The sequence below is a fragment of the Pseudopodoces humilis genome, chromosome 2 (genome assembly GCF_049639895.1).
Source record: "Pseudopodoces humilis isolate 2021_Gansu_Grassland_sample_001 chromosome 2, ASM4963989v1, whole genome shotgun sequence".
Classification (NCBI taxonomy): domain Eukaryota; kingdom Metazoa; phylum Chordata; class Aves; order Passeriformes; family Paridae; genus Pseudopodoces; species Pseudopodoces humilis.
This window is the reverse complement of record NC_142201.1, coordinates 3,946,788-4,089,257: the sequence shown is the minus strand read 5'-3', so window position 1 is coordinate 4,089,257 and position 142,470 is coordinate 3,946,788. Positions and strand designations below refer to the sequence as shown.

The window sequence follows — 142,470 nt, the reverse complement described above, 5'->3', positions numbered from 1 at the left end:
GAGGAAGGAGCTGGATGGGATAGCCGGGAGCCAGAGGAACCCGGAGGAAGGAGGTGGATGGGGAAGCCGGGAGCCAGAGGAACCCGGAGGAGGAGGAGGATGATGGGCACTGTGGATTCTCGCGGTCCGAGAAGGTGCGGAGGGCTCAGCCAGAGCCGGCCCGTCCCGCACCGCTCCAGGTAGAGCTTGTCCATCTCCTGCCCTGGTGATGAAGGTTAAGATTGGGCAATTTCCTCAAGGTCACCGAGAGGGCAGAGAGAGTAAATCAGAACGAAGTTTAGTTCTGGGGACTCTTCGGTGTGTATCAATGCATTGAGCTTTAGCAAAATCCCTAATTTCGGGTGAAAGTTGGCACAGCTCGTCAAGCGATTTTGGAAAAGTAACTCTCAGAGGAGCCCTACTGTTGAAAGTTAAGTGCCAAAGCTCTGAAGTGACTCCAGCCCACACCTCCTCGCTGGTGGCTTTATGTTCATTGCTTACCTGGACCTCCAATCTCACCCTCAGCTTCCTGGGTGGGTGTCTGTGAACTTAAGGGAGCACTGTCAACACTGAGCCTTTGTCCTGAGCTAAGTGACACTGCTGTTTCCAGTGCTTTAGAAAGAGCTAAAGGAAGCAGCTTGGATTATTTGCATCATCTAGGGCAGTATTAGGTGGGGAAAGAGGTGGACGTTGTGTGTGGCACAGATCAATGTACTGGGAAAATGGCAAGTTGTGGCTTTTACCTACAGATGTAGACGTAAAGCCAAAAGACAGGTGGGCTAAGATAAATGTTGATGTCAAAGCAAGACTTCATGTGCATTTTTGTCTTCCTTTCCTTCTTAAAACTGTTAAAATTTATTGTGGTTTATAGGACAGTCAACCTAGAGCAAATCTATCAGGGTAGCCCAGCCTGAAATTGGAAATAAGTCAGAACTACGTTCCTGGATGTTGATGGAAAAACAAAGTAACACATTATTCTGGGATGCTGGTCAAAATATTTGTCTTGGAGTTGCCAGTCCTGTAGATACGGGCTTTTCCTCCTGTGCCAGTCCAGGGCTGGTCCAGCCTGAGTAGCTGCAGTGCCATGGTGGTGGCTCAGTGGTGCCTGTGCTCTGCAGCAGTGCTTCCCCCACGGCTCTGATGTGTGCACCCTGAAACCTTCCCTGGCAACAGGAGCCTCCCCGTGGAGTGAATTCAAACCTCCTGCCAGCAGGATTTGCTTTTCACTCTTATCTGCCATAGACCCCTTAGAAGTGGTTTGCAGCTCCTCAGGACGTGTTGGTCACGGGTTAAAAATCGCTGACCTGGACAGGTATCTAAATAAGTCTGGTTTGTTAACATTGCTGGGCTTTATTTTCCTGCAGTGTGGGTACCTAGTGCTACCTTATTCGTATCATATTAATATGCAGCTCAAATATGGTGAACAAGTGTTCTTAAGTGGTTTATTTCCTTGCCAGCGACTTTCAGTGACATAGACAGACACTTGAATTTAGCCAGAAGGTAACAATCAAATATGAAGATGACTGGCAAACATGCTTCTGCCAGAAAGTTATTTGCTTATGCCTTGGAAGAAGGGCAAGGGCAGAACCTGGGATGTAGTGTAGGGGAAGTAAGAATCCAAAGGCCAAGCTGGCTGTCGCTGCATCCTCCAGCTCCTCCTGTGATCTGGGAGTGGGTGCTGTGGTTTGCAGTTGTTGCCTGAACAATGGGTCCATCTCTTATCATGCCAGAGCCTCTGGTTCTTCTGGGCTCTTGGTCCTTTCTGCTTCAGAAATGGCTGAAAGGCTCTTGTGCCACTCACCATCCGCTCAGTGAAATGAGAAAAAAGGAAAAAAAGAGCATTTCAGCCTCCTTCCTCACCCCACTGCCCCTAACAAAGCACGTGATGTACTTGTGACAAGGCTGAGTCTGAAGTCAGTCTGTTTCCCTGTTTCCAGACAGATGATAATAACAACAATAATAATGATCATAAACGATTGTTTGTAGTATGAATATGGCATCCTATAACTTCTTAAAATGTTACACTCAGAGATTTTTTAATGTCTCCTTTTTTTTTGCACGTGAAAGTAGAATTAATCTTGGTTTCCTGGCCTGGGGAATACTGCTGATAGTGCTTATCAAGAGGCACTGTTTTTTAACACCTCTTGATAAGTAGTTGTACAGTATAATGGCATTCTAGGAGCTAATCTAGAACAGCTTCAGAACTATTTCTTAGGAGCTGTGAGAAGGACTAGGTTTTATTTGTGGCTGCCTTTCATGTAAATATTTGCACAGTTTCACGGAGTTCTCTGAAATACTTGTGGTGTATTACAAGTATTACTTACCTTACTGCACAGGCATGCTGAGTAGAGCTCACCTCTGTCGAGAAGGTTTGTTGAAAGGCCAGGACACTGTAGGACCCCGATTTTAATGACTTTGGGACATTCAGTCAATTTGTCTTTGATCCTTGCCAGAGGACAAATGGAGTAAATTAAAATCACTTTTTTTAACCATCACAATGAAAATATTCAGTGCCACCTCCTGAAGAAGTGTCAAGGAAATCTTGTTAATGAAATGGGATGAAAAAATCTTATTTAGCTCCTTTCCTTTTTCATTCATAACTGGATTATTTTTAACCTTTCTATACTTCATTTGCAAGTCATGATAATTTTTGTTACTGATTGTTAGACAGGAATCTTGACCATGTTTCTTTCCTCTTGTCCAGGTGACAAGGCAGGAACTGTCCTGTGAAATTGCTCTGTGAAAAGGTCATAAAAATGAATCTGGAACCTCTTTGCTTGTTTTTCCCCATTTTTTATTTTATTGCCCCACTAACCTTTCCTCCACACCATCATATCATGGTTATATTGTGCTCATGGTTATGTTGCTGAAACTTCCAGGTGGTCATAAAATGGTTGGAAATTTAAAAAAAAAATATGAAATCATGTTTCCTTTCTGCTGTCATCAATGCCATAACAGGTTGGCTTGCCCTCCTTTATGGTTGAGCTTTGCACTGAAATTACTCCTTTGCTATCTCAATGAGTTGAGATTGTTGGTTTGCTCGATACAGGGAATGATTTGGATATGATGCAGTGTGTTAGGGTCATGTAGAAAGTCTGGATGCTTTTATGCTTCCTCCTTTTAGAGAGTGAGCTTCACTTGGTTTTTTTTCATTCATTTGGTTTTTGACTGTTCTGTCCTCTTACATCTTTCTTGTTTACGTGTGGTTGCTTTTACGTAGGTCTAACTGTGACTAGTTTGGTTTTTTTTTTGTTCTGGGGTTTCTTTTTCAATTGTTGATAGCTATCACAGAGCTTAGCAAACAGCTGATGTTGTTTCTGTTTCAGGAAACAGCACAAAACGTGTACTGGAGCAATATGTAAATGCAGGAAGCAAGCTGTTGCCAATGGAACTCTAGTTTCCTTGGCCAGTTGAATTCACAGTGTTAAACTGGGATATCTGGGAGCACTTATTCCATCCTATTGACTTGGGCATGGAAACAGCCTATGGGGATCTCTGTGTGAAAGCTTGTGGAAGCCAATTAACAATTACAACTTGGTGAGTGCTGAGGAAGTCCTGTCATTTCTTGCATGGACAGCCAGGATAAAAGGCAGCAGGTCTGGTGTCATGACAAACTCCTGCTTAGGCCTTTAGAGTTTCTTTGCCTTTCATTCTGTCTGTTGCCTTTTTTGGGATGTTGTCTCCTGGCCAGCAAAGGACACAGGAGGTGTGAGTGGGCCATGAGCTGTAATGAGGCAAAAGCAGAGTCTCGTTTTTGCCCAGAATTCACCAAAATTCAGCGAGGGATGTAGAAGCAGGTGGTGGTGAGGACCATGTACAGCACAACTCTGTGCTTGGTGTTTCCTGTCCAGGGCACAGAGGGACTGCTCCTGTGGTAGGGAGGAGGACAAGCCTTTGGAGGGCTGAGAGTCTGGAAAGTCCATTTTGGATTAAATAAGACGTCATCAAACGAAGTACAGACCAACTTCTCCTGCAACTTTTACTTAAAGACTTGATTTGCAGAAATCTGTAGAAAAACTTATAAAATATCCAGAAAGCTGTTGGATTGAATTTGTTTTGAACTAATCTAATATTTTAATTTTTTTGTATTGTTGTTTGGCTGTGTTCCTTTTTTGTCTTAATTTTGGACAGATTTACTGGAAATAGTGATGCGTTTCTTTAATCTTAATGACCCATGATATAACATTAACATGTTAAGGCGTATGTAAGAAGCTCAGATACTTCAAGTAGCAGCTGTGAGGCAACACATTTTCCTTTATTTTTCAGTGAACTGTGTCTCAGTGGTGGCTTTTTACTCTTTGTCTCTCATGTCATTAGAAACAGTGGCTTTATTCCTGAGTTTTGAAAGAAAAACACTCAGTTTTGGAGCTTCTGTGTTGCTGGGGGTCTAAATGCTGGTTCTGCTCCATCCATACTGGAGGTTTTGAAATTTAGGGGCTTGACTGTGTAGGACTGATGGGTCCCTTTCATTATCTGGGTGCAGTTTTGCTGGAAGGTGTTAACAAGACAACCCTCAGGCCTCTGGTACCCTGTGACACCTTGAAGCCTGTTCCATCCTCCCAGTTCCCTTGTCTGAGATCTCCAGCTCCCTTTAGAGGACTCCTGAAGTTTGTTTTTTTCAGATGCACCCAGTAAAGCGCTAGAATAGCTCAGCAGACATCAGGAGGAATGAGGGCAGAGAGAGGGAAGGAGAGTTGTACATTCCCACTGAACTTCTCTGCATCATCAGAGCGAGTTTATGACAGTTTTAAATGGTCTGTTTAAATTTGTCTGATGAGTGAGGTGAGTTAGAGGCCAAAGCATTGGACTTAGCTAAGGCAGAGCAGTCCCTTCTAGCTCTCATCTGTTGGGATGGGGGGAGTGTTTGACAGGTCAGTTTGGTTCTCCATGACCCAGCTTCCTTATCTGAGAAGTTGTTGCAGTTCCCTTAATGTGTTTGTAAAACATTTTGAAGTGTGGGAGTGATGTGTGCTTAGGAAAGCCAGATTGTATCATTATTGGATGCTACAGATCGATTTTTGCCTTAAACATTTGCAAAACCAACGAGAGTTAGGTGGTTTTGGTTTCATGTAGTTTTAAAAGACTGGAAAATGTGTATGTGTAATATGGCAGTCTGTATTTACCTATGAGTTCCTGTATTTTATAACAGGGGAACTCTTATTAATCAGAAGCTGGATAGGAAATAGATTAACAAGAACTGAATTGGGAGTGATGGTAGAAAACCAGCTAAACAAGAGAGATATTTTTTCCTCAGTTCATTTAAAAAAAACCAAAAAAGCAAATTAGAACTGCTCCCAGAAACTCCCAAAAAAGAGGGAGGAACAGTTTCCCTGTAAATTTGCAAAGCCTTTTAAATGGTAATGCAAATAAAGTTTTTGGAATTTTTTGGTCATAGTACCTGTTGGCTTACCTCAGAATCACCACTTCCCTCTGGTATCACTAAAATTCCTCACCCTTTTTATCCCCCTCTCCTTTTCAGAGAAGGAGGAACAGAAACATCCTCCTGTGATTTATTTGTCCCTAAGTCTGGGCAGAGCTGCACTTCCCAACTCTTGTGAAGAGCTGGGCAAGGATGGATGGGACATAAATCAAAGCAGAAGTCCTGGAGCCTTAGTCACCAGTCTGATGGGCTTTCAGTAAGTATGAGTAAGACTCCTTTCTCACCTGCCTGCCACACAAATAAGTTCAGTGGTGCCTTATTTACACCTCTTTGCCAGCTCTGATAAGCAAATACCAGCATCAGCCTTCCTGAAGTGTCCCCAAGAACTGGCACTCTTGAGGTGCCAAGCAGATGTTGGAATCTGCCTCAGTGACATTTGCAGTTCAGTTTTGGGCAAAGTGATGCCTTGGTGGAGGTTCTAAAAAATAACCTTCTACTTTGGGCTGAATTATACCGTGTCCTTACTGCAATGTGCAGGGTTTTGCTCTGCAAGGTGCAGGACTGAGGCACTTTCTAGGCTTTTTTTCTTGTAAAGCAACATGAGAGGACTCAGTAGATAGCAGCATTTATTTGAATGCTTGTGGAGGTGTATAAATGCCTGTTTTAGATCTGCACCAGCAAAACTTTTTGTATTTCTTGTGTCTGTGGCAATCAGTGGTTTTGCTCAATGTTAACGTTTAACTTTAAAATAAACTGCTGGATGTTTGAAACATTCGATGCAGGATTTTACCCTCTCTTTGTTTGCAAATCTTTCATATTATTGTGGCACAGCTCCCCTGCCACGCTACTCTCCCTGTTTTTGAGAAAACTACAACACACAGCCAAGAAAACAGAGAGTAAGAGGGAAAAAAAACCGTGCCCGGTGGGGGCTGCAAGTTGTGCTGTTGAATTTGTATTTCCTGATGCTTTGCTGGTCTGTGTGTCACAAACCTCAGAGTGACACAGGAGTAAGTGCTGAGAGAGGCAGGAGGACCTGAACACGGCACTGACACCGTGTGGGTCGCTGCCAGGATATTCTTTGGCTCTCATTCTGCCAGCGAGAGTGAGCACTGACTTGACCTTCTCAGTTTTTGCTGCCCTCGTGCTGATGAATAGTTGCCACTGTATAATCCTCTGGCTTGTATTGAGAGGCTGCTGAGATCTGATTTCATGCTGCACCTTAATTTGTACCCTCTCTTCAAGTACTTCCGCTTGGTTTGGGGTGGGGCTTCTTTTAAAAATTTGTTTTATTTTCCCTCTCTGCAAATGTGGCCTTTTTCCAAAGGGAAAACTGACAAGAAAGCTGGACAAAGCCTCCAGTTGTGATTGTTTTCTTCTTTTGTTTGTTTGTATAGGTTCACACTTTACTCCCTGACACTTGAATTGTTTCTGTACTGTTGACAAAGGAAAAAATGGCCTCTACTCTAGTAAGTAAACAAAATATTCACAATATTCCTCTCTGGTTTTTTTTTTCCTTTTAATATGGTTTTATTTCTTTATATGCAACAGCCCATTGAGTGATGTCCTGATTAACAAGTGTTTTGAAACATGGAATATTCGTTGGCCAAAAGGGGAAAAGATGTTGTTAGGCAGGTGTAAGAGGCTGGAATTAATCAACATTTCAAGTGCTCAGATACTTTCAGGGGAGAATTATGCTTTTGAGCACATTCTTTTGATTTATTTAAGCTTGTTTTGGTGGGATAGGTTAGAATGGCTTCCAACTAGTTCTTAAAGCTCTTCCAGGATAAATATTTGTGAAAAACGTGGTTCACATAATTTTTATAGAATTTAAAAGTTTAATAAAAGACAATTAGGAGAAAAAATAAAGTATACAGATACTGCTGGGTGTCTCTGCATTCAGCTAAGAGAGCACACCTTACTGACAAAGGATTGTCCCTTAAAAACAGAACCTTACTACATATCCATAAATTCTCATACACATTCATACATCCTTCTTAGGATCTTTGGTGTTCTTCTCTTTAGTTTTCTCTTGCCCCCTTCCCAATAGATCAATCTTTTTGGTGCTATTGAGATTTACATTCTCTGATACCAGAAATGCAATAAATTCCTCCCCCCAGAGTTCTGGTCACTGCTGTCTTCATCTGGATAAGATAGTTTACAAATGCAGGAGTTCTCTAGCTATTTTTTTTTTTTCAAAAGCAGTTTTTATTTTAATACGATGCCATAGCCTAACATATATGTATTATACTACTATTTCTAAACTTCATCAATAACAGAAATAAAGAAAACTATATTAATACAACAAAATTTCTCATTCTTATACACATAACATTCATTTTAATATTTGTGAAAACCAACAATATAAAATGTATCTACAACAAATTCCACCAGCTGTTGCAGGCCAGTGTGTGTCAGAAATAGCTTAGGTGTACCTGGTGTTGTCACAGCACGAAATATCCTGGACCTGGACAAAGGCTGTCACTTGTCAGCATTTCTTTCTGTGCTGGTGCTGTCCACAGCTGTCCTTGCTGTTTATTTCTACCCTGTCAGACATCCCAGGGTAAGCTTTTGTGCAAACATCTCTGGAGGGCTGGGCTCAAGGATCCTTCTTGGGCTGGGTTGCTATGGATCAGGAAACGGATCTTGTCAGGGGTTTTCCAGCCTCACAGCTCCGTGTTACTTTTATTATTCAAAACGTGAGGCTTTAGGCATGTTCTGTGAATCTCTGTGTGCAAAGTGGAGTCACCAATAAGTGCTCTGTGTGCAGGGGTTGTATTTTACCGAGTGGGGCTCTGCAGTTTGTCCTCGTTCCTCACCTTCTCCTGTCTCCTTCCTCCCCACGCCACCCCCCAGGGCCCACCGCCGCCGTACTACGAGAACAGGGGCTTCCAGCCAGAGCCCATCTACGCTGCCAGGCAGGCAGCAGGTGCTAGTCCTTACCCACAGCTCTTCTCTCCAAGCGCTCCCTCCGTGCCAAGCTACGTCCCAAGGGTTGCCACCCACCAGTCCAGCAGGCCGGTAGCACACCCACCCAGGAGAAGCTGTGCAGCCAGTAAGTTCTGGGGGATTTCTCCAGGAGAACCTGTGCAGACAGTGAGTTCTGGGGTGATTTCCAGGAGAAACTGTGCAGCCAGTAAGTTCTGGGGTGATTTCTCCAGGAGAACTTGTGCAGCCAGTAAGTTCTGGGGTGGTTTCCAGGAGAACCTGTGTAGCCAGTAAGTTCTGGGGTGATTTCTCCAGGAGAACCTGTGCAGCCAGTAAGTTCTGGGGGATTTCTCCAGGAGAACCTGTGTAGCCATTAAGTTCTGGAGGGATTTCCAGGAGAACCTGTGCAGACAGTAAGTTCTGGGGTGATTTCCAGGAGAACCTGTGCAGCCAGTAAGTTCTGGGGTGGTTTCCAGGAGAACCTGTGCAGACAGTGAGTTCTGGGGTGATTTCTCCAGGAGAAGCTGTGCAGCCAGTAAGTTCTGGGGGATTTCTCCAGGAGAACCTGTGCAGCCAGTAAGTTCTGGGGGATTTCTCCAGGAGAACCTGTGCAGCCAGTAAGTTCTGGGGGGATTTCCAGGAGAACCTGTGCAGCCAGTAAGTTCTGGGGGATTTCTCCAGGAGAACCTGTGTAGCCAGTGAGTTCTGGGGTGATTTCCAAGAGAACCTGTGCAGCCAGTAAGTTCTGGGGGATTTCTCCAGGAGAACTTGTGCAGCCAGTAAGTTCTGGGGTGATTTCCAGGAGAACCTGTGCAGCCAGTAAGTTCTGGGGTGGTTTCCAGGAGAACCTGTGCAGACAGTGAGTTCTGGGGTGATTTCTCCAGGAGAAGCTGTGCAGCCAGTAAGTTCTGGGGGATTTCTCCAGGAGAACCTGTGCAGCCAGTAAGTTCTGGGGTGATTTCTCCAGGAGAAGCTGTGCAGTCAGTAAGTTCTGGGGTGATTTCCAGGAGAACCTGTGTAGCCAGTAAATTCTGGGGGATTTCTCCAGGAGAACCTGTGTAGCCATTAAGTTCTGGAGGGATTTCCAGGAGAACCTGTGCAGTCAGTAAGTTCTGGGGTGATTTCCAGGAGAACCTGTGCAGCCAGTAAGTTCTGGGGGATTTCTCCAGGAGAACCTGTGCAGCCAGTAAGTTCTGGGTGATTTCTCCAGGAGAACCTGTGCAGCCAGTAAGTTCTGGGTGATTTCTCCAGGAGAACCTGTGCAGACAGTGAGTTCTGGGGGATTTCTCCAGGAGAACCTGTGCAGCCAGTAAGTTCTGGGGGGATTTCCAGGAGAACCTGTGCAGCCAGTAAGTTCTGGGGTGGTTTCCAGGAGAACCTGTGTAGCCAGTGAGTTCTGGGGTGATTTCCAAGAGAACCTGTGCAGCCAGTAAGTTCTGGGGTGATTTCTCCAGGAGAACCTGTGCAGCCAGTAAGTTCTGGGGGGATTTCTCCAGGAGAAACTGTGCAGCCAGTAAGTTCTGGGGGGATTTCTTCTGGAGAAAGGTACCAAAGGAAAGGGGCCTTCCCTTCCAAGTCGTGCATAGAAGGAGCAGCTTCCTTGTGGATGGAGAAGGGACAGCTGGCTGGGGTGCTGGTGCAGCTGGGTGCTTGGGGGGCAAGGATGGTGGAATGGAGAAAAGTCTGGCTAAAAACAACTGGTTTCAATGTCAAATAAAATAGTGCTGGTGGGTGAAAATTACTTTACTCGTGAACCTAATTTCTCTTTTCCTCCTTTCTTTCATTTCAGGTCTAAGGAAAACCATAATCATATTATTATCTATATTAATAGTCATTTGTTGTGCAATTGCTGCTTTCTTCATCTGGTATTTTGGTAAGTTGTTTTGTTGGTTTTTTTTTATTTTGATTTATTTATTTACTTTTAATGTATTAAGATTTTCAAGTTTATAAGTATCTCATTCTCATTTTATGCTTTATGCTGAATTAAGGACAAAGAAGTCTTTGTTCCTTTTCTCCTAAGAGATGAACTAATATTGCTTCTTAATGGCTCAGTTTTGTTTGTGGGTTTAGGTGTTAGTGTTTTGTTTATTTCAGGGGTTTTTTTGTGGGGGGTGTTTTTTGTTTTGTTTTCTTTCTTTCCTTGTTTTGTTCTTTAATTCTTTCTTTTTAATTTTAATGCTGCTATTACTCTCCAAATTTGAGCTTCACTTAATTTCAGGTGAAGGGAGGAGTTTGCAGTAAGTGTGTAAAACTTAACTGCAAGACTGTAAATGGTCAAGATGTGTTTTGTTTTGATAAAGTGGGATCTCTCTTGGAGCAGAAGTAATTTACATCCATTTAGTTCTTTCTGTGGGGCTTTTGTGTAAGCATTTCATGAGCCCAACCTGTCTCAGCACTCTAAGTTGTACCGTGGATGTTTGCCTTGGAAGTCATCCCCAGCTGGGGTGGCTGAGCTCTGAAGCTGGGCTGGACCAGTTCTGTTCAGCTCAGGTGAAGTTTGTCTTGAATTTCCCTTTCATTGAAAGATGCTTTGCTAAAAGAGCAGGAAACTAAAAATTTGCTTTTAGGAGCCTCTCCTTTCTATGCTGCTCAGGAAAAGAGGAAGAGAGATTTAATGGAAGATGTCCCAGCTCATTGCATTTGGGTTTGACTAAAATGATGTTCAAAGACCCCTTCCAAACTATACTATGATTTTAAGAGAGTTAATTTAGAACTATTAGAATGACCCTATGAATGATTTTTTTTGACTCATTTTGATTTAAGCAGGGTGACTTGCTTAAATCAAATTAAAAGGGTGTAATCTTGTTTTAAATGAGAGCAGAAGTAGGTAATCGAGGCATTCACTCTCTTCCTCCTTTTCCACGTGTTAACACTTTGCCAGTGCAAAGCTGACTCCTTTCTGACAACTTCACGGTGCCTGATTATTCGGGGGAGGCTAGTGGCCAAAATCCAATCAGCTGCATCAGAGACTTGATCTGACAAGCGATTCAAAGGACAGAGCAATCCATCTTCTGCTGTGGCAGGCTGGGCTCCCTCCCACCTCCCGCTTTAAGAGCCACTTCCAGCGGTTTGCTCCATCCAAGTGGGAAACTCTTTGAGAGCTGGGCTGATGTGCAGCCTCCCGGCTGTGTTTGTCTCCCTGCAGTAGAGAATCACTGTCTCAGCTCCCTGATTGAGTGTGGCTCCTCAGGGGTGTGCATGTCCCCCTCCCAGTGGTGTGATGGAGTGAGCGACTGCCCCAACGGGGAGGACGAGATGCGCTGTGGTGAGTGACACCAACCTGGGCTGGGGGGGAAAAAACCTGCAGCAGCTGCAGGATGATGGTCAGCTGGGAGCAGATTGCCTTGTCCAGAGCTTGCCTAAGTTGCAACAAGGCTGTCTTAGCCTAAAGTCTGTTTTTTAAAATGGTTTAGGATGTGTGCTATGTATAGATGTTCACTTTGTTTCCTGGCTGATTGAAAAGCTGAAATAAAACGCTTGGCTCAAGGGTTTGAGCTGCCTTGACTTTGAGTCAGTTTTTTAAATATCACCTTTTAATTTGAGTGGGATTTGTGCAGAACTGAATCTAGCATTGTCTCTGGATGGAGCAGTCAGTGGTGACTTCTCAGTAAGCTTCGGGTGAAAATATAAAGCTGGTGGTCTTCAGTCAGGCTTGTCTTTTTCCATGTATTTTGCATTCTTCATTCTTCCCCCTTCGTTCTTCAACTACTTCCTAACTCATTTGTGTAAGAAAGCTTGGCCTAACCATTGCTTTGAACTGAAAAGATGCCAAGGGAAAGAAGCTTTAGTGCAGAGCTGAAGGTAGAAGGTGGAAACATTGATTTGCCCATTCCAGAGGTCTGGCATCTTGTGTCGTGCCAGTGCCACACTGGAAAACTCCAGCAGTGCTTTGAATTCCCTCTGTAAACTTGGATCCAGCACATTCTCATGCAGGGCTAGCATTTGCTCATAGCTGTTCCACTCCATTTGGTTGAATAATGGGTTCTTGGAGAAGCCTGTTTCAATCAGTTCTTTTGCTTGAACTATTTTTCATTAAATTCTTGTGCAAGCAAATACATAATGGGAGGTGGAATGCCAGAGCTAATTGCTCCTGGTTACATTCTTGCTCTACAAAGGGCTCCTCTGAAGAAATTTGGTGTATTAAGACATAATAGAAAGTATTTTTCAATAGATCATATTTTATTTATAGACAGTATGTGATTAAGAAATACATGGTTGCATAGAGAAAAGATCAGAAAATTTTCATTATTGCAATCTTAGTGGTAGAATATAAAAGAGAATTTTGAGTATAAAAGCTGAATGAAAAGATGAGCCCTATCTTGTACATTTGCATTTTGAAACTGGTAGTTCTTTGAGATTGCCTTACATGAAAAGAAGTCAGTCATTTCCATATTCCTGTCTGCTGGATATTTACTCAGAATTTGAGTAGAAGGGAGCATTAAATTAACATCAGTTCATACATGAAGTGGATATTATGGGTAACTATTCCCAAGCAGAGAAAGCAGTAATAATAGCATGTGGTGTTCTTAGTTTCTTTTTTTGTTTTTTCTTTTCCCTTTCTTCCTTTTCTGGCAGTTAGACTTTTTGGACCAAATTTTATCCTGGAAGTTTATTCACCTGTCAGCAAATCCTGGTATCCTGTTTGCCAAGATGGCTGGAATGATGATTATGGGAAGATTGCATGCAAAGACATGGGCTACAGCGTGTAAGTCCAACCTCTGTCAGCCTTTGCTCAGACACAGAAAGGTTAAAATTTCCCTCTTGCCATTTTTTACGTGGCTGAGACTTTGCTGTGAAATTGTACTGGCAAAAAGGGGAATTGTACTCTTCATCTTGCCCTGTTCCATGAGGTGCATGCATATCAGATAGAAATATTATTTTAACCTAGTGGCTGGTGGGAAGTGGAACTTGACAGATGTTTCAAGAATCTGAGGCTCTGGCTGGGCTGCATTCACGTGAAAACAAAAACAAATATTTCTAGTGTCATGCCAGGAGCTCTGGTTTGGCACAGCTCATTGTTATCACTTGTTTGAAATCTGAAACCACTACTGGGTTTCATAGTGGGCTTTCTGTTTTGCAGGGATACGTATTTCCACAGTCAAGGGGTAGTGCCTGAAGTCAGCTTTAAGAGCTACATGAAGCTGAACACAAGTGCTGGGAACATAGACTTGTACAAAAAGCTGTACAGCAGGTATCTTTGTTTAATAAAAGCCTCTCTCCTTTCATCCAGGGTCTCTCCAGATGCTGTAAGAGCTGTAGCTTCTCCTGCAGCATAATGCAAGTGTGCATCTCTCAGTGGGGATTGTTGGAGGGAAAGAGACTTTATTTTTAATCTTGTTGCAGCAACTGTTCTTCCCTCTTTTTAAAAACACAGCTGCCATTTTTCACTCCTCCCTGTCCTCTGCTAAAAAAAAATGTCCCACCTTCTGTGCTGTGTAGAATATTGCCACGTCAAAGGTATTTTTCTAAGGCTCTCTGACTATCAGCAGGAATTTGTGTATGGTGACAGGAGCTACAAGCTGCAACACATTCACAGCAGCTGGCACAGCCTTTTTTTCTGTCACATGGACACACAGCATGCAAACATGGATCTTCACTGTGGAAAGCATAATTTTTATTATCATTAAACAACTCTGAAGTGTCCAGTTTCAAAACCTGTAGACTGCTGTGCCTGCAAGCTCCCTTGTTTAATTCTTCTGCAGTGACTTCCTAAATCAGCTCAACTTTCTCTCAAGCTGCTCTTCATCTTGCTTCTCAATAGGCTTGCACACCTTTTGTGTCTGCAGTCTCCCACAGGACAGTTTTGGTGGATGCAAGGCATGATGGAGCCAGATGGTTGCTGGTGGGGTAGCTGGAGAAAGTGAAGAAAGGAGGGAACCCTCCACAGGAAGATGAGGCTGAGGGCAGGGCATATAGCTGGAAAGGATAGAAAGCAGCTGGAGGGAGGACTTTGCTCACCATTTCCTTCACTGAGTGCCTAAGATCATGTTTGGTTATTTTATTTCTCCTGCAGTGGTTCCTGTGCCTCAGGAAAAGTGGTTTCTCTGCGCTGCATAGGTAACTCACTGGCTTTTTCAAACTTCTGCTTCTCTGGGCTTTGAAATGCTCTGGTTGGCAAATCCTTTTGGACCTGTGGCATTAACTGCATTTTTTGCATGGGCAAATGATTTATCTCTGGTTCCCAAATAATGCAGTTTTAGGAGCAGGGTGGGAGAGGAGACAAGACTTGTGGTGAAGCTCCATATCTGTCCCCAGCAGCTGTGTTGGGATGTCTGTGGCACATTTGCTCTCCAAGATTCAGCAATCGGGTGGGCAGTGCCTTCTTGGTGGTGATCCCTGTCCTGAGCAGTCTCCTGGCTGCTGCTGCACAGCACAGAGGTGTCTGAATTGCCAGAGGTTCCTGAAAGGTGTGAAGAATTTATGGTGAACCGAGAGCAGCAGCTGCCAGGTGGGGTTTGCAATTTAATGGGGGTCTGGGCGATGGCAGATCTGGGATTTGGTGTCAGGGCAGGGCTTTGAGCTGTGGTGCATCCAACAGGTCAGACACGGTGTGTGCACCCCTCTCTCTGCCAGGGAAGCCTGAGGTGCAGAATCCACCTCCCAGCTGACTCTCTGATAAACCTCTGTGTGTGTGACTGACCTTTCAGAGTGTGGCCTGTCCAGCAAGAGCGTGAGCATCATGAACAGGATCGTGGGTGGCAGCGGGGCCGTGCTGGGGCAGTGGCCGTGGCAGGTCAGCCTGCACGTGCAGGGCACCCACGTCTGCGGGGGCTCCATCATCACCCGCCACTGGATTGTCACAGCAGCACACTGTGTGGAAGGGTGAGCCCCTCTCTCCATGGCTCTCTGCCTTTCTTCAAGCTGAAATGCAGAAATTTTATTCAATTCTCTCCTTTCAAACTGGATTCCTCCCCCCCACCTGACGTGCAGGTGCTCGGTGCCGTATTTTGTCTGTGAGGGAAATTTGAAGTATTAAGGGAAGATTGGTTCTGGGGGAGGCTGGCTGCAGCTCATCTGTCTGCTTTCTACAAGAAGCCTTATTTTATATTTTGTCTTATTTACAAAATGAAATGGGTGATGTTGAGCACAGATACCCACCCAATTTAAGATGTAAACTCAAGGCACCAAATTTAATGCCAGCCAGTACAATGTTTTCATGAAGATGTTGAATTACACTGTGAGAAAACCCAAAGGAAATTCCACCCCCGCCTCCAAATTCTCAAATATCACACTGCTGTAGATATGATCAATTTAAAGATGCCTGTGCCATTTATTTCTTCGTATCTTCTTGCCACAGGGTAGTAAAGTCCAAGTCAGTATTAAATACAGATTTATATCTATCCAAGGAGCACTTTATGTAGCCATCAACAAGAAAAATAGCTGGTGCTTTGTACATTTTTAACCTATAAAAGAGAGTTGAGGGTTCTGTGGTACCCTCAGAAAGGGCAGAATTTGTTTAAAAGGTGGCTGCTTCTGTTGGAGGGAAAACCCACAAAGCAAAAACATTTTTAATGGTTGGTTGACTGGAGCACAGTTTGAGACTAAGGCAAGGAAGAATATTTGTCCTTAACCCTGAGAAAGGAATGCAAGTGTTGATTTCTACCTGGTCTTATCCCTCCTTTGTTTTCTGGATTTGAGCTCTGTAGTGTGCAAAAGTTTTGGGAATGGCAACCAAGCTGCAGCTGGCACAAACCTGGTTTTCAGCCTGATCTGGGGTTTTTTGGAGCTGGGGTGACTTGCAGGCACTACAGCCTTGGTGCTTCTCATGGAGGGAGCTTGAACACTTGTGGCAGGTTTTCTGTTAAGCTTTTGTAAACTGTGCTGGAGCACAAGAGGCTATTTAAATAACATCTAGCAAGTGTGCTTAATATAAAAAAAAAAACCCACCAAGACTCAAAACCAGCCTAAAAAAAAAACCCCTGGCATTTTCAAGATAGTGAAATTCTTTCACCAGATCATGTTTTTACTAATTCTGGCTTCTGCTGATACCACTGACATGTGAGACTTCAGAATTACCTGCCTGATCCCTCAGTCATGGAAATCAAAGGGCTTCAGTGTCGCAGTCTCAGACTTAATTTGTTGTGCTGAGTGATTAAGGGGATGGACAGTGATACTTAACCCACTGCAAAGATTTTTTTGATACATTATTGAAACTCCAGCCAAGCTTTCCTCAAGTTACATGTCTGGCAATTTGTTTGTCTTATTCTTCAAAAATAGTAGTCAGATGCATGTGCATTTTTGGTCACACAAATATTTGACTACAGCTCCTGAAGACAATTTTTTGCAGGTCCTAATCCCTGTCTTGTCACCAGAGAAGAAATCCTTCATGCTTTTTCTTTGTTCTGTAGGCGATTTTCTGACCCACAGAGCTGGAGGGTTTACGCTGGCATTCTGAATCAGGATGAGATGCTCTTTAGAAGTGGATACAGAGTGCAACAGATAATTTCTCATCCAGATTATGACACAGACTCTAAAGACAACGATGTTGCCCTTATGAAGCTGGAGACACCACTGAGTTTTACTGGTAGGTATTCTGTTCTTCTTAAGGGAAAAATCCAGTGGCAGTGAGCACACCTTTTAAAACTTCAGAATTTCATCAAGCAATTCCTGTAGAGACTTATTGGAAGAACACAAAATGACCCTAGAGGCAGGGTATAGAGACAGAGGGCACAGCCTCTCATTTCCTAAGCAGGATTTATTTAAATCTATTGCATGGGTAGGTACTTTTATCTCAGAATGCTCTACAGTTTAGCCACTGCTGTATGTGCAGGCATCTACAAGTGCAGTGGTGGAGCAGCTGATTAAATCCTGACTCAATTCAGGTCAAATGATGGTCAAAAAAACCCTTCCAAACTTAGCATTACAAGAAGTTCCTTTCATGAAAGCAGATGTAGGTTGTTTGTAAGCAATCAGTGCAAAATAGAGAACAAGCCATTATTTAAACTTGAAGTGCTTTTTGTGTACAGGCCCTTTGTGTTTCAGTGCATCAGTTTAAAGCTACCAGGAGTAATCTGAAAGGGATTTTCTGCTGCTGAGAGCAGGGAGATTGTCTGTTCTGGTGCTGCACACTTCTTGTGTATATCAGTACTGAATCCTGCTTGTCTTGTGATTATTTTCAGCAGAGTTTTGCAAAGAGAATGCAGAGCTGTAGTTTTTAGAATTTTTTCTTTGTCTTCGGCTGCTCAGAGGAGCTGGTGTTAATTGTTCTATTTAACCTGAACCTTAAGGTAGAACCATTACCTGTTTGTTCCTCATTTTGAGGTAATGATCAGGTAGATTTGAGGAGATGATCACATAGATTTGAGGTGAAGATCAGGTACCCCTCAGGGAAAGGGCAGCTGGTAAACTTTCTGCTGCCTCCTGCATTGTCTGCCTGCAAGGATTGTAGAGAACAGAGGGAATGCACGGTGTGTAAGTGGTGGCATTTTAAATTTATTTTGCTTTCTGCCTGGACATTGGTTATTCTGTTTGTTTTGCAGAAACTGTGAGGCCAGTTTGTCTGCCCAATCCAGGAATGATGTTCCAGCCTAACCAGCAGTGCTGGATATCAGGGTGGGGAGCAGAGTACCAAGGAGGTAAAAAGTACTTCTGGAATATTTTGGTTTTTTTCCATAAACTAGTCCTCTTCATCCTGTGAATATTGTTTTATGGGCTGATGGGGCAGTTTGAATTAGATCTGTTCATACACTATTTTTTCACCCATTTTACAGCCCCCAATATTTACCCAGGGCATTCTGTCTCAAAGCAAGTTGTGATGTGTTGCATTCAGCAGACTGCAAAGGACCCTCAGATCAGTACTGGGGGCCAGAAATTCCCAACCAGGAGATAATTCTCTGCCCCTACTGGCAGGAGCTGCTCCTTTCCACCACCTCAGGCTGAAATAGAATGGTGCAAGAAAATTTGCAAGACTGGAAAAAGGAAAGGGAGGAAAGAGGTTTTATTTGTAAATAAAGGTACTGGGAGAAGTCCTGTTGGCCTCTTGTAGACTTCTTAAATCTTAAATTTCCACCCTGCTGCTTCTAGGAAGTTTAAGTAATGTGATGCTTATTCTGACTTTGTCTTTGCGTGTTTGTGCATATTTAAATCCCAGGTAAAACATCAAATAACTTGAATTTCGTTGCGGTGCCCTTAATAGAACGTTCGAGGTGTAATTCTGTTTATATCTACAATGGCATGATTCTGCCTACAATGATCTGTGCTGGAGACCTAGCAGGGGGAATTGATTCCTGTCAGGTAATTATTCCTAATTAATAGCTAATAATCATCTGATTACTTTTGTGGCCTTGCTAGTAGACTATCTATCTATCTATCTATCTATCTATCTATCTATCTATCTATCTATCTATCTATCTATCTATCTATCTCAAATAAATTCTATGCCCCCCCAAAATTAAAAATTTGCATTACATCTGGTTGGGCTTCTGGTTCCTTTGGTGGTGCATCCCTTTAAAGAGGAGAGCTTTTGTTTCATTGTCTGAATGGCTGCCAGTGCTGAGTTCTCACTAAATTCCCAAGGAGGGTGAGGCTTCTTTTTAATGCTTCAAGGATGGTTTGTTACCTGGTACCTGAAAGTGATCAAATGCTCCTCATAACCATGGCATTATTATCATTATTGTATTATTAATCACAGCATTGTGCTTGTAAACAAGACAGTCAATAATGCCAATCTTACTTGGAGGGCTCTGGGCAAATTATTTTCATCCCTATTGGAAGGGGGATTCATTTAACACCAGAATTGCCAGCATATCTTGTTTTGTGACTCCCTAAATGGCAGGCAGGTTTATATTGGACCTAAAGCTGTGTTCCTGGAGTGAAATGGGTTGGGTTTTTCCTGGCTGCTGTGTCACTGACAAGGTGTTTGTGTCCCATGCAGGGTGACAGTGGAGGTCCTCTGGTGACCCACCACCACTCTGTGTGGTGGCTGGTTGGAGATACCAGCTGGGGCACTGGCTGTGCCACTCCCAACAAACCTGGAGTCTACGGGAACATGACTGTGTTTACAGACTGGATTTATAAAAATATGCAGGTAAAATATTTGGGGTTTTTCATAAATTTTAAGGCCCCACATCCTGAAGTGTGGGGCCTTAATAAATGTGACTTGCATGGTAACAAAGCTGTTGTGTTGGGAAACATCCAAGTGATTGTTACAGAACCTGAACCTTTGTTTTCTGTTTTGCTTTGTCTTTAAAACAGGCAAACAGATGACAACACTCTCCTTGCTCATCGATGTTCCTGAGGACAAGAATTAATGAAGCCATGGGGGCCTGGGATATTTATTCACTTTGCGGTTGATTTCATCTCTCCTCTTTGATTTTTCTTTTTAAAAGTAACATGAAGGATTGCACACTTGGTTCTGTGCTGGCTACAGTGACGGATCTTAATCAGTGAAGGATTATCACAGTGAGCACCTTTCCTCTCCTTGTGGTGCCTGGCAGAGTCATTCTGTGAACTGCTTGCTGAAATTTCTCTCTTTTGTTGAGTAACTTTTGCTTGATGATCAGGCTTATAATGACAATTTAAATCACGATTTAATTTCAGATTTTCCTAGCAGGATGCTGAGACAGTTGGTTTAGTAGTTTTTAAATTAAATGTTAAGCAATGTGAATGTTGAATCTCCGAGCTGCTGGTTGGCAATTTAAAAGGAAATGAATGTTTTTTTTAGTATAGAATTACAAAATGGTTTGGGTTGGAAGGGACCTTAAGGATCATCCAGTTCCAACCCCTCTGCCATGGGCAGGGACACCTCCCAGTATCCCAGGTTGCTCAGAGCCCCATCCAGCCTGGCATTAAACACTTCCAGGGATGGACCATCCTCAGCTTCCCTGGGCAACCTGTTCCAGTGCCTCACTATCCTCACAGGGAAGAACTTCTTCCTAAAATCTAATGTAAATGTACCCTCTTTCAGTCTGATGTCACTGCCCCTTGTCCTTTCACTCCATGTCCTTGTCCAAAGTCCCTCTCCAGCTTTCTTGTAAGCCCATTAGGGACTGGAAAAGGTGCTGAGGTCTCCCCAGAGCCTTCTCCAGGCTGAACAACCCCAGCTCTCTCAGCCTGTCTCCATAGCAGAGGTGCTCCAGCCTTTGGAGCTTCTTTGTGGCTCTGGACTCGCTCCAACAGGTCCATGTTGGAGATCCCAGAGCTGGATGCAGGATTCCAGGTGGGGTCTCAGGAGAGTAGAGGGTGAGGGATATATATGAAGGGAACTTTTCATGCACTACAGTCCAGGCACAGAAAATAAAATAAATGTATATATATACTGTATATTCAGGTAGTTAAAAATCCTCAGGATCTCAACACAGCCGTCAATCAAAGCCAGGCTTTGCAGTCTGGCTGCCTCAGACCTTACAAAAAGTGCTGTTCTGCCTTAAGCTGCTCTGAACCCAAAGTGGGCACTTTGTGGATGTGGGATTTGGGCAGGGATGTCCCAGAGCTGCAGCAGGAGCAGTCTCAGTGCTGAGGTCCCTGGCTGAGCACACTGAAGGTGACTCTGGAGCTGTCCCTGCTGTGAAAGGCAAAGGGCAAATGTTTGCAGGCAGGCTGTGCTGCCCCTGGAGCTGCACACACAGCCACACACACAGACTGGATGTTTTGTACAAGGAAACACAAAGCTGCGTTTCTGCAGGACGAGATGAACTACCTCATTTGTTAAATTTGGCTTCTGATTCCTTACAGCTCTCCTTTACGTGTCTGCCTGAATGTTTTTAGCAAAATGTTAATTCCAATCTGAGTGCCACCTGAATGAGGGTTTTGAAAATAATTTATAATCGTGGTAGAGGATCAAAAAGCCATATCAAGTCACTTTGTTAAGAAGGATAAATCTTTATTGAATGAAATTACTCCACTAGTCTTGTTTTCTCTTTTGGTACTGAAATGCAATTATCTTACATGTAAACACTGCACCAAATAAATTGTTTTCTTTTTTTTTTTTTTTTTTTTTGTAACAAACAGTTTTCTTTAGTCGTGCTTTATATCTGTTTACCTGGATTTATTTTTTTTTTTTTAAGCAGTTGCTGGATTCAGTGTATGAAGTGCTTTGAGTGTCTAATTAAAAAAAAATCAAAACCAACAGCAAACAAACAAAAAAAGGAGAAAAGCAACTCAAGAGGGTGAGCCAAGAGATTATTTTAATTCTGATATTTCAGGTCCTTGAACAAACCCAGGGAAAACAGAGCAAGATGTCCAGGAATGCTGAGTGTCTTTGGTGGCTGTGTCTGATGAAATGACTCTGAGTTAATTGAATTAAATAAGGAAGTTTAGCCTGCAGGCAGTGGCTTGAGGGAGTCACACCCTATTTTGTCATTCTGCCTCTTGCTGCCTGCAGCAATGTGTCTCTCCTCTCCAGGTGTGAGATGGGTGTGTTTTCAGTAGCATTTGTGCATCAAGTGCCCCTTGGGGGATGGGGGGATACTGTGAAATAACCAAGGAGTTTAAAGTACTTTCAAAGCAGAAATTAAAAGATTGAGTTGTTACAGGCATGAGGCACGTTTTCTGTGGCTCCTGACCTGCAGCACTGCAAGTCAATAATAGCAAAATAATGTACTGGAAGAAAGGGGTTCAACAAGGTTAAGGAACATGGATGTTGGGGTGAATGCTGTACAAAAATGTATCAAAAAAAAATACCAGCTCCAGTTCCACGCCACAGGGACAAACACTTTCTGTCATAGCTGCCCTGAGGGGAAGGCTTCTCTTGTAAGAAACCTGGAAATTCCTGCATCACACACTGGTATAAGCACATTTTTTCTAGCTGGATGCAGGCATTACTTTTGGTGCTTTTGGTTATTAAACCAAATCTCCCCTGTGAAAGATGTCATAAACACAGTGTGTGATCTATTTTGCATTGGCTTCCATTAAATGGAAGAGCTTTTGGAAAGGTTCTCCTTGCCCTGGGGAGGGAAAGGAGGAAGGCAGCAGAACACATGAGACACCTGTGTAATGTTTAATGTCCTGGAGGTTTCTTTCCTTTTGGACATCTAAATCCTGCCCTCTAGTGAGTTCAGTGGGTTCTAGTGTCAGTCCCAAAATTTCAGGTGATGCTGCAGACATCTGAGACATCCTGGCCCTTCTGCAAATCAGCTGGGAAAGGAGACTGAACAGAGCCAATGACATCCTCTGGTCACATAAAGTAAATAAACTTTCCTTTCTTTCTAGACTGGGATGGTTTCATGCCCACTGTGCTTGCAGAGGTGTCTTTTAGGTGATGGCAGGAAAGAGAACAATCCCAGCAAGACCAAAACACAAAGGGAAGTGGGAGATCATGAGTGTTGTGCACTAAGCTTCATTGAGGAAAGCTAGATAATTTGATTTCTACAGTTTGTGAATTATACAGCTTCCATCATTAAAAAGAGGAAAAAAAACCAACAAACCCCAACAAAACATATAATCCTAAGTGTGTTAGCTTTTTAATAATTATTCCAGTGGTTGCACAGAATTTATAAAGAAAATGTTTAAACATGGGATAATGTTTATTTAATCACAACTCCACCAGTGGAACTCTTTATGCAAAGGCAGCTGTTTGCATACAACTGATTATGAAAAATAAAGAAAAACTGAGCACTAGAAATTATTATTAAAGGTCTGGGCTGACATCACATTTTTATGGGATTATATTAAATTCTTCAGGAGTGCTAGAAGATAAGGAGAAAAAAAACCTCATGAGAAACAAATCACAAGAGGCGGAAGTCTCTCAGGTACTGGCAGGCTGTGGTCAGACGATCGATTCTTTGGCTGAGGTAATTCCTGGTTTTAGCAGCTTCAGTGTCCTCATCAAGGAGAAAGTTTAACCTCTCTTTATCTTGTAACAGTTGCAGCATTGAGGTCTGCACATTTTCTCCAAAGTCATGAAGGACAGAAGATATGATGATCAGAGGTATCTGGTTGGAGAGGCGTTTACTTGCTCCCTGCAAGATGGGGGGGAAAAAAGGGCAAAACACTAAATTGGTGAAAAAAAATGAAAGGGCTATAGGTAATCTGGTAAAAAAAAATGGTTCCAAGGTTTTGAAATGTTGAACTGAGTTACTGTTCAAGAAGGGAGTACTGCTATGAACTAAAAAAATGTTTGTAACCAATGTCTTTTGTGCCTGAAATAGAAAAATTAATCATTTTTTGACTTGAGTCATGGGGATGTCAGCTGTTGCTTCTCTTGCCTCAGCAAACTAAAGCCAAGGCAGGCTGTTCTCTGCTCAGCTCTGCTAGCTGTCACTGGGACAACTTAGAGGGGGACATTCCTGACAAACAGAACTTGTGCACAGTTCCTGGTGTCCAGCCTGTCTTCACTGAATGCTAACAATAGGTTTTGATGCAGGAAATCAGAAAGTGATTTTTCCTAAAGCTGGTAAATTCCTCTGTTAGATGGTATTTCTGATGTGGTTGTTCTTTTAAGTTTCAGACAGCTTTGGAGGAAGCTTTAGCCTAAGGGGAAATGTCTTCAGCAATAGAGAGACCAGAGTGTGCCTACATTACATTTATTAATATCTCCATGAGCTATCTTCTGTCTGACCTGACCAACTGCCTGGTTGATTTATGGATGCAAACTGAAACAGGTTGACCCCAAAAAGCTTGTGGTGCCCTTTCCCCATGGACATCCACAGGGTTTGGGGGCCCATCTGGTGCTTTTGGGCAACATGAGGTTCTAAACCTCTCCCAGCTCTGGCAAATGGCTGCCTCCAGCCCTCCCGGTGCTGGGTGAGCACTTAGACCCAAGTGCCTGGTTGCAATTGAGAGGTTCTGTCTTTCTTTTTTGTAGTATGACTTGAAAATGACATTTATAAGGCAGCCATGGACACTTAAGAGCTTCCATCTCATTCAAACTGTATTTGGCCTTGCATAAGTCAGTCCCATGGGGCTATGATGCCCTGGCACTTGGGGTTTGCTGAAAATGGCTCTAAGGGCATTTACAAAAATATTTAACTGCAGATGAAACATGTAGCAGAGTGTGTAGCAAGATGGGATGGAAGTGCTTATGCACTTCTGGCTTTGTTTCTTGTTCTAAGAAAGCCAATGATTTTCTCTTCATCAGCCTGAGCAGCCTGGCCATTTAATTGCAGGAATTTGTCACAAAGCCTGCTCTTGGAATTCCAAGTGAGCTGCTACCTACCTTCCTGAATTATTAATATTGAACTTGTTGCTTTCAGAGCGAGTTTTATGACTAAGCAAATCTTGATAGTGTGTGTTCTCTTTTCTTTCTTTAACATGATCCTTTATTATATTATATAAACACCCCATTTGTCTTCAGAGACTTCACTTACACGGTGCTATCTGCAATACAGATGCACTCTGATCTCTACAGCCAGCTGATATGTTTTAATGTAGCATTTTGTCATTGCTCCTCCTGCTGTAGTAGTTCAGGATCTGACTGCAAGCCACTGCCACTGCTTTCTGCTGCCTGCAGGAATGTGCAGAGTGGCCTGGGGCTGACCTGAGCCAGGCTGGCAGGTAGCTAACAAGTGGTTTAGGAGCCAGCTGTCACTTTGGCCCCTTCAGGCTTTTCTAATCACCATATCCTGAGTCCTGCAACCTGCTGATACAGCCCACACTCATCACTGGTCAGAAGCTCCAAGAAGTTTGTACAGAAGCTGAGCATGTAGCTGAATGAGACACTTAGCCAGCCCCTGGCTATTCCCTCCACAGTGCCAGTGTGGCATACAAGGCTGGACTGACTCCAGCAAGACCTGGCTGAGGGGAAGCTGCTGTAGCATTCAGGGAGCAGCAAATCTGCTCCATCACAGCCTGTGAACTCACAGAGAAATAGGCACTGGTGTGAGAAACCATCTCCGTGGCAACAGAGGGCTCGTCTAGACCAATAAACTGCAGATTTGTCCCCAGGGACGCGTTTGGAGCGTTTTCTGCCTTAACAGAGTTTAAATCACCAACGTAAAGGTCATCCTGGCAGTACACGATCCTCTCCATTTTAAACTGTGTCCGGATCTGTCTTTCGGCCTCTGCCGCTTGATTCTCCCTAATGTCTTCAATTTTCACCTAGAAAAGAAAGGAACAAGAAGTTCTGAGACATTTGCTTCCTTTGGGAAGGTGCCAGTGCTCAGCAGCGTCCCCAGGGAATGGCAAGGTGGGCACAGTGTTTAACTGCCCTTGTGCAGCACTGTCTAATCTCAGAAGTTGGGAACATGGAGTAATGGTTCAGATTGTGGTGCCTCTGTTGTGAAAGAGCAGGAAAATGTGGCAGTTTTGTCCTCCCCTTACACACAAGTGGAATCAGTCCAAACGTGGTGCTTGAAACCCAAAGGAAAATATCTGTTGTCAGCAAACCAACCCCGTCTAACCCCTCTCTGGTGCTTTTATTCCAGCCACCTGATGCTTTGTGGCCTTCTAAAAGTCTGTGGGGGTGGCAAAGTTCCCTCAGATATGTTCAAATTACCTCAAAATGCTTTCCTAGCATCCCTAAGAAAACACCCCATCTTTTTTCTGAAGTCCAGTGCTTGCCAGAACTTCTTCCCTCTTCATTCCTCTCACTGTGGAGCTCTCTAAAGACCCTGCCTGAACACCTCTGTGTTTGGATGAAATAATTTATTTGTTCACTGGCTGGCCTGGGAGCTCAGTAGGGTTTGACCATGCAAGTGAAAGAGCAAACCACCTATTACACTCACATTTGCCTCTGAGTTTCCTTCTTCAGCAGTACCCTGTGAGTGGACTCTGTTTCCTGGCTGCCAGCATTGCTTCTCATCTTTTTCTCAAAGCTTTTTCTGAGAAAAGGCCTTCATGGATACATATCACTGAACTCTACCCCAAAACATGCTAATACCCAAACTGTAAACAGCCATTTCTGGTTTTTTCATGGCTGGATGATTTTTGGTTTGTTTGCTCCTGCTCCCTTTCATCAAAGATGAGATTCCTGCACTGGCTAAAACCCTGGCTTGCTTTCAGAGAGGTGAAAAACACCTAAAACCAGTTCAGCACTCTGACAAATCACTGCAGCACTTAAATCTGAAATTAATGATAAACTCTTCAAAGTAGCCACACCAGGTTTTCTTTGCTTTGTGTTGCAAATGTCAAGAATGAATAAAGAATGTATGTACTAGATCTTGTCAAAGCTGTACAAAATGCACTTTAATTAGTGGCATTATAACCATGCTATCATTTTTGGGATCTTTCTTATTTTCCTGCAAGAAATTCCCCACTTGTATAAGGGTAATGCAGTGAGGCAGGTACCATAAGCATAGATGTATTTACAAATGCCATTCTGTCTTTTGAGAATATCAGATTGTAGGTAGTGCCTCACCTTGGCAACTCTGTTTAGATTGTGAAAATTAGCAAAATTCTTGTTAGTAAGTTCCATAAATTTCTCTTCAACCAGTTCTAGGGGAAGAACAGAGAGACAAAATAAAGTCAGGTAAGTAAGTGAGGGTTCTAAGCTATTGTTAATATGACACTTGGGAGACTAGTCATTTTCTGTATTCATTCAGAAATAGCTGTGCTGCTGTACTGGTGCACTCTGCCTTTATGACACATACAAACAAGTAAAAATTCAGATTTCCAGGTCCAGGAAGGTGACCACTTGGCACCAGGTGCTTCTGCTGTACTGTTTCCTTGCTGTGTTATTTATGATATAGTTATTTTCTACTTCCCTTCCAAAAGCCACTGGAAAAAGTATTAACAAATGCTGGAGACCATGTGTAGAGATTGAAGGCTCTAGAGAAGGAGCAATCCACAAGCTGAATCAGATTTACTTCCACACTCTGAAGGACCCTGAGAGCATCAGTGAGAGCATCAGCTTCTCCTGGAAAATAAAGCTGTCAGGCCCAGCAGTGTCCCCCACACCAGAGCCTCCCATGGCCTGGGCCATACTCATCACATTGTTGAGAATCTCAATTGCTGGCTCCTCCAGTTCTCTGATCTGCTCTTTTACAATATCCTCAAAAGTCCTGTAGTTGCTGAAGCCTGGGAACTCCCGTCCACGGTACTGGTCTTCGTATTTCCACACTCTGTCAGGGACAGCTTTTTTAGCTGTAATGGTAAAATAATATTGCTTTGTTACTAAATCACTCAATGGATGCACTTCAGGTTTAAGAAGGAAGTCTGTTTCTCATCTTTGAGCTGTTCTTGAGGGGAAAAGGTACTGAGATGATTTTTTGTTACCACAGAACAGAGCTAGCTTGTTGCTCTCTGAATGAGCCATCTCACACACTGCATCAAGCATCTGACTGACAGAAATTATGATGGACCACAAAAATTCTGGTTCTTGGTATTTTTACCATTTTTCACTTTTTCATGGTCAGAAGTAGCTGGCCATTACCAGTCACTTCCAAGTTTAAAAAAAAACCTGAACAAAACAAACCCCCAAGCTCACTAAACATATTTTTCCAGGGAATCTACTGTTGACTAGTTATTCCTATTTATTATCACATTATTTGTTGATATTATATAAATTTGCTATTTTTTTTTATGAGGTATCACCTTGGCCCAGAGCTAAAGTGGAACAAACCCCACTCAGATTCTAAAATATTAATAGCAATAATAAATTAAAAACATTAAGAGTAATAATAAAAAAAATATTATCTAGACTGTTATTATTTATTATTATTCACTGGTGTTGCTGTTATTTAGAAGAATGGTTCAGAAAATCACCAACAAATTCTATGCCACTGTCTTGATTTTATTGCTGTGCTGGGAGAAGAAAGATAAGCACTGACCTCTCTTTAATGACAGCATTTAACAACAAACTCTGTCTGTGTCCTCAAAACACCACAACAGATGGATGCTCCTGCCTTCTTACTCTTAATTTTCTTGAAAAACATTTACTGAAGATGCTGTGTCTAGGTTTAAATAAAGGGGATGGGCTCTTGTTGGGGTCAGAGGCACAGAAAATAGACCCTTATCTGTGGTGCCTGGCTCTGACACCCAAGAGAGCACTGAGTTTGGCATAAAACCATGGAGACAGCTTTTAAAGTTAAGCAGAAAAACTGGGAATGAGTGTGTAAGTAGACAGTTTTCTTAAGTCACTGGGTGAGAATGAGTTTAGGGTTTAAGCTATACCAGAAAATAAGAGACAAGATGGAGGATTTAGGGCATTGTCCCTTTCTCCTTCCTCTTCCTTCTTCATCTTCTTCTAAGGGTTTTTGGGTAATAATGAGTGATTGGATAGAAAATCTGCAGTGCAGCACACAGGTGTCAGGTCACAGGGTCACTAGGGAAATTTTGATAATTGGATAAATAGACACAAAAAAGACCTTGGAGAGGTTCTTCACTCTCCATTCTGCACCTTGCTTCCCCAGTGTATATAGCTCCTTGTACTCTGTAAATATGTAATATAAATAAGAAAGAATAAACAACTGAGCCAGAGTATGAGAAAACAAGTCTCTTCCTGGGAAAAAGAACCCAGCCACCAGTGTCACACCCTGCCAGGTTCTGTGCTTACCCCTCGAAGCACACTCCAGGAGGATCACGCCCCACTTGCGAAATTCCTTGCGGATCTTGGTGAACAGCCTGACCTCATCTCCAAACAGCTCCTCCTCTCCCCGAATGGTCCGACAGATGTCTTGGTTAAAGAGTTTGATCAACTGCAGTGAATCCAGCAACAAGCAGGCAATTTAGTGAAGTTTCATTTCTTCAGACTAATTTGTAAATCTGCAGCTGTTTGATGATAAAGCAGGGACACAGTTCATAGAAAACATCCCTTTCTTACATATTTTATGCTCTTAGCTCCTGGTTTGTTTGTTTTTTTTTTATTTTTTCCCCCCCAAACTCTCAATGCTAGAGGAGAATAAACTTGATACCCTTTTGGTTTTCCCCCTGTAGACTTTTAGAACCATTTACTAAATTTTAATAGGCCAGGCTTGTATGAAGCCTGATGAACTTCCATAAACACCTCTAGTGCCTACTGAGGGCTTAATCAGGGAGTAACTCCCTGAGATGAGGAACTCAGAAGATGGACTTGCAAACCACATTTGGATATCAGGAATACATTTGATCTTATGAGTGCTGTAAACAATGGGAACCCTTCAAAGTGTTGAGCAGGCAGGAGTTTTAAGTTTTCCCTTGCTGAGATGCTTGATTTTGATCCAATCAAAATCAAATTGTTTAGCTTTCTTGTCCCATAATCACAGGAAAAAAATTGCTAGAAGGGGCCAGGAGCTCCTGTGGTGTCTTATTTTTGCAAGTGTGGTTTGTCTATGTTGCCCTCACTGAAATGATGGAAACCACAAACTTCCTGGTGGTCCATGCTGAAGTTTTGATAAGTTCAGGTGGTTTCTTTTTCTCCCACAGTTACCTCCTTGCCTTGCTCTGTGACCAATACTGATACTTACATCTGTGAGGAAAAACAGCTTCTCAGACTCAGTTTGGGGTGTGCCTCTCTTGTACCTTTGCAGATCCTGTAATGTTTTATGCAGGGTGTCACGAATTTGGCTCTGCAGCGCTGGCAAAGATTTCTGGGGAGGAGACAGTGAAGAAGGAAATTGAGATAGGTTGAACCTGTCTGGTTTTAGAAGGAAAACAAAATCCCTCTAAGAGTAACTTACACCTGCAAGGGATCTTTGCTGTTTCTATAAATCTGAGAGCTTGCTGTCAGTGTCCCATGTGTGATAGGGGGGCAACATGGAAGAGAAAATATGGACTTTATTGAGGGAATGCAGGAGCCAGGATCTTCCTGAGGGATCAGGCTGGATCTCACTGAGAGCTGGGAAGAGTAGCTGCAGTCTAGGGCAAGATTTCACAGTGAGCCAAAAACAATGTCCTCACAGGTTGTGCCAGGAGAGTGATGACTGCTCAATTCCTGATAAATACCTGATGGAACATGGCTGTTTAGTTGCTTATTTTCTGTAAATTTACATAATTTTTTTTTTCTCCTCTGAGACTGAGCTTAGATGTTCCCTATATTTTAGCCTCTTCTCTTAATGGAATAAGATATATTACATACAGACATATTTATACCAAATAAACCCCCCCAATATCCTTACATTAGAATATAAATATAATAGAACATCTGGATGTTCTGAAGACATTTTCAGTAACTTGTCACCCAGGTGATCAACACTGATAAAAAGAAATATCATGGTTGCTGTTGAAAAGGCAGGAATTATGAGTCACAAATAGATGAAATAATTTGCTTATTGTTGATCTGCAGTTAAAAGGCAAATCTCAGGACAGAGCATGGGGCTTTTTACCTCTGCCTCTCAGTTCTGTTTGTTCTCAGAGCACTGAGTTGAAGGATCATTAAGCATACAAAGATGAAATCCAGCTACAGTCCAAGGTTGAAGGGTTGAACTTGTTTTTAGCTAGTAACTGACACAAGCAGCTCAGTATGGGACCTCTGTTACTTACAATAATGTGTTTCACAAGTTCATTTGTGAGCTTCTCTGCCAGATGGGGGATAGTAGCCTTTCCTTCTTCCAGAAGAGCCCTGTGGAAAAAAAAAAAAGGAAAAGGTGTGTTTGGATAGCCAGGCTGTGCAGGGCAAGGAAGCAGCATTGATGCTCTGCCCTATTTTTACTAATTCTATTACACAATTTGAGTAAAGAAAGGATCTCTGGGCCATGCTGATGCAGATGTGGCAACAGCTCAGGACTCTCTGGGCATGTTTATCCAAGAGTTGTTTGACAGCTACTGACTGAGCAAAGGGAAACAGAGAAAAATCTGAAAAAAACAAATTCTAACAGCAGCTGATTGCACTATTTTATTATTTCTTCATGTGTGAAGTTCATTGATTCAAAACCCTTGTCAGCTGCCAGTCTCTGTATTATGATTGATTTGCTGCTGAGTCATCTGGGCAGCCTGTGCCCTCAGCACAGCCTTTCTCATGCTGTTCCTCCATGCTTTCCAGTGAACAGAAATACTTCAGTGCCTGACTTGAAGTGCTCAGATGCTTTAACTCAAATTCTTTGGGACTATTCAGAAATTCTAAAGTTCATAGCACTTCCCCCATGTATTTTGCAGCCAAAAAAAATCAACCCTAAAATAGACAAACCAAAAAAAAATTTTTTTTGAAAAAGTTTGGTATGTAAAAAACATCTGGGTTACTGAAACACAACCCTACATGGGCAATGAGAAATACTGAGTATAACCAATACCTGTTTGTAACCCCTTAGTTGAGTCTCAGCAAATCAACAGGAAGCTCTGAGGTGACTCTAACATGTTTTTGATGAGAACTTTTCTGTGAGAAGTACCTGAAATATTTGTGATTCTCAAAGAAGTTTCTCTCCTGTTGGATTGCAGCAGCCAAGGTGAGTTTGTTGTGGATGTCCTGCTGCCCACGGCACCTCACGATCATGTAGCCTTTTTTGAGGGGGATTACCCTGTTTTGCAGTATGTTCACGATAGCCTCCTCGGTCCCCCTGTCCACCAGGTCGGGTTTTGTGAGGATTCCTGTGAAATTAAAAGAGAAAGTTAACCACCAAGCAGGAACACTCTGTACCGTGTTTTATAATGCAATTTTTTTGGGTATTCTCTCTCCTAGAAAGCTCTCAGTTCCTGGGCTGTAAAACTCATGCTACAGTTGGCCTCCTACCGTGCCTTTTGCATTGCAAACCTTTTTTTAACACTCAAAAAGCAAAGCTTTTTTACCACTAACTTCAGATCAACTACCATTAACTGGTAGTTACTACCATTAACTGATTTCAGCTTCCAGTTATTCATAACAAGAGTGCCAGCAAGGCACCAAATGAAGGGATTATAGGAGCTGCTCAAGAATTGTGACTAGAAATACTTGCCAATATTTTCTTCAGGCTGTTTTCTTTGTTTTTCCCTCTTCTTCTAGTAGCTAATTTCACATATCTGGTGCAGAGCACAGAACATCAGACCTCATGATGGGGGTGAAGATTTGGCATCCTTTTTAGCTCATAGGTTAAAAATTATCTCACCTATTGTCCTTTCTCCAGTGGGGTCCACCTCTTGAGCCATTTTCAATGCTTCTGTTGTTGCAATATCCACGTTACATGGAACCACTACCAAATTCACTGTCTCTTTGCAGCCAATAGTTCTTTTAAGTAGCATTTTGATCTGCAATTCAATACAGCAGTGAGGAGGTTCAGTGAAATCAGATGTAGGATGTGACAATTTCTAGCAATATGAGCCTAATGACATTAAATGCCACATGTGCTGAGGACAGTGTTACATGCTGGAGGATGGCATGGAAAGGGGTCAGCAGAAGAATGCAGCCTCTTTCCTTATGTCAGGATTAATCCAAACTTCTGGCATGAATGAGACCAGACTAATGTTGTTAAGCCTGTCTTGACAGGTATGTGAGTTTAACCTCTTGTGCATATATAATCTTTCGTTATGGAAATATTAAAGGTATTTGATATCTAATCACATGGAAGAAAACCAGGTTCTGATGTGTAGGTATCTACTTTTGGAAAGAAAGCAAGCTTGATTATACTGATAAATCTCCAATTTGTATCTTTGAAAGGAGCACAAATGTCTTTGGGTTCTATTTCAGTGGAATATTTGTAGGAAAAAGCGCCAAAACTGAAGCTTCACGTGACATCTAGTTGTCATTTTTCTATGTTTCAATGCCAAACTAAACAAGTTCCTCATAATTTGTGTTGTTTTGCAGAAGCTTCACAGGGCACTATTGCACTTATTACACAGTAAATCAATTCTCTTTTTCCCCCTGGATTTTGGTAAAGATGCCTCTCTTCTCTACTTCCCACCCATCCCAGTTTCTGACAGGCTACAATGCTGTAGACTCCATCTCTGGAGCATGCAGACAGCTGGGGACAATAGAAATGTTTGGATTTTATCACATCTGCTGTTTTCTTCTCAATACAATAGAAAGATTGCTATCTAAGTGTGCAATTAAATTACCCTCCTCCCAGAGAGGAAAGCCCAGACAATCCAATCTTGTCTCATTTCTGTTTGGAATACCTAGTTTCGTTTGAGCTCCTCTTATTCCAAGTTCCCATTTAAAGGTGTTTTAGGAGAAACAACACACCCAACTCCTACACATCAGCCTCACAGCAGGCCTTTTCCAGTCAAAGTTTTATTTGCATTCCCCAGCATTTCTTCTAAAAGCAGCCAGAGGAAGAGCAGAGATCCCCTCCACTTACTCTGTTTACTTCACAAAGGGTCTGCTGGGACCCATTAAGGGCACAGACTGGCACAGGAGGCTGAGTTTTACCTGGTCCCCGATGTCTTTTGGCTGGTCCCCCACGGCCACCCTGGCAATTCCAGGCAGATCAATTAGTGTCAGGTCTGGGACATCAGGGGACCGAACTTCCAGGGAAATTAACTGCCCACTAATGGCACCTCTAGGACCGGCCACAACATTCTGGGCTGTGAAGAGAGCAAGGCAATGAATACAAGCTTCAAATGATGCATCAAACCAAAGCTGAACACAAGGACTTTGAAAAGTACCAACTGCCACCTAAGGTTCTTTCAGGCTTGGCTTTTTCTTTCAGATCCAGCCACACACCTAAATCCATTTGTGCAAAAATCTAAGGAAATTATCATGCAGAACAAACTAAGATGTGATGTCAAAACAAAATGCATGTAAATAAACCATAATGAAAGGTATCAGGTAAAATACTGGTCAGGTGTAGAAATGCTCCATCAACAACAAGAGATGTTTTTGTAAGCATCAATTAATCCTTGGATGCCCTGAAAGAAAAATAGGTGTTGCTCTATATTCTTCACATTTTGATAGAGAGGTTGAGAGTAAATTGTCCCAGGTACTACAAGGCAATAATGCTTAAACTGTGAACACAGAAAAGCAAGGAAACTCCAGTCATTCTCAGGAGATTTTTCAGCTCTAATTACCTTACTTATTTCATACCAATTGCCTGGCCAGTTTTGAGAATATCCAAATAATGTATTGAAAAGGTAATTTAAAAAAATTAGGAAGAATAACAATGTGTAGAGCTGTGCTAGTCAAGGAAGTAAGGACAATCCAACTTTCACACTTAGGACAAGTGCTTACTGCCCTTTGGGTAAAAACACTGATTTCTTACCCAGGATTAAATGCCCTAACACTAAAGGTGAGATATGTGAAGGACAGTGACTGAGCCTGAGGTCACAGTACCTGGCAGAAGTTCTCTGTCCTCCACTCTGACCTCTTGCAATTTCCTCCAAAATAATAACATTTCCAGCCAGAGACACCTCAAGCACTCTCTGGACTTTTGAGCTGATGACAGGATCCATTTAGGTTCCATGTTTACAATTTGACAGACAACCTCCCCAAACCAGGAAGCCACCACCCAGGTAAGGACATAGCCTGAGCCTTTATCATGGATCAGGATAAAAGGATCATGGATCTAGTGGGTGGCATCCCTGCCCAAGGTGTTGGAACTAGAAGACCTTTAAGGTCCCTTCCAATCCAGGCCATTCTGGGATTATCATCATAGATCATCTTCACCACTGAAGCACTGGTACAACTTCCTGGAGAGAAGGGAGTTTTGCTGACCCAGCTTCTTCTGCTCTGCATCCAGCTCTTGGTGTTACTCCACAATCACTGTGGATGCTGCTCAGTCTGAGAGGAGGATTCAGAGGAGATGAAGCCAGCCAAATCCACTCACCTTGCCTTATTGCTCTGTCCACCTCAGAGGCGTTCTGGAGCTCCAGGGTTACATTTTGGTAGGAGATCTTTCCTTGCCATGCCTGGCCTTCAGGCAACCTCTTGAGTTTTAGTTCCAAGGGACACCGAGTGACAATACCTGCAGCAGATCCAAAGGCAGAGGTTGTGCACGAAACACGGCCTTGAAGTGTGTGGGGCACACAGGGCTGCCTAATGTTTCACACAAAAATGTGCAAATGTTCCAAGAGACGCTGCCAGAGGGGATTTTTCCAACTTCCTGCTCAGAGCAGGACTGTCACCAGTGCTTGGTGAGGTCAGCCATGGCTCTTTCCAGACATGTTTGGCCCTGCAAACCTCCACACATGGAGTTTTGCTCCCCTCTGGATGATCTGTTTCAATGATGCAACTAAATCCTATGAAAAACCTTTGCACAACTCCAGCCTGAAGGACTAGATTATACTGTAAACTCACATGGAACTTGCAGAATTTGTGTGCAAAAACATACACACAGCTGGAAAATGGATCTTTTTGAGTTGTAAAGTCTCCTAACAATCATCTTTGACTTAAATGATGTGTTAAGATAAAGATATTTGTACATTTTTTTTACATAATAATAATAAAAAAGATATCTGTAAGAAAACAAAAAACCTAAAACAACCCCAAAAACAATTTTAAAAACTGGTTTTCCATGTGAAATTAATACTCTGCTGCACTGCTGCTTCTGGGAAATGCACAGTCAGCTGGGGCAATTACACTACACTTCTTACTCCTGGTCTCCTGACCACCTGGAACATGTGGCTTGGATCTACCCTGTGGTGCCTCACTCACACCTCTATTTCTCAGTCATGGAGTTATCCAATTCTAGACCAAAAAATAAAATTAAAAAAAAACCCAAAACACAGAACCCTTCCACCTCATCAAAATGAAAATTTGAGAAAGTGAATTCTTACCATTGCCCCTGGGGAGAGCAACACCAGACAGGGCTTCAAGGACAGAACTTTTCCCAGAGCTCTGGTCTCCAATCACCGCAATCGCAGGCAAGGACAGGTCCTTTTCTACCCCAAGAGCTCTCAGGCTGTCAACAAGATCAATGCAGGGTCGGATCTTTTCCTCATATTTGTTGTACAAGGTGTGTTCTGCAGCCTGCTAGAGTTAAACTTACAATGAATTTTCCATAATTTAAAACAAAACAAAACAAACCCCAAAAAAACCAAGATGCATTTTCTAGTCATCGTTCTTTAGTACAAGTTAATTACTGGCATCAAGCTCTACTTCATATCACTGTGCATCCTTGCATCTCCATGTAATAAACAGGTGTCTGTAAATATGAAAGAAACAGTTGAGGTTGGCTCACAGACCATCCTTAGTAAAAATACCAAATTTTGGAAGCCATCCTGAGAAAGTAAAGAACACATTAATAAGTGTGTTTTATTAATTTCTTTTAATAACAGTTTTCTTTAATAACTGCCATTTTCTTCTAATCATCCACAGATGTACTGAAGGATGTGTATGCAAATGAAGACTGATCCCAGAAATCACTGAATTTGGTAAAAAATAGCTAATTAGATTTTTGTTTCAGAATTTGAAGATTTAGTTTGTGCACAGACGCCAAAAGAGTGCTGCTGTAACATTCTTAACAGTTGGCTGAAATCTTTTAGACCATCATGGCTCTTCCTTCTTTGCCTCATTTTAGGCTCACATAAGGCATGAATATGAGTGGGTTGTTTTAAATGACTGGTTATTGTCATTTTCTGGGTTTGATACAGGTCCAGATATTAACACAGGCTCTTACTTTACGTGAAAACAAAACAAATAATTTTCAGTCTTTGGCAAAACTGGTCCATCTGCTATTAAATATGCTCAGCTAAAGTATATAAAGATCATCTTGGTCTCTTCTCCCTGTTCCTCTCTCCATGTTCCAGTCTGACTGCTGCATTTAGAGATGCAATTTTGGGAACACCAATATGTTTCAGACATATTAGGCCAGGCACATTCAGACCTGATTTTCTGAAAATAAAAACTAAAGTTTCCTCCATCGCTTTTATCCAAGAAAAATGCCTCCAAAAGTATGTCTATGGATCAGATGCACTCAAACAAAGCAGATTTTTTGGTTCAAGACGAGGAAGGCAGCACACACTACTGGAGGCAGGGATTTTAAACCATTTTTGGTAGCCCCTGCCCACTTTTTCACTACAATATTTAATACCTAGCAAATTCTCAAAAAACTTCAATAACTGTGTCACAGACTTAAAACCAATCTGTGTTCAGTGTAAAATATCCAAGCAGGTTATTATTAACCTTTTCTGTGTTTTACATTATTTACATTACATTTATTATTAACATTTCTGTTGTGGGTTGAAGAGCCTCAAGGAGAAAAGAACCACCTCAGCTTTTATGGTTTCTGTTCCACATTTGTTGCTAGGATCAAAACAGACACATGTCACACATTAAATTGGCTTCTAGGCTGCAGCCACCTCTTTTTTTTAGACCTGCATTATTAATGTCTGCAGATTAATTGCAGGTACCTCTCCTCTTACTTATATGAATAACTTCTAGACCTCACCCCAAAACTTCTCCTTAGATCTAAAAAGTGCAAACTGCCCAAAGAGACAAAGGAATTAATTTTGGGGTACAAAGTGAAACAACAGAGTGAGAGTGGGAAGGATCTGTTCCCTCTCCTTGCCTTACTTACCTTGTCCTCTTCTCTAAAAACCTCTTTCTCCAAGCCCTCCTGTTCACACCTATGCCTTTTCTCAAACATGTTCTCTGATATCTCAGCATCTTCTTCTGGGTCTGGTGGGAGAGGCACTGTAGCAGCTTCTGGAAGTGATTTCACAGAAGAAAATTGAAACCCCTCTTTCTTTGGGGTTTTGGTTCTTCCAGAAGGATTGCTGAATGGTGTTCTCATTTTATCCATGGCCTGCTAATTTACTGGGCTTCCACACAGGTTGTCCACAAATGCTTTGATCACTGCCTGGTCCAGCCACTCTGAGGTGCAGCTTCTGAAAACAAACATGGGGCAGTGAGTGATTCCACCTTTCAACAGGGATCAGAGCAGAGAAAATCAAACACCACTTTTATTTCCTGATCCAAACCCTTAGTAGGTACTGTGAAAAACAATGTTCACATTTTTTATATAAAATTTATAAAGTTTAATAGAAAGACAGTTAGGAGACAGAAATAAAGCAAAATGTACAAATATGGCTGGGTGCCTCAGCATTCAGCCAAGAGAGCACACCTTACTAACAAAGGATTGTTCCTTAAAAACAGAATCCTATTACATATTCATAAATTCTTACATGTGATTCAAACATTTATCTTAAGTTTTAACTTTGTTTAGCTTCAACTCCCCCCATCCCCAGCAGATCAATCTTCTTGGCTCTGTTGAGTCTCACTCCCTGATTATTAATAGAGGTTCAATAAATTCTTCCTTTGGCGTGCCAGTCACTGCTGTCTTCATCTGGATAAAAGAATTTAAGAATGCAGGGGAGGTTTCCTGATCATCTTTTCAGTCTCTGGGTTATATGAACAAAAGTAGTTTTTATTTTAATACCATGCTACAGCCTAACATATATATATGTATTATATCACAATTTCGAAGTTTTATCAATAACAGAAATAAAAGAAACTATATTAATACAGCAAAGTTTTCTAACATTATGCAAATAACATTAATTTTAATATTTGTGAAAAGCCAATGATTTGTGGAATAAAACTTCTTGGTGGCCGACTTCATCCCCTCTGTCTCAGGAGACTCTTTGGGCCCTTGATGTTTTCCTTTCTTGGGCTGTAAAAAATTCTGTCATCACTTTTGCTTCTCTTCATTTGTGTTCACTCTATTTACCACACACCACTAGATCTAGTCCTTGTCTTGCCACATTACTTAAACAGCTCTTCGCACAATTCTTTTCAGTCCTCCTCTTATACACAATCTCAATTAGCGGGTACCTAATTTGACTTTCCACACACAAACTTCAGAGTTTTCACTTTGCACGTGGAGCATTGATGGTTGTTAAAGCAACAATACCAGCGTCTACCCACGGTTAAAACAAATATTAATCACTTGGCACTCCAGCACAACACTCCTCATTTACACTTGGGTTTGCTCCACACTGACTCCTGTCACTTCGCCTTTCTCCGGCCGCCTCAGCCGCCCGAGGTCGGAACCGCGGATAGAGCTCCACACTCGCTCCGCTCATTCATGTGTCTCACTCGCTCATTCACACACCAAACACACTCAGTGACTCAACGTGTCCGGACTTAGCATTCACACAAAACAAGGGTTCGCTCGACTCACCCCCAGAGTCGCTAGCGGGCTGCTCTATCAGCTCAGCGAGAACCCCCTCCCCTCATAGGCCGCGCTATCGGCCAGGATCGATCCCATTCCCTCTGTCCCCGGCCCCTCCTGGCCGGGTGCTTGCAGGCCCACAGGGACTGTGCTGTACGACAGACGTCTCTGTTCGGTTTACCAGCAGTCTTTCCCTTGATATTTAATTCATACCTTTATCCGCAGGCCGGCAGGTTGTTGTCTGTCCCCGCGGTGAGCGAACCGAGGTTCGGGGTCCCTCACGGAAAGTCCTGGGGGTGCGCCAGGGAATTTGTTCCTCGGCCGCTCCCACAGCCAGACAGAGACCCTCCTGCCTGGCTCGCCAAAATGATGTGCGGAATAAAAGGAACCCCATAACTCGCAGAGTAGTTACAAGAGCAGGTATGAATTTATTCAGCGCTGAGGTGCATTGGGGATATCTCCTCCAAAAAGCATCCACCCTTTTTTGATTAGGTTTTCCCTTTTTATCCTTTACAGATCAGGTTTACACGATACGCCTAATACATATTAATTTCCTAACCCCGCCTGTCTTCACTCCATATTACAATTAGCCTCGTGCCCCTTTCAGTTCTTTGGCCACTTTTTGGGGCTTCAAATCTGTTTCTCCCGGCTTAAGGTCTCCTTTATCTTGTGGTGCCTTTGTCTTTGCATCTTGTTTGCGTACTCCAGCTCCTTATCTCATCTTGCAGTCTGACTCTTTTTCCTGTTCTTTTGGATGAGGGTGTCAGGGTATGGTTTTTGTCAGACACCCCTTTTAGTCAAGCATTTCTTCCTAATTCTTAATTTTTCTGTTTCACCAATAATATAATAGGTATCTACAACAGTACCAAGTGCCACAGCTCTTTTCAAATCACAAAAATTGGTCTCAGAGGACAGACTTGGAACACTTCTCCTTACCTTTCTTATGCCTTTTTTTTTAATTAAAAAAAGTGCCATGGAAATAAATAGTATTTGTTTTTTTGGGGAAAAAAAAAAAAAGTTACACCTATTTTTGCAAAAAGCTGATTGTCCTCTAGGAAATACTTTGCTGAATGGTGTTTGGAGAAGCTCAGTCAGTATCAGGGCAGGATTGGAGGGAGTGTGAATCCTTAAGTTCCTGGGGTCAGGAGTGTAGGGCTGTGGGCTAGCTCCAATCCATAATCTGCTAAGTGGCCATCTCACCTTTTTTGTGGAAGAAATACTTGTCAGAGGCAAGTCTGACACTGGTTTTTGAAGTTCTGTATCTTGGTTCACTACTCTATAGCTTAAAACCCTCTGCCAAGAGCAGACTTTTCTTCACATGTTGTTAGAGAAGGGACAACTATGAGGCTTTTTATTTCCTTGGAGAAGTTTTATTTCCTTATGCAGAAGTTTTGTTTTCTCTGGGTGACTGAGGAAATCAGTGGCTTTTGGCATGACATTATCCGGGGAAGGTGATTTCCAGAGAGAGTGATTTAAAGAAAAAAAAAAAAAAAAAAAGAAAGCCAAGAATTCTTTTTCAAAGCTAGATTTTTTCTTTTCTCAAACAACCATCTACCCCACTTAGCCCCAGATTTGGTCAGCAGTCCATATTTAAAGGGCTACAATAGGAGCCCTTTAGGTTCAGGTGGAAATGCACAGATTTACAATCTTTGGCCTTGCAGAATTCACCACTGCAAAGCAACAAAGCACATCTGGAGCTACTGTAGGATTCTATGTCTGTGTTTGGGTGGGCCTTGGGTATTTTAACACTTGTCCAAAAGCGCTGGAGCTGGAGGTACCTTGTGAGCATCCTGGTGGGGAGAGAAGGTGATGAGGAGGGGGGAAAATCGACCCAGAAACGTCCTGCAACTTCGTGACACCACTTTGTCCTGCTGGCCCAGTCTCCAGCAGCATTTTTTATCCTTTTTGTGGCCAATGTGCACCAAAGTCAATTGCAAATAATTCATTCCAGAGATCAGGAACTGAGATAATTATGCAAACATCCAGACCTCCCACCATACCCACCTGGTGTGTTTACTTAGGACAAACCCCATGGCCATCACAGAGGTGGAAGGGAGGTGGGGAGGGCTGAGGATGCCTGAGGAGACCTGACTATCTTAGGTCACCCTTTACAAACATGGAGATGGGGAGCAGACCACAGGGTGCACACACACACACACACACAACACCCCTGCACAAAGATCCTGCAGCCAGCACCGGAATAAACAATCATGTGGATTTCTGGGGCTACACTGCTGCTCTTCCCTGGACCTGGAAAGGGTGAGTGGGCTCTGTAACCCTTCCCTGTGCCACACTGGCATAGTGATTTCTTTGTGTACTGAGCCGTGACAACATCGGATGGAAGAAGGGAGGAGAGGAAAACAAAAAAGCTGCAATTGTAAAGAGACCTTCTACAATGGGCCAGAATCCACCTGTGAAACATGACACGTGGATGATGTGATAATACTGAAAGTCTGCCAAGAATTTCCTCTGACCAGAGCTGCCCCTGCCTCCTTTGTCAGGACAATACTGATTTCCTTGAGCTTTACCTTTAGAATTTGCCTGCTTGTGTGTGGGAAACCTCTCCCAGCAGAACACCCACATCTGCACAAACACCAACCTGCTGATGGTTCTGAAAAGGAGTTGCTTTGGTTTTCTGTAATGACCCTTTGGCTTTGTATCTGTAGAAGATGAAAAGCCCCTTCTAAAAAATCCCCTCTCAATCCCAAGGTGCAGAGCTGCAGTGCTGGACCCACAGAGCATGATTTATCCACTCTGCCCAGCCAGAGAACCACATGGACTTCTGGCTGACACATCCTCTGACTTCAGGATGTTTGGGTAAACCTCACAGTTTCCATTATTTTTATTAACTCTAGCTGTGTTCTCATAAAAGAAAATGAAGCAATGCAAAGCTTATGATCCTCATAAATACTGCCAGCTAGATCATCTTGCTGAATAATGGCTTTAAAAGAAAATTAAATGCCATCTCTCAGTTGTCTCCTTTTAAAGAGGAAACAATACTGACATCTTTTCTCTTTTTTTTTCCCACCCCAGAAAGCAAAAAATCCTGCTCCTGGCAACCCTGTTTAATCACACTTACTTTAGACACTTTATGCAGCCTTTAAAAAGTCACATTAAAAGGAACGAAGATAACAGTAAAAAATTGCATTACTCTTTTTAGAAGAAGGAAAGAAGAAACTTACCCTGGTAAGTGTCCTGTAGGAAGGAGAAGCAGTGACTTTCTGAAACTTCTTCAGATGCCTTTTCCTTTGCAGGCTCCTCCTTCTGGTTATGACATGCAACAGGAGAAATGAAACTAATTCTCACAGGAGAAATACTTGGCTTATGTGGCAATGACCAGGCTGTTTCAAAAGACAGAGTTGCCATGAGTGGGCCCACACTTACCTTGCACCTGGCTCAGTTAAGGGCATGGATATCTTAACACATGAATTGTGTCCACAGTGAAGGGGGGGCCTCACAGCCAGAAGTTCAGAGAGACAGAGTACCCTAGAATGGTTTGGGTTGGAAGGACATAAAGATGATCTTGTTCCACCCCTCTGACATGGGCAGGGACACTTTCCACTATTCCAGGCTTCTCCAAGCCATGTTCAACCTGGCCTTGGAAACCTCCATGGATCCAGGGGCAGTCATAGCTTCTCTGGGTACCCTGTGCCAGGGCCTGCCCACCCTCACAGGGAAGAATTTCTTCCTAATATCCAATCTAAACCTATTTTCTTTCAATTTAAAGCCTTGTTCTATTACTACCTGCCCTTGTAAAAATCTCAGTCTTCTCTGTACCGCTATTCAGCAGAGGACACCAAGGTGGAACTAAGCTTAATTATTGCTGAACTTTTAGTGACTTGTGAATTATTAATTAATCACTGTGTAGCCTTAGGATATTTAGCACTTATGCAGCAAATGCATTTATGAAAGACAATTCTGCTACAACTCAAAACACAATTCTTGACTAAACTGTCTCCATGAAAGTCCTTAGAGGGGCTCTGTCAGGCAAATGTGAAATTCATACTGTTAAGGTGACAGCTTTGTGATAACTCTGGAAATAATAATAATAATGCAATGTGCTGGGTTGTTTTCCTTTCATTTCCCTGTATGTTTAGTGAATAGCAGAAATGAAACTCCTCACAGCACAGCTAAGCTCCTCCTTCCTTGGCTCTACTGTATAATAGGATGTCAGAGACAAATGGCAGAGGTACTTGGAAATAACTGAGCAACAGCTGAATCATTTCACTCACACCTGGGGCAGAACCTGCTGGTTCAAGCTGCTGTGCCCCACTCCCACTGCTGTTGCCTGATGAGGATGCTGGTCCTGTGCCATCCAGGGGATCCTTTCAGCCTCCTCATCCCTCCATGCAAAAAGCAAGTGGGTGAGGGCCTCCTCCACAGAAGTATTTTTTCCACCTCCCAGTGAGACTTTCCATCCCAGCCAGGGTGGCAAACCCTGCCACCACTCATGTGGGGCTGTGCCTTGGCTGCCAGAGGTTGTTGGATGTGGGTGACAAGGCAGAAAAGTGACACACAGTGTGATTTATGCACTGGTTCAGGACAATTCCAAATTGTTTCTCATGACCTTGAGGTGTTTTCTCAATATCACTGGGTCAGGATGCATGCTCTTCTGCTGTCCTTGCTCTCCTGCCATCAATATTTTGTGTTTTGGGGCTTTTTTCTTTGTTGTTAATAGGCTCTAGGCTGTGAAACAATACCAGTATACTTTGTTCAGTCAGGGGCTTTCCAAGCTGGATACAGGATCCTCCCTTGCTTCTCACTCCCTCTGGTTTTGCCCTTTGCCTCGACTGTTCAGCTGTTCTTGATTCCTGGCTGTTCTGGTGGGTTTCAAACTGCCTTTCTCAGGTCCCTGGGTCTGACTGCACAGCAGTCACACTTCTCTGGACCCAGCTCTTTTTCCTCATTCTGCACCTGGCAGGGACTCAGAGGATTTGTTCCAGGCTCTGGCTGTGGGTACAGAATGTGACACACAGTGGGGCTGGGCACGGGCTGCAGCAGGACACCACAGCTCTAAGCTCTCCTGACCTCTTTCACCATCCCTGTCCTTGCACTTCATCGTACAGGAGATCAATCTGAAGGAGATTCTAAGTCATACTCTTGATCCAAAATAGCTTTTTTCACCCTGCAATAGGCTGATCCTCACACAGAGTTGAGTGTTTTGGTTTATTTACAGTTCTGCACAGAAAGAGGTGCTGGGGGGCAAATCCACAAAGCCAGCCCAGCGACTATCAAAACATTCCACTATTTATACACAAACAAAGGCTTTCATGTTCAATGGCTACAAGTCACAGAGTTCTCTTATAAACTAGTATTTTATCTTCTATTGATTAAATTATTCTCTCACTTCTTTTGCTAATTAGTCCTCATGCTCAGTCTTTCTCTTCTTTTGAGACAGTGAGTTTTTTGGGCTGGTGGGCGGTGAGTCAGTGGTTGTGATCTCCCCTTGCCAAAATTATCCATTCCTGATTTGATGAGCTGGCCTTGCTTTGTTCCTTGCTATTTGGCATTATCTTAGTTTATTCACCAAGCGTCCTTTCTGTGTTGTGTTGGTTCAGCAGTAAGTTATGCCTGGCTGCAATTGATACATTATCTCAAGTTTCTTCTAGTCTTTTTTTTTTTTCCTTCCTACAGCTGCTGCAATTACTGAGACACATTAAATATAATTTATCTTTTAGGGAGTTGTTCATCATTTCCTCCAGTTGAGGCTATGAAGCCACAACAGCACTCAAACCCTTCACTTTTTATGAATATCACACATTTTCCCGAAATTAATCACAGGGATGACTGGCAAGACAATTGCTTCATGATTTTTCAGATGCAAATATTCAGTGCTGCAATTAAGACAAAGCATTAAGAGAATGACAGCAGGGTGAAGCAGCTTACTGAAAATCCCTGTAAGATGTTGTGACCATCTGAAAAGTGTGTCCCACCATCGATGTTCTGCAGGAGTAGCTGTACCTTTCTTCATGTTCTCAGATTTCCCCACCTGAACGCTAACATGGTCTGGCTCTGCTCATCCTCCAGAATGCAAAAGAAATCCCAAAAGCAGTCAGATAATTATTTGTCCATGATTAATTGTTTTATTGCTCTTAAATCCTGTGCCAGCCTATACTGCTGAGAGCGACTCTTTGCTGGTGTCTGATTCAGACTGACCCTCTCCGAGCAGCATTCAGGATGTCATCCTCAGGTTCCTCTGAGCTCTGGTTCATTATTAAACAGATTCAAGTCTTCCATGTCTTTTCTTGTGAGATACACAGAGTTTCTGAAAAAGGTTTTCAAGCATTTAACTTGCAGAGTACATCTTGTCCTAACAATTCAAGGGGACATCCTGGCACACAGAAACTCGTGAGCTAGTTTAGTGTCTCCAGCTGTGCATTCCATGGGTTCTAAAACAGCTGTGAGGCTCATTTTCCCACTACCCCAATAACCAGAATTGTAACTTTACTTAGCAGATCCTTGCATGAGTTATTACTGAATGTCTGGCTCTGCTATCCACTAGAAATGCCTGGTTTCAAGTGATGTATTGTCTTAAATTTCTGTCTTCTATTATTTGTTTTGTATAGCTGCTGCAGTTACTGAGACATGTTAAACAATAATTGATCTATTTAGGAGCCATACATCAATACTAGTGATTAGCTCATGAATTTTCAGCAGTACCTTTGTTACGTGATCAGTTTGGTTTTGTTTAATCACAGGACTATGTAGCAAAAAAAGGAGGAACTCTGAGCAGCATCACTTGCTATGAATGGTGAAATCAGGGTTCTCCTTTCTCCACATGTCAAGAGTTTGGTTCTCCTATTTTCTCCCAAAACAGCAAAATAAAACTTGACCCCCTTAGTGGGAAATGTTTTAATGTAATGCATTGAAAACAGTTTTCATGTTTATGTAATGATTTATAACACTTTGTTTCACTGGCAGTACAGCTCTACAGATTAACACAACACGAGATGTTTAAAATAGACTAAGCAGAATTTCATTCAAATCTGAGAGTGCAGAGTATGTTTTGAAATAATTTTAACAAACAGAAAAGTGGAGCACGATGCTAAAGACAAATGACCACGCATTTGTCAAAGCCATTTCACATTATAATTTAAAAAGAAATCAAAATACAGTGTAAATGTACTAGTTGGCACAATCATTCTGTGACATAAAGCACTAGGAAAAATCTTTAATCATGAAATTATTCAGATATTATACTGGATGTTGTCTAGTCAAACCTTATAAATCAAATTGGTTCAGACTGTGTTGCCTCGGGCTTTATCCCAGTGAGTCTTGAAAACCCTTGGGTATGGAGATTCCACACAATGAAATTCATTCAAATTATTGACTAATGACTTTTTTTTTCCTTCTTCATAACTGGTTGGATGTATCCCCCCCATGTTTCAGTTCCTACCCAGTGTCTCTTATTCCCCCACTGTGCATCTCTGCACAGAGCCCAGTGCCACCCCCTCAGCCAGAGGTGCTGGGGGGCTGCCCCAGCCCCAGCCCCAGAACCATCCCCTCCCCAGTGCCCTGGCTGTGGCTGGGGCAGAGTTCATTTCCTCCTGGTAGCTGGTGCACAGCTGTGCTTTGGAGAATAGTGTTGATACAACACAGAAGTTTCGTTGTTGCTAACTACTGCTTACCCTCTGTCAATGACGCTTCAGTTTCCCGTGCTCTGCCAGTGAGGATAAGCACAAAAATCCAGGAGGGAGCAGAGCTGGAGTGGCCAAAGGGATATTCCATACCATGGAATGCCAGTCTCAGGGTTTAAATGGGTGGAGTTAGCCAAGGGGGTCCCATTGCTGATTGGGGACAGGCATCAGTCAACACGTGGTGAGCAACTGCACTGTGCAACAGTTGGGCTTTATTCTTAAAAATTTCAATTAGTAATTATTATGATAATATTGCACTTGTTCCAATTATTCAAATGTTCTGATCCCAACCCAGAATTTTTTTGTGATTCTCCTCCCCATCCCACTGTGGGGGTGACTGAGTTACTGCCTGGAAGAGCTTTGCAGTTCCAGTGCAAAGCTGCTTCAGCACAAACTAGTGGAGACAAAAAGCAGCATGTCCCATGTGGTGGGAAGGAGTGGGAAGTGATTTGAAAGGCTTTAAAATAAATAGAGGAATGGAAAAGTAAGAGAGAAAATATAACTGGGGGAGGGTGCATGAAAGGATGTGAGAAATACAACATCAGTGGGTAGAATGCTCTCCATGCATTCATGTTCAGAGCAGAGAGAGAGACACTTAAACCAGAGCCATTCTCTTCAATTCCAGAGCCTTGTTCTTCTCTGGTAAGGGATGAGCTGTAGGGAATTGCATGATTTGCTATGTATGAACATTCCACCTCTTCCTGCAAATGTCTCAGGTGTATTTGTCTGCTGTTTGACTTGGCTGAAGTTTGGGTCACAGTGTTTGACATGCAGGCTTCATCCTTACAATGAGAGGGGAGATCCTGAAGAGAGTGAAGAGTGGGATGAAACCTGTCCTTGTTCATGTGAGTAGCCATCACTGTGTGGCTTCCTGTCAGTCACAGAGAGGGAGCCAAGAGAGCAATTTGTCTGCATGTGTTTGGTGAGGCCTGATTGCCTTATATAAACTGGATATTGTAATTAAGAACATCTTTTTCCAGTACAAAAATACATAAAATTTGGGCAGAGGGGTGGGCACAGGGAGACAGGGGAATCAGGTTGGACACCACAAAGAATTTCTTCACTGAAAGGGTTGTTAAGCATTGGAAGGGGCTGCCCAGGGAGGTGATGCTGATGTTCAAGAAATAATTGCATGTGGCACTCAGTGCCATGGTTCAGTTGATATTGTGGTGTGTGGTCAAAGGTTGGAATTGATCTTGGAGGTCTTTTCCAACTGAATTGATTCTGTGATTCTGTGATTTGTTAGACTTCAAGCTTTCTGGGCAGAGGGGGTGGTTCAGGCTGTGCAGGGCAGGGAGTATCTCCTGTTTTTACTACAGTGACCCTTCCTCCCATTTGTCTGCCCTCCTTTCTGCCCACCCCCCCTTCCCTCTTCCCCTGTGTGATCCTTGCACAGTTCCCCGCACTTGGAAGTGTCCAGCCCACCTTGGAGCCAGGCACATGGAGCTCATCATCCTGGAGACCCTGACCCCTGATCACCAGAGGGAATCTGCAGGAAGCAAAGGGACCAGACCCAGCTGTCACCCCCGAGGTTGGTGTGTGAGGACTCCAGTGGCTTCTCTGGTGGACAGAAGTGTTTCCTGCATTTGAGTATTGAGCAGTGGTTTATTCCCTAGGAACAGGATAGTCTGGGGAACACGTGGATCTTCTTGGCCTCCTTTACTGCAAATTTTGTGGTGATCAGAAGTGATTGTGGTAGTGGGTAAAACAAAGTGAAATTCAGATGTTCTGCTTCAGAGGCATGGAAGAGGCTGTGGCTTTTGCAGAGATTTCAGTAAATATACAGATCTAATGAGGTAGAAACTTGGCTTCAACTTTTAAACATAGACAGTTATGTTTCTTTTCTGCTTTAAAATAAATATTTCCTTATTTCTTGTAAATATTTATGGAGAGTAGTGTAGCTAGTCCCAACCTCATATGAATTTCCAGGCTGGTTACTTTTGGCCAGAGCTGGAATCATCAACCAGAGAAATGATGTTCACCTGAAAATGCTGCAACTGTTGGCTCCATTCACAAATTGTCTGTGCTGGTGTGTTTGCCAAAGCTGTTTTGCCTGTCTGGACACTGAATCTTGACCTCTTGACTATGAAAATCTTCATTCCCAGCCCAGGACTATCTTAAAAAGATTGTATAGAGCAAGGCAGTCTGAAGTCAGTCCAGGAAATGACATCTCTTTGCTGTTGTCCATGCTCTTGAGTTTGTTTTCAATTACACGTTGCATTTTTTAATCTCTTTAGAAAATGATGAAATTTCCTATTGTAGAGGGACTAGACTGTACTAGATTCACTGAATAAAGGAGTAAGGATTTGCTGAGAAGTAACAAAGAGCTTAACCCACCAACAGCTAGTAAGGTGAAATATTTTTCTGTCTCCAAATTTCAAGGTAATCAGAAGCAAAAACTGAAGTAAAGTATTGAAAAATAAAGAAGAGCTTTAACTGTGCAATGGATTGGAAACTTTCCCAAAGCAAACTCCACACAAGATTCACAAAATTAATTAAATAACCCAAATAAGTAGAAGCTATCAAAAAAGAGGAAGAGGAAGAAACTGAAAAAAATATCCCCCCCTCAAAGACAAGGACTATTTCTTCAGTTTGTATAGGACATGTGACTAAGAATTAAAACCTTGTTATCTAGAATATAAACCTATTTGTTCAAGAAGTACTGAAATCTGTTAATGATCATTATGATGATGGTATTTAAACTGTTGCATTCGGGACATTTACAAGTAAATGGTGGTTGTTCCTGCAATTTACAAGTAGTGATATTTCACTCTAACCATTGTTCTACTTCCTTAACTTCTGAATTTAATTTATTTTAATTTAATGAAATAGAAGAGTGTTATCTGTTACAGATAAGGCAAATAAAGGCAGTTCCTCACAGCTGTCAGCATTAAAATATTATAATTTGGGTGGGGCAGGGAGAATCTGAAACTTAAAACACAGCATGTAGTGTGTTTGATTGTTCATGAACTGCTCAGGAGCAACTGGCTTTGCATGACCTTCCTCCTGTCTGTCTCTTTAATCTTGTTACAATAAAAACTACAGCGATTAGTTCCTCAATTCATGTAAATTACTACTGTCAGCAAGAAATGAAATGGTAGCAAAGGATCTGGCAGAACAGTGGTGGGGGATTTTTGTATCCCTCAAGGTGAATAAAGCACATGTTTGTGCTTAAATGCAAAAAGACGTAATGAACAATATCCAGAGCAGAGTCCTCCTGCCGTAAGTGGTTCTACAAGGACAAAAGATGTGGCATGGCCTGATTCCTTACGTTTGCCCTGGTATCCATTGTGTGAGTGTTGGCATAGGGCACCTCATCCCCGTGGTCCAGCCCCCAGCAGCAGCTCTGCTGCCCAAAGGTGGGCCCTGAGTGCTCCCATTGCACCACTGCCACCAAAATGCTGCAGCATCTCTTATCTCATCAGCCAGTGGAACCTCACTCCCTCACAGGGAGCAGCCCTGCCTCTGGCAGGCAGTTATCCTGCCTCCAGCCAGCATAACTCTTTCTTGTCCTCTTTCCCTCCACACCAGATAATTCCTAGGTCTGGAATGACCATTGCTAAGCCGTTAAAATTCGAATTATCCCTCCTATGCCATACTAGAAAACAGGTTATAGACTTAATTAATGCTCTCTCTGCTATGAGATACATCACTATCTCATGGACACATTCACTTCACTGCAGCAAAACACGAATAGAGGTGCAGACACCAAGCAGTGGACTGTAAGAAAAGGAAAATGCTGGAAAATGCTTTCCCCATGGCATGGAGCTGAGGAATACAATCAGTGCAGCTGGCTCAGGGTGCAGCTGCAGGAGCTGCAGGTTGAGCTCTAGGGGGTGGGAGCCCCAGGCAAGAACTAGCACTGACCCTTTGCCCCTCAAAACTCACAGGCACCCACAGCACCAGCCAGGGAAATAAGTTGCTTTAAGGATCCAGATGCTTGAGACTGCTATGGAACCTGGGGTTGAGCTGCCAAGTCCACAAGTAAGCCATGTCATCTCGGGAATAAACATGGGATGACTGCACCATGAAATGTGCAGGGCCACATCTGAATTGCACCAGTGCCTTATAAATGTTCAAGAACTCCAGAAACAGTCTTTTTCCAAGGAACAACAGTGACCCCTGACTGATCACATGTATGTTTCACTGATGATTTCTGGCTAAATTACATATATGTGAAGCAAACCTTGTAAATCTCTAAATGCAAATTCCTCTGTGGGAAATTCCTGGGGTATTAGACATCAGTATCAGCAGCATTAGAAAATGATGGTTGTAGTGATATATCCATAAACAAGGAGTATTTATGCTCTGCTCAGCAGGGTGAGGAAGCTTTCCTTTCCTTTGTTTTACTGCATTCCTAATGGAGGTAGAGCCAGCCCAGACAGATAAGGGATATGTTCCATTCCTGCTGAGCTGCCCTGCAATAAAAACTGTGGGAAAGTACATCTTAGGTAACTCTTGAGCCCTCATTTTTAGTACAGTGGTATGAAAGTTTTAAGATAACAACAACAAAATAAAACCTTTTTTTTTTTGTCTATGGGATTGTTAGGCAAAGGATCAGAGGAGTGTACCACTGAACTGGGGTCCTATCTGATGGGAATGTTACATAATCCAGAAGAGGAAAGCTGGGAAATTTACTTTGTTGAAGTTCTCCTGGTATTTAGGAAAGTCCTGTCTCCCAGGACAAGGTTTTTCTGCATCAGAGTCTGACCATCCCTCAGCCCCTCCTTTGCAGGGGGTTCTCAGCTGCCATCAGCTGGAGCTGTACATAGACATGGGGTTAGTGATAAGGAAGCCATGAACTTTCTGTGATCCTGGCCTGTTCCCTGAAATGACACAAAAAAAACCCTCACAATTTATCCATATGAACTGTGAGAAGTAGGATTCAGTAAAGAAGGAGAGTTTGCTTTAAATCAGTTGCTGTTTATGTGCAGAGCTGCTCCCAGGCCGATGCCGTAGTCGAAGTGAACAGGGATGCAGGGAGTTCTGGTGAACCCTACACTCCAGACATTTTACATATCACTAATAATCACCAGTTGTTTATTTGTGCAAGAGCTGTAGCTGTGTCCCTCACGAGCTGCCTCTGCCCCAACGTGGCCCTCCAGGCTCGGCAGGACTGTGATGTAAACTGTTCTGCCAAAACAATGAAAGTTTGCTTTAAGAAATAGTAGTAGTAAGAAAAAAAATCAAAACGCACCAAACCCAAAAATCCCAAAAAATCCCTCCAAAACCTCCCAAAATCAAAAACAAAACCCACCAAGACTCCCCCCAATAAACAAAACAAAACAAAACAACAACAACAAAAAAACCATACAAAAAAACCCAACAAAAAATAAGACTGGGAATATGAGTAAGAGTGAGATTAAGAGGAATAAGATGATGAAGAGATAGTAGTAGCAAATTATAATAATTATAAGAAGAAAAATAATAAAAATAATAAAATAAATAAATTGAATGAGAAGAATAAGTATAAGAATAAGAAATCATCGTAGTAGTAAAGAAAAAGAAGATAAAGAGGAAGAAATAGTAATAATAATAAGAAGAATAGCAAAAAGAGGATAAGAAGTTGAATAAGAATTATGAGAACAATAAGAATACTAAGAATAATGATAAGAATAAGAAAAAATAATACTAGTATTAATTAATAATGAGTTAGAAAAACAATGAAAAGAACAATTACTAAGATGAAGAAAAAGAAATACTAGTAATAGTAAATAAGAATGATAAGATGAAGAAGATGAAATAATAGTAGTAGTAAGTAATAATATCAAAATCCATACCTCCTAGAATCTCAGAATGAAAGGGAAAACCTTAAAGATCATTTAGTTCCAGCTGATTGTTTTCTCTTTCTCTCTCTCTCTCTCTCTTTCTCTTTCTCTCTCAGACCTTTTTGCTATTTCTTTCTACCTCCCTACCTCTGCAAAATCCATGTTAAATAAAATCCCTACGTTGTCCTCACATGGCCTCCTTTGCACCTTCATTCAGGCAGAGGCATCTCTCCCTCATGGGCTTGTAACACCTGCACAGGGCCCCTTCCAGCCGCAAGCATCCCGGGATTCTGTCAGCTCCTCGCTTCCCTTTTCTTCTTGCCTCTGCTTTCAGCTGGGAATGTGCTTGAAAATGCCCAGCAGAAAAGCCTTTGCTGTCTGCTCTGGGAGCCCACAGAGCTTCAGGACCTTGTCCCCTGCACCTGCACAGCTCCCTCGAGAGGCACGGCAGAACCAGCACCTGAGAGCCTCGGGAATTCCCTCTGTGGTCCATGGCACACACTGCAATGCTCTGGAATTCCAGCTCCCAGCAAGGATAAGATGCTCCTGTGCTTTAAGGCAAAGCTCTGAAGGGGCTGAAAGCCAAGTGGAGCAAGATCTTGACATTTCACTGCCAGCCTTCAGAATTTCATCAAGGCTTGCTTTAGCATGTGGATTGGGAAAAAAAAAAATCAGGGGAGGGTTTTTGGCTGGGAGGTGCCACATGTAAAGACAGACCCTGGGAAAGAAACAGAGCAGCAGGCAAAGAGAGGGAGAAAGGAAACAAACAGCCCTAAGCTGAGAAGCTGGCACTCTGAAAGCTCTGTATAGATCTCTGTAGCTGTTCCCACATGGATGTGAAGGCTGATGCCAGACCCCCAAGGGTCACATTAAAGGCTTCCTTCATACAATTGCTGGGTATTGAGAGGCAGCACAGCTGTTTTAGTCACTGGGCTTTGTAATTCTGCTACAAGCCAGGTGAGTAGGCCTTGGCCTCCTGGCCACAAAGATTCTGTGACCTTTCTTTTTTTGGAGGAGAAAGCCAGGCCCATTGGTAGCCAAAGGCCAGTGCCCACAGGTGGCATTAGCAGGGTTCATTATTGCATGAAACGTGTGGGGCTGTCCACATAACTCTTTGCAGTTGTTGCTTAGTGTGCAACAGCTTGTAGCTTAGTGAGCATCACTCAGTGACACTGAGGAAAGGGGAACCCTTTTATTGTATGAAAACCAACAAAACTTCTGAATTTGACACTGGTGCCTTTGTCAGGCCATTGAAAGCCTCTCCTGGCCCAGTCTCCCTAAGCAAAGTCCCCCTCACAGGGGCCTGGGCACATCAGGGGCTACAAGTGCCCAAGTCCGGGGCTGCTCGGTGCCAGTTCCAGTGGGGTCGGCTGTGGAAGGGATGTCGGGTGTGGCCCTTTGTGACACAGGCGCTGATGCAGGACATGATGGTGCCCAGAGGCCTTTGTGACACGGCAGAGCCCCACGCTGCCAGAGGGGTATATAAGGGGCACAGAGCCCTGGGTGCCCAGTCCCAGAGAGCCGCTCTGTCAGGAGAGAGCAGCTCCCTGAGAGCCTCAGCAGCAGTAATATGATGTTATATAAGTATTATATAAGTAATATAAGTAATATATAAGTAATATAAGTAATATATAAGTAATATAATATTGTAACATTGTATAATTATTGTATAAATATTGTAAGATAATATCATATATGTAATAAATGACATTAAATATTACATATTAATTAATTAATATGTAATATTTAATATCAACTAACTACATTAATATTAATATTAATATTAGTAATTAATATTAATATTAAATTAATTTTTAATTTTAATATTAATATTAATATCAAACTACCTTATTGTTAATAATAATAATTAATTAAATTATATTAATAATAGTAATAGTTACATATAAATATAACATCTAAATATATAGATATGATATATTAAAGATATGAAAATAATTTAAAAGAATTAATAATATGTGAAATTAGTAAGAGAACCATATAACTGTTAACCAATAAACATGAATGCCTTTATTTGCTAAAATGTATAAATAGTGAACATGAATGCCTTTATTTGCTAAAATGTATAGTATATATATAGTATATATATAATATAGCTAAAATAGTGAAATGTTTTGATAGTCGCTGTGCTGGCTTTGTGGATTTGCCCCCCAGCACCTGTTTCTGTGCAGAACTGTAAATAAAAGAAGTATCTGAACTCTGTGTGGGATCGTCTTCTTGCACACGGGGTGAAAGAATCCGTTTTGGGACAACAGCTTTGCCATGGACACATTGATAAAAGATGCTGCTTTTCCTGCCATGCTCGCCTGTGCCTGCCCCATCTCGGGAGCCAGACGGGCGCAGGCAAAGCAGCAGAGACCTGAAACTCGGCGGCTGCGCGGTTGCTGCGGCCAAGACAATCCCACACCAGCCACGAGAGCCTCTCTGGGAACAAGCAACAAATCCCAGAGGGCTCCTCTCCGAGCCGCTCCCCGAGTCCCTGTACCGAGAAGTTGTCGTGCAGGTGTTTGGGGAATCTCCTGGGGCTGTTTGGACCAGCTGTGTGGTGTTCCCAGTGCACACCCGGCAAGCTGAATTCCCCCACAGGGACAAGGGCAGCTCATCTGGAGGTGAACCCTGGTTCCTTAAAGAATCATTTTTTGGGTCACTGTCCTGGTTGGGTGGCCAAGAGCATCATCCTACATCCCATCTTCACTGCTAGGGAATTCCTAGGAGACAGGAATTCCTAGGAGATAAAAAGCACAACCACATAGGATTTATCTGAGAAGTACAAGGTTAAAATGTGTATTGCTTTTGGCTAAAACATAGATTTTAAAGAATATATTTTGTTTTTAATGAGACCTGCAATGGACACTGGGACAGGCCAAAAGGTCTGTTCTTTGGATAGACTTTGGAAGAAGGGGTTCTTAGTGTAAAGTCTGCATTTTGGAGAAGATACATTTCTTATGCTGCTGAAAACCTCTCTCAGAATGAAAAACAAAACCAAAGCAAACAAAAAACCAAACCAAACCAATCGACTGAAAAACAACAACCCCCCAAAACCCAAACCAAAAACACAGCACAAAAACCCAACAAAACAGCAGAGAACTGAAATAAAAACTTCTGATGTGCCAGAAATGTGGAGCTGCTGTCACTCAAATATTATTAAACCACCCATCTCAATCCCCTGAATTCTAGTTATTGTTCAGCATCTCACTGCAGCTAAGAAGAGATCACATAAATTACAGTCATGTATTACTTCCCTGCAGCCACTATGTTTAAGTAAAAGCATCAGCTTCTCTTTCCTTGTCTAGGTGGATCGCTTTTGGTCAGAATTTTCCTTTAAGCACAGCCTAAGAGCATTTCACCTTTATTTTCCTGTCTTGTATTTTTCTTTTAAACATAGTAGAAACTTCCCACTTTGAGTTAGATAACACTGCACAAAGAATATGAAAAAAACAGTTGCCACTGAGAAACTGAAAATGCTACCTATTATTTAATCAATATTTCTAGTGGCTGCCATCAAATTGGATTGCCAGGGATCCAGGGATTTTTAAGAGACATATCAGGACCCTGAAATACTTCTTATGCTCTTAAATGGAGCAATAAAAAAAGGAAATCTGCTCAAGTTCTTAGTTCTTGATGGGACTGGTTGTCATGTTAACAAATGAGGTAGAAATGGAAGCATGTTTCTACACAGAGGTAGGAGGGACCTGTTTGTGTGGAATGCTCTGCTGGGGATATTTGAAATGGGAGCCTGCCCCTGGCACAGTGTTGGAAAGGAAGGTCTGGCAAGATAGGGGCAAAGCTGCTGCTGTCCAGCCAAGGTGACCTCCACCCATGGCTGTGTCTTTCATTGTCTGCCAGTTACCAGGACAGGTAAGCACCAGAAGGTTGGGTATTTCTAGAGATGCAGAGAATCTGGAAAACCACTGCTGCCACCTGCTGTACCGTCCCACTTTTAAATCCACAAACCCATGCCCTGAGTAATGCCAAAGCCTAAAGCTCAAGGCTTCCCATGGGATTTGCCTACTGGGATTAGAAAAAGATGGATTGCTGTGCAGGTTTTAACCTTACTACATGATGGTGACCCCATGTGTGTAATAAGCACCCAGAGGTATTTCCCAGCACTTTCCAGCTTGGGAGAATGCAGGAAATAAATTCCTACCTGCTCTTTGTGGTTGGCAGCATCATCTGGCATGGAGAACATCAACCTCCACCACTGCAGCTGTTGTTTGCCACCCAGATTAATTTTTCAGAATTAGGATTCCATGAAAAAGCTTTTTACATCTTATGAGGCAGTTCCTTTAAAAGTTCAAATTGTGGGTGGTGCAAAGTCAAAATCCCACTTTCAAACCAACTCTGCAAGATTGCTTCTAATCTGAAAAGTGATTGAAAAAGTGGCAAGTGATCACTTTTCCACAGTTTCTCCAGATCAGAGGGCTGTCAAAGTACTTGAGAGTCCTCTGCTTGCCCTATTTAAGTATTGTGTCATGAACAAAGGAAAAGAAAGCTGATGATGGCTATTCAGCACTGTGGATTATCGACACACTTCAGTCCAGTCCAGGTGACTCAGCTTCATCTCTGTAAAAGTGAAAACACCATGGTGTTAAAGACCACTTTGCAGGAATTTGTGCTGTGAAAAGTTCTTGGGGTGGTTTGATCTTTGATTTAGATGACAGAGGCACAGCTTTTACTGTTGCAAAGAGCTGAAGAGTGTGAAGAACAGAGCAAATGGAAAGCCTGAGAATGCTGTACTTCACGGTAACTGCTAAACAGACATTGAAGTAAAATTTAATTGCAATTGATGTGAGATTAATTGTGGCCTGGAGCAGGAGGCAGTGACTGTCAGACTGCACAGAGCTCGAGGGCTGTCTCAGAGCTTGGCACTCTTGAAGACTGCCAGCTATTAGCACTGTAATTATGTTATTTTTATAATTCAAGCACGATGCAAAGGAATAAATGTCCTGCCAATAACATAAGCACAACCTGAAAAAAAAAATTATTATTATTATTACGAAGAATGACTTAATGTGGAAAAACATTGAAACAGCTACTGAAGTACTCTGTATCCATCTCATCAGCAGCAAGGTGCTAAGGAGCTACCACCGAGTCTGCCAAAGTCAAATTGAGTCAGACTAATTTAAGTGGTTTTTTTGGCAGTGTCCCTGGGCTATGGAGCAGTTTGCAAACCAGTAGCAGGAAACTTTAGGGACTGGTGAGAGACACAACACCAGAACGATGCTGGGAACACAGCAGTGACTACAAGTGTCAGCCACGCTTGGAGATTTGAAGCTTCCAAGCTTCACTTGAAGTTACAAAGGGGGCTTCAAGCAGGAACCACAGAACTAATGTTTCAATGTTGAGAAAAATGGAAGAAAAGATCGAACAGGTGGGTTCAGTCGAGGGAGGAGAGAATAGATGAGGACACTCATCGGACTGGTATAAAAAGAATAGTGATGAGTTATTCTCCATGTAATTGGCTTGGTCCTTTTGGGTTAATTCCATATGTTTGGGGAATAATTAGAATAACAATGGAAAACTGCAGGAAGCAACTCAGAGTAATGGAATCAGCCATATGGGAGACTTCTGAACCAGAGGGTTCAGAAACATCACTTAACACCAGTCCAGACATTTGCTGTGCTTCAAAAAAAGGGAAATTGAATAAACATTTCTACAGCTTCCTTTCAATCATGTTAACATGAACAACACTTAGGCTTGCATGAAGTCACTACATTTTTTAAGTAAGCTGAACTTACAGGAAGAAAAAATAATTAAATCAAACTATGTAGATTTGCAGCTTAAATTTGGCAAAATAATTCAAGTAATTGGATCTTTATATGCTAGCATTGCTATTCTGTGTTGTCAACATCACTAAAATCAGCTCAACAAATGTACCTGCTCTTGCCATACTTTCTCTGAACAGAAGAAATGTTATTAATAAACTGACATCAAAGTCATTTGCTGTATTGCAAGTGACTTTATATTACAATTTAGAATAAGTTCTAATGGGTATTTGTATTTTAAGGGAACCAAAAGAAAGTATGTACTAAAAAGAAAGAAGTAAAACTAAATCTTTAAAATATTAATGACAATGGATACTCACTTTCAAAAATCCTGGCATTTTATTACTGACTTCCTGAACATTGCAATTCCAATTGCAAATAAAAATAAAATACTAGATTATTTTATTTCCACTTCTTATCAAAATACCTATTTGTTTTCAGATTTGAATAAAACCACAGAGAGGAAGGATAGGTTAAAAACTGCACATTTGACCTGTTTTACAATTGGTGTTCAGAAGCTTATTGAGTTCTGGAGGCAATTTAATAAAGTCACAGATATGAAAATATAGAACTGTCTTTATTAATGAGGTATGCATTTGTTCAGATCAGGTTTCTTGGGATACAGCCTTCTATTTGGACTTCAGCTGGCCAGCCTTTGTATCTGTCCTTCGTCTGGTCAGAGTGGTTTATCTGTAAAAGTAAAATAAATTAAGGAAAAAAATCATCTTTTAGTTTTTTTATATTTACATACCAGTTTCTCAAACCTTATACAATAGGAGAGGGTAATGAAGGAGGACTGGGAAGCTGAGGAGAATCTTGCACATCTTGCTTAACATAACAGGTGACGATTCTGCCAGTTTCTCTCTTACACAAAGTGCTTTATTTATTTCACAGATGGCTGTCATTATATAAACTAAATTGAATATCTTTGTCCAGCAGAAGCTCTGAAATGGGAAGAATATTGCAAAAATATTCTGCACCAGCACAAGCTGGGGGTGACCTGCTGGGGAAAAGCTCTGTGGAGAAGGACCTACAGGTCCTGGTGTACAGTGAGCTGTCCCTGACCAGCAGAGGCCAAAGATGCCAATGGTGCCCTGGGGGGCATTGGGATGAGCATTCCCAGCAGGTCAGGGGTGATGCTGCCCCTGTGCCCAGCCCTGGAGGCACCTCTGGGCTGCTGTGTCCAGCCCTGGCTCCTCAGCACAGCAGGGACAGGAGCTCCTGGGGCTGAGGAAGGGCCTGGAGCATCTCCGTGCCCAGGAAAGGCTGAGGGAGCTGGGGCTGCTCAGCCTGGAGAGGAGCCCCAGCTGAGAGGGGCCTCAGCCCTGGCTGTCTCTGTCCATCCCTGTCCATCCCTGGGTGTCCCTGTTCATCCCTGGCTGTCCCTGTCCATCCCTGTCCATCCCTGTCCATCCCTGGCTGTCCCTGTCCATCCCTGTCCATCCCTGGCTGTCCCTGTCCATCCCTGGCTGTCCCTGGCTGTCCCTGTCCATCCCTGGCTGTCCCTGTCCATCCCTGGGCTGTCCCTGTCCATCCCTGGCTGTCCCTGGCTGTCCCTGTCCATCCCTGGCTGTGCCTGGCTGTCCCTGTCCATCCCTGTCCATCCCTGTCCATCCCTGTCCATCCCTGGCTGTCCCTGGGGGCAGGAGGGGCAGAGCAGGCCCAGGCTCTGCTCCAGGCCCAGCAATGGCACCAGAGCCACGGGCAGGGGCTGAGCCCAGCAATTCCCCCTGCACAGGAGGCACAACTTGTGCCCTGGGCAGTGCCCAGCCCTGAGCAGAGAGCAGAGAGGGGCTGGAGTCTCCTCCTGGGGATATTGCAGAGCCCTCTGGACACAGCCCTGTGCCCGCTGCTCTGGGATGGCCCTGCTGGAGCAGGGAGCTGGCACCAAAAAGCCACCGTGGTCCCTTCCAGCCTGACCATTCCTTGATCCAGTGATATTCTGGGAAAAGAGCTGCACTGTGGAAGTTTGACATGGCTGGGGAGGGAATCGACATCATCAAGAGACCTGGACTCTGCATTGGGTTTTTGCATTTCTGTCTGCCCCAGTCACACAGATGAGCAGGGCTGGGCTTATAGAAACTGAACACAACAAGGGCACAGATGCAAACAGAAATCTCTGTGAAAAACAGTATCTTTAGTCCTCCTGTCCACTTTAAATCCACTTACTTGTGGGCAAATTATTCCCAAAGTTTTTGGTTTTGATATACAGACAAATAAAAAGTGAAAATGAAACAAATCTGACCTTTTCTTTTTGGATATTATCTGGCAGCTTGAAGCCTTTGGCAGCTATAAAAACCCAACTTGATCTGAACCTTATATTCATTATTTCTTTACTTCCCAGTTCTTCCACTAATTTTTTGGTGTAATCTTTCAACCTAGGAAACCATAGTGAAAAAAATGAGTGTTAAAAATTCAGGATGTGAAAAATAATGAAAAAGATCACGGCTGATTCATGCTTTATATTCAGCATTAAGCCTGCAGAAGCAAAAATGAGATTTAAATAGTCCTGAAAGCTGTGGTAGTAGCATGACATTGAATTCACAGAGAGAATTGAATTTATCAATTTTTTTCCTTCTCAGTAAGTTCCTGATATTAATACAACCTGTTTGTGACAGCATAACAGAAAGAAAAATGTATCTCAAATGCTTCTGGTGCTTCAGTCCTTCCTAAATAAGAACAAGGGTGTCAAACATGGATTAAGTCTTTTCCTGGATAATTACCATATCATGAACTCAGCTAAAAACCCCCAGAGATTCAAAAACACCTGACAAATCAGATTATGATGTTAGAAAGAATGTAAATTAGAGACATCATAATTGGAGGTGTGGATAAATAACATTTCAGAGTAAAGAAGGCTGTGACCCAGACATAACAGCAGTGCCCTTTGGGGTGCTTTTAACCAATATAATATCTACCCATCTTACAGAGCACCAGCACACAGATGTGTGCAATCATGGAAAAGACACAGAATTAAAACTTTTAGACAAGAATTGAGAGAACAACTCTTGAGTGTAGAATGGAATTTACCATTCCTTTACACCAATTCACAAGTAATCCTCCAGCTTTTCACTGCTCTGCCTCTCAGGCTCCATAAGCTCCTACCTGGTGCTTGCATCATCTTGAGTGGCCATCAGAAGGAGGGTCCCTTCTGGTGCCTTCTTGATGTAATCTGCCATCTCCCCTGAGTGATCTGTGGAGTCAATCACACAGTTGGTTATTCACAGCCCACATATCACATTCCTACTCATGCACCCATGGGCACCAGCATTTTAAAGGAAATTCCTCAGGAAATCACCTTCCAGTGCCTTCAGAGCATTCTGGTTCTCTTCATGAATATATAACATTCAACATGTAGAAAATGTGTCAAAAGCTGTTCTTAAAGTAGATAATCTTTCCAGCTATGTGGAAAGATGTTAAGAGACAGATTAGCAAATTTCCTATGCTGATTTTATAACTATGCTGATTTTATAACTAAAATAGAACAAGATATGTCAGGAAAAGGAATTTTGCTGAGTGAAGTAATCTGGATGTCATACCTGGTTAAGTGCTATTCCTACCAGACTGAAATAATGGAGACCAAAGAAAAAGACGAAACAAAAAAAGGGAAAATAACAAGATAATTTGAAATAGAAGATAATTAACTATCTCAACCAACAGGAGAAATCGAGCTTTTCAGGCAAAATTTGTCATCATATCTGGCCAGAACATATTTTATGAAGACAGCAGCTGCTTGTTTCTAGCTGATCCCTGTTGAGAATACAAAGTCAAACAGGAAAGAGGAGGGTAATTACATGAATCTGGCTTTTCTTAATTCTTAAACACTAACAAATGCTATATTGAACTCTTTTCCTTACCTGCTGCCCACATTCCAAAAAAATTTGTTGACATATGTTGTCCTGTTTTATCTGTAATTTAATAAAAAAAGGTCTTAATATGAGCAAATAAAATATTATTTTATTCAATAGGAAAACATATCATTTTCAGCTAAAGCTAGGCATCCCTAATTTTGTGTATTTGGCTTCTTTTGTTTCAGTTCTTAAATTGGAAGAAATATAAAACAACAAGTTTAAGATTTGGGAAAATATTTTGTTTCATGTAGTCTCTGAATCATTAAATGTGACTGAAAAAATTCATTACTTCTTATTTTAAAGAAAAATTAATTTTCTTGGTATGTGCTTCCATGTTTTTGTATCTAAATACACCATACTAGGTCATAGATAGGAAAATTGGTTAAGCCCAAGATTATTTGAATGAGCTTCATTCTATCCTTTGCAGTGTTTGAGATGCTCAACCTTTCATCCATAAGATAATTACTGAGAACAGTTATTATCTTGTCTGATCTAAATAGTGCACATGTAAAAAAAAAACATGTTTTGCTGCAGACTGGTGCAGAATAATGGACAGATTTACCTGCTCCTATTTGCCACCATCTTGCTTGTGCATTCAAGGTGAGTATTTCCTCTCTTATTCTCATTTTTAACTAATTTTTATATTTTATACCAGTAAAGATTTTATGGTTGTTGGAAAAAGAAAGGCAGCAGTTAACTAGGGAAAAATTAGGAACAGATTCTTGTCAGTGGTTAATTTAACCTTCAGCAAATTCATACGAGTTTAGACAAAGTCAAGATCTTGCTTAGCAATAGTGAGACAAAAAAAAATTTGAATATATCAAAATACAAGTGTTTCCTGATCAAAGCCAGCTTGACTGTGCCTGTGAACTCCCTTTCTTCCCCCTCCTCCACAAGATTTAGGCATTAATTTTTCCCATTATTGAATACACTGCACTTCATCACTGTTCCCATTCATCTAAATCAAAATTTAGGATGTAAACCTAGAATAAAACACACCTGCTGCTTACAGTGGCTTTTACTATAAGCAAATGGCAGCTTAATATTAATTAAAATTTGAGTTTGTCTTTCTGTACCCTGAATAAGTCCAGAAAAGAAATCTGTACCATGGCTACACCTTGAGGCAGAACTGCAACTCTCAGTTCCTGCTTCCCCCTTATCAGTGGAGCAGCAGATATATTTTACCAAGGGAGTCCTACTGCTGGAGATCACAGATATTTTTGCTGTGCTACAAGTCTTTTGTCTAATAAAACACACTTACACCACATCTGTGTGCACATTTTCTACTCTATTTTCCTATATTGATTATGAACACGTTTCTTTTGTTTACCCAGAAGACTGTTTTTATCATGCAGATTTTTTTTTCTTACATTAATGTGAATCAGGTTTGCAATGTTTTCCTTTCCCTTCCATAATATCTGGTGAAAAACCCCACAAAACAAACTACCCAAGCCCCCCCAAGAATACTCATAATTTATTGCAGTACAAAAGTATGTCTCTCTCTAACATTTTTTTCTCTTACAATTCACAATGGCAATGTTTATACCACTTCCAGCTTCATTCTTGTCATTTATAAGCCTGGAATTGAAATAAATACAATATCAGTAAAATACATCTCTCCAGCAACTCTTTACCAGTTTACCAGTGCTAAGTAATTTTCTGATATTTATGTTTTCTTTAGTTATTTAATTTAAAACTCTATTGTAAACAAGAGCTTAAAAATCTTGCACAGTGTATCAGCCAGTTTCCTTCAACAATGACTCTTTCAAAATGAGCCAGATCAAGGAAATATTTCATACAAGTGCAGCCAGAAAGATAAAGGAGGAAAAAAAAAAAAGCCAAAAACAAGATAAAGTGGGTTTGTGTCTGTACTGCCTGTGGCTTATGTCTCCAGGAAAGGTCACTGCAAGGTTTTGAAGTGATTTCACCTGTCCAGTTTGAAAAGCCATGAAAGAACCTGACTTTCAGAAGGTGCTGAGCAGTCAGCATTCTGCAAATCTGCTATCCTGCCCCATGAAAATTAAAAATCCTACTAGAAGTTAACAGTTTATGTAGAAGAACAAAGAGAATCACTGGAGATTAGAAAAAAAAGCAAACAATAAAACTAACAAACAAACAAAAAAACACCACCCTGAAACAAAACAAAACAAACAAAAAAAATAGAACAGGGGAAGAAGAGTAAAATACTGTCAGATTAATTCTGAAGTTTTCCACCAGAATAGGAGGCCCTGGCAGGAGCTCAGCTGCTGCTGCTGAACCAAACCCAAGCACCTTTTCTCACACTACAAGGCTCTTGCTTAGGTGTAAAGTTAGAGTGGTACTCACTGCTCATCCTCAAAGCAAATTTTAGCCCTCCTCTGTTTGCCACCGCCACTGAGGATGCGATAGGCGAAGTTCCCAGGTGGGCAGGGAGACCAGTGGTCACACTTCTGCCTTTTGGGGGCTGGGGCTGCAACAGCAAAGATGAAAAAATGTTTTATTGGATGCTGAATGAATAATTTCTACATGGGATGAATCCCCTAAAGTTAACGTGCTAAACTCAAACATCTGAACACAGAATCCTGGCAGTTCTCTGGGATCGTGGCAACTTCATCACAGGTTTGTTTGGGCTGGAAGTTATCAATGATTTCCAGATAGGTGTAATTGAAATAAGGTAATTATTATCTGCTATTCCATGTAACAGGAAACAAGGGCTATAAGGATGAAGGTTTCCCACCAACAACTTGAAGTGCATAGTTATCATTCTTATTTTAAGCCCTTTTTTAATACAATAATTTAGTCATAGAATGACAAAAATATACACATTAAGCCACCTATTCAGAGTAGAACTAAAAAATAATGAGAATTTACTCACAAAGTTTAGTTAGTGGTTCAGCTGTTTATCATAAATATAAAATACATGTAATAGAACCAAAGCTGCAGCTTTGGACTTTTATGCTTTTAAACAAATAAGGTGTTCTTACATCAGTGTTCAATGAATTACCTTTGTACCCTTGCAAAAATAGGATGACATTGTGTTTCTTCAAAAACAGTGTCTAAGAAAAGGTTTAGCTTTGCTTTAATTAACTTTATAGTCAACTTCATTCTTATAATAGCACATACCAAATAATTTCTTAGCTAACAAGCTGTTTGTCATTTAGCACATAAATACACGTTATTAGATGAAGTAGAAGAAAGAAAAAAAGGAAATAAATAAAACTACACACCACTCAACACCGGTTTCTTTACCATCTCTTCAAGTGCAGCAATAGATAGTGTGTTTTGGTCCACATGATCAGCAATCAAATATCCCAAATACCAAGCAGCAAAGGATGTCAACAGCAATGCAAATAATCTCAGAAGAGCTGTGAAGGGGGAAAATAAAAATAAATAATTTTAAAAAAACCAAAACTACAAAGACATAAAAATGTTTTCCTAGCAACACAAAAATATCCTGCCATTTTTTGGGCATTGCTACCTAAGCTGGCTGGTTTTTGGCTGTTTCACTGTGCTAACCACAGCCTTCAGAGATGTGGCAATAGAGTATTTGTTACATTCCTATCTAGGACAACTCCTCTTATTTCTAAAACTTGATCTTCAAGCAGAAAATTCCCCCTAACACTCCATTCAATCCACATCCATAATACCTCAGAGAAACACAAAGTTTAGCTCAATCCTAGTAGTTTTTTGACTCTGAAAAGTACTACAGAGGTGTTCTGCAGTTACTATTGATTTTTTGAGGCATGCAGACACTCCAAGAATGGATTGAAACACTGACCAAACAGGGAATTCCCTGTGTTCTCAACATGCTGGGTTGAAACAGCAGAAGGCCCAAACAATCCCTTTCAATGAGCTCTGACTGAATTCAAAGCATCACAGAATTATCTGGGTTGGAAGGGACTCAAAGTTAATCCATTTGTCCTCCCTTCAATGAGCGGGGAAATCTTCAACTGCATCAGGTGGCTCAGAGCCCTGTCCAGCCTGACCTCGGGTATTTCCAGGGATGGGGCAGCCACCACCTTCCTGGATAACCTGTGCCAGTGTTTTACCACCCCTGTTGTGAAAAGTTTCCTTCTCATATCGAACAACTGCTTTTCCTCAAAACCAAAAGCACTAACAGGCTTTCCTGATGAAATACAACACCTAATTTATGATGCTAAATGAGGAAATGTCACACTGCAGTAGTGGAAAAGGCTGTTTTGGAGGCATGAGTCACTTCCTGATGTGCAAAGAACCATCCTTGAAAAACAAGGGTCTCTTAAAGTGGAAAAAAAAAAGAAAATTATTAGTTTTATAGTCCTGAAAATTGAGTTCAACAGGACCAATGTCCAAAAATATGCAGTATGTTTACTTTGCCAGCCCTCTAAATATATACTATATAGTCTGAATCTTCCTTATAACAATTTACACTCACAAGATACTTCTTTCCTTTCCTTGTTGGAACTGTCTTTTATAAACATTAAGATTTCTGCCCTACCCTTTCTCTAGAATAAGGCCAAATTTCTCACTTGTCCTCCTCAAGTCCTGTTTTGCAAGTTCTGGCGCTCCTGTGAATTCTGCCCAATTGGTCTGCATCCAAATTCTGAAAAATTCAGAATGAACACACTGACAACAAAGACATTCCTGAGCCTTTACTTCTGGTTATTCATGCCAGAAGGAACTTTGATATTTTTTTTTCCATAAGGGCAGACTTTATTCACTCAGATTCTGTTGATAATCCATCATAAAGACTGAATTTTTCCTCTCTAGCTACTCCCTGGTTGTATTTGTCCATGTGGTTATTCCTGCATTCTCCCAGCTTTAAAAATAAAAAGCCCAACGAAACATTGCAGAAACATTCGTGTGACTACAGATATTCTGATAAACTCGCTGTTTTCATCAAAGAATTAAGACTGAGAAAGTAATATAATGCATCTTCAGATATCATAAATTTCCCTAAGTACTACCCATGAGGAGTGGTGCAAACCCACACTAAAATAGTACTGAAATTACTCTGACACTTCATTTGTGCAGTGATGTGAACACAGACACCGACAAAGTCCACGTGCATAAACCAGGAAGCTGCTGGAACCAAGCAGAATGACCCCAACCTTTGGTTTATTTTTTTTAATATTTAAAAAAATACTAGATTTATACACAAAATATATTTAATTCATAAAGGAGGCCAAGTCACAAGTTTCAAAGACAAAACCCAGGAAGAATGAAGTGAAAATGACAGTTTTATTGAGAGATTTCAGTGACTATTTCTGGGGAGGGGATGGGGCGTGGTGCATTGCAAAGATCAGTGAGAGCACCAGTCAGGTTTTGCTCTGCTCATTCCACAGTTAGCTTGGCAGGTTTATCTCTACAAGGTATTTACACTATTTTCATCATGATTATGCAGCAACTCTGTTGGAAAATGGGCTCAAGAGTGCAGCATTTTACCTAAATAGAAGAGAAAGCACAAATGGCTAACTGCTGTTATGCCTGATGTTATTCCCCGGTGGCTGGGAAAATCCTGGAACAGATCATCCTGGCACAGATGGGATCAGCATGGGTTTAGGAAAGGCAGATCCTGCCTGACCAACCTGATCTCCTTTTATGACCAGGAGATGTGGGGAAGGCTGTGGATGTTGTGTCCCAGGACTTCAGCAAAGCCCTTGCCACTGTCTCCCACAGCATCCCCTGGAAAAGCTGCAGCCCAGGGCCTGGACAGGCACATCTTCCCTGGGTTAAGAATTGTCTGCATGTCCAAGCCCAGAGGGTGGTGGGGAATGGTGCCACTCCCAGCTGTGTCCAGGCATGAGTGGTGTCCCCCAGGATCAATTTTGGGGCTGGTCAGGTTCAATGTCTTTATTGGTGATCTGGGTGAGGGGATCGAGGGCACCCTCAGTGAATTCACAGACAAAACAAAGGGTGGGAGTGTTGATCTGCTGGAGGGCAGGAAGGCTCTGCAGAGGGATCTGGACAGGCTGGATTGATGGACTGAGGCTTGGATCAGTGTCTCCAGCAAGAGCAGGACCCACCTGTACTGGGCACTGGTGAGGCCTCACCTCAAACCTTGTGTCCAGTTCTGGGCTCTTCACTACAAGAAAGGCACTGAGGGGCTGGAGCGTGTCCAGAATGGAGCTGGGAAGGGTCTGGAGCCCCAGGAGGGGCTGAGGGAGCTGGGAAAGGGGCTCAGCCTGGAGCAAAGGAGGCTCAGGGGGCCCTTGTGGCTCTGCACAAGTCCCTGGCAGGAGGGGACAGCCGGGGGGGTCGGGCTCTGCTGCCAGGGAACAGGGACAGGAGGAGAGGGAACAGCAGGGGAGGCTCAGGTCAGACACCAGAATTCAGGTCAGAATTTCTCCATGGAATGGATGCTCAGGCCTCGGAAGAGGCTGCTCAGGGAGGTTTGGAGTTCCCATCCCTGGAGGAGTTCAAGAAACAACTGAATGTGGCACTCAGTGCTACTCTCTAGTTCACAGTGTGGTGATCAGTCAAATGTTGGACTCAGTGATCTTGGAGGTTTGTTTCCAACCTAAATGATTCGCGAATTCTATAATATATTCTGCATTTTACTTAGAACACAAGGTTTATAATTGTTTTTTGACATATGCCTTTTAAGGCTCAAGGAATTCATTTACCAGCTCTCCTGCACAGTTTGTACTCAATTCTCAAAACTCATGGAATATTTTCACTATCAACCAACTTTTGGTTTTCCTTTCTGGGACTCAGAAGGCATCAGGAGACCTCACTGACCTGAACTGCTGGGTCCAGCTGACTCTTCTAGGTTTACTGAAGTTATTTATCCTGCACAACTCCATTCATTTTTGGGTTTCTCCACTGACACGTGCACACCTATACACAGCATTTAGTTACAGTTAACAGCAGAGCTATAAACTCAGATGAAGTTAAGATAGTGAAGAGGGCTTAATATTTGTGATTAAGCAATTAAGAGTTATAAAGCACAAAGTCTAGCCTGCATGCAGGAAAGTCAGGCTCTGCTTTTGTTGACACAGGAGGCTGTGGTTGCTCAGCACCAAGGAGCAGTGTGGGGATGGTGAGCTGCAGAGGTGCTGCTGTGCCTCCCTCGCTCCATTTCTGCTGTGGAGATCCCTGAGGGTCACAGCTGTGTCACTGCCATGAGTCAGAGAAGCTCAGCAATACTCACAGTGCTGCGAAGAGAGAAGCCAGGAGGAAGGACGGGCAGGATGGAGGTGTGGCAGGACATGTGAAACAGCAGAGAATAAGGAAAAGATGGCAGAACCACAGAATATCCTGAGTTTGAAGGGACTCACAAGGATCATCCAGTCCAGCTCCTGGCTCACAGGACACCTCAACAATCCCACCCCGTTCCTGAGAGCCGTGTCCAAACCATTCTTGAGCTCTGCCAGGGTCAGGGCCCCACTTCCCCGGGAAGCTGTTCCAGTGCCAGACCACTCTCAGGGTGAAAAGCCTCTCCCTAACATCCTACCTAAACCTCTCCAAAGAGAGCTTCCTGCCATTCCCTCGGCTCATGTGTCAGCAGCCGCACCTTCCAGCGGCTCCCAATTTCCCTTGTCCCTCAGGTGCCTCTTGGCAGCAACTCAATCACTAAATGTGAGCCCAGGATGGATTATTCTGTGTTATTCTGTGTTATTCTGTGTTATTCTGTGTGATTCTGTGTGATTCTGTGTGATTCTGTGTTATTCTGTGTGATTCTGTGTTATTCTGTGTTAATCTGTGTGATTCTGTGTGATTCTGTGTGATTCTGTGTGATTCTGTGTGATTCTGTGTTATTCTGTGTGATTCTGTGTGATTCTGTGTTATTCTGTGTTATTCTGTGTTATTGTGTGATTCTGTGTGATTCTGTGTTATTCTGTGTGATTCTGTGTGATTCTGTGTGATTCTGTGTGATTCTGTGTGATTCTGTGTGATTCTGTGTTATTCTGTGTGATTCTGTGTGATTCTGTGTTATTCTGTGTTATTCTGTGTTATTGTGTGATTCTGTGTGATTCTGTATTATTCTGTGTTATTCTGTGTTAATCTGTGTGATTCTGTGTGATTCTGTGTTATTCTGTGTGATTCTGTGTGATTCTGTGTGATTCTGTGTGATTCTGTGTTATTCTGTGTTATTCTGTGTGATTCTGTGTGATTCTGTATTATTCTGTGTTATTCTGTGTTAATCTGTGTGATTCTGTGTGATTCTGTGTGATTCTGTATTATTCTGTGTGATTCTGTGTGATTCTGTGTTATTCTGTGTGATTCTGTGTGATTCTGTGTTATTCTGTGTTAATCTGTGTGATTCTGTGTGATTCTGTGTTATTCTGTGTTATTCTGTGTTATTGTGTGATTCTGTGTGATTCTGTATTATTCTGTGTTATTCTGTGTGATTCTGTATTATTCTGTGTTATTCTGTGTGATTCTGTGTTATTCTGTGTTATTCTGTGTGATTCTGTGTGATTCTGTGTGATTCTGTGTGATTCTGTGTGATTCTGTGTGATTCTGTGTGATTCTGTGTGATTCTGTGTTATTCTGTGTGATTCTGTGTGATTCTGTGTTATTCTGTGTGATTCTATGTTATTCTGTGTGATTCTGTGTGATTCTGTGTGATTCTGTGTGATTCTGTATTATTCTGTGTGATTCTGTGTGATTCTGTGTGATTCTGTGTGATTCTGTGTGATTCTGTGTGATTCTATGTTATTCTGTGTGATTCTGTGTGATTCTGTGTGATTCTGTGTTATTCTGTGTTCGGCTGATTCCAAACCCCCACTCAGCCACACCTCGCTATAAGATACAAACCCACCCGCACGCAGCTTGGCTTGAACAGAGGAAAAAAAGCAAAAACAAAACCAAAAAAGAATATATTTAAAGCTAGAGCATGAATTATTCCAGACTAAGAGCCAGCATCAGCCCTCTCTCCCCTTCCCCTTGGCTTGGGGGGGTCTCATCCCACCCGGAGCGGCTCCGGGGCGCATCCTACTCACAGTGCCGGAGCTTCATTATTCCTCCTCCTCCTCCTCGTCCTCCTCCTCCTCCTCCTCCCCGTCCCTCTCCCGTCCTCACCCTGCCAGCACCGGGAAGGGGAGCGGCCGCCTCTCAGCGCCGCACCGCCCCGGTTAAAGAACTTTCAAGTATTCTCTGCAGAGAGCAGCCAGCAGGCCGGCGGGACTGAACCAGGGTTTATGTACCACCCCTCGCCCATTCGGAAAGCTGGACTTTTTCTTTTATTCTTTTTTTTTTTTTTTTTTTTTTTTTTTCCCCATCACTAAATGGTTTGGGTTGGAAGGGACCTTGAAGATCATCTGGTCCCAACCCCGCTACCATGGGCAGAGAACGGCCCACCACATCAGCTTGCTCAGGCTTTGGACACTTCCAGGGATGGGGAAGCACCCCACCACCCTCACAGTGAAGAATTTCTTCCAAATAGCCAATCTAAACCTACTCTCTTTGAGTTTGGATCCATTCTCTAGATGAACCAGTGATTTTTGAGCCTGTTGAACCCAACCCAGGGCTTTTTCCATTGGAGACCCCTCCTCCTTTCTTCCACCCCTCGTCACAGCACTGAGATGACACAATTTCCACCACGAGCTCCATCCCACCCTTGGTTCATCTTTCCTCGTGCACCAGGTGTCCTGCACCATCACCTGGAGGTTTCCTCCCTGCTGGCTCACTAATTTTCATTTAGAAAATTGCTCAAACTGCTCTGTGATTCTGCACTGCAGTTGCCCTTAAAACCTTTCAGATTTAGTTCCCACTAAGCTCTTTCGTTCCCTCTCCCTCTAATTCTGCACAGGAATTACATTTAGCTCAGCAAACAGATGAATAAAATCCTGCAGGAGGGTTCATATAGGAACTGCAGCCAGAGTGGGGCTTTTGCATTCCTCACAGGATACTTTTGAAAGCTGTAAATGTTTCCAGTCCCTGGAGGAGAGGTGTTTCTTGTCCTTGTCTGCAAGTGGTATATTATAACACCCAGTAAATTGCAGGTAAAACCTAAGGGAGTAATTGCTGCTGGTTATTTTCAAATGTACTGGAGCTTGCAAATGAAAAAGCAATGCCCCATAAAACCTGTGTGTGTGAATAATTACAGAGGTAACATGGGACAAATAAACTTAAGGAATGAGAAGCATTGGACAGAAAGGAAAAGAGTTATGAGATGGCAAGAGGAAGTTAAGGGCAACATTAGTCTGGTATACTTTTTAAAATATGCAGTTATTTCTTTAGGAAGTGTCATCCTGCAAGCTGGCACATCAGAAAATGATGCTCCTGTTAATAAATGATTGAAACTGTTGAAGACTGAACTTGTAGCCCTTAAAGTAACAATAATCCAGCTCCAAACCCGAAACACTGCATTGTAACCAAATGAAAAATTCCTTTTTATTAAAGCAAGGAATATTAACTAGGACTTGGGATAATTTAATTTTGAAATAAATTTATTGTACGAGTAGTGGTGGCTCACAGATTCCATAGAGAAAACATTTAAGCCCTTAGGAACTTTGTCACCACCTCAATACAGTGAAAAAAACACTTCACTGGCCATCAGTGTATATTGGAAAAAATTAAATTTTACCTGTTTTCGCCCACAAGAAAAGTGTAGCAGGTTACTTTTCATTACTGCCTAAACTACATGGAACTACACCCAGGCATTTGCTACAAATCCTGGTTTGTTGGCCTGCCAAATCCCAGGGACTCAGTGACTGAGGGGATTTTAAGTGCCAAAGAAGAGTAAACTCTAAAATGTTTTAGATACTTCAGATATCTCAGTTTTGTATCTGCAAAAAACGCAAGCGACACTTCTTTCTTTAGTGATTAGTGGGGTGCAGAACCCTTCTGAAGGATCATTTCTGGTTTCATCCTGCAAACATTCATTCTGTAATTGGAAAGCTTAGAGAAAAACTTACAAAATATGATTATTAATAATTAGGCTGTAAAACCCTTTGGTGCTAAGCAGGAGAGGAAATCTACTCAGGAAACAAATGACACTGAATGGAGCAGGTGCATGCATCTACAGGGTCTTATTCTTGTCTCATCACCACAAAATCCAGCCAGCAGAGGAAGTTTATGGTCTAACACGGTTAAAACAACACCAGCAAGTTCCTGCTTGCTCTTTGAACCATGGCACCAACAGAGAGATTTTCTTCATCCACCTCACTTGACTAACAAACAAGCAGAAGTGTCCTTCCAGCCCTTGTAAGAATTTAATTTACGTGTTTTCTGCTTGCCCACAAAAGGCCAGCAGCGGATTTTCAATCCTGCCAGGACGAGTTTAAAGAAGTTTAATGATTTGAAACGGAGGCAGAGTTTGCAAGGCAGGGAGAGAACATTGAACTAGATCTTTGCTTGTGGAGCTCACAAGAACTTAAAAAAGTAGACCTCCTACATAAAATGTGCAGCTGATGTCTAATTTTACCTAAGACTCAGGGCAGACAAGAACATGTACAGGGATAAGAGGGGCAGCAGTGTGGAAGAGCAGTTATTTAACTCCCCCATAATTTACCACGTGCCTGGGCCATAATTTAACTCACCCATAATTCACCACCTGCCTGTGCTGTAACTCAGCATTCTGTGTGGTGGTGACATGAAGGGGAACATAGAGAAATAGAGATGTATGTGTCTGTTGTAATAATAAAAATAAAATTTTTGTTTGTTATTTTCTGGTTTTTGTTTGTTTGGAGTTCCCCCCCTTTTTATTTTTATTTTTTTTTCCTTTTTTTCTGGTATACCTTGCCTGTCTTTATGAAACCCAGGAACAAATACTTAAAACAAGATGAGAACTTTTAGATGCTTCTTTTGTGGATATAAAGGATTAAAGTCACTTTCCTCAAGATATGCAATAATGGATCATTTAACAAAGGGCAAAAAGCAAGCATTGATTACTTTCAGCTGATAAGCTGGAAAACCTGTAGAGCTTGTGAATCTGGGGCATTGCTGGCCTGCTAAACCATACAAAGGTGGGGCTAGTTTGTGTGATTTTCTTCTGCTTTGATAATCCAGAGAAAATCTGGAGAAAAAATAAATATATTTACCTGCACTTCATCCAGATACAAGATGAATACATCAGCAGTCAAAAATGAATCAGCAGTTAAAAATCAGTATAAACCACCAGCCTGGAGAATGTTCAAGCTATCCAACAATAAAAAGAATCTCATTCAGTAAGAATACAGAAAGCTGAAAGTAATCTTAAATTTACAATTAAAAAGCACTCAAGGGAAAAGTAAATGGCATTCCTACTCATAGGAGTTCAGTACAATTCTGGGTGCATGAAAAGAAAGAATTTGAAGAATCACAATACCTTGTTTATTCATAGAAAACAGTCTCATCTAGCTGACAGCTTTAAAAATCCAATACTCTAGTATTTGTGTAGGCACTGGCAGCACAGATCCCCGTATTCTTTACAATAATCTGTATTTTGGGAAATGCTATTGAATTCCCTAGCCAAACAGATGATGAGTCAAGGTATAGGCAAGTGGTACTTGTCAGCCTCTAGAAGGGGGAAAAAAAAAAAGCCACAAGCCATTTATTTTTAAAGAGCTTGTTTTGGTGGAGAAAGGGGAGAATAGTAAATGTTTACTGGTTAAGTGGCCATCAGAATTACACATCGTACTGGAAAATTACAGAGCACTTACATTGCCAACCTTCACGTATTTGTGTACACTTCACTGTCATTATCAAAAAAAAGCCATGTTCTCGCAATGAATTCTTACTTTTGTGTTTCACACACAAACTTAAAAGCTGTTTTGTCTAGACAGGCCAGTTTTCATGGGCAAAGATGAACAAGGGAAGTGTGATTAAACAGTTTTACAGTTCTGGGGTCAATGAGCCTGAAGTTTGTAGGGTGCTCTGAAGATGATGGCAATTTCCAGAGCGTAAGAGAAGCTTAAGCACGAGAAAAATAATGACAAGTTGTGAGCAGAGCTGTGTAATAAAGGGATCATGGAATGGTTTGGAAGGGACCTTAAAGACCATCCAGTTCCCACCCCCTGCCATGGGCAGGGACACCTTTCACTAGAACAGGCTGCTCAGAGCCCCATCCAACACCTGGACACTTAAAGGATGCAGCATCCACAACTTCTGTGGGATACCTGTGGCATTAATGGAGAGCCTTCGCTGAATAGCAGGACAGAAATAAGCTAAACCTGCCGGCTTTGAAGGAAAAATATTGAACAGTTGCTGCCACTCCATCTTACTTGCCTAATGCCCTAAATTTACAATTTACACAATAAATACACCGTGCTGCCCTTAAAAAGCTAAGGGCTTAAAAAAAAGGGACTTTTTAAAGAGGCTTTTAGGTGGAGGGAAGAGGGAGATGATAAACGATCAGAAGACTTTAAGCTAAAGACCTTAGAGGTCGGATATTCAAAAAAGAAAATGAAAGTAACTTTTGAGGGAATTCTGCCAAAAATATCCAAGAGTTGGAAAACGCCCCTTGGGCTCCACCTGGCGAGGAAAGATTGCGGAGCAGGGATTGGGGACAGGGATTTGTGTCCCTTCTCCATCCTCATCCCAGGGCAAGGACAGCCCTAGGTGTGAGCCGGTTCCACTCCAAACCATCTGCAGCTTCACCTTCCCAGCTTCATGCTTCCCCTGCTCCATTCTGCCCCATACTGAAATGAAAAGTTGAGGCAGGAATATCTCTAATTCGGGAATAAGCAGGGAAAAAAAAAAAAAATCACCTCGGAGCTAAACTTGGCTGCCTCCCCCTCCTCTGCCAGGGTCAGACGGGATCTACAGCAGCTCTGCTTTCTCTGCCAGAAGCTGGAATTGACAGTCACAGGAGGAATTTGGATGGATATAATTTATCAGCTTTGAAATTCATCTTAACAGGATTTCAACAGACACACAGAATAGGTTGAAAGAATTAATCATTTATTTTACGCAGCATAAAATCTGATTTTTTTACATAGTGTTTATCTGAAAATGGCAAGACCTGAAAGTACAAAGTATCAGTTTTTGGAAAATTGAGTAATGCGGCTTGACAGTAAGTGGGATAGAGATCCTAACATAACCTGAAGATTGAATTAGAAAGACTATACCCCTTTATTCAAAGTTTTGATCCCATTTTCTTTCCAGTCAATGTTAAAAACATTGTCTAATAAAAAAAAAACAAACCAAACCAAAACAACAGGTGAAGAAATGCCTCTCTAAGCTGGAATAATTTCCTTAAAGGTGAAATCCTATCCACACTTCCTGAATAACTATCAAGTAACAGTTAATGTAGTGTTAAAAGCCTTAAAAGATCTCTGCATCTCCATATAAAATTTGTAATAAAAAAAGTGAACTGCCTGTTTCAGGTAAGTCTTAAATACTGAATTTTGTGTAGTTTCTGCACACACAGAGTACTGGCTACCAAAGCAATTTTTTCCAGCACATATTGCAATAATCCACACCTTTGTGCCATCAAGAAATTGTTGTCTTTTTATTACCTCTAAACATTCTCAACTCCATTTTTTTTAAACCACAGAATTTTCCAAAGGACAGCCATGCTGCAAATAGAGCCATTTAAACATTCAGCTCTATAGCCCCTCTCTGAGAACACAGCAATAAACATGCCCTGTGCAGGTTTGACTTGGCCCTGTGAAAATTTCCCTCATCAGAGGGAGACGGGATGAGAGGATTGTTACAAACAATGTCCTTCATTCGAGTGTTTTGCCTAAATACACATTGCTGTAAAATCAGAGCAAATTCAGTTGCTCAGCTGGAGTTTTTAGGGCAAAAAATGTCATGGATGGAGCTCTCAGAGCTCCTTGTGGTCCTCCTCTCCACCCTGTACTTCCTGAGGATGGAGAAAAATGAGAATATACAGCACCAGGGTGTATTTCCAAGTGGGATGTGAAAGAAGTCCAGGGAACGTAGTCAAATGCACAGAAGAGTTCTTGGCACACATTAAAATTCAGGGACCATTGGCACAGGTAAAGTTCTGGCTCCAATTCTCCTCCTAATTGCACTGCAAGGATTTTCAACCTACAGTTAATTTTTAAGGCATTAAAGAACTACTTTAAAACAGGTCGGTGAATGATAAACAAGAAAAACATGTCATTTGTTAGAAAGCTGAAATTGGAAAATGGAGATCTTAACCTTTTAGCAACTTCTTTTGGGGGGGAATGAGAAGGGGTAAATGGCCTAGAAGACAAATCAGAAAAATCAGACTTACAACCAGTGAATTAGTAGGACAGCAACTATACTAAAATATATTTAAGTGATTGTTATCAATTAAAAAAAAAAAAATAAAAAGGAAGAGAACACTAATTGAGAGCTCCTTTCTTTTAAATTTTAAAAATTACCTTTTGTATTTTACTTTTGGCTAGCTCACAAGAAATTCTGCGTGTGCCTTCGCAGTCTAATCTAAAATTCCCAGTATTTCAAAGACCACCTGACCACAAAAATCTGGCCAAATACAAACATTTCTTATATTACTACTGCACAGTCATTGATGTCAGCATGTTTTATGATCTCCTGTCCTGCTGCTCACAAGTGCCAGTGCTGGGGGTGAGAAACAGCTCTGTGTGCACTGTTACATGGAGAGGGGAATATTCAGCAGCTGGGCAATGATCCAGTCTGAAGATGGTTGTGCCCTGTCTTCACCTGGGAGTGGATAATTCCCAGTAGCACCAAAAGGCACCGTGGAGTGCTGGTTTCCAGAATATTTAGGCAAGTGGGCCCTTGCCAAAGGAAATGGGGATTGTTGGATGTTGCACCTACAGCAGCTTCTCAGCAGCTGCTGTCTCACCGTGCCTTTTGTGTTTTGGATCCATCTCACCCAGGGGTTTGGCTGAAGCCAAGTATTTCTGCTAGCATTCCCAAAGAGCCATTCCCAGGATGCTGGATTACTCACAAGCCTGGATTAGCATCTAATTAAGCCTCAAAATCCAGCAAATCTAACTGGCTCAGAAGAATGCTCGCATCTCATTACCAACCTATCTTCACTTTTCTCAACAGCAGCAAGGACTTCAGCAGCCAGAAATGAACAATTTATCAATCAGAGAGTCAAGTTTGACAGGAACTAATGTCTTGGTAAAAAGTACAGCATTTTATGCAACGGATCAATCTGTTATGCTCTTGTAATTTTTAATGAAGCTAAAGGCATCCTATTTATTTTTCTTTTTGCAATTCCCTTTAATTGCACCTCCACAGGTTACTGTACCAACACCTTTCATTACACCACTCATATTGCTATTTATATTAATGTCTGAGATGAGGATATGACAACCAACACCAGCCCAGTTTCTGGAAACCCCTACGGAAATCAAAGAAATTTCCAGCAGCACAATCATTTTGTAATACTGGAGAATTTAAGGATCTCTCTTTCTCTCTCTGAAAATGTGCAGTGCTGTGCAACTCTCACAAGCCTTTTAATATTTAAAAGGAAATCCTTCAGTAAGACAAAGCCAGCCAATACACAAGGATTGGGTACTCATAGGTTGACTTTCGCTGATAAATTTTACAGCTGCTGAGCACAAGAGATACCAAAACCCGTTGCTACATTGCATTCAGGTTGATGCAACATCCTAAACATCCTAAACACAATCCTTCACCTTAAAAACAGAACAATCCCCTCCACCTGACTTCTTTCACAGCACCTGAACAAAAGCCTTATTAAAATGCTTCATCTATTTCCCTCAGCATTTAAATTGCGCCAAGAAACCCATGATAATATTTCTAAAACTTGCGAAGGCAGCGGGATAGAATGAACCTATTCCCAGGGCTGGGCTCAGGTTTAACCACTCCAACTCAAAGCACATCCCCTGAAATCCCTGTCTATCTCACCGATGGTATCAGATTACCTGCGAGGCTGCAGCCAGGGGAACACAACTTTCTGACACTTTCCTGGGATGTGGTGTTGCATTCCCATCAGAGGAGAGCTGGGTCAGCACGAAATATTGATATTTCTTACAAGGGATAGTTTGGAGTGCTGTGATTTGGAGCATCCTGTCCTCCATAATAAATAAAGGATATTTTCCAGTATCATCTTTACTCAATGCTCTGGTTTTTTTTCACTCCTCTCACCTCCTTTTTTTTTTTTTTTTAAAGGTGTGGTTTATTCTTACACCTGAAGTTGGTTAACAGGAACATATCTCAAAACATACATTTTTTGAAATATATCAGGGAAAGAGATCACTGTGAGTTACCAAGTGACCACACATGGTTATAGTGTAGTCTATCACTGTGTTTCTTCTTCCATACAAAACTGCTCGAGAGCATTATTTTTCTTAATGTGTTGTAGGCTAAAAATGAACTCTCAAGGGTTTCCATTGCTCTCCTTGTTGCCAGAGCAACAAAGCAATGCTCACCTGAATTTCCGCCAGTATCAATTTACAAGCCCAGATGAAGTTTGTGCTGTGAGCAGGTGTCACTCACAGCATTTTTACCAGGAGCCACATTTTTAGTGTGAAGGAATGCCAGGAAAACTCAAGAATATATCAGTATTTCATTTGTGCTACTTGGTTACCGCTCCTCCTCATTCAAGTGTTTCCCTCAAAATATCTTGACCGAGGACATTCAAAGGGAAAGGGTAATACTTAAATCTTTTATATGAAATCCAGTGCACTAAGAAGACTTTGTTCACCAACTCAGAAGAAATCTCACTAAAGATCCTACTCAGAACCTTTCCCAATAAATTCCTTCCTAAAACTCTTTGTGGTGAGGAGATAGGAAGGTTCTGAGGCGAGGGGAGCAATGAAGTGAAACTTTTTAAGAGCATACAAGTTGTCTTCACTTTCTGAATTGAAAGAGGGTTTATTGTTTAACACTATCCATCCAAAATCCATACTGTGTTTTGGTTTGGAACAAGTGACAGAAGCATAACTTCTATTGCCATACGACAGAAAAAGAAGGAATACACCTCTGGAGTTGTTATGTGTTAAAACCAAACCCAGGAGGACAATGTGTAATTCTTAATTTACAGATATTTGGAAAGAGATATGGAAAGTAGAACACTGAGAAAACAGCTAAGCTCTATGGCTTATTTCATGTAATTCACAATTTTTCTCCTCTTAAAAACTAAGAGGCAGAGGGAGAAGGAGACAAGCTCAAAATTCCTTCCTGTTTCCAACTCCAAATTCCACAAGAAATCATTTTCAGACGTTGAATCACAGCATCAATTATTTTACTCTACTGAGCCAAGCAATCTGAAAGTGCAAGAATTGAAAAGAAAACCACAGGCACTTCCAGTTATGACGTGAAAGACATAAGTTAGTTAAAAAAAAACCCCACAGTGTTTTATTTTCACACACATGATGTGCATCTGTGTAAATGCACCATTCCTGAAAAAAAAAAATTAAAAAAAAATAAAAAATCTTTCCTTATTCCATGCAGAGTCAGATACAGAGGCAGTGTGAATCACAGAGCTATATGAAAGGATTTTGGGCAGAAAATTGTCTGGGCAAGGGATTGGGAAATTCAGAGCTAAGCTTTTTTATTTTTTCTCCTCATTTCCCATACAGATAGCAAACTGCTCTGCTATCAAAATGCAAAGGAATATTTTTTTCCTTTTTTTATGTATAAAAAATCCTCAGCCTTGCACTGTTTATCTTTCCAATCCAAACACTTAGGCCAGTGTTACAGAGAAGCCTGCAACTAGAGAAAAGAAAAATTGTCCTATCTGCAAAGAAAACACCTCGTTCTGACCTCAGCATGATGATCTGTGTTTGCAGAATTGAAACCTGGTCAAATACATCCTCCCCTGCCTTCTCCCACTGTTGTTTCCAGTCCCACCACGTGTTTGTTTTCATTCAGGCAGGACAAACACACTTTTCATTTGATTGATGCCAAAATGAACACCTCCAACTGCTGCTTGAGCTAAAAAACCAACCAGCATAAAGACTTTCACTTCACAGCCTGTCCATACAGACAGGTACTTCTCCTTTGAATTTCAAGGTTGCTGAGCTCAGCCAAATTAAAAAAAAAAGAAAAAAAAAAAGTTGTCTTTCTTATTTTGTTTTCTTTTTGTTACACCTTCCCTAGAAATACAGCAGAACACAGACCTCACTTTCTTGTCTGTCCATACATATGCAGATCAGCCTTTTCTAAATATCAAACTCAGAAAAAACCCAACAAAACCCTACATGAGGTGGGGGAAACTGAAAGGTTTCTTTTTTTTTTTTTTTTTGTGCACCCAAGTGGAACACCATGAAGTATTAATTTTTATAAAATCCCAAAAAAAATTCAAAGCCAAGCCGTTACATTTGGTTGTGTGGAGCATCTTTGTGCTTCAAGACCAGTTCTAATCCACACACTCACCAGTGGTAGCATCCTTGTAAATTAAGAGAGGTAGTCTTGTTTTACTCTAAGGCTGAACAAGTTTGTTTCCCAGTTTTCACCACCTTGGACTATTTTGTTACAGCTCTCAGGGAGGGTGACACTCTCAACTGGCAGCAGTGATCCTGAGGGAAAGAAACCACAAACCAACATTTCTTCTTCATCTCCCTTGCTTTTTCTCTGCTGCTTAAGTCTGGCTTTTCTCCCTCCCCCACATCATAAGCACAGTTTCAAAATAAACTGATGTAAACAGAAAGCAGTATTCATTTAATGCAATTAATAAGAAAGAGTATTAATTTTTTTCTCTTTTTCTACAGTCAGGCTCGATTAGTTAGAAAATACTGACAGCTCCTTTTTTTTTTTGTGAAAGAAAGATGGGCAATTTTGTTCAGACAGTGGAAGAACATCATGGTGTGGTTTTGTTATTTTTTTTTTAAACTTTTTTTAGTTTTGGTTTGCTTTTTTTTTTTTTTTAGAGAAGGTACTGTAGAGAGCATAAAGGCTCATTGTACTGCAGTAGCAAATCCAGTACCGTAGCACTTCAGAGGTGGCTAACAGTGCTTTGGTTCAGAACCAGTGTTAGAAAATAAAGCTATAAAAGTCACGATGCAGGATATTTGGTGGGATTTTCAACAGCGTTCTGTAGGAACGTAGAAAGGACTGAGGAGGCATTGGCTTCTTCCCCTTGGCAGAGCTCTTTGTCCTTGGTCCCGTTTTTAAGTCTGTTTTTGGGATCCAGCCTCTCATTTCCACCGGTGGCGCACGAGGGAGGACTCGTCGTTGACCACGTCATTGTCCGTGTAGCGGTGCTGGCAGCGGGGTGGGATGAGCAGCAGGACGATGAGGACCAGCAGGATGATCCCACACAGGCTCATCAGGGCGTAGGAGGCGATCCAGAGCACGGGCTCGTGGAAGGAAACGCTGGAGACGCAGTTGCTGGCGACGTCCGCTGTGGTGAAAGGGCCCTCGATCTCAGAGACGGGAGAGCCGTCAGCTTCTGGGGAGTTACAGAAATCGGGTCAGAGAGACAGAGCTCAGGTCTACAGGCACTGTTTAAAAAGTACTTGTATATCCCTCTGCCCCTGTCACGGCACATCTCAGCACCCTCGTGTTTTACCGCGTTTCTCATCGCAATAAAAATGCAAGAATCCCATGTTTATAACAAGGGGCTCTGAAGCATAAGGAGACTGTGACTCTGTCACCCTCCACAGGCTCAGAGAGAAGAGGCATTCCAGTCAGTCAAAGCCCAAACCACTGGATCACTTTTTTGCCTCTGCACTAATCTTTCAAAAATGCCCATTTAAATACCCTACAACACCCACCCTGGTGTAGGGCAGGGCCTGGGGAGCTTTTTGCTTGTTTCTGGCATTTCCAACAACTGGAAAAGCACCTCAGGTGATTCTATGATCTTCTGTGTTTGCTGTCTTCTTACTGAGCAGCAGGAGGGTTCATCAGCTTCACAGATACCTTAAAGGACTTTATCCTAAACACAAAGTGCAGTGTGGAGAGCAGCACAGACACTCTTGTGGATGAAAATCTAGAAGGAAGGTGAGGTGAGGCAGGAGAGCTGGGTGACAGCTGTCCACAAAAGGGGAGTGGAAGAGAGAAAGTCAGGAGTGAGGAGCAGGGACATGAAGTAGCAAAGGTGTTGGGCCAGGAGAGCTAGCCCAGCAACTCAAAAAATGATGACAAAGTTAAGGCAAGAAGCAGTCGTAATTCGCTTCTCTAGTCAGCCACTGCCATGACACATCTGAGTATTTTTTCATGAAGGCCTCAGTTTTAACTGTCCTGCTCGATTTCTCACACATTTTACATACAGGCACACTCTTGCCAGATGGGAAGTGATCCCATCCACTAAAAACCGTATCTCTTATTTTCACATATCTTAGTCACAACTCTGAAACCATGTTTAAAGAGATTACCATAAACTACACCCTTGGAAGGAAGAAAGGAGCCTGAATTTTACAAAGGTGGACTTTAAGGTTCTTAAAAAAATGCAGAATAGGTTGGTTGCTTTATCTGCATAGATTTTGGTCATCATTCAGTCCCTGGCCTCATAAGACCTCATATTATTTTAAGATTTAGGTTTTTTTTAGACTTAATTCAACTTAATTGTGGGCTGGTGTTGAAAGGGACAATCCTGCACCCTCACTCCTGTCCCTCACAGCCCCTTTCGTGTTGGTGGAGGGAATGGGAGGCTGCAACTCACAGATCAGATGGGAAACCAACCTTCACAACAAACAAAATGCCCAAACAAGGAATTTTCTGTGGAATCACTCATCTGAACCAACCCTTTCTTCACCCCTAAGTGTGGGAAGACTCCTTTAGCAGGAATATGCTGTGAGAGCGAACTGGGGGCACCCGAGGCTGCACCCACGAGGACCCTGGCACTGGTGAATAACCAAACACCCACTCCCCAAACTCATTAGATGGTAAAATTCTGCCTAGAAGGTCTGTGGCAGAAATAACTTTTGTCCAGAGCCCCAGGACTGCATTTTGTCTGCTGTGCAATTATTTCTTCTGGACATCTCACACCCTCACACCATTGGTTTGTCCCTATGAATTTCTGCAGCAACACCAAACTCAACCACACTTTAACACCAATTTGAAAAGCAAGGCCTAAGTATCATTACTTAGTTGTATTTTGAAGAAGTTGGGGGAAAAGAAAAACAGGTACAATTTTGCACCTTGGAAATAGCTTTGAAAATAAACAGTCTCTAATTACTCATTATTTGGCTCGAGCACAATAATTACTCCTATTAAAGAAGACAACACAAAACTGTTGCCATAGTGGCTGACATTTTAAATTGCATTTTGAGAATGCTTTGATAGCAGCACAGCCTCTGCTTTCTTCCCTCCAAAAGGGGAAAAAAAAAGTTTTCCCTCACACTCTTCCACCCCCAGAGAAATTGAGAGGAAATTTGCTTAAATTGTTCCAAGAAACAAAATAAACTAACAGTCACACACACACAGCATATTACACATTAACTGAATTAGAGTATTTTGATGTATTATTTTAGACTATCTGGTGGTACCTAACTACAGTACTTTTATAACTGTAGATTTTAAACTGAGATTTTCTTCATTGTTGATGATTGCAGGACAAAAAAGGTGCCTCTGGAAAAATGCTATTTTCTAACATTTGCATAGAACTCAACACACACTAGCTCACCCACTTGGGCGGTTATAAAGGCAGTAAACCTGGAATTAGATCAAATTCATCATAGAATTGTAAAATACAGCTTGAAAGGGGCCCTGGAAGTCACCTAGACCGGGATCCTACTCAGAGCAGGAATGTCAGGATCAATGGATCAGTTCTGCTGCAGATTTATCCAGCCAGACCTGGTAAAACCCCGAGGAGGGGAACCCTGTTCCAGTGCTTTACCACCCACCTGGTGAAGAAAAAACCAACCTTCCTGAATGTCCCTGGTAGATGATGCTCTTACATAATTCCATTTTCATTTACCTTGGCTTCCATTCAGCATAAGGCCTTCCAAAACCCCAGTTCTTTTCCCATAGGACTATTTTTATTTATTTATGTATTTATTTATCTATTTATTTATTTTTATTTTTTTGTTTGGAAAGGGACCTTAAAGATTATCTAGCTCAAACCCCCTGCCATGGGTAGGGAACTTTCCTTTAGACCAGGTTGTTCAAAGCCCTATCCAACCTGGCTTTGAACATTTCCAGGCTGCTTCACTAAAACCACCTTGTTGATCTGAACATCCTGTCTCAAGAAGGGACCTGATCCAAAAACCTGTCCTATAAATACTATGTTATCAACAGGCAGCTCAAAATTATTTGTCTGAATAAGTCTTAAAGGGTTTCATGTAATGAGGAAAAGACAAATTTCCTGCTACAATGGAATAGCTTCCTGCAGCCATCTAACTTTGCTCATTCTTGGTACATCCTGGAGAATGAAAATGGTCCAAGGAATAACGTGGGATAAACCAGTTCTCATCTCCAGCCAATTCTGAAAAGCAACCTGGAAGTTCAGTGAAATTCAGGTTTTTAGTCCTGTTCCCATAACTTTTTTATTCATCATATGCAGCTCTAACAGCATACAAAACCACAGATTTAATTTAATGTTCACACTAAGACAGCAAAGGCCATTGCAAAAGCCACTGAATGGCCTTTAACATTCCTGTGTTTCTGAAGACTGAGCCACCGGTAATTCAGTTTAATTCAGCCCACAGAAGGCCCCAAATAAATGCCACTGATATAGCTGCTATGAGGGCATGGCTGGGAAGCCAGTTCAGCAGCTCCATCCCTCACCACTCACAGCCATGGCTCTCCGATCAAAGTGCTGTTAAATATGGAAACCACAGGCTGTGAAGAAGTGAAACTCAGCACAACTGGCACAATCCAGCGAAATGTCATCTGCCCCGCGTGAGTGGAACCCGGCAGCTCCGCACGTCTCGTCTCAGCTGATTCCTCAGGGAGTTCCCGTGATGCTGGGCTCGGAATGTGCAGAAAATGTGGATGATGGGACAGGGAGGAAATGTCTCGGAGCACCAGCTGGGTGTCACCACACGGCCAAGCTCATGGAAATTCCAATGGCAGCTCTATTCAGCAAGCTCAGCTCTTCCTCTCTGGCAGAACTGCACGAAGTGGTCAGACTGTGCTTGCAGGTGCAATATTGACACCGAGGTGTTTTTATGGTTCCCTGATTGTTTCTCTCAACAAAGAGGGGCTGGCAAAGCAGTTCTGATGCACAGCAGCTGCCTGGTGTCCCCTGCTGACCACATGTGCTCAATGAGTTCTGTCAGATGCCCCTTCCTCCCTCCAGGACAGGGACAGGAGGCAGCTCCACACTTGCTCCAGCTGCACTCAGGAGGCACCAGGAAGAATGAGAGGCAGGAAAACCTGGCCTGCAGGATTTGTCCAGTTACACTCTCCTGCCAGATGCATTCAAAATGTGACTTTCATCACTGTGTGCCACCTCACAGAAGTGTCCATAAACCAGCTTGTATCAATGTCCAGATTTCCTCTGGGAGAGAGCTCAAAGCTGACAAGTCTCAGCTTCTTAACAATGGAGAGATTAAAAACAAAATAAAAATAAAAAAGCTTTAAAGCTGCCCTAGAGCTGCAACTCAACCAGCAGTATCTCTGGTTTTCCCCTCTATGACTGCATTAAGCACTCCAGTCCTAATTACCTTTACATTCATTTACATTGCAGAAACACTGCCAGTTCCAGTCTTTTTCTCATGCAAACCTCAGGTGAGACAATGTTTTTCAGGGCATATACCTGGATATGGGTGCACATCCTTCCCCTCCTCCTCCACTTGGAGGTTTTTGCAATGTCAAAGGTCAAAGCAATGTCTGAACAACAAGGAGAGGAAACACCAAAGCTTTTGGGTTTTAGCTATCCTTGGTGAGAAAAGAGAAATAAAAGCTAACCAGCACAGGAAAAGCAGCCAGAAATGATGAGCTTTTTCACATCTCCTCAGCAGCTAGTTAATACATTAATGGCTTTCTGCTTATGATGAGAAAAGTAATTGTTTAGAATTAACACAAACACTAATGTGAGTCACTTAATGTGAGTCCCATTTTCACCTCAGCTCTTTCTCTGCTAATTTCTGAGGGGCTGAACAGGCTCAATTAAGAGAAAAGTGTGAGTAAGGCACTTCACACTGCAAGAGTTGGCTGAAGAATCCATTTATGCACAAGTCAGAGCAGGAACCAGCCCAAAAGGAAGCTGGATTAGAAACAGGGACTCATCTGATGTAACAGTTGGGGAAACTGCACACACAGACAGATGTCCCAGAAAATTCATCCCTGTGAGAGGGAAGAACCCAGCACACATACCCTGAGCTGAGGCTGATTCACTTCATGCCAAAAGATGCTGCAATACAGTTTTGGGTTTTCTTTTATTTTTTAATTTTTTTAAAAAATCTTCCTTTGGAATGTGAATAGCTTGGAATTTCATTGAAATACACCCTTCACACTGTGCGAGTAACCACACTTTCCACCAACAGGTAAGTGGCAAAGGTGTTTCTCTGAGTTTTCCTCGCTCCCCAAATCCTGAGAGATTTTTCTCTTACCTGCACAGGGACTCACTGCAAAGCCCACTCTCCTCTGGGCTCTGTCAAAGATGACATAAAATCCTTCCATGACTGTAGCACCGATGACCAGAGCGTTTGTGGAGGAGGAGATGCCGAATCGGTAGCACTGCAAATTATCTCCTATCACAAGGATGGGTTGAATATAAAGCTGTTGAAAAGAAAAGAAAAGAAAAAAAATTAATAAAAAAAAAAAGGAAGCCAGAGTGTAAAAAACAACACCTCACAGCAGGTGGAAGTTCAGAATTTTTCATTTTTATAGTTCAGGCACGCAAATTCCACTGGAAATGGAGAACGGATAGGGGCAAACAGATTTTTGTACATGATTTAAATCTGGTCAAAGTTAACAGGCAGGTAAGAGGTAAAGTGGATTCTAAAATAAATTTGAACACAGTCAGTCACTACATGCAGGTCAACAGCAAATTCTCGAGATTCTCACTTTTCACCTTATTTTCCATAAGGGAAGGATGGCTGAGGAAGAACTTGGGAGATTAACTCAAATTAAAGAATAATTTAGTCATTAAAAAAATTATTAGGATGGAGTTGATTCAGAGAGCATTCAGTGTCAGCTTCAAGGTTCTTGATTTTATAAATTCAAGGCACATTTCACCCCCTGTCTCCTGGGGGAAGATGAATGATTGCCAAGCTACATGATCAATAGAGAAAAAGCTTATCATAAGGCTTTACTATATTTCAAGTTAAAATGTACTTAATAGGTTCATTCTTTCCTTTTCTCCTGTCTGTCCCTTGAGGTAAAAGAATGTATTAGTAATGTTAGAGGTTACCAGCCTGTACTGCAACTTATACTGGGAGGAAAAGCCAGAGAAGAAAAACAAAAGTGGCATATTATATTCTGAAAGTTGGGATGGAATATTAATAAAAGATAAAGCAGGTGAGTTACAGAAACTGGTGAAGAGCTCACAAAGGGTCATTGCCAAGATTTTCATATTCAGAAGAAGTGCTCCAACTCAAAATGCCACGAGAAACAAATCAATTCCCTTCCCAAAATGAGAAGATCAAAACAAGCAGAGACATTCTGTATTGATATCTGATGTGGCCAAAGCTCATGAAAACAAAACAAAACCTTGCCTGTTTTCCCTGAAAAATTTTCAAAAAATAATTCCCAACTAGATGGACTACACTGAGAGAGAAACTGTTCTTTGTCCCTTTCTTTTTTTGCTTTTAGCTTTGACAAGTTTGTTATTTTCCCTGTTTAAAAATTGATTTTTAAAACTCGATTAAAAAAGGTTTTCCTTGCATGCTATAAGCCCTAATAATAATAATAACCCTATTACTGCTAAAAACAGCTCCTATTTTTAAGAGCATGTGCTTTATAATAGTAAAAATAAATGCACAGATGAATAAACAAAGAAGGTTGAGACCTGTGGTAGGATAGAGATCCGAAACGACCTACTGGAGTTTTCATCCCTCAGGTAAATGGAGAGTTTGGGAAACAAGGACCAGGGTTTTTCAGTTCTATCCCAGCATGCAAGCTGTGAACCAGTCCAGAAACCAGAAGAGAATTCTTGTATCTGTAAAACAAACCGACCAAACAAAATTATCCTTAGACATTACAGACATTTTGATAGATTTTTGTGAGTGATCACCACCACTATTCAATACTTCTTTCATTTCCATGGAGAAATTCAAGAACACAAACCTGAGCTGCTTTTTTAAGGACCAAAGCAAAACCCCAAACCCCAGTGCCCAAAACCATGATCTGGAGAATGGGGAAGAGGCAAAAGCAAGTTTAGCTCTCCCTTCCCTCCCCATTTTTGTCTCATTATTTCCTCTATTGCAGTGAGCACACGTGGCCTCCCTGAGCAATCACTTCCACAACGGGATTTTACTGCCTCCCTCCCTCCTCTCACCAATGTTTTGAAGCAGCATTTTCCATTTTATAAAAACCACAAACCAAAATGCAATCCACGTGAATATATAATGAGACACTGAGGTCACCTCCCTTCCTCGTGCACCTACAGCTTCTCACTCAGCTTCAGAGTTTTGAAGGCAAGGGCTAAGCCAAAAATCTCCTGGCATCTAGGGCACTCAAGGTTTGCTGGAATGGAAAGAAACACATCCCTCTGTCTCTTCTGCTGCCCTGTCACTCCCTGCCAGTACAACCTGACATGCTTTTGAAATAAAACTGATTACCAGTACTTTGTAATATATCCATGGAATGAACAAAACTAAAAGCAAACCTCTACAGAGCTTGTTTGGCTAAGACAAACATCTTGCTCAATGTTCCTGCTCCCTGAAGCTGACCTGCTGCCAGATCTGAGCAAAACCCTTCCTCGTTTTACTGCATTACTTTGGCTGGTTCTTCTTCCCTCAGCAAGCAGCAGTCAAGGGAGGAGCTTGGTCTGAGGCTGCACAGCCAAAGCTTCCCATCTGGGTGAAGGGAAAAGATGGAATCCAGCCTCTGCACTCTCCTCATTTGTATTTATCTGTGGTATGGATTGTTCTGTAAGCATCAGCTCATTCATTAAAATACGGCATTTTACAGGTGACAGGCGCTCAGCCCTCACCACACACCTGCCAGTGAAGCCTTTGTCAGGGCTGCACAGAGATCCTTCACATTTCCAAGTGCTCTGCTCTGCTCTTGGGCCTCAGCAAGCACAGACTCATGTGAACAAGGAGATTTACCACCACTAACAGGCCTTTTACCCTTAACTCTCAGCTGATGCTGAATTTCATCCCTTGGCACGGGGCAGAACACTCTTCCCTCACAGCGAATTCCCAGGCCAAACCTGCTGAGAAATACAGTTCTCCTCCCTTTCCATTTTGTCTTGAAAAGCAGATCTGAGAAAAATTGCAAGATACCACCCAGCCAGGTCAGGCCAAGCCCATAAAGTGCTCTAAGTGCTTGCTTTAATTTCCCAGAAAGACTGCTTAATGCATTTCATTTCTCTCCCTTAATTCTGTGCAATGCATGTGGGAGATTTGAGTGCATGATAGCCTAAAGGCTATTAAAATAAAGACTTTATGATTATCTAAGCCTTCCTTCATTCAACTTTTTAACTTTGTATTACTGCTGTCCTGACTTCAGCTCAGTGAGGTGTAGTAGGTGCCCCCCTTCCCTGGCTCATCTCTGCCCACCTGCCAAAATCACCACCCTTCAACACCAAACTGCATCAAAACTGCTGCTCCCTGAAAGACTTCAGCCCAAATAATGCAAGCTTTAAAAACCATCTGCACCACTAAAGAGCACAGAGCTCACAGCCTTGTTTTTTAACCGAGCTGAATAAAGAAATATGTCACACACAGTTATCCCAGCATATCTGAGGGGGAAATAACACCTGGCTGGGGTGCTCATAACAAGCAGGATGAGCAATGAGGAGCAGGCACTTGTTAACCTGGCTCACCTGCGGTCAGAAAAGTGTGTCTGACTGCAGAAGATGATTTTTTTTCTTTTCCAGTGGTACATCTCCTGCCAGAAGCACAGAGCTGCAGTGCAATTGCTGAAAATACCCATTTTCCTGACATTGCTCCTACACAGCTGGAATCCCATCCTTGCACCCTGTAACTACTTTCTTATTTGGTAGACTATTTCCTTTGTCAAAGTAAATTCTGGGGTGTGTGGAGGGAAAGGGGTACAGCAAGAAGGTCCTTGGGATTAAGAGGAACTCAGAAAAAATGCCACTTTCTGCATTTTTAATAGGAACAGAAAATAAACATTAAACAGAGTGAATGGTTCCCTTTTATTTTATTTTAATACTTTATTGATCTGTCCACTGTTTCCTTGTCAGGTGGAGGGCCCCAGTTCAAATGTCCTGGCCAACATCAGAGGGGAGTGTGGACCACTGTGACCCACTTCCCACGAGGATTCCTCACCCACAGGGTGACCTTACAAGAGCTCTTGGAGTGGCTTCTTTCAGTTCTCCCCCACATGCACTGAAATTGTTCCAGCCAACACTTAAGTGTTGTGCAAAGAGAAGAACTCGTAACTGGTACATTTATTTCAGATACTGGACATCTGCAGGCAGTGAAGAACACTTCATGCCAAATCTCTGCTCTCAATCAAGTGGGAAAAAAGGATCTCAATCTTGAATTATCAGCACACAGGCAAACACTCTGTCTTTGGGGCAGCTGCTTACTGTGTTTCCTGTGATTTGCATCAACAACCACTGTATGATTGTGAGTCCATGACAAAAATATCCAGTTTGTTCACACTGAAATAGCTGGTGTTTATTCTCCCTCTTTAACCTTCTTGGTGCTGTTCCTTGCATTGAACAGAAATTTATGAATAGTTTTTATTAACCAGAAAATGCTGCTTCAGCCACTCCACACACAGAGAACTCCACCATCCCCATGCCCTAATTCTAAAGCCCACTCTGTTTCCAAAGAAAGATGCTTTTGAACATAAATAATTCAATAATGAAGGTCAAAAGCAGCTTTATTGATATGAATAATCCTAATGAATGACATTTATTCTAGACAGCACTAAGAATTATACTTGGAAAAGAACTGCTTGCAGCAGCAGGTTCTCCTACTTTATAAACCCTCTGTTTTGGATGGAAAGACTGATTTTTGCACTCCCAATGCTTTGAATCAGAGCAACAGGGATTATGTCCATGTTTCTGAAACACTTAGAATAAAATACTCTGTCTCTCCCCTATCTCTGATGCATTTCCACACACATTTCTTGTCTGCACTTGTGCCCCCCCCCACACCTTTTCCCTCTTCCTATTTCTTTTTTTTTTTTTTTTTTCCCCACTTCTTCCTTTCCATCAAAGGCCATCAGTCATTTCTCCTTTATTAACTGGGCTAGACCAGGGAAGGTTCTGCTCCCCTCAGGTGAAAAACCCACGACTTGCAGGCAGGCAGCAGAGATGACACTCCTTTCAAAGACCCTGTGATCCCCGTGAAAAGGAATTTCACTTTTTTTTGAGCAGGTTTCATGGCATTTTCTTACCAGGGACGTGCGAGCTATCGCCTGCACCACAGCACTGAAGACTTTCTCTGGCAGTCGAAGGAGAGTGGTTCCACTGTCTACTATGGCTTTATCAGCATTGTACTGGGGAGGGGAGGGAAAAAAAGAGAGAAGTTGTACGCTGTAGTTACTGTGAGGCAGATCCCACTGTCTCCTAACCAGAACAAAGCTGCTCCTTTTTGGCAGCTGCCTTCCCAGAACTGCATATCATAACTTGTCAGCAGCTCTCTCCAGCTGACAGCTTCAATTCCAGTGAAATCTGAGAGCAAAAAAAAAAGAAAAAAAGCAAGATACCATCAGCCTAGACACAAGAGTGGGTTTATCTGCACAGGTCAGGAAATTACTGTGCCACCACAGCTGGTGCAAATGGTCCCACTGCTGTAAAAAAGTGATGTCTGGCCCCTCTCAGCACTTTAATATTCAGTAGAGAGGTGTTGAACACTCTGATGCAGCTTCCAAGCCCTGAATCAAGGTCTCTGCTAGCATGGGTACAACTCTATTTTAAACACAGAGCCTGTTTTAATGGCTGGCATATTTAATATAAGAATAACCAGAAAAAATTAGGCCTTATTACTTGTCTGTACTGGCTCAAGAGTAAAAATGCCACACTGTTATCCCTTGACTGCTGAAAAGCCCTTAAACACACAAAAAAAACAAGAAACTTGAAGTTTTCAGTCTTGTTGCCCTAAAATCTGCACCAAAAAAAATATAACAACACCCATAGCGAACAGCTGTCTTATTACTAAAAATTCAACCCTAAAATGAAGAGATTTCATCAAATTTCAGGTAAATGAGGTATAAACTTTTTAAAGGGTAAATCTTTTTTCATGAACTCCTTTAAAACTATGATTAACTGCAGGGGAAAAAAAAGGCAAGTAGCAGTGGCAGCTATTTGCATTAACTACTTTTGCTGCCAGCTTAGGCAGCAGGATTAATATAACTGAACTGTGACATGTTTATGGCATAATCATAAGACACAGGATGATATACAGCCTAAGCTACTTAGGAAGAGGTCAAACAGCAAGTGAATTTAAAATACACTGGTTTAGATGTTATCAAGTCACATGGAGTCCCTTTACAAAAATAAAACCCACCAAAAAAGTAAGAGAAACTAACTCTGACAGTTATTTCCACATTTCTTTTTGAAAGAGCTGCTATGGGGCTGCCACACAGAGCTGAGAGAAAAGCAAACTGGAAACTATTTACTACACGCTTGGAAATACTTCTAAAGAGTGGAAAGATATGCCAAGGCATTTTGGAGTCCATTTTAACAGATCTGTACAACAAAATATGCAATCACTGGCAGCCTGGAATGCCACCCTTGGAGAAAAAAAGGAGTTTAAAGGGTTGGCCATGGATGTAAACCTGTGCAAAAATCTGGGAGTAGCAGGATTGCTCACACAAGGGCCGAGCACCAGGTTTTGCCTTCTTGGCTTTCCTGGTTGATATTTACCAGTGCAAAGTGCACTGCTGGCAGGACTTCTCCCAGCCCTGGCTGCCAGGCTCAGGGCCACAGCTGTGGTGGAGCTCTGGGCACATTCCCAGCATTGAAGCAAGGAAATTCTCCCTGGAAAGGAAAGGAGCAGTCCCTGGTGAAGGCTGTGAAAAAGTGTTCCATTTCCTAGAAAACAGCAGAGAGGAGAGAGGGCACACAGCTCCTCATCCCAGAGTGAATCACGCATCCTCTGCGAGCTCCTAACCAGCCAAACTTTAATTGTGCTGCTCTGATTTTACTGCTCTTCCTCTGGATTTCTGTGGGAAGGTCTCCTTTGATCCAGGAAGGTTTGATCCTTCTGCACCACTGCAAGCAACCCCTGGCTCAGAAAAGAGCAACAATTACAGGAAACTTTCCTGACACACCACTGAATTTTTCAGTGAGTTGTTTTCTGGCAACAGCATGCATTACACCACCGAAGGCTCCCCTTCAAAAACATGTTGACTGTTTTTTAAGGCAAGAAAGAAAAGCAAACATTTACTTTAAAGGATCAGTGGTTTTGCTTTCCTAACAGCACAATAGAAGCATTTAAACAGACCTTGTTCTGCTTATTGAGTTGAAAGATGCTGTGACTCATTTTAAATAATTGATATGGCAATATGATTTCAATATTTTGCATGGAAATATAATATTTATGCACATTTATTGCAATAACAAATTTCAGCTAATTTATATGAACTATAATAACTTTAAACTTATCACATCCCATTTATCTCCAACTAAGAGCATGAGAGTAAAATGAAATTAGGATGTCCAAAGAAATTGGGGCATAAAAAATACAGAACTAAAACCAAAGCAGGAGTAGCAACAAGCAAAGGTAAGAGAGAGGTAAAACACACACATCCATATATATCCTCCACAAAAAAAAAAAAAAAAATAAAAATGAAATGGCTTTGGAATAAAAATTGCAACAGCACAGTCTCATTAGACTGATCCAGATACAGCAGAACATTATTCCTAATAGAAACAGGAGGCTTATCCATCAGGAATAATAACTGCCAACCATCAGAGAGCAAAAGTTGATTGCAAAAACATCAAATAAAAAAGGAAGCCTAGGATGAGATCTTTAGAAAGCAACCCAGGGTGACACCTGTCCACTGCCATCATGAGTTGTGAGCTTAGACAGCTCCACAGGGGCCAATCCAAAATCTCCCATTTCCTTTGTTTGACCAGAATTGCTTTAATTCAGTTCTCAGGAGACTGCCATGCACATCTGCTTGCCAAGACAGAACTGACCAAGGAGGGGCTTTTTCCTCAGGCAAACCTGGATTTCCCAGAGGAACACAGAAGGGCCGATACCTCTCTGCAGTCCAGCTCCAGGTTCTGTCCCCCGACCTCCAGTTTGAGGATTTCAACCTGGTAGTACCACTCCTCTTTGATGGGTGTGTACCAGATATCCCCCCTGTACAGACTCGGCTCAATTCCACCCAGCACCTAAGGGAAAGGAGGGAAGAAGTCACACGCTTTAAAATCCCACCTGTTTGGTTTTGGGGCACACAAAAAGGGGGATATTTAATTGTGATGCTCAGGGGCATCCAGGTTTTAATTTAACATCATTTATTAGGATTTTACTGTCAAGTTTTCTGTCAATAATAGAGCAGTATGAAACATTTAGACATTTAACAGAATACCCATGCTGGGTCAAATTATCAGCATTTTCACCTAGAACCTCACACTGATTCTGTTATGAAAACTCCACTGTTTAAAATTAAAACAGTATCTTCTGTAGTTAGAAGAAATCTAATGTATAAAAATGGGGCAGAATAATGAACTTGCATGTAAAAAATCTGCTTTATCAGATCAGAAAAGCTTTAATACTGTCCAAGAAGATTTCAGTTTTTCTTAACACATGTCCAAAATGGAATCCCATCCTGTCACTGCCATCACTGTTAGCTTCCATCAAAACCTAGGCTGAGGATGGCTGGGAGCATTTGTGGACTTTCTGACTCTGAACTAAACCTAAAAAAAATTCTCTCTTGGTCTTCAGTTGTATGAATAACATTTACAATATGTGAATTCTCTTCAAAATAAGTATTTGTGATCAGCTCCTGTGCTGAGATGTTTCAGCATCATTTGGGAACAGTCATTCCATCTCCCAATTCCAGAAGCATCATGGGCCAATTCATGATCCCACTGAAGATGATGGAAAGACTTCCCAGAGTAAAAGCAAGCAGGAGATCTGATCTACAGATTTTTCCCTTTAATATGTTGTTGACAAAATAAAAAAAAAATGAAAAAGCCCCTTGATTCCTCTCCCCCTTTTCACATCATGTAAAAAAAATAAATTACTGTAGCATTTTGATGAGATTGAACAAATTTATCAGCTGAATAAGGGACTGCTCAGTTTGAGAAATATAGCAGAATCTGCCCTGAGGAAACACCACAACATTCATGTTTTTCTTTGTTAAAAGATGAAAAGTTTACTCAAACTTGAGAGAGAAAAAAAATGAAAGAATTGAGAATGAAAATAAATACCACTCAAATTTCGCCCAGGGGCTTAGCTTTCCTTTAAAAAATTAGAAAACATCTTTAAAATACGAAAATATATTTAAACACTGAATTTGGCAGAAGCAGGATAGTCAGAGAAAAGAGGGAGAGAGATGAACAAAGATACATCTTCCCTCTCCTATTGACAGATACCCACAAGACTACCTCCGTTGGTACCACTTCCAGAAACAGGGAGTCCAGCACCACACATCTGCAGGGAGAAAATGTTGGGGATCTTTGCCTGCCTCACGAGGGAATCAAAGAATGTCTCCACAGAACTTGAGGGCTTGAAAAGCAAAACAAACAAACAGGAAAAAAAAAAAAAAAGAAAAAAAGAATTGCAGGGTTCATTAGAAAGTTTCTTCACAGAAATCAGCAAATCATTCAAACAAGACCACTTTTCATGAGTAAATTGAATTTCTGACAGGCAGCTGATGAAAGTTCTAGACATAATAAGCCATTAAAACCCCAATATCTGTCATTTTTCTGTTTCTGCTGTTTTTAAAAGCATTTTTACTTTTGACCCATGTCAGCACTGCTGCCACCAAATCCCTAAAACACGGGAGTAATTTTCAATTGCAGTTTCCAAACCCAAACACCAGTTTCAGGCAGAAACTCTCACCGACAATTTCTGTTTGGAAAAGGCTTTGTGTTTTTAGAACACTCAAACATACCTTGCCTTTCACACCTTTCCATAGTTAAAAAAGCAGGATTTTAAAGTCAAGATTTTCAGTTTTTCAACACTATTGAATTGTAACTCCTCCCTTCCCTTCCCTTTTCCCTTCCCACTGACAGCCCATGAAGTCAATAAAAGCTCCCACCCAGCTCTGGAATAAAGCAGACTCGTCAGGCAGTGCTGAATCGTTTGTTCTGTCTAGGTAGAACTCGCTTTGGGATGTGAAGGTTGAAAATTGTAACTTTGTAGTTTTCCAATCACGTTTTCAGTTTTAGATTTTAAGGTTATACAGTGTGGACTGTAAATTTCAGGTTTTAGTTGAATCTTCTACCTGAATTTCCTGCCTCCAGAGGAGCAGGATGTGCTTGGTTCTATGTTCCTGGAAATCCTGTAGCTAATATTTGTTCTGAAATTATCCATCCACCTCAACTTTTACTTGATGAATGGAGAATGTGCAAGAATGAACTGCCAAGGGCTTTGCCTTGGACCAGTTTTGAGAAGTTATCATCAGAGCTCTGATGCCTCCCTCCACACACATCCCACAACCACACTCTGGTTCTACAAGCTCCGCAAAAGCTCATTCATTCCAGGGGAGCTAAAATCAGCATTTCTGTCAGCAGAAAAGCCAAACCCCTGACATGGGACTGTGGTACCATCACAACCCAATTTATCCTTTCTGGAACAAAGACAGAAGATCCGTAGGAAAGGGTGGCTGGAAGGGTGGAGTCTAACATTTCTATTTCCTGTCCTTGTGAGGAGACAATCAGAGGGGCAGGGATGCTTTACCTTGGCTAAGGCATCGTAGGCAAGACCAAGGATCCCATGCCATTTAACCCCTGGCAGGAAGAAGTTCTCTGACTCAAGGATGGTGGCAATGTTGATGGTGTAGCTGCCGTAGAGTCCCTTGGGCATGGTGATGACATCTGTGCCCAGCACTCCCGTCCAGCTGCCTTGGCTGTACTTCACTGTCACCTCAACCCCTTGAGATCTGTATGTGCTCGACCTTTAAAAGGAAAGGACACACTGAGGCACCACTGTTCATTTACCGTGCAAGACAGCAGAATATATTCGAGCTCAATTGTGCCCAGAGAGGGGGGAAAAAAAAAGTAAATTAAGTATGAAAAATATGTATTCGTACTGCTCGTAAAGTCAGGAAAAAGCAGAAATTAAAAAAAAAAACAAACAAAACTCAAGGTCTTATTTTTATCCAGAAGCCATCAATAAGTCAAATCTTCACAATGTGTTTTCTTTATAAAATAAATAATCTAAGGTATCATGTCACCTAGGGCAGTGTCCCTGACTCAGACTGCTGCAAAGAAGCAACACTCTTTTAACTGGAGAAGGAATTTAATAAATGCCACTAAAAAATGGAAAGCTGCTGAATTCAAATCTAAAATTGAAATGCCAAGATAACTGAATAGCTGTAGACTAATTCCTCATTAATATTCCTAAAAGATCAGTTTTGAGTAAATTGGAATATTATTGTGAGTATTAGCAGTAAGACAGAGGTTTCCTAAATCTGCAGTTTGGCCTATCTGTGAGGAAGTAAGTAGAATTTAATATTATTAACAAATGATTTACTGACTTGGAGAAGGAAAGGAACAAAGTTTTTCTACATCAGGGAAGCAATGGCAAAGTAGCAGTGGAGTATGACAAGCAAAGGAAGGAACTGAATCCTGTTTAAAAAAGGCTTAACAAAAACATTAGTAAAACTTCAGTAGATTTGTCATTTTAAACATGTCTAATCCGTAAGTATTGTAATGATATCCCACCCACATCTCTACTGAAGAGCTACAAAAGTTCTAGATCCCCCACAATTTACTCTGAGTCCTCTCCTTGGCACACAGCTTCCCCTTTTGGAGAGGCAGATGACCACACTCAGTTCATCTCAAGAGACTTTCCATAGCTTTTTGGAAAATAAATCAAAGGGGGGGAAAAAAAACCCCATAAAATAAGTTTATAACAGCATCTTTACATGTGTGTAGAACAATAGAAAGTGCAAGGGTTTATCAGATGCAGATACTTTGATCAGTCCTGCTTTAATCTAGCAGACACATGAAGTGGCTCCACAGGCCTTTGTGCCTGAGCTCACCAGTATGAATTTGGGGTGATTTTTGTTATTTTGAGGAACAACCTTCAGATGGCAACGTGGACAAATGCCATAATTCAAACACTTTCTCCTGAGGGACACTTTGGCCATATGGACCATGGAACTGACTCTTCCTCACTGAGGAAGGGAGGGGGCCAGGCTCTAACCCTAAGCAGCTCTTGACACTCCCAAGGCCTAGCCCTTCAAGGGTTAACATCTAAATCAGCAGAAATACATAAGATAATACTTCAAAATGCAGGGGATTCCAGAGATACTGTTATTACCTGCATCTGATCACTTCCACTGCTCCTGTGTAATTCTGCATTTGTATGACACACAAAGGAACATCTCTGCTCAGGCAGGGTCTTCAGAACACCTCAGTGCCACTGGCAGTACATTTTATAAATCAAAATAGAGTCTGAATAATTAGCAGCATGAGGGAAACTGGGGGGCAGGAAATGAAAGGGGAAATACAGGGTTCTTCATGTAGAAAAGTGTCTGGCTGAGCAGCAGAAGAGGAAATATCTGAAATCAGAGAGAAAATTGAGCGCTGGGAGAATAAAGCGAAGCAAATCTGCAAATACAAGCAGTGCATGACTAGAACAGCAGCAGAACCCAGCTCCTCTTCCAGAAGCAGGAAGAGCCTGATGGATTGAGCTGTGGACCGGGACACAGAAAGACTGGATTCATTTCCCAGCACAGCTGGTGACCTTTCCTGGGGAAATGCAAGGCAAGTCCCTTCCTCACCATTTGTGCCTCAGCTTCCCCACCTGTAGAAATGGATACGAAGACACTCATCTCATTTGTAAAGTTCACAGATGTCATATTGAAGAAAGACTCTATTACTTCCTTCAAGGAGCAAAACTGGTAACGTGGGAAGGGATCTTGCAGTAAATTATATTCTGTTCTGCAAAACCACTTCCTGCCCCCTCTTGCAGGTGATCAGCCACTCTGGTTTTTTTTTCACCTTTCCACCTCGCTGATCTAAAGGAAGAAAACTTTGGAGGTCAAAACTGGAGACTTGTTGTAATTCATGGGCCGAGTGTTTTAAAACAAACAGCAGAGAAAAGAAAATTACAGATAAGCTGCTTTGGCTGCAATGAGAAAAGAAAAAATTCACCTCTTCCAGCAGGACAAAGTGTATCTTAGCCAGAGGCAAGAAATAAGGGCTCCTAGATCATGGTGCTGTAGTAACCCTATTCCCTTCTCCCTCTCCTTCCCATTCCTATCTTCTCCCCACAGCAGCCACCAGAAACTTGGTCCTCAAACCTCAAACAGATGTCAAGCCCCACCTGAGCAAAACCAGCAGTGGGGTAACTTTCTCTTGCAGAGCTAATCCTCATTACCAGCCCACAGCACAGAAGAGAACACAACCAAAATCTTATTTCTCATGTCACCATCCCTTTGCAGCAAGCTCAGTGTGGCAACAGCAAATCCACCAGATGCAGGGAGCCCTGTAACACCGACCTCACCAAACAACTTTAAGACAAAGCAAACATGAAAATATAGCAGAAATTATTGATTCCTAACCAAGAAAGTCTCATCTAAGCTGCAGGGCTTCCACAAAAAAGTTTATAATTCACCCCAAACCACAACCTGTCCAGTGCACACAACCAACCTCACAGGATCACACTGCAAAAGCAGCGATTTTTTTTGTTTGGTGCTATATAACTTATTGTATGACCTCAATTTATTGCCTGTATTTCTATTACCTCCATATCTCTTGGAAAGATCAACTCCTGAGCAGCTTGCTTTTGAACCTTCAGATGGTGAGGCAGTAGTACTCTTTATTTATTTACTGAAATAAAACTGAATACTGCTCCTGAATACTGAAAGCCCTGAGCAGGTCAGATTTACATACTGCTGCAGAGCCATCACTGATCACTTGGGTTCAAGTGTAAAAATCCCTTTATATGTCTGTTTAAGTAGCTCTTTCATCATAAGTAGAGTACTCAACAAAACTACCTGTTATTTTGAACAGCATGAGAAACAAACACCGTGATTTCTTTTCAGTTCAGGACAAATCAGGTCGTTTTGCAAAACCTCATAGATGGTGGTGACTTACAGAGCATGATTATCACAGCAAAGTCAGAACTTTTCACAGCAAAGGTTTGTCAGAGCCACTCAAAAGCCCAGGTTGTGAAAGAGTGCATGGTAACAGCTTCACTTGCTTTGCACAAAAAGAGCCAGATAATTAAACAGCAGGATTGTATCACATAGATTATATGATACACAACATCATTTAACAAGTTAGTTCTGGAGTGGCTCCAGGAGGGCTCTTACAGAAAAACACACTCCCTGGGTCCTTTGAAACAAAGATACTGCCTTTCCCATGCACCCCCCTCAATTTCAATCCAAAAAGAATCATGCATTCAATTTCTGATTTTGATCATATGAATAAAATTAAATTAAGAGTGTGGCATCAGGAAATTAAGACCCATCACTCTCTCCAACACAACATGAATATTCTAATAAGCACACATCTATAACTCATAACCCATTAATTTAACAAATTGCTAATCTTTCTTTCCCCTTGTTTTCAACTTGCAGTTTAAGACGTCGGAAGCACTCCATGACAATATAGGGAAAAACTGCAGGAGTGATTACCAGATGAGAGATAACTCCTTTATCTAATCTTAAGTGTTCCTCCTAGGAAGGAAGAAAAGTGCCCATAGGTCGTTTTTCTCATTTACACGTGGGCAAAGGTCGCTCTTGGGTAATTTTACAGATCCAGCTGATGTGATATCAATGCCCCTGTTTACCATTCCTGCAAAATCATGACAACCCAGTGCGCTGCTTTGGGCTGGGGACAGAGTCAATTTTCTTCACAGTAGCTAGCACAGGCTGTGTTCTGGGCTTGTGCTGAAAACAGACTTGAAGCACAGAGATGTTTTTGTCATTGCTGGGCAGCTCTTGCACAGAGCCGAGGCCTTTCCTCCCTCTCAGCCCACCCTGCTACCGCCAGGCGTGGTGTGCACGAGGATTTGGGAGGGGACACAGCCAGGACAGCTGACCCCAGGGATATCCCACACCACGGTGCCATGCTCAGCATATACAGCTGGGGGAAAGAGGGGGAAATGTTTGGGGTTATGGTGGAGGGGTGAGTGAGTGGCTGTGTGGGGCCGAGCTGCCATCGGGGTTTAAACCACAATGCCAGGGAAGGTGTTCTGACTGCTGGGAAAAGTCTGTCTTAAGGCCAGTCTCAAAAAGAGACCAGCACCCAGGGAAGCAGAGGTGACTGGGCTTCACCTCCAGTCGGGAAAAGTCTCAAATAAAACCTCCTGGAATCTGTTTCCAAGCAGGTGAAGGACAGTCGTGCAGGCACAGACACTCAAGAAGGAATTTCACAGGCACATCACACCTGACCAATCTCACTGCCTCCTGCATCACAGCTGGATGCAGATGAAGAGAACAGTGCCTGTGGCACATCTTGGCTTCAGTCAGGCTTTGGACACCGCCTCCCATGGCATTCCCATTTGGAAGCTGAGGATGTGGGGCTGAACAAACCATCCATGGTGTGGGCTGAGGATGAGCTGCACCCCTGGCTCCAAAACAGCCACGGCCTTGTGACAAGCACAGAGCCCCAGGGGTTGTGAGTGGAGGAAAAACTGTTCCAGAGCCTGGAGAAAAGGAGGCTCAGGAGAGACTTTCTCACTCTTGACAAGTCCCTGGCAGGAAGGTGCAGCCAGGTGAGAGTCAGTCTCTTCCCCCATGCAACAGCAACAGGACGAGAGGACACAGCATCAAGCTGTGCTAGGAGGGGCTCAGGCTGGACACCAGGAGGAATTTCATCATGGGAAGGCTTGTTAAACACTGGAACAGGCTGCCCAGGGAGGTGGTGGAGGTGTCCAAGGAAGGCCTGGGTGTGCTCTGGGCTGGGGACAAGGTGGGGGGTGGTCACAGCTTGGACTCAATGGTCTTGGAGGTTTTTCCCAACCTAAATAATTCCGTGGTTCTGTGAAGGTCTTCATCAAGAGCCTATGTGAAGGACAGACTGCACACTCAGATTTGCATGGATCAGCAAATCTGAAGGGAGCAGCTGACATGCTGACTGTCACAGCCACGAGTCACATTTTTTGAGGTTCAGGTTGGACAACAGGGAATATTTCTTCCCCAGGAGACTGTGGCATGGCACTGGAACACTCTGCCTTGGACAAAGTATGGATTCTCCACCCTCGGGGGTGCACAGGACTTGGCTGGGCTCAGCCATGGTCACCTGCTCTGGTGACAGCCCCAGCTCATTTGGGATGTGTGACACACAGAGCTTTCCTGCAACCAACTTCTATTGAATATCTACCTGATTTCACTGGGGCCAGGATCCCTCCAATTTATTTATTTAAGTGTAGTTACAATATTTAAAATGGAAGAAGCATGGTGTACCCAAGAGTCTGCTAATGTTTGTATTCTGAGCACGCTGCAGGACTCCAGGAGTGCAAAACCAAACCAGAAACTGTTGCTGCAATTTCTCTGGACTGTAATGACTTGATTTTGAGTAATTTCACAAAGCACCCTTAACTAACTCTTCAGGGCCTGCACTTCAAGGTTTCATTATTAGCCTTATATCAAAGTTCTCAAAACACAGTGTCCACTGAGAACACCGATCAGAGGCTGTAACCTTCACATGATTTCAGTCTGTCTTTCTCCACACACAAGCTCTGCTGTTGCTGTTTCTAATGAGAGAGGCCTTGTCCTTCCAGCCTCAATAACATCAATTAAGAGACAAGGGAGACAGAATGCTTGTGCTTTTAATTCTTGCAATTAAGTTTTCTCTAGCCACTGCCTATGGAAGGGGATAGCTGGCTGGCACAGAAAACCCTGCAGTAGTGCAGAAATAGCTACCAAGTGCAAATTCCCGATTTTCCAGACCTGCATCATATCAGCATGATGTGAAATACCTCCATTAACATCTAAAGATAAGACAGGAGGTGAGGCTACTCTAGTAAGCAGCATGGAAATAACAGATTTCCCTCCATCCCCAGTGCATCTGATTGGAAAAAAAGTGTAAAACCCCATGTTAAAACACAGATGAGGTAGTGAGAAAGGTGATACTCTCCAGTTTCCCAGCACTCTTAGTATTTTTATCCATATGCTTCAGCTAAAGATAGACACTGCATTTTGGAGAATTTTACCTGAAATAATTGAAACTAGAGAAAGGCAGAAAGGAAGGAAGAAAAAGAGCAACCGTGATTCAGACAGACAAAGCTGAGCTGTGATTAATGTCAGCTTATGCTAAACACAACAAATTTAGTGCATAACAAACACCAGAACCACCAAGTTGTATTTTATAAATAACCAGATTCATCAGGGTCTGTCCAGATCCCTGACTGATTGAGGCCTGTGGCCAAACTGAACAACAAATTAGGTTTTGACTAAGTAATTTTGCTTCTGGATGAAATGTCAAGTAACTGATACAATTACCAGCTTTTAATTTTTTGTTTTCAAACAAAGGCAAAACAGATTGAAACTTTTAATTCCTTGCAAGTCTATTCAGGTAAGAAATTGGCTGAAATTGGTGTGATTTTGCAAACAATTTTTACCCTGTAATCAGCTTCTCTTTTCTCCAGTTCTAATTAGTGCTGCTGATGTTCACTCAGAGCTCAGCTGCGCTGCCATCAGTGGGGCTGCTCACGGTGTCAGGCAGGATTTTGCCAAAATTCCCACCAGGCAACCAACATCCCACTCCCATGGGATGTCACAGGAGCCCCAGGAGCTGCCTTATCATCCTGTCTTGCATGGAGGAGCCAGGAATCAAAAGACCCCCCCTAATTTCCACCATGGGTGCAGAACAGGTACTTACAGCTCAGGATTGAAGTAGGATGTGACATCAGCACCAGGCACACCTGCTACAGCAAAATTGCTGCTCCCAGTGTCAACCAGAATATTTAACTGTCAAAAAACCACAAAAAACAAAAAGAGAAAAGACAGGAGAGGTGATTTGCATATCCAATTAAACAAATGAACAACAACAACAAAAAAATCGCAGTTTTTGTCTAAACTGCCTCCAGTTTTAAAATCATGGTGAGCACTGCCCTGAGTAATAAATTTAGTGTCACTTTTGGGGAAATTGCTGCTGCAGCCCATCCAAAACAGCTGATCATGCTGAAATGCTTTAAAATAGTCCTGTTCCTGGAAGGGGGAAAACCCGCCAAGCCCACATTTGCACAGCAGATGAATTCCTGATCATCTCAAATTCCTTTTTGGCCTAAGCCCACATTTGCACAGCAGATGAATTCCTGATCATCTCAAATTTCTTTTGGCCCAACCCATGAGTGTTGGCAACCTGTCCAGGACACAGACTGAATTATGGACTGCTTAAAGCCCTGTTTGTCTTAAAGCTTGTGAGATCTCACAGTAGGGGCTGAGTGCAGGTCTGGACAGAAATAAGCAGAAGCACACAGCTGCCTTGTGGACTGGAAAACACAGGAGCAATGCCCAGCTCATCCTGAGCAGCAGCAACCTTCCACAGCCTTTACCACCTTTAAAAATGAGGATTAGCAACGTCATTGAAAGGTGGTCTAAGAGGGGGCCACTTGTTTGGTTAATTGGGAGGGTGATTTAGGCTGAAAATTTTCACATGGACAAAACAGGACCTGTCCTTTCCCCATTTAGCTCAGGTAACCAGGCTGGTCCATCACAGCTGCAGGATGGCAGAGCTGAAGGAAACTGCAGCCACATGCAGGATCACTTCTTTCAGTGGCACCTGGAAACTGCATCAGGTACAGAGTCATTAAATGGTAAATTTAAGTCAGTCAGAGATTCTGCTGCTACCAAAAGTAATGGTCACACTTCTCCCCTGCTCTTGGCTGGATGCTTCCCAGGCCTCCCTGGCAAAGCCACAGGGCTGGGATGTAAATCAGATCAGGTTCCTCACCCCCAGATACCAAGAAAAAGAGTGGAAACCAGAAAAGGCTGATTCCCTCTTTTGGTGACAACACAGTCTCAGATTGGCTTAAAACACCTGTTCCCCAGAAAAATATTAAAGAATTAAGAATTTTCCTGCAGGAGGGAGTGAGACATGAAGATCTGGTTGCCCATGGCTTAAAACCAGCTCAAACCAGTCCCTTTGGTAGTCCCCATCACTCCTTAAGATGTGATGTAGCTTGGGATCTACAAAGGGAAGGGGATGTGGGGAGGGCAAGAGAGAACCTGATCAGGGAAACAAGCTTGGTGTTGACAAAGGAAGTGGAGAAAAAGGCCTGAGCTCAGAAATGAATGTAAACACAAAGGAGGATAAAGCATTTGAAAAATATGTTCTGAATCCTTCTCTAATAAGACTGAGCATAGACCAAAAGTGTGAGTCAATGTTTAAAAACATCTTTAGTTTGCTCATAGAGGAGGAGGGAGGTGATGGTTACCCTCGTTTCACCCTTTTAATATAGTATGGGACTGAGGAACTCTGAAATTTAAACAAGAATACAAAACCAACCAGCAATTTCTGAGAATCTCTTCTGAACTGGAGGCACACTCTGTCATTGGTATTCCCAGCCCTAATCTTGCAGAAATTTTAAGACTAAAAAGAAACAAACCAACAACCTTAGCCAAGTGCCTCGCTGCATCCCAGATTTTAGATTAAGCAAAGACAATGCATTAAAATTTATTTTGTAACCACATGAGCTAGGCAGAGACATCTAAGAACAAAAGGACATCCACAAGTTCACTTGGCTCCAGGAGCTGAGGCTTTAAAAGAAAATAAGAACCTCTGAGGCACTGCAATAAAATCCAAAGTTTGCTACATACTTCATTTCAATGATAGCAAAAGCCTAACATTTTTTCAACTACCTAGCAAAGTACAAACTATTCATTTCCCCCCTTCTCTGGCATAGAAATCATATTAAAAATAAACAACAAAGAGATGTGCATCTATCAGGACCGACAAAATTTGCCTCAAAGGGGTGCTGCAGGGCTTGAATTAATTAGCCTTTCAGGCAGTCTGTGATGTTTGAGCAATGGGCACTATAGATCAGCATAAATACATGTAGGTGTTGCCTTAGCCTCTGTGATATGCATGGCACCATACACGGAGGAGGAAAAAAAAAACCAACCAAAAATCACTAAATATGACACACACGAAAGATATTTTACCCCCGCACCTTAAATACAATGTTATCATCACTGAATTCACAAACCATCGAGGGAAAGGGCAAATTTACTACCCACAGGACGGAGCAAATCAAGATTTCCAGGAGAAAACAGATATCCCCCACAAAGAAAGAGGGAAAGCACAAAGCTGGCTGACCATGAGAGCTCCAGCCCACTCGGCCACAGCAGCGCTCACATGACAGATGCCATTGATGCTGACATTCTCCATCCACATCTCTGTGCATAATGAGATGCAGGGGCAGACACTGATTTATTGTAGTCCTCACAATAGCTCCAGTGATCAGCAGCTCATTTTGGGTTGGGTATAACTTACTGAGTTCCCTTTCTCTCCCGGCTACCCTTCGGCTCTGAATTTTCCTCAGTGCCTTGGCGTCTCATTAAGAGCCACTTTGATGGTGTCTCCACTGCTCCATTCCATGCTCCCCTCCGGGCTCCCAGAGCTGGGACAGCTTTGGGAAAGTTCTGGAGAGTCCCAAGGTGGCCCCTGAAGGAGCCATGGACCGGGGCTGTCCATCCTTACCCAGCCATGGAGAGCAGACCTGCTGAGAAGGACCTGGGGATGCTGGTGGGTCAGAGGTTGGACCTGCCCTCGGAAATGTCACCTTGCAGCCCAGAAAGCCAATTGTGTCCTTGGCTGCATCCACAGCAGCGTGGACAGAGGTGAGGGGTCTGTCCCTGTGCCCTGCTCAGGTGAGACCCCACCTGCAGAGCTGGGTCCAGCTCTGGAATTCCCAGCCCAGGGAGCAGCTGGAGCTGCTGGAGAGAGCCCAGAGGAGGCTCCAGGATGAGCAGAGGGATGGAGCAGCTCTGCTGGCAGGAAAGGCTGGCCCAGCTGCCATTGTTCAGCCTGGCCAGGAGAAGCTTTGGGCTGAGCTCAGGGTGGCCTTGCAGGGCCTGAAGGAGCCCCAGGAAAGCTGGAGAGAGACAATTGCCAAGGGCTGCAGGGCCAGGAGCCAGGGAATGGCTTCAAATTGATAATGTGCATTTAGATCAGATATTAGCATTAAAACCAATGAAAAACTATTTTCCTTTTGCTTTTGGAAGAAGCAAAGACTTTTTTTTTAAATTATTTTTTAGTGTTTTGGTTTTTTGGTTTTTTTCATGCTTTCCAAGTACAATTTCAGACTACACAACAGAAACTGAGAGCAAATGCACAAAATTGTTTCTTTGCCCTGAAGGTCACCTTAACCACAGCTGTGGGACATGAAATCTGCACCTAGAAAAGTACCTGGAGATTATTTTGCTGTCTGCATTTCCTATATGCAAATGGTGTTGTTATTATTAACAGGAGGCTCATAAAGATCCCTATTTTACCTTAAGCAAGGCAGGAACATCCACCTCTGCCATGAGAAACTCACAGAGGGAATCTGACACTATCTACATGCCATTAATTTGTGGTTATAAAAAGAAATTAATCCAAATGTGTTTACTCAAAGTCACGAACACTGAAAGCCAAAGCCTTGGAGGTCATGCATTTTACACTTTTTCTACTCTGAAGGGGTAGAGACACTAAAAAAGTCCCCAGTCCTAATGATTTCTTTCCACTGGAAGTCAAACTCTTTCTCAATACTTCAAGGATCCCTTAAACTTTCCAGTCCTTGATTCAGCACCAGCATGAAATAGCACTTACTGCATGCCACTCAGCTTCAATAATTTACCTTACCACTATGTCTTTAATATTTTTAAGCCTTCCATTGCTAAATATTGTTGTATTTTGCTATCAGGAATAAACCAAAAAATGCCTATTGATGTGTTATCTTTTTCCCACTCAGCAAAGCTTTGGCTGTCTGTGGTTCAGGCACCTGCCCTGCTACAGCAGGTGATGTCAATGTGACACATCCACACTAGACTGGTTGTTATTCATGCCTCATTTAACTGCCTGGCATAAAACAATTTGCAGTTACCCACCACACATTCAGAAAGTGACTTCCTTTACATTTTCAAGGGAAAGTGAGAGCAGCAATCATTCATTATTTTTTTTGTTGTTGCATAGAGGTTGCTCGTATCCCTTAGCTGGGACAGAAGTTGTCTCTTTCCTGCCCTGCTCAGGCTTTGTAGAAGTTTCTCTTCCCTGTTTGAGGTTGGGAGGTTTTGGTAACTTCCAGAAAATGATACAAAACAAATCCCACAGGCTGAAAGTGCCAGATGGATTCCTTTGAAGCAGGTGTCTGCATGATTTGGAATCCACAGCCTTTTCCAGGTGTGGAATCCTAGTGCTTGCCTGCAAACCTGTCACACTGAACTAGGGATATTCTTCATCCCCACGAAAAGACTGCTCCACAGAAAAATCCACTGCATTTGTTTTTTCCAAGTTCACAAGTCTGAACAATCCTTTTGGGTCAAGCAATAAAGTTCCACCACTGGACAGGGTAACTTTCTACAACTGCTTGAAAGGAGTGAGTTGGTGTCAGTCTTTTCTCACAGATAACAAGTGACAGGATGAGAGGGAATGGCCTCAAGCTGCACCAGGGTAGGTTTAGGCTGGATATTAGGGAAAAATTTTCCTTGGAAATTGTTGCAAAGCACTTGATCAGGGAAGTGGAAAAGTCATCATCCCAAGAACTGTTAAAAAACCATGTGGATATGGCATTTGAGAATGTAGTTTATTGGTGAACATGGTGGTGGTGCTGGCTTGATGGTTGGACTTGATCTGAAAGGTTTTTCCCAGCTTTAACTATTCCATGATTCTGTAAAGAAACCAGACTGCATAAATGTATTTGGCTCTTCACTCCTGCTTCAGCTGAAGCATAGGGAGTGGGGGGAAAAAAGGAATAGGATTTGCACATAGGGCCATAAATACAGTAAAGAATCTCATTCAGCCTTACATTTACTCTGGGGTTCAGTCAAAACTGAATAATCAGAGTTGATAGTTTCCTTCACAAGGCAGCAGAGCAAAGAAGCTGCTCTGTAAGAATTCATAGAGTCACAGAGTGGTTTGGGTTGGAAAGGACCTCAAAGCTCATCCAGTGCCACCCCTGCCATGGCAGGGACACCTCCCACTGTCCCAGGTGCTCCCAATGTCCAGCCTGGCCTTGGGCACTGCCAGGGATCCAGGGGCAGCCCCAGCTGCTCTGGCAATTCCATCCCAGCCCCTGCCCACCCTGCCAGGGAACCATTTTTTTCTAATATCTAATCTAAACCTACTGTCTTTTAGCAATGGTATCTCTTTTCATGATGGAAACTACAAGCCATCATGCCTCCTCTGGGATTTTAACTCGACCCAAGGGCGCCCCTTTCTCTTCCCTTTTCTCTTGTCCTCAGTGAAGAACACAACCATTCCACACCAGTAACATTCATGTGCCACTCAAAATCTTGTCCTGCTGTGCTTTCATAGTTTCTCCCAAAACACCCACTTAAAATAGGGCTTGTAATTCTACTCTGCTTGCTGGAGCATGTCACACAGTGAATTATGACAAAGTGAAAAAGTTTTTATCCCCATGCAGAGACCAGAAATAGGAATCATCCCATTACCTGCTCAGGAGCTGTTACCACACATCATCTTCTACAATGTAGATGTAGAAGTCCATCCCCATCTCACCTCTGAGCTTGTACCATCTCTTAATTATTTTTCTTATTTTGTCCCACAAATAATAAACCCTCCAGAAAATAATCTGCTAGACAGTGCTTAAAAAAAAAATAAAAAAAAATATAAAGAAAAGGGGGTTCAAGGAAGTGCTGCTTCTTGTTAGGGATTAGCAGCTAGAAATCATTTGGGTAACAGCTCTTCTTTTTCAAACTGGTTAATAGATAGGAAAATTAGTTGGCAATTTAAATGCTGCCTCATTTAACACAATGATTCCTAATTACATTATCAGCCCATCTGGCAAGAATTGCTTACAACCATCACACAAAAAAGAAAACACCACTAGCTATATGTTGTGTTTGCCCACAGTTATTACGTGTTATTATTAGCACTGACTGTCAGTCAGGTTACTTCAGCAATTTGTTTCTACAAATTTGTAATGTTACAGTATACACTGGCTTTTTAAGCACATACTGTATGTTTTTATCCTCCCCTGTGTTACTTAGAGTTAGCATTTGCAGCCTACTTTCTAATAAAAAAAAAAGTATCAGAAGGCTAGGCTTTAATATAGATTCTTCATCTGTTCCTCTGGAGGTGCAGAAATAAAAGCAATTTAAAAGATGAGTTAAGAGAAAGTTTTGGAAGCAATTCTAGATGTAGAGGACTGCAAAGTCAGACATAAACCTGAAAAGCCTCCCCAAAGACAGATTCCTGCTTGCAGAATAAGATGTACTTTGTTTAAAAGGTGAGACTGAAAACAAAAACACGTCAATTTGTTGGACTGGCACACTGCCCCTGGACTTTGGGGCTGGGATGGACTCTCCCATTTCTCCCTGCTCACAAGCAGTCCCTGCACTGGAGGAACCCCCCACCCCAAGGCCAGATGAGCAGCTGGGATAGAATCACACTTCACCTTGGAGGAGGAAGAGGAGGAGGAAGGCAGACCCACATATTTCACCAAGTCCAGCAGGAGTATTTCCAGTGCTGCCCTGAGTGAGGTCACCTCAGCAGAGAACCCAGACCTATCTGCTGCTGCCTCCAAAAAAAAACCCCTCCAGTGCTCACAAGAAGGGTTCACCCATGCAGCCAGAATAAGAGAGGCATTGTGAGGAAAGGAAAAAAAAAGAAAAAAAAAAAGAATGAGATTAATTTTCTAATGATGTTTGTTCAGCAGGTGGTGCCCACATTTTGCTGCAGCTCCGGGGATGCAAAGGAAGGTGATTTATTGCTGCACGAAAACGTGGGCAAACCAGAAGGTCAAGTTTATCACCAAAGATAATTCCTGCTTTCACAACAGCAGAAGTTTGTCACAAACTGTGCTGTCTTTGTAGTCTGGGGAGTTAACAGGAGAAGAAGTGGCAGACCAAGCTCTCCAGAGAGTGTTTGGCCTTTGCTGCCATTCCCCTCGCTCCATTCCCAGATGGTGCCAGAACCTGGGATTTACATTCACTCCCTTCACATTCACTCCCTTCACATTTACTGCCTTCACATTCACTCCCTTCATATTCACTCCCATCATATTCACTCTCTTCCCCAGCCACAGAAAACATTTATTCCCAAACACTCTCACACCCTCACTGGGCCCAGCAGAAGACCAAGAGTATTTCCCCTCAGTCTCTCCATGGTCTGCACTGCTACACTGGGAGGAATATTTCTTTTTTCCTGCCTGAAAAGCAATAATCTCTTTCTTTACCAGAAGATTACAAAGTGCTATCTGGATTAGCCAATCTCTCCGTGTTTAAGAGCACTGCATGATTCTGTAGTGGAGATTTGTATAAAAAACACAAATGCTAAAATGACAGATTGCTCTGAAGTATAAACTTGCTAAACTAAATTGTGAGTTGAAATACGAGCATCTGACTGTGGGACTGATGAATAGTCATTTTGAAGAAAAATATTACAGGAAGTGCTTTATATATATTATCATTTTGACAATAAGGGAAGGCTATTATGGTTTAAAGACAAAAAAAATAGTCAGCCAATCAATCCTGGTAACAAAACAAAATATCTATTCTTCATTTCTGCTCTCTCCTTCCTGCCAATGCCCTCGGTTCCCCAAACATTAGCATTCTTTCTGCACATGCCATCTCATGTGCTATCTTATTTTTCAGGCTGAAATTTATTTGCTGTGTCTAGATTTATCATACAACACATCCATCCTATTCATGCTACATGAACATGCTTTGCTGTTGAACATAAGCCATTACTTGCTTATCTTAGAGCTGTGTGAATCGTAGCAATTTTGTCTCACTGCCTTTTCAGAAAAGATTAACCTTTTTCCCCTGTTTTTTATTTTTTCCCTCCCTCAGATACGAGTCTCACACCCTGTAGCAGACAAAACCAGGTGTGTGAAGCAGCTCTGTAGTTCACATAAACCAGCTGCAGCTGAAGTCATGCTCTGCTCTAAGCACTGGGTTTTAAGGGAAATCTGGACTAATTAGAGAGTAACAACAATAATCTAGAGGTCTAGAAAGAAACCACCTGTTGACAGGCTTTAAATGGCTTGAGAAGATGAAGGAAAAGTGTGATAGGGGGTGCCACAGAGACCCCCAGGGAGCCAAACCTTTCAGAAGGAAGGGGCTGCATGGAAGCCAAGAGGTGCCTTCATCAACCTTCCCCAGGGTAGCCACCAACACTTAACCACAAGGAGAGTTAGCAGAAATCCTCCCGAGTCTGAGTGAGGAAAATCTCTATATTTGCTGTACTTGTACCACACACGTTCTTGAATGGAAAGGTAATGAGTGCCTAGATAAATGGGGGATTAAAAAAGCCCCCACAAACACTCTGAAATTCAAGAACGAATGCATGAGACATCAGCTATTCGTGCTTAAGTGCACACAAAGCTCTTGTTAAATCCAAAAGCCTGTTTCCACCTCTTAGTAGGTGTAAAGGAACCAAATTAATAAATTTCCTGGTAACTACAGCACAGCACTGACGATACAGGGAGGCTGTAAGCCAAATGCCATTGGGAACAACTCTCACATTTAACTGCAAGCCTCGAGAGGAATCCCAGTGCCCACGCAGCCTTGGTTTAGAGGCAGGCTAAGTCTAAGCCCTGTGCCGTGTCCTAAATTAGCAAGAGTCTCATCCAGAGCTCCGCCCTCCCTCCCTGGAGAGCAGGGTGACTTAAGGTGCTGGAGAGACAGCTATTAATTCAATAATTCCATAGCTAAAAAGAGCTTAACTCTTGGAGATGTGCTTGTGAATGGCATCACCCATTTCACAGGCTCCTTCTCAGCATAAAACCCTTCCTCACCTGGAAACCTCAGAGTGCCACCACCACAGGGCAGACCTTCAGGGCACTGTCCAGCAGGATTCTGAGCTCTTTGGGATGCCACATCAGATGGAGCTAAGGATGCTGTAGGAGGAGCTGAGGAGGGGGAGAGCTTCCAGCTGCACAGTAAAGCAGGGCACTGTGGTTGAATGTCTGCTGTGGCTGTTCTGATCACCAGCACTACTTAGGGCATGATCTTTCTAAAAACTATAATCATTTCAAAGAATTTTAGAAGTTGAGCTTTTTTAAGGGAGTTAAAAAAAAAAAAAAAGGAGAAATCATGCTACTACATTACCTTTCAGAATACAATATTAAGGAGGGCTTTTTGCCTTTTTTTTTTTTTTTCCTTGGGTTAAGGAAATGAAATCAGTAAGCCTACATAAATGTATTATACCCAGTGAATGATTACAGTTAGAAGCTGCATTCAGTTCAGAATTTCAATTTTCCGAGGCTTTTGCTCTCCAAAATTAGCTTCCAATTTATTTTGTCAGGTCATTCTTTTCTTTTCCTCTATCGCTCATTAGACTCTGCAAAACTGCTGTCAAATAAAAAAAAATATATATAAAAAAGGGCATTTTTAACTCTTCTTCTGTATCTAGCTTCAGAAGTCCTACAGTACAAAAAAAAAAAAGCTTGTTTTGAAATTAAATCAACAACCCTCCAACTGCAGTGGGACCAAAACAGTTTTGTACACATGTACAGAGCCAAGCCATGCCAGCAAACTCAAGAAGGCTTGAAGTGACTAATCTTTAAACCTTCCTCCCCCTGTAGGTGAGTCACTGCCCATGTTTACTGTGCCATCTGGAAATAATAAAATTCATCAGGGAAAGGAAGCCCATTCCTAATGTTCTTGTGCTTAGGCTAGGAGGTGTCCCTAGCCTCATGAGCACCGCTATTTTTTCGGTGATCTCCCTTCTGCCAAAAACACCACAGCCCCCTTGTCCTTCAGCAGCAGGCAGGAGCCCTGCAGGAGAGCTTCAGTCCCACCCCTGTGTTCCTACCTTCTTCCAAAAGTCTCCCTCACACCCAAGATCTGAACTTTAAACTCAATTTTAAATAAGATCCCGGATTTCAATTACACTGGAGATGTGAAACCAAGTGCCAAAGCTGCTCCTTCAATACTTTAGAAGGTTTTTGTTTTGGTTTGTTTTGGTTTGGTTTTTAGGGAGACTAAAAGGAACATAGGGAATGGTTTCAAATTGAAAGAGAGTAGGTTTAGGTGGGATATTAGGGAAAACTTCTTCCCTGTGAGGGTGGGGATGCCCTGGCCCAGAGAAGTTTTGGATGCCCCTGGATCCCTGGAAGTGCCCAAGGCCAGGTTGGATGGGGTTTGGAGCAACCTGGGACAGTGGAATTTGTCCCTGCCATGGCTGGGCTGGAACTGGATGATATTGAATTTGTCTTCCAACCCAAGACCTTCTATAATTCTATGATTTGAAGGCAGTGAATAACTTTGAAAAAAAGTCTGTATTTCAGAGGTAAATAGAAAGAAAATGAAACTTGCAGTGAGAAAAATCAGATTTTTCAGAAGGCTGCATGCCAGGTCTGATCTCTTACCTCTCCTCCCTGCTTAACCTCACTCTTGTAGTGACACAAATTCTTTCCAAGTTTTTTTTTCCCCTTCCTCTATCAAAATGTTAGTTTTGGAGATGAGTGTTTGTTAGCAAAGGTTTTTCAAAGCCTGGAGAGCTGTGAGGAGGAGAGGTGAAAGCAGGACACTCCTGACTCATCAAGTCTTTCCCTTCTCCCCGGAGCGAGCTCTTCCCAGCAGCACTTCCAAACCCACTCCGTGGGCCACCACTCATTAGAGCATCCTTCTGACTTCCCGCTTTCAGGAATTCCTCCTTACGTTTTCTTAGTGCTTCTCTTCAAGGACACTGGATGCCTGGAGACTTTTTCCAGTCTGTTCTCCTAAAACGCTGTAACAAACCCAAAGTGTGTGAGTTTTCCCTGAGTTTTCTCTATCCACACACCACATCAGTGACCAACCTGCCCAAAACATGGAAGTCAATGGATATGATGCCATGGCAAGACCCAGCTTGCTGCTTAAGACAAGTTCAGGGCTCTGAAAGCAGCCTGTCCCTCCTGGGGGCCAGGAAAGCCCAGACATTCCCATGTTCCCCCAGTGAGATCCCTGGATTAGCCGGGATAGCTGGATTTGGAGAGGTAGATAAACAAGCCCACACCTTGGCAAGCCAGCTATGAACTCCCTGTACCTCAAGGCACCATCCTCTGCTATAAAAATGCCATGACTTGTTCCTCAGGCCCCATTTGCAGCACTGCCAGGTTTTATTTAACACGAGATCTGGGTTGTGTCAGCCTGAGGAGCTGAAAAGGCCAATCCCACCCTCTCAACTACCTTGAACCACCTCTTCCTCACCTGTCATAGCAGCTCCCACCTCTTTCCTCCCTTTCTGCCCAGAAACAGCCACCATCCCACACTTTCACACACCTACTGGGCTGGTAGGATGGTAAAGGGACAAGACTGGATCTGCCAGTGCAGGGGAGGGAAGGGAAGGAGGGAAATATCAGGACAGAACCCACCAGTTCATCCATGTCAGGCACAAAGACTGGAAATTGGTTATTCTGATCGTGTTTCCTGATGGAAAAGTTGTGCCACACCTCTGGGGAAATGGTGTAGGGTCAGGCAGCTTCCCTCTGCTCTTGGGCCATCTTTGGTGGCCACAGGAATGTGCACAGGCAGTCCCAGGTCTCAGAGCACAAACAAGGTGATGTAACTCCAGTGGTTTTATTTCCCTGGCAATTAATAAAGGGAATACAACAGATGGGAGGCTTTTGCTCCCCATTGCACCTGACCTATTTAGGATATTGCCAAGCAGAGTTTGATTGTCATCATGGGTGTTCCTTGGAATTATACAGGGGAGTTCAAAGGCACAAATGGAAAACAGCTTTATGCTCCATATTAGCAGGGAGGACTATTTGACTGGGGGGAAAAAAAGAAAAGGCAAAAAAACCCCAACCTGTTAAGCAGTGGCATAATGATGTATTTGATTAATTAAAAATAAGAATCAAGCTTTTTATTCATATTTGTTCTAATGTTTTTACTTAAAAAATTTGGCAGGACAATTTAAAAGGCAGTTTTGATTCTCAAGTGAAATAAGACACGCTTCTAAAAAAAAAAAATTCTCTTTTTTGAAAGCAGCACTGTTCCTCCCCTGCTATTGGAGTAGTTTATTTCTCTCTCTCCTTCTCAAACATTCATACTTTACTCTTTCCCCTGGCTAATACTGGAGAGGCAGCAGCTCTGGGAAATGAACCAGCTTTGCCCGTGGCTCATACATCATTACAATTGTTAACCAAGTTCCACTATAAAAATCTTGATTACACAGGAGAACACGGAGGCATGCAGGAACACAGCTTCATTTCCAGATACCAGATTGAGTTTGTAGGGCAGGAAGTTAAAGGGCTTTGTTATGCTCTCAGGTTGATAAAGTCTGCCAGGACACACCATAGCAGCAGACGTCAGACAGCTCCCTGCAATCCATTCCTCCACACAGCAACAACTCCAGTGTAGGAATGAGCTTCCTTCTACTCTGGCCAGGGGTTACATCCCTCTGTGTGATGGTGGATGGGTGATGGGAGCTGGAACTGGATGGGCTTGAAGGTCCTTTTCGACCCAAACCATTCTATTCATACCAGTGGAGCTGACAGTGCTCAGGGCACTGGAATTGTGGAATTTTTCCCACTGGCAACAGCAAATGCTGTTGTGCACACCTGCCACAGAGAAAAGCTCCCAAACCTGGACAAAAAGCTGCAGGTAGTACCACTGGCATCTGGTCACTTGCCTATGACCAAAGGTCATTCAGGGCAAACCCAAAGGCTCAGCAGAGTGCAAATGAAAGTTAATTTTAGCTGGAACATGTAGCACACAGCAGCTTTCAATAACCACAGCCCCTGAGAAATTTTGTGAACTTTCCCCATCCCCCACACTGTTTATCTCAGCGGTTCAAACGCAAAAATCTGGCACTTTGGATCATGTGAGATGTTTGTGTTATTCCCTGAAGGACTTTGCTCCTGAGAAGTAATGAGAAGATTATTCTCTGACAGTTAAGCTGAAGCACTGTGACTGCATCAGATGTTACATTGCTCCAGCAGCTCCCAGACTTTTGGGAAGTGTGACCACCTTTGAACTCCTCTGTCTTATTTGCAACCTGAGAGTTGCTGAGAAGAAAAATGAATGAATTAGATAAAAATCTCTTTAGTCACCGAAAAGGTAGGATTGATGAATCATTTTCTGACACGCCTCACACTTCAATCTTTCCTGTAGCAGACATGTGCCAGGCAGCACAGTGAATAAAGGCACAGCCTTTCCAAACCATGCTTAAGCAGCACAGCAGTGCTGAAGTGCCCTGAAGAGCTCAAGCTGGTGTCGTGTGCTCTGGCTTGAATCACAGAGCCATGGAATGGTTTGGGTTGGGAGGGACCTTAAAAATCACCTCGTTCCAACCCCCTGCCACAGGCAGGGAACCTTCCACTAGACCAGGTTGCTAAAAGCTCCAACCAACCTGGCCCTAAAAAGGTGCCACAGCTGTTAAATTCTTATACTGCAGATACTGACAGTCAAGGTTTCTGTATCAACAGGTATCACCATGGAATTTTGGAAGTAAAGTTTCCATTTACATAGGAAAAAAAAAGTGAGGGAAAAAACCTCCCTCAAGATTTCACAAAGTCACAATTTTGAGAACACATCCAAATCCTGCAGTCAAAACAAAACACACCACTATTTTATTTTCTATGCCAAATCTATTGCTGCCAGTGGCATTCTTCAAATTCTTTTCTTCCTGAGCGCTGCAAGAAAATTTTCAAATTGGCACATGCAGGACCCAAGCTTCCATATGATGACAAAGCAGGTAAGCCTTTTGTTCCTGTAGAAACCCCAAATCCTGATCTTCTCTGGCATAAAGCTTCTTATGGAAGAAAAGTAGGAAGCAGAAAGAGCCTGGGTGGTGAAAAAATTCTCACATCTGGCCTTGACCTGAGCCTGAGCATTAGGTGGGCTCCAAGGTGCTCTTCTAAGAGCCACTCTCACAGGCAGATCCACTCACAAATATCAAGGAATTATCTGAGAGATGGCTGCCAAAAGCATCCAATTATTTTCCCCCGTCAAATGGCAGAAGCTGGCCTTTAATCCCTCCCTCAAGTGGAAAGGTGACTTTCGAGTTGTCATGTCTTTTTCTTTAAAGCAAAACTGCCAGTTCTGGAGTTTTGGATCCCTAAGGATGGATTCTTCCCTGTCTTTAGAGAGGAGAGGCTTACCAAGTGTTACTGCAGCATTAATACCTTTTCTCTTTTAAAATAAGACCAGACTGGGATGTGAGACCAGCATTTTCCCTGAACACATGCAATCTAGTTTAACAGCAGTTTTTGCTAGTAAATAGGTACAAAAATAAGCCAACCATTAAGCTAAATAAAATCAAATAATTTTAGTACTTGCAAGCTGAGCAAAGAGGACAAAATCCACAAGTAATTTGTTTTTCACAATATCAAATTATTAGTAAGCAGCGGCGAGGGAAAAAAGCATTGCAGAGTGCAATTACTGTCTTAACAGATTCCCTTCAAAAGGGCCTAATTATGACACATTAATTGTATTCAGTGAATTGTAATTTTCACTCAAATAAGATCTTTTTCCCCCACCTAGCTTGCTTTCCTCAAATTCCCTCCCCTTGATACCCCACAGGTTTCGTCTGTTGGAGAAGGACTCTTAAAAAAAACCAAATTGAAAGTCTAGAACATTCATCCCCAATAAAATACTCTCAGACATAAAAAAGGCAGCGAGAGCAGTAGGAAAGACAGGTACACGAAGAATGAGGGAAGAACCCCGAGGGAGGAGTGAGAACAGTGGGGAGAAGGTGCTATTTTATCAGCCTTTGGCAGAAGAGGGAGCAAATATTGACTCTGGCCCGAGGTTTCTGAAGGCTCCAGGGCTGACTTTGCTACGTGGCCGCTCTCGGACGTGCACGGCCGAAAGTCCATCGGAAAGCCACGCCTGGAGGAAGGCTGCTGGGCAGGCTGGGCCCGTGGGCAGCAGCAGCTGCCGTGGGCAAGCTTTCACCCTAAGGGGGAGAAGTTTTCAGAACTCCTTGGTGAGGCTCTCAGGTGATCCCAGGCTGCTGCATCCCTCGCTGTGCCGCGCACGGAGGTGCCACCGCAGCCAAACCAGCGCTGTGGGGTTGGTGCACACTCGGGATCCCTCGGGAGCCGCCAGCGGTGGAGGAGCATCCTGAGCGTTTCAAGTCGAGGGAAAAGCATGGTGGGTTGCTCAGGCTGAGGTTCTCCTCTCAGCTAGGCTGTTAGCAGCCCGGGTGAGCCGGGTCCTGCCAGCCCAGTTCCATAACACCGCCATCCAGTCGCGCGGCGGGCTGTGATGGGGGCACGAACAGAAAGGAAAATAAAATCTATCTAGTATGGGGCTACTTTAAGTGCTTTGAAGGGCACTGAGCTGATGGATACAAATTCAGGTGTAAAATTGACCTCAGAACACATTCTGTGTTTGCTTCATCAGCTTGGACCTACAGAGCAAGCCCAGGCTGGAAAGCAGCAAGATGTAGGACAGGCCTGTCAATAGCAGGAAAAAACACTTCCCTTTTTAAGGCAACTGAGAGCTGCCTCCTTTACTTTGAAGATTTGATCTCAAGCCCTAATCTATGCTGAAATAGAAGCAACAAGTTCCTTCACTTATTTACACAAGTTGTTTGTAGGATTAAATCTGTATTTTACAGCCAGTAGGAAAAGGGGGAGCGAGGTCTGTCCGCCTCACACTGGCGAGGCACATGTGAGAGCCATTGTACCAGCTTCCTTTCTCAAACAGACCTGTACTTGACAGTGACCAGACAACACTTCAGGTCACACTCCTTTCACTTACACTGAGTGAGGAAATTTCAAAGGTAATAAAATGTGGAGGCGGTGTAATAGCTAAGGTGTCCTTACATACTCGAAGTCGTAAGTGCTCTTCAGGAAAATGAAGACCCCTGCAAGGTGTAGTAGCTTTTAAATCTGTCTTGCCAGATGCAATCCCTAGAGCTCACAGTCCTCTAGTCAGAGAAGGGGGGAATAAGGAGAAAAAAAAAAACAAAACCAAAACCCAAACAAGAAGAGAAAGATTTCTTCCTTAATAATCCAAATGAACCAAACACATGGAAATTCCACACGGGCTTTCTTTTGTTCACTGTTTCATTTTCATCTCATTTCTACACCAAATCCCAACTAATTTACACTTCATTCAGGCAGAACAGTTATTTGCTCGCCCTCTACTTTCCTCTTTCCAGATTTAACTGATGCTTTTTCCTTGATAAGGAATGAAACACAGAGTGATAAAAAATGTGATTCTGACACCTATTTCTACCACCCCTGCTCCTCACAACCCCTCCTCCCCACTCCTCCTCTTCTGCCCCAACCCACCAGGATCTGAATTCAGGATTGCTACAACCAGAGACCCTGGCTAATAAAGCTTTCATCACTTCTCTGAAGAGGAGAAAGCACCTTTAAAGGAACAGTTGGTGGGGCTCTAATCCCTGACTCTGGGAGAGAAGCACGTCCTGAGGAATGACCACAGTGAGCCTCTTCCATTCAGTGCAATTTGCGCTCGTATTTTGGGTTATTTCTATAGTACAGGCTCTACTACCTCCACAAAGTCCCTTTTGCCAGGGCTAATTTTGGATGGAAGAAGGTGCCAGAATGCTAATTTGTAAGGGCAGGGACTTTTTGGTCAACCCAAACCTGGTATGTTTGCTTGCTTGTCTTGGGTCAAAAACATCACAGCCTGCCAGGCCACAGCCATTCACTTCACTGTATTAGTCCTGAATTACAAATGCCAGGTCCTCGTCCTTTTTATTTTGCAGGTATCCAACAACAACCAAAATCGATTCAAATCACCATTTAAAAACAGGAATATTTTGCATTTCATTGCTATTTCCACTAGGCAGATCTGGAGGGATTTTGATGCTGCCATCTCAAAACACTCCAATGCACCACAGAACTTGTCTTTGCTTCTCAGCCTTTTGTTTTTTCAGCTGTCATAAAGAACTCAAAAATAAATAGAAAAGACCTTAGTAATTACTAAACAAAAAAACCGCAAAAAAACAGAAAGAGAGGCTTGAGATGGAACCTGCCTTCTGATATTTGAACAAAGAAAGATCACATTTTAAAAGTCCTTGTATCTAGGAAGACAGTGAGCCCCTTTTCAGCAAAATTAAGAAAGCAGAGCTGAGCTTGTTGGGGAATAGCACAGTGCCAGAAATCAGATTACAAGAGTGGTTGAATCTTTCCTCACATCTTCATTCCTTCCAACACTCAGGGAATGAGAGCTACCACCAATTATGGAAAAATTGCTGCAAGGTCAGAACTTGTTAATGTGTGTGTACATCACTTTCAAAACACGAAGCCGTAAATTCTGAGTCCATGACACACTAGAGGTATTTAATACATATCCTTCTTTATCATTCCTTCCTTTAATAGCTGGAAGAAATGGAAGGGGAGATAACCTCCCACCAATTATGTGGGAGCTGAAGTTTGTGTTTTGCAGCAGAGGCCGTGAGACCCAACATCCACACTGACCTGAAAACTTGGGAGCAAGTTCATAGAGGGGGTTTTTGCTCACCCCATGCACAGAACAAACTGCCATTAGGATAAACAGCAGATATAAAAGCCTCTTCATGAACAGAATGAAAAAGTGACACTGGAAGGAAGGAGCTGTGACATTCAGAGCACAGGCTGGATCCTTCTGTCATTAATCAGGAATAACATTTACCTGTTCCCAGTGAAAACATAGCTTGGAAATGCAGTGGGATCAGCAGGACTGCCACCACCTCGTACAAAATGAGGCAGTGGTACTGTCCCTGCAAACATTTAATGCAGTCCAGATGGACTTCAAGAAAGCTGTGAAAAACATGAGGTTTTTTTAAGAGTTTGACTATTCTTTTGGTCAAAAGCTTGTAGGAGAAACAAAATTAATATGAAGAGAACTGCAGTGAAGATAGCAAAAAACCCTAAATGATCTTCGATTCAATTTCTCACAGTGCTTATAATCTCAGGGTAGGCAAAATAATAAAAGATAGAGCAAAGGAATTCCACTGGATTATTTAAAGAAATAGCTAAGAACACTGCACACAATTCATATTGGGCTCTTGCCACCTCTTATTTAAATCTGAAATTGGAAGAAGTGCACCTGTACAGAAAGGTATAAAGCACATAATCCATCAGGAGTAGGACACAAAATAATGCATCCATGAAACGAGGGACAAATACATCACACCCTTCAATACATTAGACTGTTTTCACCTTTCACATAATTCTAAAGTAGGTTTAAATGTGAATGAATAAGAATTAGTGGGGGTAATAACACTTGACACCAACCTGGTAGCTGGTCTGGAGATTTGATAGGATTAGGAAGGATACTGTATCATAAAACTGGAAATGATCAGAAATGCTTTGGCTGCAAACACTTTGCAAAACTGGATTGACTGCACTGAAGTTTCCTGTCTTGGAAATAAAATAATTTTTGACTTCACACAGCTGCTCTATTTTTGTACCGTCAGAACAAGTGTTTCAGAACTGCCATTGTGAATCGCAGCTCTGTGCTGTGTTTATCTGCTATATGACAAATCAGAACTGGAACGAAAGCCAAAAAGTATGCCTCAAATGACCTGAAAAATGAAATTCTGTCATAGTAGCTTCCTTCCAAGAACAGAAATTAAAAAAAGGAAAATTTCTAAAAATGCAGCTGAGCAGTAAAGCGAGCCCTGTAGTGCAGAAGCCTTTCACAAATGTTCATTCCCCATTCTGGCACAGCAGCTTCCAACACTTGACGCACACGCTCCCGAAGTCATGGGCACCAACACTACTGTAACCACGACATCAAATCTGGTTCCTCTTCTCACAGCCTGCTGCCTGGTCGTGGTCCACCCCTGCCCTGAGAGCATCTCCCCATCCCCTCCCTGCTCCTGTGCAGAGCAGCAGCCGTGCCATCCACCCTTCTGCTCCGGGAGCGCAGCCGCGCTGCGCCGCCACTCTTCGCCGCCAGCATCCTCCTTCCTCCTTGGCAAAATGTCAGGGCAGCACTCCTGCTCCCTGGGCTGGCCTGGGAACAGGCCTGGCTGAGGCAGGGAGCTGGGAAGCCCCAAGCTGGATTGGTGCAAGAGCAAAGGAAGGTGTCCAAGCATCGCTTTGCAGCGCAGGTTCTGACGTGAAGCAAGTCAGGTTGGGAGGAGCATTTAAATTTTCCTTTTCTACACCATCATGCACAGCCCACTCCCAACTCCAGCAGCGACTTGGCCAAGGAGCTTAACACAATCCAACGCTTGGCACTATCCAGACACTTGCTTTTAGTAGCAGCATGTGAAACATTCAAGTACCAACAGTAGCAGCTTTGTAGCTTTATACTACTCCTTGCAAAGCAGGAAAACAGCAAGTAACATTTGTGATCTTTAAGTCTTCAGGTTTCAGGCAAGGAACGAGATAACAAATTCATCCTCATCAAAAGTATAGAATAAATTCTAACTGTACTCCACTGAGTCATTACACACCAAGATCTGATTTGGGAAATAGAAGCATTTATAACCTTACGTACAACCTCAGTGGGTCTACTTGTGAATAAAACCTCACATGTGCTAAACCACTGGTAGTCTTTAAAATAATTAACTTTGCAAGAAGTCAGAACTAATTCAAAATAGTAAAAGTTTTGCAATCAGATTCAAAGCATGTTTTTTTTTTCACGTGGAAAAAATAAAAATCAGAGGAAAGTCTAGCTGAAACCCTCCATCACCTGTAATACAAGTGATACGAGCTGTTAAGCATAAGAGAAGCCTCTGGGTGTACTGAGGGCAGCACATTTCTCCCTCTTAGACCTCCAGTCATATTATTAAAGGCCTGTCACATTTTTCCATCTCCATTTCTTCCAGAATCCCCCTAGACATGTAAGGAGATAATAAGCTTGATAGTCACTTTTCCTACCTGAAATTATTTTTTTTTTCATCTAAGACATGCTGAATTGGGTGATTAGTCCAATCAAATCTGGTGCCTTGATTCTGGCAGAAGCCAATATTGAATGTCTGAATGTTCCCTGGAGTTATGAAGCACACACCACACCACACTAACAGAACTAGTCAAATATGCATCACTCAACACGGAGGAAAAAATTATTTCATGGCCTCTGTGGCTGCTGGGCCACACCTTGATACGTCAGACCTAGTTAAGATTTTTTTTTTTTTCTTTTTTAAATCTCTATTTATTGATCAGAAAACAATGCCAGCCTTTCTCAATGCATGTATTGATCCCAGTGTGATACCTTTTGATTAGAGAGATGATGTGGCCAATCCTCTTACATTTGAGGGGCAAAAAAAGAAAGAAAGAAAGAAAGAGCTCAGAGACGTCCAGAAATGCAATGATGGCTGAACACTCCCCATTGGCTGCGCATTTTGGCATTCATTGGCTTTTTATTACGTAGGGGAGTTAACCAGAAGAATAGAGATTTTTTTTTTTTCTTCTGTCTACACTGGGAACCAAAGAACCTAAACTCCTGAAGCAAACACAAAGTTTTGAAGGAAAGCCCCGAGGGCTCTCAGGAAATTAATCCCCACTCAGCTGACTAGTCATCCCCACCAGCAGCGCTCCTCCTGGGATCTCATGACACACATGAAAGAGCGACTACACGGCAAAAAAACCAAAAAACCAACCCGAAACAAACTTCAGCCACGCTGGTGGAGACGGAGAGGGAAGATTCAAGGCGACACGGTTTATCTGAAAACAATATTCAGAACACACACTTTCTTTGCCCCGTTAATGAGCAACTCATGGATTCCCGACAGAAGGGGCTGGTTATGCCCAGCCATCACTTAGTTTAGCAGGAAGATGCCGAGTGATTCTCCCGGGAGCACTGGGAAGATCTACCAAAGCACCCAATCACGATGCAGAGCAGCTTAAAAAAGCAAAGAATAATAAAAAAAGCAGCCTCTGTCTCTAAAACACGGTCAGTTCTACCGGCAGAGCTTCGGATCCAAGCGCCGTGACACAGCCTAAAAGAAAGCCTGGGGGCCAGATCGGAGATTTCCCGAGCAGGGGCAGGACAGGGCACCGGGGGATGATCTTCTCCTTCCTCCCCTCCCTGCCGGCCCGCGGAAAGTCTCAGCTCTGCCGCCGCTCCCCCGCGCCGGGCACCGGCACCGTCTCCCGGGAAGGGAGGGGGAGAAGGGGAAGGGAGGAGGCGCCAGCTCCGAGCACCGGGACAAAGTTGCTTTGGAGCAGGGGGGGCTGCAGAGTCGCTCCCACCCAGGATAAGTTTGGTCCCCTCCTCCCCGTGCCCCCAGCGCCCCCGGCCCGCAGCCCCCGGCCCGCTCCTACCGCCTGCGGAGGGGTCCCGATCAGCATCTCCAGGTAGTAACCGCGGCCGGAGTCGCCCTGGAGGTTCTCCACCATGGCTAAAAAGTTGAGGGTGCCGCCGGGATCCGAGGCCAAGGCCAAGCCGTCCGCAGCCCCGGGGGCATCCTGCTGCCGGCTGCCGCTCGCCGGCCGCAGCAGCACCGGGGCGGGCGGGGAGCCGGCGGGGGCGGCGGGGTGGGACACGCGGAGCGGGAGGGAGAACAGAGCTCGGCAGAGCCCCGCCGTGCCGGCCAGGAGCAGCAGCAGCAGCAGCAGCAATCCGGGAGCCGCCAGCGGCGTCCCCATCCCGGCGGCAGCGCCGGGGCCGGGAGTCGCTTCCCAAGTGCGGCGGCTCCGGCCGGAGGCAGCGGCCGCCTGGCTGCCAGACGGGAGCAGCCGGGGAGCGGGGGGGAGGAGGAGGAGGAGGAGGAGGAGGAAGAAGAAGGGAGCGGCTTACCCACGCCCCGGCTCCATCTCCCCCTCCCCCGAAGCGAGCTCCTCCTCGCGTTTCTCCCGCACGGCCCCCGGGCAGCCGGAGCGCTCGGAGCTCCGTGCGGGGAAAGTTGCTCCGACACAGCGGCCACGGAGAAACTTCCCGGCTCGGCTCTGCCCTGCCCGCAGCCCCGCTAACGGAGCGGACCGGCACGGGGGGGAGAAAAGTTTCATCAAGCCTGAAAGGGCGAGCGGCGGAGCGGGGAGCCGGCGGCTGCCCGGGGCTCCGCGGTCCGGCAGCCTCGGGGGAGCCGCTCCCATCGCGGCCCCGCCGGAGCGGAGGCTGTGGCCGGGCAGCACCAGGGGGAGGCGGGGATGCGGGGTCACTCGGGGATGCGGGAGCGTGTCCCCGTGTGCCGGCTCACAGCGGCTGGTGTGAGGAGCGGGCGTGTGTGTGCGTGTGGAAATTCATCTGCCGCACCGGAGAGAGCGAGGCACGCAAGGCTTCTGCTTGAGAGAGCACGCGAGGCTTTAAATGTCTTCATCATGCACGGAATTAATAACTGCAGTCAAGTGCGGCCTTTTGAAAGATGGGAACACTTAGGGTGGAATTAGTCTCGACATCTCTGGAGTAATGACAAAGCCTGATGGATCGTTGGATGGAGCGAATAGTCCAAAACCCTTGAAATGGGTTTTAGACTTGCTGGGCAAGTCTAAGCAGAGTCACTCTGTGGTTGTTTCTGGCTCTTCCCGCAGTCCTCGGTTGTAGATAAAGCTGAAAAATATCCGGCTGAAGTCATGTGTGCTCTCGGTGTCCCCTGATCAATTTGCTGTCCTAGGCAGCCACCTGGTCACTCCCTGTGTGTAAATCTGTGCCGAGCTGCACTGAGATCCTTCCCCTGCCAGAGTAAACTGAAAGAGCTCCCCCTTTCCCTTCCTTGAGCTGGAGTAATCGTCCGCAAGATTTCCAGGTGTTTCACGGGTATTAAATGAAGTTTCACTAAGAGGTAGACAGAGTTCATTCCTGGGAAGGCTGAGCAGCCTGTTTGGGGGAAGGATACTTGGGTAAGGCTGTTAATTGTAGCCTTTTTTGTCAGAGCTGCTTGAAGAGTATAATCCTTAAAAAGAAAGCGGGAGCCCACCTTCCCTTGCTGAGCACCTGAAAAAGGTGTTTTCACATTTTTTTCCACTGATGTTTTCGTTACTCCGGCTCTGTCACCTCAAATCTGGAGCCCTTTTGCTCACTTTGTAGAGCCTCCCTTGGATCAGTTCAGCGCTTCTGGTGCAGCTGGATGCTTTTCCTCCTGCGTCCATGGCAGAAGGGGGATGCAGACCCTGTCCTGGCTTGTGGAGCTTCTCTGCAAGAAGGAAGATGCTGCAGGGCAAGCCTGCAAGGACCGTGGCCTGGCTGGGGACCGGAGGAGAGGTTGTAAATGAAGCTTCCTCTCAGGAGGTTGTTGTGCTTGTGGGAAACCACACACCTTGGTAAGAGGTGAAATTGTGCAAAGTTCCCCTGCTGCACGAAGCTTTCTATTTGCCTGACAAGTAGGAAGGTGAAATATTGCATCCCTGGTCTGTCTGGTCTCACCTGCTCCAGACAGAGGGAAAACGCTGCTGAGGGCTGATGGCAGCTGAACACCTGAGGGAGTGGCAGCCAGGCTCACACAAAGAGATCATCTCCGGGGTGCTGCAGTAATGGCTTTTCCTAACGAGCCTGGGGTGCTGACAGGTTGCATTGTAGGGCCTGTCTAGTCGCAGCTGAAGCCGAAGGGGAATTAAAATGCTTGGGGCTCTTCATGGGTGAGCTGAAAACTGGAGAAATGCCCCCGCCCCTTTGGAAAAGGGAATGTGAAAAGTAATCAGGAGTATAATTGAACACCCCCTCAGAGTGGTAGGGACGTATTTAGAACAGTCAGCAGCTATGTGCATTTTGTTTTAATTCTTTTACAGTACAGTAAGTCTTCCCCCTTGCCGCTGTTGCTAAGATACATTACCACACTCCTGGCTAAAGCAATTCCAGCCCAAGGAGTGCACAGTTTTCAGAGCATAGAAGATACAGCATAGCCTTTAAGTGTTTAAGAGAAAACTTGTCCCTTTTTTTCCCCATGCTGTTTGGTAAAACTTCTTCTCTGTTGCTGTTTTCCACAGTGCTGGATCAGACAGGCAGTAAATGCACATGAGAGAGCTGCCGTGTGTGAGATGTCACACAGTGAGTGTGTGAAACCTTCCTGCCCTCCCATGGCATCACCCCAGCAGGGCTGGTGTGCAGCCTGCAGAGGGGTTTGTGCCTCTCCACCTCTGCTCCTTTATTTATTTGAGGATCTGAGAAGGGTTAGGCTGTGCCCCGTATAGGTGAGGAGTTCCAGCGCATTTCTGAGCGCTGGCAGGAATGGGCCTTAAAAGTGCGATGTGAACAGCTGCTTGGGAAGGGAGATATAAAAAAAGTCCTCCCAGAGAGCCAAATGTAACTACATCCAAGATGTTCCTAGGAGGGGAAGTCATCTGCATGCAATGAATGCCACAGTCAACATCCACATTTGGGTTTTTTTATGTATCACATACAGAAAATAAATGAAATTACAGAAACAGACTCAGGTTTAAGTGTCTGTACGCTTTGTATTCAACAGTATTTGGTGAATCTGGCTTTTCTCTATTTTTATGATTCCAAATATGTGTTCTTTGAGTAAATAATAATAAAAGTAATTTTAAGTATCAGTCTCTGTGAATAGGCCTTTTTTTTCCCCTTAAAGTCAACTGTCCATATATAAATTTTCAGGTAAATCTTGACTTTAATCCAGCTCTTTGTTAATTTAATTTGATGGCAGTGTGGTGTTTTAAACCTTGAGCCACTTGACAGTGAATTAACATTTGTCTCTATAACACAACCTTCCACCAGTATTTATAGAACACAGAACATCATAAAAATTCAGCTGCTCTATGCTGTGGACAAGGTGTGTGAACTCAGAGGGGACAGTTGCTCTTGTGGAGATGTTAAATCAGGCCTGTTGAGAAAACAAGCAGGAACAGAAAGGCATCTGAAGATGCAGAGGAAGTGCTGGAGCTGATCTGAGCAGAGGAACTGTGTGTGGCTAAAAAGAGATCCTCTTCTTCCCGAGGAGGAAGCTATTAGGGGACTGCTCAGATCGAAGTGCCTCTCTGCTGAGCTTCTGAAGGAGTCAGCCTGACCTGTGCTAGCGTTACACAATGATAAGGGCAGATGGGCACAAAGACTTCTGCCCTGAAATTGCTTTGTCTGCTTTCTGTGTTCTTACTCTTAGCATAATCAATACTTTGGTTTTAAGAAGGGTGATTGCTCCTTACTGTAATTCCACAATGTTCCTGAAGGAAACCCAGCTGGACCTGCAGTGTGCAAAGGGTTAATTCACAGAATTCAGTAGCACAAGGAGAAGAGAGGTTTTGTTCCTCCTGGACCTGACTGGGGGAAGGCCTTCTCTGTCCGTGGTTGTCAGCTATTTCATATTTTGGGCCTAACCCAGTGAAGTATTGCTTGTACAAGCCAAGTGTAAACAATCAAGGGGCAGCAGAGGCCACGTGTTCTGTTCTGTGTCTGCCAACTTTTGGCTCTGTTTGTCTTCAAAGGCCACAAATAAAACAGCTGGCCCACGGGATGAGAAATGTGCCACCCAAGAGAGCTGTTCCAGTGGCATTCCTGGGGCCCTAAAACATCTCCTGTGTCCAATGGGGGCCATGGACACTTTCTTTTTGAAGGATGGAGTGTTTGCCCTGTGTGTAGAGCTCCTGCAAAATGAATCTCGTGGCTGAAGACTCTGTGCTTGGGGATGTAGGTGAAAATCCTTATCACCAATGGTCTCTTTATTTTGGGTAGAAGGTCTGTGGGTGGGGGTGTCTTCTTTGGTCTCTGTGCAATGAGTTTTCTGAATGATGACATTCCCCTTGGGCTGCAGTTGAGCACCTGAGGCGTTGTAGAGCCCAGATGATCAGAGGGATGGAGCTGCTCTCCTGTGAGGGAAGGCTGAGGGAGCTGGGATTGCTCAGCCTGGGGAAGAGAAGCTTCAGGGTGACCTAATTTTGGCCTTCCAAGAAAGATGGGGAGAGACTTTTTACAAGGGCATGCAGTGACAGGACAAAGGGGAATGGCTTCAGGCTGACAGAGAGTAGGTTTAAATTGGGTGTTAGGAAGAAATTCTTCCCTGTGAAGGTCGTAAGACACTGGAAAAGGTTGCCTGGAGGAGCTGTGGCTGCCCCTGGATCCCTGGAAGTGTCCAAGGCCAGGTTGGACGGGGCTTGGAGCAGCCTGGGACAGTGGGAGGTGTTCCTGCCATGGCAATGGGGATGGAACTGGATGGGCTTTAAGTTCCCATCCAACCCAAACCAAACCATTCCATGATTTTATGATCCCTTTTTCTCGAACAAAAGAAACCAACCAAAGGTTCACCAACCAAAGGGCAGAGATGGAAAATGCACCTTGTTTTGTGCTTGTCCCCGTGCTAGAGCAGAGGGGATGGGCAGAAGCTGTGATCCCTCCTTTGTGGAAAGGAGTGGGAACCAAGGAAGGGGAGGCAGAAACAGCTGCAGCTCCAGGTAAAGCCTGCCCAGGCCACAGAGTCTCAAAGGGCAGCACAGAGCTGAGGTTAAGGGAAGGGTCACAAACACCCTGGTGCTACAGCACCATCAATATATTCGGTATTATGTTTATTTTGACTGTTTGTTGCCTTCTGTTTGAGTATTTCTAACTCACTGCTGCCTGGGGAGATGCCATTTGAGCTCCTGCCCCACGTCTGAGGCAACCTGCAGAGCTCTTGATAAATGCACTGACCACTCTCACAAAAGTGTTATTCCTCCTCAGAAAGTTCTGCAGGCCTCCTCAGCTCTACACTGCAGCTGGCACCAGGGAAGAAATAATTTGTGGGTTAGACTTAAAAATGATCCAGTATCGACCTTCTGATTCCAGACCTTGCTACACCACAAACAGCAATGGTTATAAATTCATAAACTATGAAAAATTAAACATGAAGTGAGCTATAGCAGTGCTTTACAAACAACACAGTGAGAGGTGGCACTGCTGAGATTATCCAGATATAAATGTGGAGCTGCAATCCACTTGCCCAAAAGTGGTGGACTATTAATTTATTGTTATTAGCAAGAATAATAAGAATAGTTTGTCACTGGGTGTTCAGGAAACCACTCAGCTCAGTTAAGATTTTTCAGAAGTGCTTGGACTCCACAGTATCTCTTTGGAAGTGGAGGACTTGGGGTAGAGAACCCTCACGGAATTCTAGGCAATAGCTAGAAACTGAACTGGACTGGAAAATTCAAGATGCAAAAGAGCTCACACATGGCAAAATTAGTTCCTGCAACTTGTCTGCATAATCTGGTTTTTTTGGTCCACATTTCTTTATGACCCTGATGCTGACCCTGGCAGAGCCTCTGCAGACCAGTAAATTGTGTCATATTCTATGATAAATCTGCAGTTTCCTTAACTTGGGGTCTCAACCCAGTGACTGCCATAGAGCTTCCTTCCTTTCCTCTCTTCCTGGGCCAGAACACTTCTGGATTCTAGTTTAGATATGCTGCTGTAGTAAGTTAAATCTGAAATGTTGAAGGCTGAGCACAAACCAGGGGAGTGATTCTGGGATGAAAGAGAATTAACAGGGAGGACATAGGTACATGTAATTGGTGGAATTAATTAAAGATATTTTTAATACCTGTTTTGGTGTTTTGTTTTTGTTTTTTTTTTTAATAAAATATTATTTTGGTTTTTCATTTTTGGCTTTTTGGTCTTGAAATGATACTTTGTTTATGAATTTTACCTTTTAAATTTTTATTCATTTAAATCCAAAATAATACTAGAGAAGCACTGTGAAAACTTGTTACACTTTTCCCAGTTATCTTGATCAAAATGACTTATTCTGTATCCCATTTCTTTTGAATTAAAAAAAAACAACAACAAAAAAAAATCATAAAAAAACCCCAAAAATTGACCCCAGTTTTTCCAAAATTCTTGGAAATGTTGAAGTTTCTCAGTTCATGCATGTGAAGAAAAACATGTGCATGACAAATGAAGATGTCACCAGCAAAGTAGTCCACAGGCACGGAAACATTCTTGGCTTCTAAGCCATGGGGAAAACCTGATGTAGCAAAGAGAGGTTTGCATCTATCAGCTTTGCAAAATGAGGTCTTGTTGTCATCCTCCTGGGCCTCTGGAGATCTCTGAGATGCCAGAGAAAGGTGGAATAGAATTGTGTTTTACAGAATGAACTTCTAGTTCAGGATGTACCAGGGTATATTTAGATTTTTTGTAGTGCTTGTGCTAATGATAAACCCAAAATGCTACTTAAAACTCACACATACCCAAAAAAAAGGTGATAATGAACTGTTTTCAGCTGTGAATGTTGGACTTTCTGCAGGATAGAGCTGAAAAGTGGTTTAGGTGTTTTAAGGTTAAGTAAATCAATTAGTAAAATGGCTGTTATCCTGCATTTACCTGGTAATGATGGTAATGAGATGGTCCAAGAAAAAAAAAAAAAGTCCTAAGGCAAAATACTCTGATCCTTTTCTAAAAAAAATTAGTAAAAAATTGTCAACTTGGAAAGTTTGATTAAGTTATTAATGTGTAAAACGTTACACGACTTTGCACTTCAATTTTTCTCTGTCTTTCCAGCAGTTCATTATTCCTCATCAGACGCAGAGGTCTTCTCATAATTTATGTCTCCTGCCATTTGTTTCCAGAACCCAACAATGAGAATAATTATGCCTGCCTCTTGGAATTCTTTGTTTTCAGGAAACAATGCATCAGGGATTGTGTCAGAGATGCAGCCTCTGCCAGGCAGCCAGCCAGAAAAGAGGCAGAAGGCTGAAAATAAAGCTTGAAAAACTTCAGGTGATTCTTCCCTCCTTTGTAATGGTAGGGCCTGCTGGAGTAAACCAGATTGATTTGCTGCTTGTAAGGGCAAGACCTGGTAATTTTACTTTAATTTGTCTTTCCTTCTTGAATAGTTTGCATTGTTTCTTATGTTGGACATCACAAATATGTTTCTTGGAGTTGTTTGCATGATTTCTGATTGATAATGAACAGAACATCAAATTAGAGAAGCTTGTAACTGCTAAACTCAGAGGCTGAAGCCTTTTGGGCTGCAGGTCTGCCAGAAACTCGTCCTATTTTCTGCAGGTTTGTTCCTGGCCGTTCTGAGGAATGCACTGGAGAAAAGCATATTGTGCTGCAGTTAAAAAAAAAATAAAAAATTAAAAAATCAGTTCATTTGGGGTATTCATGTGTGAGAAGCAAATCTGGCATGTCCAGGTGCTGGAAAATAAAAAAACAAGGCTCAAAGGGAATTTACCTGTCCATGAGGTATATATAATAGAACCAAATTGTGAGTATGGTTATTTTCCTATAAAAATCAGATTACACGCGCTCAGTGCAGCCCATCTGGCAGCTCCCTCCCTCCCAGGGCCCCTTTTCCACCATGTTCCATCTCTTGGTTGTGCAGCAGCCTCAGGCTGGAGGAAGCTCCTTGGTCCTGGATCAGACTTTGCTGGGAGTTCCTGGGCAGCGCTGACCTCGGGGACAGAAATCACAGAGGTGACAAGAGACTCTCGGGAGAGGGCAGGGATGGAGACAGCTCCCAGCTGAAGTGGCCTGGCGTGCTCAGGGCTGGACAGAAGAGCTGTGACAGCACAAAGAGAAAGGGACCTGCAGAGTGACGTGACTTGGAGGAGAAAAAGGGCCCTGCTGGGGTGGCAGGAGCAGGCTGTGGGCACAGAGCACAGGAGCTCTGGGACACCTCTCACCAAACGAGGATGTGAGTGCAGGAATCCAGCACGCCTCGCATGAAGCGGTTTGGTAGCTAATTAAGATTTTCCATACAGGAATCTGTTCTGTCTTATTTTGAGAGCAACGAGACCTTTTGGATTCTCAGAGGCCTTTTCCTTCTCAGTCTCTACGGGATGAGTTCACTGACTGCATTTTAACAGTTTCTGAAGTACCACAAAAAAAAAACCCTTCAAGATTTCACCTTCTGCTTTGGTCCCCATGACAAAGGTTTGGGTGGTGTTGTGCTTGAATATGAATTTCAGGATTTAGTGCCGGTAATCCTATTAGTCTATTTAGGAAATGAAAAAAAAACCAAAAAAATGTGGAAGCTGACTCAGTGTTGGAGGTAATCTCTTTTATTAGACTTGTATGAGAGACTACATTTTTCAAAGAGGAAAAGCACTCAGAAATTTCTGCTTCATCTTTCTTGAGTCTCGAGTAGGCTGAATATAATATCTGTGTAAAAGGACAGAATAAGTTTTTGGTTACCTCATATTAGCAATACCCTTATCCATCTCCTGTACTCTATTTTGGGCAAACCTTACCCATTTATAACAACAGAGAGCTGTAACACATAGTTTGGGTTCACCCCACCTTGTACAAGCAGGCTCTGCTTTAAATAGTTCATAATAAGCATTTGGATTTGAAGGGGAGTTGGCAGGAATGCCTTCTGCTAGGTGACCTTTGCAAATACGTCTGCTGCTGCTCCATGTAGTACCTAAGGAGATGGTGTTCACTGCACTGGTTCTCTCCTGGGAGCTGAGAAAGAGGACAAAGCAGCTCTTTGAGGCTTGGCAGAAGATAATCAGAAATGTCACTCCCCACTCCATTCCTGCCAAATGCAATTAGGACTTTTGCTGGGGAGAAAATCATTTAGGGGTTGCACTTAAATCTTAGAAGGCACATGTGAAATGCTTCATTTTCAGCAGCTGATGCTGTAAACAGAAAGTAGATACAAGTAATGGAGTAGAATTTGTTTTTCTCTCAATGAATACAAGGTATAAAGTGTTTATTGACTTAAAAAGAAACACTGAACAAACAGAATAAAGAAGAAAGCATTCACGGCTGCTTTGAAGGAAAGAATGTTTTTATTTCATACTTTGAAGAAATTGTTCAAGTAGTTCAGCCGTGTAAAAATGTGACCCCCTCTAATGCTGCCAAGGGCAGTGAGATCAGGGATAATCTGCTGAGGAAATGCAGCTCACGCAAGCCAAAGGCAGAGTTTTAAAATTACAGCACCAATTTTTTTTCCAAGAGGGAAGCATGGGCAGAAGGGCTTTTTTTTTTTGCTTCCTGAAGAATCCCATTACCTGTTTTGATGAATGTTCTCTCTTTGCTGTGGATGCATGTGGATGTGAGGCACAGTCTGACACATCTTCTCCCTCCATGCCCGCTTTGTCTTCCCAGTTAAAAGCTCCACATAAGAGTAAAGGGGCTTTAGGAAAACTGTATAAAAGTTGCCTTTCATCTTGCATTATTCTTCTAAAAGAAGTGCAGGATAAATGCCAGACAAAGTAGACCAAAGCAGGGACACCTTCCACTATCCCAGATTGCTCCAAGACTCATCCAGCCTGTCCTTGGACACTTCCAGGGATGGGGCAGCCACAGCTTTTATGTGCCAGGGCCTCACCACCCTCACAGGGAGGAATTTCTTCCCAACACCCAATCTAAACCTGCTCTTTCAGTTAAAAGCTATTTTTGTGGCCATACAGAGATGAATGCTCTCGCCATTGCTGTGGTGAGAGGTGATGTGCACACGTCAGGCCCATCACAGTTCTGGGATGTGAAAATTACTCTTCATATTTGTGTGGTGCTGTAGCGCCCTCGGACCCTCCTGCCTGAGCCCTCTGATTCCCGGTTTCAGCTGGAAAATTTTGGCAGTGCTTCCTGTCCAGAGGGGGAATGGATGGAGACCTTTTCCTCCCTACCTGTCCCTTTGGTATCAGTGCTGCCAGGTCTGTGTGGTGCTGTGAGCACTGGAAGGGGCTCTGAAAGAGGGGTTCTGTGACACAGGTGGCCCTGCAGTGCTTGCACTGACACGAGAGAGATGAAATATCCTTGAGCAGGTCTTTATAATTAGAGAGAGATACCACTTCCAACACTCTGCTTCTCCTAAAATGTCACTGACTTCTTGTTCCTGGAATATTATAATATCTCTCTTTGCTATTCCTGTTGTGAGAAAACTCCAGCGCAATTGCTCAGTAGTCCCTCGCAGCTCCAAATATAAAGTCCTATTTAAAACAGGCTGCTTCAGAGGGCCTGAACCCCCAAAGAGATTTCTGTGCAGTGAAGAGGCACCCTCTGGCCATGCCCTGGATTGGGTTTTCAGGGTTTCTGTGTGGATGGACTGTGAACCTGACCTCCAGGATGGAGTTTCCCAGGACAGTGTGGGTGTACATGTCGAGGCCACACCTCGAGTCCTGTGTCCAGCTCTGGGCCCTGGAGGGCAAAAAGGACCTGGAGGGGCTGGAGCGTGTCCAGGGCAGGGAACGGAGCTGGGAAGGGGCTGGAGCCCCAGGAGGGGCTGAGGGAGCTGGGAAAGGGGCTCAGCCTGGAGCAAAGGAGGCTCAGGGGGCCCTTGTGGCTCTGCACAAGTCCCTGGCAGGAGGGGACAGCCGGGGGGGTCGGGCTCTGCTGCCAGGGAACAGGGACAGGAGGAGAGGGAACGGCCTCAGGCTGGGCCAGGGGAGGCTCAGGGTGGACAGCAGCAGGAATTTGCCCATGGAAAGGGAGCTCAGGCCTTGGCAGGGGCTGCCCAGGGAGCTTTGCAGTGCCCATCCCTGGAGGTGTCACCTGGAGGTGGCACTCAGGGCTCTGGGCTGGGGACAAGGTGGGGATGGGTCACAGCTGGGACTTGATAATCCTGGTGGTCTTTTCCAACCTTAATTATTCTGTGAATCCTCTCTGTGTATTTCCTTGTAAGCTTAAAATGGTTCCCTACCATAAGAGGTGGCATCCACATTTGCCTGAAAGCAATGACATCTGAAGCATCTTTCTGTCCTGGGGACAACAGGCTGCCGGAGCCTTTACATCTTGTTCTCATCCTTGCCCTGTAATTTGTTTTGGCTGTCATCACTGAGCGTTTCCATTCTCTTGTTTTCAGAGTCTTCCCTGGTGCTGCTTATGCTGTAGCTGAAGTCTGTAAGGTCAAAATATCAATTTGCTTTTGTGGGCAGTGCTGCTGTAGCTGCTGTAACACAGAAAAATGGTGGTGTTACGCTTCTCTGCACGTCAGACTTTGTTCCTTCACCCTCCTCTGTTTCTGCTTTTCCCCTTCTGGGAAGAGAACCCCAGACACAAGTCAGTGGAATTTACCAAGTCAGGAGTGCACTGAGTTAGAAAGAAATGCTGCAGGAAAGAAATGTACCCTTAATGATAATCCTCAAGCACTAAGGGATGAGCTGCTTTGTAGCACTTTGCCCTTCAGTGCTCTTGCTCTGTGTCATCCTGCTACCAGGCATCCCTGCTTTGCTCAGGAATCACATCCCCAGCGCTGTGTTTGACTCAACAGTTTGTTCCTTCTCCTTTATCGTGGTGCCTCACCTCATTTCCAGCCTGACTGCTCAAGTTCTTAGCAGTTTTGAGGGGCTGCTCTTAGCACTGTGTCCAGGGTATTGTTTTGGCCTCTGTGTTATCTCTATATTTACTCTATCAGCAGCACTTTTGCTCCTGGCCAGTGATATTGGTATGCTCACAGCACCCAGGTATGTTCCTTCTTTCTTGTCTGCACACGTACTCATCAATAATTCTGTTTCTGCCTCCCTTATCTCCCTCTTGGAGAGATACAACAGCTTTAAAGATAACAAAACCCAGACATCCAATTCTTCCCCTCTGATTCTCACCATTCATCTTTCTCCCCTCACTAGCAGTGCTTGTGTCATTTTTGTTGTTATTGCCAAGAAAATACCTTTTTAAAAAACAGTGGTGCTCAGCTTTGGACCCATCTCGCCCACACTATCAAAACATAGCATGTGTATTTTTAGGCACAGTTCATCACAACTCCTAATTTTGGTTCAGTGGATAAGCCCTTCCATGTGTCTTTATTTTGTGCCTCAACATCAGCCATATTATCTGTGATAATTTCTTCATTTCCCTACCCTGCACTCTCCTAAAGCTGATATAAACCAGACTGATTTTTTCACTTTTTTTCCCTGCTCCTCATGATCCCCATTTTTTCTGAAGACTACCTTTTGTAGTCTGATATTCTCACCTTATGCTTAGTATGGCTGCTCTGTTTATTTTTCCCATCTTCTTCACCACCTGCCAATTCACTTCTTTTTTTTCCATTTTAGCATACTTTTCTCATTCCTTGCTCTTTCTACCTCAAGATTTTCTCATTCTGTACTTTATAATTTTTTTTATTAACTCATTTCATGTCTTGTTTACTTCAAAACTTTAAATCCCTTCTTAAAAGGACTTTCTGTGGTTTTCTCCTTAATCCCAAGCATATTGTCTCTTATAGATCAGCATTACTTGTTTTATTTACTAGGCTATATTGCCCTGGAAGATATTGAGCTTGCCTCATGTTTTTATGTTTTTGTTGTTATTTGTTTCTTTATATAATCCTCCTTCAAGTGTCATACTAGAAACCTTTTCAAAGGGTACGGACCTTTTATTTCCAGCTTCATCGTTATTCTGTTCCTGCTCAATAGCATAATTTTAAGACTATATTTTCCAGAAAGACAAAAACATAAGAAGGCTTCTTTTCAAAGGAATCAGAGATATAAGAGCTCACAAACAGGTTCTTCAGAGCCTGAAAAAAATACTGCATTGGGCAATCCAACTGTGGAAGGGAAAGGAAAAGTTTGGAGAGGGTTCAAGGCCCAGCTAAATGTAACACCTTGGGCTGCAGACAGTTTCTTGGCCTTTTTTTATCCGATGTGTTTTCATCCCAAATGCCAAACACAGTTGGTCACAGATTGCTGAAGTGCTGAATGAGACACAAGGAGAAAGAAAAAAGCCTACAAAACTGTGCTGGATGGGTGGCTGTAAGCCTGGAGGCAGCATCCAACTCTGAAAGCCAGAGAAAAATAGTTCTGGCTTGGTGATTCAATGTGTTGTTTAGGGTGCTGATTCCATCTCAAGTCTCTCTGTATTTGAAGCAATGCTCAGCTCCTGAAGACAGATACTTTTAGTGCAATTCTCCTCTTTCACTGGAAAAAAACCCATTATCTATCCTTTACATCTGTAGGGGAAGGTACTTTTGATGTGGCTGTGTCTGAAAGATTCATAAACCAGAATGTGTATGAGGTCTTTTAAGATTTAAAAAAAAAAAAAAATAAAAAAATTATACCATGTTTTTTAAATCCGTCTTCCTGATTTGTGGGACAGGTGATTTGTCATTTGCCATCACAATCAGAATACAGATACCTCTCAATCCTACCAGAGGTGGGGAGATGTGGAAAGATCAATTCCTTCAGTAGGCCTTTGTAGGAAGAGGGGCAGTGGGGGAGAGGAATATTTCCATGGGAAAATCATGGAAGCTCCATTTATATGGCACAATACTGGGAAAAGCTCTGTCATGTACAAACTGAGGAAACTGGGAGATAGTTATGAGAAACTGTTCCATGAGAGGGCATGCCTGGGAGGATTAAGGTCTTTTAGCTGTACCTAAGCCTGGAGTGGGCTTTCACCGCTGTTTCAGAGGTGTGAGGCTTGGAGATGTGTAAAAAAGCTCCCAGGATCTTTAGAGACCTGGAAGGATGGTGCTGTTCCCTGTGCCATTCAGTGATGCACAGCTGCAGGGATTTAGACCAGGCATTGGGTTTCCTGTCTGGCTCACAGAAACCACCCCAGGAGAGGGGGAGAAGGTGCTCCTGGGGAAGGGAAAGGTTATGCTTTAGGTAAGAGAAGATTGAGGGATCCTGGTCTTCACTGTACAGAGCTGCCCTGGGCTTTTTATGGGGGAGTTCAGGAGGTTTCTCATAACAGTGTCATGATCCTCCCCATCCTGGAAGATGAGAGCAGCCTGTGGCTACCTTCAAGATGTTACCAAAACATTGCTTGGCCCAGGGGGTCTGACAGTGAATTTTCTGCTGCCTCCTTGGCACCCCAGGTGTGTGCAGAGCTGCAGGAGTGGTGCTCAGGGGAATTCTCTGGAATGCCAGACTGCACAACACAGATTTTGGGCCTCAGCCAGCATGTGTAGGTGCTGTGGTGCTGAAGGAGGCAGATTTGTTGGTCTGGGGAACACCTGCTCAGTGGTCTCCTGGAAAAGTAAAGGGAGAGCTGCAACTTGAAGATGGATGCAGATTAATGGAACTGGTTTGAATCAATCAAGTCTTCATGCTAGACTCCACATGTGGACCTTTTTCTGTTGCCTGCCCTTCAGGGTGTTGTATTGTCCCAAAATAGCTCTGGAAGGAATTGCTGTGCAGAAGAAAACCCTCTGAAGTATATTTTCTTCCAAGCCATGAAAAAGCTTTCATGCAAATTCACACCTGGGCTTTATTTTATCAATAAATTATAGAAATTGGCAGCAGTTTATATGGAATGATTTGAGTTTAGGGGTGGGAAGAAGAGATTTTAATGTGCTTCCCACCTACCTGCAGTAGCATCGGAACATTTGAGTTCAAGTGTTTGAGTTTCCTCTCTGGGCAAAAGTCACAATGTGGCACTGTGATAGCAGCAGTGGATTCTAATTTTCCTGGTTGTTTTCTCACACAGACACATTCCAAAGCCATGAAATCCTTATGTGGATTTTAGGTCTCAACTATGATCTTGAGGACCTTGTTAACATATTAACCTGTAGATTGCTGAGAGGTTTTTTCATTTTCTCTTTTCCTCTTCCCTGGCATTTTCTCCCCTGAAATGCACCTGAGTGACTGTCTCTGCATACAGAGAGACACAATTATTTCCATATCACAGAATCAGGGAAAGATCTGGTTGAAAGAGACTTCTGGAGGGTACAGAGATCAGATTTTTACACACAGTGAACTCAAAACCCAGCTCCTCTCAGCTTCTCCTCACAGGTCCTGTGTTTGTGCACCCTGAGCTATCTGGCAGCACTCTCTGCCTGTCCCTCTTCTGTCTGATCCCTGCTGAACTGGGATCCCACAGCTGTCCCCAGGCTGTTCCAGGTGTGATCTCACCCGTGCTGACCCAGAGGGGAAGAGTCACTTCCTTGGATATGTTGTCCTGGCCCTCCAGATGTGGCCTGGTGGGGAGTTTGCTGAATTACAGTTCTGGCTTTTATTCAGCCTGGTGCCCACCATCCCCTCCAAATCCTTCTGAGCCTTTTCCAGATGTTTCCCTGTGTGTCCTGATGCCTGGAGTTGTTTCCTCTCCGCTCCATAACTTTAGGCTTCTCCTGGTTGCATTCCAGGAGGGTTTTTGTTGGCCCAATGCTCCTTTCTTACAGGATTCAAGCTCTGGCATTCAGTGTGTGAATTCCTCCTGGTAGTCAGGCCATTTTCCCTGATTGTTGTGGATTTGCATAGATGGCAGACAGGTACCTTGCTATGCCATCAGCCAGCACTTTCAGCACTCCCGTGGGTCTCAGGGAGCTTTTCTGTATAATTTACAACTAGTTGCTCTCCCACTGTTTGCTGTCCTCCTTCCCAGACCCCATCTCCATGGTAAAGCACAGAGGAGTCGAACAAGACTTTAAATTTGAATACTAAAGGGAAAAAAAATGAGCATTGAGAGCACGCTGCCACTTTCTCTGCTCATCTCTGTGCCTTTTGCTGAGGTACACACTGAGGTTCACACTGTTGGGATGTGCTCAGAGGGTTTTTAGTGCAAACTGCCCGTGGTGATTGAGAAAATAATACCTTTGCATTGCAGCAAATTGGCTCTGTTTGTAGTGCTCCAAACTGCCTTTGCTGAGGTGCAGAGTGTTCTGTCTGAAAATGTCACTGGGAACAACTCGGGCAGGCTTCACTCTGATGAAACAATTGTGCCCTACAGCTCCATCTAACGCAGAGGAAAGTGTGCCAGTGTTCAGTCCTTGCCCTGAGGATTTGTGTGGTTTCAGAGCACAGGAAGG

The 142,470-nt window shown here is 43.0% G+C and overlaps 4 protein-coding genes across 10 annotated transcripts in view; 1 reads left to right on the top strand and 3 right to left on the bottom strand.

Annotated features, from left to right (window-relative positions):
- TMPRSS2 (transmembrane serine protease 2) overlaps positions 1–21,120 on the top strand; it is a 22,784-nt gene extending 1,664 nt beyond the window's left edge. For 3 of the 5 annotated variants that reach the window (XM_088051542.1, XM_088051543.1, XM_014255729.2), the window contains exons 2-15: positions 5,459–5,615; positions 6,754–6,825; positions 8,213–8,411; positions 10,074–10,157; positions 11,430–11,549; positions 12,860–12,989; positions 13,365–13,475; positions 14,298–14,341; positions 14,932–15,106; positions 16,633–16,808; positions 17,764–17,859; positions 18,375–18,517; positions 19,158–19,310; positions 19,478–21,120. In XM_088051542.1, coding sequence (XP_087907668.1) covers positions 6,811–6,825; positions 8,213–8,411; positions 10,074–10,157; positions 11,430–11,549; positions 12,860–12,989; positions 13,365–13,475; positions 14,298–14,341; positions 14,932–15,106; positions 16,633–16,808; positions 17,764–17,859; positions 18,375–18,517; positions 19,158–19,310; positions 19,478–19,489 — 1,458 coding nt within the window. In that variant the 5' untranslated portion in view covers positions 5,459–5,615; positions 6,754–6,810 and the 3' untranslated portion in view covers positions 19,490–21,120. Of the gene's footprint in view, positions 1–3,319; positions 3,517–5,458; positions 5,616–6,171; positions 6,256–6,753; positions 6,826–8,212; positions 8,412–10,073; positions 10,158–11,429; positions 11,550–12,859; positions 12,990–13,364; positions 13,476–14,297; positions 14,342–14,931; positions 15,107–16,632; positions 16,809–17,763; positions 17,860–18,374; positions 18,518–19,157; positions 19,311–19,477 lie in introns of those variants that run through there. The other 2 variants (XM_014255730.2, XM_005526615.3) reach the window with 2 other exon arrangements.
- A 142-nt stretch (positions 21,121–21,262) lies between these two features.
- On the bottom strand, positions 21,263–42,264 carry LOC102107614 (interferon-induced GTP-binding protein Mx-like). Of its 2 annotated transcripts, none has more exons than XM_014255641.2 (14): positions 42,213–42,264; positions 37,435–37,744; positions 35,693–35,888; positions 34,744–34,881; positions 33,351–33,505; positions 32,092–32,230; positions 31,399–31,597; positions 30,557–30,635; positions 29,542–29,664; positions 28,653–28,794; positions 27,083–27,241; positions 26,517–26,593; positions 25,022–25,258; positions 21,263–23,181 (listed from the first exon to the last, which is right to left on the bottom strand). In XM_014255641.2, the coding sequence occupies exons 2-14, from the start codon at positions 37,657–37,659 to the stop codon at positions 22,948–22,950; spliced, it is 2,103 nt and encodes a 700-aa protein (XP_014111116.1). In that variant the 5' UTR covers positions 37,660–37,744; positions 42,213–42,264; the 3' UTR covers positions 21,263–22,947. The 2 variants fall into 2 exon arrangements, with proteins under 2 accessions (XP_014111116.1, XP_014111117.1); XM_014255642.2 differs by having other exon boundaries at positions 35,693–35,885.
- A 16,554-nt stretch (positions 42,265–58,818) lies between these two features.
- Positions 58,819–71,006, bottom strand: FAM3B (FAM3 metabolism regulating signaling molecule B). Its single transcript, XM_088051847.1, has 8 exons — positions 70,976–71,006; positions 65,276–65,413; positions 64,395–64,518; positions 63,592–63,647; positions 62,076–62,126; positions 61,324–61,411; positions 60,464–60,596; positions 58,819–58,908 (listed from the first exon to the last, which is right to left on the bottom strand). The coding sequence occupies exons 1-8, from the start codon at positions 70,989–70,991 to the stop codon at positions 58,819–58,821; spliced, it is 696 nt and encodes a 231-aa protein (XP_087907973.1). The 5' UTR covers positions 70,992–71,006.
- Positions 71,007–75,836: 4,830 nt separating this feature from the next.
- BACE2 (beta-secretase 2) lies at positions 75,837–126,621 on the bottom strand. 2 transcript variants are annotated; one of them, XM_005526618.3, is made up of 9 exons: positions 126,239–126,621; positions 104,785–104,873; positions 97,685–97,901; positions 96,380–96,508; positions 95,035–95,169; positions 92,223–92,324; positions 88,690–88,839; positions 87,290–87,458; positions 75,837–82,242 (listed from the first exon to the last, which is right to left on the bottom strand). In XM_005526618.3, exons 1-9 carry the CDS (start codon positions 126,560–126,562, stop codon positions 81,989–81,991), a joined length of 1,569 nt encoding a protein of 522 aa, XP_005526675.1. In that variant the 5' UTR covers positions 126,563–126,621; the 3' UTR covers positions 75,837–81,988. The 2 variants fall into 2 exon arrangements, with proteins under 2 accessions (XP_005526675.1, XP_087907697.1); XM_088051571.1 differs by lacking the exon at positions 75,837–82,242 and adding an exon at positions 86,154–86,270 and having other exon boundaries at positions 126,239–126,609.
- Between the last annotated feature and the right edge of the window lie 15,849 nt (positions 126,622–142,470).

What these genes read in the sequence shown, in the direction of transcription:
- FAM3B (XM_088051847.1), bottom strand. An exon ending in AAAGAAACCGGTGTTGAGTG is followed by an intron (nt 64,519 to 65,275) that starts GTGTGTAGTTTT and finishes TTGCTGTTGCAG; the next exon opens with CCCCAGCCCCCAAAAGGCAG. An exon ending in ATTTGCTTTGAGGATGAGCA is followed by an intron (nt 63,648 to 64,394) that starts GTGAGTACCACT and finishes TTTCAATTCCAG; the next exon opens with GCTTATAAATGACAAGAATG.
- LOC102107614 (XM_014255641.2), bottom strand. Translation starts at nt 37,659, where the DNA reads ATGGATAAAATGAGAACACCATTCAGCAATCCTTCTGGAAGAACCAAA. An exon ending in TGCTCTCCCCAGGGGCAATG is followed by an intron (nt 34,882 to 35,692) that starts GTAAGAATTCAC and finishes GATCTGCTGCAG; the next exon opens with GTATTGTCACTCGGTGTCCC. An exon ending in CACTGGAGAAAGGACAATAG is followed by an intron (nt 31,598 to 32,091) that starts GTGAGATAATTT and finishes TTAATTTCACAG; the next exon opens with GAATCCTCACAAAACCCGAC.
- BACE2 (XM_005526618.3), bottom strand. Translation starts at nt 126,562, where the DNA reads ATGGGGACGCCGCTGGCGGCTCCCGGATTGCTGCTGCTGCTGCTGCTG. An exon ending in TCCTACTTCAATCCTGAGCT is followed by an intron (nt 97,902 to 104,784) that starts GTAAGTACCTGT and finishes TTCCTTTTAAAG; the next exon opens with GTCGAGCACATACAGATCTC. An exon ending in GTACCAACGGAGGTAGTCTT is followed by an intron (nt 95,170 to 96,379) that starts GTGGGTATCTGT and finishes CCTTTCCCTTAG; the next exon opens with GTGCTGGGTGGAATTGAGCC.